The following is a 125,569-nucleotide window of genomic DNA, read 5'->3' as shown; positions in this document are numbered from 1 at the left end:
GGTTAGCGGTTGTTTTGTATTTATATTTGGGTGGTAAGAGTAACGATCGTGGGTTTCTCTGCCATGCTCTTTCCCCACAGGAGCTCTAGGTGAGCCTGGCACTCTCCTTTTATGTTTAATGGTTGTTAATGTTTTTGTTGTTCTTTCTATTTGTCACATGTTTAATTTGAATTGTATGTAAATAAAGGTTAGGTGTATTTACTCTGCTTTTGTTTTATATAATTAAACCATACATCCCCTCTACAAAGTTAGTAGCCAGCGCCTTCCGGTCATTAAAAAAATAGATACACACAACGTAGGGATTCCTTATGACGATCACATATTTTTGGCCACAACTACGTTTACTTATTTTTTTGTCGAACCTGGGGTTCTACTCTACTACAGTAGAGAATTAAATTAATATAGACATACATATGAATCAATATTTATATTCAATTACATTCCAAACTAGCCATTCTATGTTACATAGGTATACCCGAATTCTTTTAAAAATATTACTCAAATTAAGGTTACTCAGATTTAAATTACTTAATTTATACTAAATGATTCCTATTTAACGCCTTAGTATATAAATTTTAATGAGAATTGAATTTCTCATCGAAATGGCTTATTTAAAAAATGTAAAAGGAAAATTTTATGCAAAAAATCATTAATAAACCATTTTAAAGAAAGCAAAAAATAAGATTTTTACAATTTTTTTACTTCTTTAATTTAGTAAAAACTTGAGAATTTAAGTACAATAAAGTTTATTAATAATGTATATACATTGTGTCCACGGATTGAGTTGACAAGAGGAGAAACTCTTTTGTTTTTGACTGTATCGAAAAATGTCACTTTATAAAAAGTTCTGCCCCTCGAAAAAATTAGACTGTCATACAAACATCTTAGATTAGATATACAGGGTGCTCATAAATTTAAAAAAACACGAAAATTCTCAAGAGAGAAGTACCATTATTTATTATTTTACACAACATTTTTATAACCTCAAATAATGTCTTAATACTAATTTTAAAATCAAAATTTTAATTTTTGAGGTGGGAAGTAGCTATACATACAGAGTAAAAGTCAGAATTGAAATTTTTATTTTAAAAATTGTATTAGGACATTATTTGAGGTTATAAACAGATTAGTGATTGAATTTTTTGCATTTTTTGTTAAATCGTTTTTATTATATTTTGCAGTTATATATTTTTTAAATTTTTTAAATAAGCTATTTCGATAGAAAATCTCATTGTCTACAAAATTTTTCCTATGCAATACCCTCAAATTTTGCTTCGTTTTCGAGATATACTCAAAAAAACGTAAGGGTTGCATTTTCACCCCTATCTCCAATTCCTTTCTGAATAACCATTTGAACGATTCATGCAATAAAAACCCATCAACGTTGTAGTTCCTTAGTACCCTGCTTTTTAAGACATAATCAATAGCCTACATGGAAGCAGAGCAAAGAAAGTTCGTAAAATATATGAATTTTAAAATAGATTATAATAGGTTAACATAAATAATAACGAGTCAAATTTGAAATGGCAAAGAAGATAAAATTAAGCCCCGTATGTAACAAACCTGTATGGTGCACATACGTTTCTAGCAGTGGCGGCTCGTGAAGGAGGGCTCTGGGACTCCGCCCCCCCCCAGATATGTTCAAACTATGAACTTAAAATAATGTATTTATTTAAATCAATAAGAAATCTAAATAGCATGCATTCAATATCTCTTGGATGTTAGGTTGGTTGCATAAAGTGCATGTACTCCGTGAACGTAGCTCAGATTAATGCCATCTGCCATCTATGATCGTACCAAAGAGTTATGTTTAACCGCGCGCGCAATCCCCACTCCATCGCGGACCGTGAAATCTGAGTCCATCGTGCAAGCATATTTTTACATATGATTGGACAAATTGGCACGTGGAGGGGATAGGCGACGATAGGCTCGCGCGCTCGCGCGCTTTGTTTTGGGACTCCATGAGGCAGTAACCCGTATCACTGAAGTGTGGTTATATGTGTTTTGTTTTTGCTTTGGCGCTTTTTAAGACATTATATTTTATAAGTTTAAGTTTAAAATGAGGGTTTGTGAAATAAAAAAACTTGTTATTAGTAATTTAAGTTTAGAGGAAAAAGTCGAATTGAAAAATAACGGACGTCCAACGCCAGTGTTGAATTTAGTTGAGGTGCAGAAAGAGTGCAAAAAGTGGGCCGGCTTTCGCAAATTTGATAAAAACATTTATGATAAGACCCTGTGGTTGTGTGGTTGTGACCAAACAAATAGATTTTTTTGTTTTGTATGTTTATTGTTTGGAGGAGGCGAAGAAAACTGGACGAAAACTGGAGTTTCTGACTTGAAACATTTAGAAATTAAAATTAAGAAACATGAAAATTCTCCTAAACACAAAAATAAGTTGGTGAGTTTTTTACTTTTAGGAAGAGTAAATATTGCTTCTTGTTTAAATAGTGCTTATGCAGAACAAATAAATAGTAAATAGTCATAACGAAACAGTTAAGAAAAATCGATTGCTTCTTTCAAAAATTTTAAATATCTTAAAACTATGTGGTACATGTAACCTTTCTCTTCGTGGACATAATAAAAAAAGTGACTCGGTAAACAAAGGGGTATTTTTAGAACTGATAGACTATAGTGCAAAAATTGATCCCGTTTTAGATAAACATCTTAGTGATGCCCATGTTTTTAAAGGAACTTCAAAAACTATACAGAATGAACTATTACAGTAATCTACATAATTATATCCTAACTGGGTTGGTTGATCGATTATCCACTTCAGCCCCCACACGTTGGAATTTTATTTCTCGCATTGTATCTAAGTAGCTACTGTACACACTGACAGTATTCATTTTGGGGTACTTGCAAAACACAATGACCTTCAAATTCCTTAAAATTTTTCTCGCCCCCCTGTATTCAAACCCACGGGCCGCCACTGGTTTCTAGATATTTAAAATCTAAAACTATTACAAATTCGAATTTAATTGTATTTATTTTAAAATATTTTTTCTCAAACTCGTATATCCTCTATATCAAAAACGAAGCTTTTTCCGAGTGTTATGAAAACTTTTTTTGTTAATTTATGATATCGAACCTGTCCTTAAAGTTCGGTCAAATATTTTAGGTACATCATTTATACAGGGTGTCACAGACGGATGGGCCATACTTTAAATATATTTTCCTTAAGTGAAAACAAACCGACTTAGATTAAGTTACTTTGCTACAAATTTGCTTGCATAAAATGGGCCATTAAAAACTGTTTCTTGTTTAATTTTTTAAGAGAACTGTCACTTTTAAGGATATTTCAATTATATTTGGAGGGATTTTTAGTTTTGTATTGATTTGTTTTATTCGAAATTTTCTATGAAATGGTGAAGGTACAGCTGCCAAATAAAGTTTCTATTAAGAAAAAATGTTGGTTTTACGGAAGCCAGTGAGTCACAAGTAAACATCTTATCAACTTTAAACAGTTTGAACACCAATAGGATAAAGGAATATTTGGTTTTAGCCGAATAAGCCTTAGAGCATAGTATCAACAGTGCCATGATCTTCATCCTTATCGTCAGTTATCTACACTAGAAACATCTACGATAACTAAAAAGTTAAAAGTTATGTAAGAGAATTAAATTAATATAGACATACATATGAACAAATATTTATATTCAATTAAATTCCAAACTAGCCATTCTATGTTACATATACCCGAATTCTTTTAAAAATATTATTCAAATTAAGGTTAGTCAGGTTTAAATCACTTAATTTATACTAAATGATTCCTATTTAACGCCTTAATATATAAATTTTAATGAGGCGAAACTAATGACGCGTGTATTTATTAACCAAACAAAAATTTATTAATTAGACCTCAAAAATTCGGCACAAATCTAACACCATTACCAGTGTCGAACCTCTCCTCTACTTTTACCTTGAAATATGTCAAAGTAGGCACCATTGCAATATATTTTAACGAACTAGACTCGGAACTGGATTTATAAATTGCACAACAGTGTATAGTATGTTTCAGGTATATAAGAAATGCAGTCAATTTCCTTTAGAGATCGTAGAAAGAGGTTTTTTATAGAGGAATATGTTTCACAAAATATTTGAAAAAAAAGTAGGAATGAGTTTATTCTTCAGTAAATGTCAGTTTGTCAAAAAAAATATTAGTTCCATAAATAAACATGTTTTTAGAAAATCATACAGTTGAGAGAAAATTCGTTTTTAAATACTCAAACTGTCACAATTTACGTTTCTGTAAATGTGTGAAATATTTTGCACAAATTTTTTGTCTAAATATTAATATGGGGGTACCCCAGGGATCAGGGCTGGGACCACTATTTTTTAATAATTTATCAATGACCTAGCTACATACATTGAGCATTAAAATTTAGTTCTGCTGACAACACGTCCATTATTGTCAGCAGCTCAACCCGTAAATGTCCAGAGTTTTATTATTTTCTTACTCAACTGGTGTTAAGTCCAGTACACTCATTGCCAANAAGGGGTATTTTTAGAACTGATAGACTATAGTGCAAAAATTGATCCCGTTTTAGATAAACATCTTAGTGATGCCCATGTTTTTAAAGGAACTTCAAAAACTATACAGAATGAACTATTACAGTAATCTACATAATTATATCCTAACTGGGTTGGTTGATCGATTATCCACTTCAGCCCCCACACGTTGGAATTTTATTTCTCGCATTGTATCTAAGTAGCTACTGTACACACTGACAGTATTCATTTTGGGGTACTTGCAAAACACAATGACCTTCAAATTCCTTAAAATTTTTCTCGCCCCCCTGTATTCAAACCCACGGGCCGCCACTGGTTTCTAGATATTTAAAATCTAAAACTATTACAAATTCGAATTTAATTGTATTTATTTTAAAATATTTTTTCTCAAACTCGTATATCCTCTATATCAAAAACGAAGCTTTTCCCGAGTGTTTATGAAAACTTCTTTTGTTAATTTATGATATCGAACCTGTCCTTAAAGTTCGGTCAAATATTTTAGGTACATCATTTATACAGAGTATCACAGACGGATGGGCCATACTTTAAATATATTTTCCTTAAGTGAAAACAAACCGACTTAGATTAAGTTACTTTGCTACAAATTTGCTTGCATAAAATGGGCCATTAAAAACTGTTTCTTGTTTATTTTTTTGAGAGAACTGTCACTTTTAAGGATATTTCAATTATATTTGGAGGGATTTTTAGTTTTGTATTGATTTGTTTTATTCGAAATTTTCTATGAAATGGTGAAGGTACAGGTGCCAAATAAAGATTCTATTAAGAAAAATGTCGGTGTTACGGAAGCCAGTGAGTCACAAGTAAACATCTTATCTTATCAACTTTAAACAGTTTGAACACCAATAGGATAAAGGAATATTTGGTTTTAGCCGAATAAGCCTTAGAGCATAGTATCAACAGTGCCATGGATCTTCATCCTTATCGTCAGTTATCTACACTAGAAACATCTACGATAACTAAAAAGTTAAAAGTTATGTAAGAGAATTAAATTAATATAGACATACATATGAACAAATATTTATATTCAATTAAATTCCAAACTAGCCATTCTATGTTACATATACCCGAATTCTTTTAAAAATATTATTCAAATTAAGGTTAGTCAGGTTTAAATCACTTAATTTATACTAAATGATTCCTATTTAACGCCTTAATATATAAATTTTAATGAGGCGAAACTAATGACGCGTGTATTTATTAACCAAACAAAAATTTATTAATTAGACCTCAAAAATTCGGCACAAATCTAACACCATTACCAGTGTCGAACCTCTCCTCTACTTTTACCTTGAAATATGTCAAAGTAGGCACCATTGCAATATATTTTAACGAACTAGACTCGGAACTGGATTTATAAATTGCACAACAGTGTATAGTATGTTTCAGGTATATAAGAAATGCAGTCAATTTCCTTTAGAGATCGTAGAAAGAGGTTTTTTATAGAGGAATATGTTTCACAAAATATTTGAAAAAAAAGTAGGAATGAGTTTATTCTTCAGTAAATGTCAGTTTGTCAAAAAAAATATTAGTTCCATAAATAAACATGTTTTTAGAAAATCATACAGTTGAGAGAAAATTCGTTTTTAAATACTCAAACTGTCACAATTTACGTTTCTGTAAATGTGTGAAATATTTTGCACAAATTTTTTGTCTAAATATTAATATGGGGGTACCCCAGGGATCAGGGCTGGGACCCTATTATTATTTTTTAATAATTTATCAATGACCTAGCTACATACATTGAGCATTCAAATTTAGTTCTGCTAAAAACACGTCCATTGTTGTATCAGCTCAACCCGTAAATGTCCAGAGTTTTATTATTTTCTTAATCAACTGGTGTTAAGTCCAGTACACTCATTGTCAAAAAATTTACTGGAATTCACTCAATTTTACCCAATAATATATCAATTTCTGTCCACATCCGGTTGAGTAAAATTTTCACTCTATTGTTATGAGTACAACTAAAATTTTATGAGTGGAACTATTGCAACAGAAGTGAGTCAATTTTACTCAAATCCGATTTTCTTCTAACTATCAAGTGAGTAATTTTTCACTCTATTCTGAATATGTAAAACCAATTAAGAGCTGACTTTTTCTCTAATATGATTTAAATTTATTTATTATTGAGTAATTCTTTACTCAGACTTGGTTTTTAATTAACTAAATATTGAGTGCAAAAATAATTCACTCATAAATTAATAATTAGGATATACAGTGTGAAATTAATTCACTTCGCGGGGCCTCCTTCTTCCTGTCCTGGCTGAGACACGCCAGCTGAGATTCACCGCCGCCGGCCAAGGCCTGTTCTCGTGGCGATCACGCATTTCTGGAGTATCTAACGGGCCCCTATCAATTGTGGTCGAGATTACAGAACCAATATGTAAGTGGTGCCATCTTCACGGCGCCTTTCAAATTACTCAAAATTAATATACATTTAAACTCACTCAGTAATGAGGACATTTACTCTGATTTAGGTACAAGTGCACCAAATACGAGTTTACGTTAAGAATTTATTTAAGGAGTACCTATATTTTAGTGAAAGTACTCAGTTTTAGTTTAAATATAATCACAAATAAGTAAAATGATCGAAATGTCCAATATTGAGTGAAAACGTGCTCAATAATTTCACTCAATGGATACACTCCGAACTCAAACCGATGATTTTCTTACAGTGTAGAGACAACGCACGACAACCATATAATGGGGTGGGGCCATATTTCCTCCGATTTAACTACAAGTGCACCAAATACGAGTTTATCTGCAGAATTTATTTAACGGGTACCTATATTTGAGTAAAAGTACTCAGTTTTAGTTCATATATTATCACGATTGAGTAAATTTAATATTGAGCGAAGATGTAGATACTCAATAATTTCACTCAATGGATTTACTCCGTACCTTTATTGCTTTCACTCACACCGATTTTTTTACAGTATATTAATCAGATAGAAATAAATTATTTTCGATATATAATAAACCAGATACAAAATTATATCATAATTTGAATAAAATCATCTAAAACCTTCTAATGAATGAACGATTTATGAATATACAGGGTGTTTCAGAAAGACCTCCCGTAAATTCAGGGGGTGATAGTACGACAAAAAATAAGAATTTTTAAATAGAATTTTTACGAAAATTTCCAAACGGTGAGAAATATTTTTATGAAATTTGGTATTCCGTGGTTTTTATGGACGCCAAATACGCTGGTCTAATTATTTTTTGTATATTTTATAGGTGGCGCTAGTTATGCTACATTCGTATTACATTTTAAGTTCTAATTTTCTTGAGGTTAAGTTTTTTGGGCTCTAGTTTCTAATGTACAATTTTATTTTCTAAAAATAATGTACTCTTGTTAGAACTTCCTAATGTGGACGATTTTCGAGAAAAAAGGCTTTTAATTGAACTCTTACAATATTACGGTGTAGAAAATAGGCTTCGTACTATTACCCACTGAATTTACGGGAGGTCTTTCTGAAACACCCTGTATATCTTGACTGCCAATTAAAATAGTCTAAACACACAAATATGCTTGAAATAAGTCATCTTGTTTGAACTGTTACTTGCGAAGAGTTATTATTGCATTGAAAATTTTGTGACATTTTGGCCATTGATATCATTTATGATTTGCCCTACATTGTAAATGTTTTGAAAGATTAATAAATATTATTTCTATTGTTATATGAATTACTAATTATAGTAGCACAAAAGTGATTAAGAAAAACGATGTTCCATCACTTAATCTAATTTTAATCCAACAACTGCTCGTAGAATGCAGATCTTCTACATTTCTCAATTACCTGAAACAAACTATACCTCTGCAGCGTATCCGAGCGTCCTCAGAATAGAATTATGCAACCAAATAAGAACTTCTCACGTCGGATATGTAAATTTCTTGGGCTGTATCGCCGAAGGTTGGTCGATCTGTCGATATTTATTTGTGGGAACATCAAAAGTAAAAGCCGAATTGTGTTAGACAAGTCCGAAACCGGCTAGAAAATAATTTTAATCGCGCCGTCGTTTTTTATCGCGCAGCGGCGAAAAGGGGCCGCACGGTAAAAACAAACCTATCTTTCGGCTCCGGTCTCCAAAGGATCTCTAGAAAGGATTCGCGCGCTTAAAAGGCCGCCAAGGACAGGCGGATTGGTGGTTATTTATCCCTGTTAATTATCTGCCGAGAATGGAATTTTTTGTTTGTAAATGATCTGTTTCGCAAATTTTAAGGAATTCGAGGCAGTTTATTTTGAGTAAGCTATTGATTAATTGCATATTTTTCAACAGGAGACGAAAATGCCGTTTTTTCGCCCGTGCCAGACTATCACATTTTCGTCTAATTTGTTTGGTCAAAATAGTTCGATGACATCATTTAACTACGGTTTGAGTTTTTCTGAAAATTGTCTGTTGCACCATCAAATAATTTCGTTCACACTGATTTGTTGAAATTTATAAAATTTTGACACCTATTCTATTTTCTTGAAATTATTTGATAAAGTTTATTGGCTTTAAAGTTTGAAAACGACTGTCCAATGAAATAAACAACTTCATGTAAATGAATATATGCTGTTTTTTTATCGAGATTTTGATGAAAAAAACAACATATTTTAGCAAAATGTATACAGGGTGTCTATGAAAATAAGTATAAGGGAAAAACAGAGGACGGAAAAATTCACAATTTTCATTAAGCAATATATTATATCCAGAAAATCAAGATAAAGACCAAATTTTTGAGTGTGAATAATGAGTGAATAACGAAGAGAGGCAGTAGTACTTTCGAAATAAAAAAGATATTGTCTTTATTTGCAAACATATTAGACCAGGACGGATCTGTTTTGATGTGGATGTGAGAGGGGGCAAGTAAATTTTTTCTGGATTACCTTCAATACAACTCACATAATAAAGGTGTAAATCCTTAGTTCTAGGCGAGGTCCGGAACATTTTCAAAATTGCAAATATATTTTAAAAAATTTAAAAAATACCTATTTTATCTGAGATTTTGACTTATATCTTGGACCCTATGCATTTTGGAAGAATATTGAAAAGGGAAAAAAGTTCTAGAATTGAATTTTGCAGAATATACTGTAAGTTAAAAATGTTAAAATTTATTACCGATGTTGCAAAATAGCAGCAATTGATGAAAAAAAGGCAAAATAATCAAGTTTTTTTGGATAATTTTTTAAAAATATTTTAATTGCTGCGAGGGCATTATAATTTTGGTAAAAAAAACTTTAGAGTATAATAAAACAACGCACCGAATTTCGTTAAAATCGGTTCGAGTTTTCGCAAAATAATTTTTTTTCCAAAATGAAAAAAAATGTTGCACAGCCTCAAATAAAGCATCTAGATACTTGAAAATTTTTCCACATAGAAAAGGCCGCTCAGCCTTTCAAATCTTTTTTTTAATCCGATATCTCGCGAGCCAAGGAATTCGAATACACATATTTTGTTATAAACAAAGGTTATTATTTATGCATTAAATATACTATATATTTTACCCTATGCTATTACATTTTTTCAATGTAAAATTTTGTTTGCGTATATATTTCAATACTCTGAATAGGAATATATTTAGTTGTTTATTACAATTATTTAAATAATTTTTGTCTAAACAAATTAAAATTTTTTTTTTACTTGGGAATTTTTTTGTTAAATACAGATAAAATTAAGAAAAAAATTTCATGTTAACTATGAGCAATAATATATTTTCAAAAATGCTACTTATAGGTAACTACAAAAATATGGACTTTTTATTGTAAGAGGTTTGTACCAGTTAAAAAAGTTAAGTTAAAAATTTTCTTTGACACTCATAAATTTAGAACCTCTGGTTAGTATACAGGATGTAACACTTCAATGAGTACAAAATAGAGAAGAGTTTATTTATTACATTAAATTTAAGAATATTTTTTTATACAAACATTTGACCATGACCCATGACGTCCTTTTAATTTACAAGATATTAAAGTTTTCAAAGAAAATGTTAAGAACAAAACGACATTCATTAATTGCCAAAATTAAATTTCAGCTCAAACTAGTCGTGTAGATATAAGGTAAGCTTATCACATTTTCCTCAAAATGGTTGTCATTTTCCTTGATTTTTTTGCATAGGTTCTATCTTTTAGCTAAATAATGAAAACAGCGCCTCTACACTTTTTGAAACGTTTTTCTAATCTATTAAATCTGCTGATACCTTGTTTAAACCCTAACACCTTGTGGTACCACGATTAGCAGACTGTATTTTTTATTAACAAAGGAAAGACCTTGAAGAAATGAGTGACTGGTGGGACTTTTATTTTGGAAAAGTTGGAAAGAAGGATTTGAGATCCCAAATTCCAGGATAGCAGCACAAATTCGCAAATCGCAATCAAAACAGAGGGTTTATTTTGTCTTTCCATCTGGTTTTTACTTTACAAAGCATGGTAATTTTGTTTAGTACTTTTTATATTTCTCACCTATTATAGGCAACTAATATTCCAAGAGTATAAGAATAATTCAAAAGAGCTTAAGCACCTTTGTTTTAAAATAGAAGGCTTTAAAAAATAATGTTTATATGCATTTAGACTAGAAAAAAGCTCGTTCGTATTTAACATGTTAATGTGTTACACCTTGTAGAATTTTAAATTTATCTAGGCGTATCATGTTTGTAAATTGTTAATTTGTACGAAAATGGTAGAACCTGCGCAAAAAACATTCTACACGCATAGGAAATGACTTATAATACTATTTAAATCTTTTAAATAATTTGGGATGTATAAAAATATGTTCCGTTGAAGTAAATTTATAAGAACATTAATTTTTATTAATTAATCAGAATGCAAACTTAGTCTAGTGTTTTAATTAAGAAAATAGTTTTGAAATATGTAGTTATTTTCATCACTACAAAAAATATGACACAATTTTTCAGTAGCAATATAAAATATTGCCTACGTATTTTTTTTATCTTTAAACTACCCCGAGTATTCTCCTGAATTGTACTGCATAAAATGCTTGTAAATAATTAAAAAACAGCTCATGAGAATCTTAATATATTAACCTATCGTTACAGTAGGTATATTTCCTTGTACACCAATATTGATTAAAACAACTTGCTAAGTTCACTGTTTCTTTTTTTTATTTACTGTCGCTTAAATTTTCAAGAACGCATTTAAATATATCTTACATAAATTACTCCTTCTGCCAGATCTTAATTGATATGCATACATAATTTAACTTAGATTTATTCCTGCGTATTTCACAAAAACGTGGTCATCTTTGTCTATTAATTAACGATATTAACTGAATTAACAGCGTCTTATGTATAGTTTAGTGAAAACTAGAATTTGTAAATTATTCTAGAACTGGAAAAAATTTGAATATGAGTTCTTGTTACCTGTGAAATATTGTACATACTAATTTATAAGCTTCCTACTACTGTTAAAGGTCAGAGCCATGGAATAAAACATCAAATTATAAAATTTAAATAATTACAAGTGTTCTTAAGGTTTTACAAGATTACTCTAAATCAGAGGTTTTCAAATTGTTTCGGTGACAAACCCGTAAATTCTTTATACATATAAGGATAGATAGGATAGTGGTGACGAAATATTATTTCAAATTTATATTTACAAATTACATGGAATAACTTAAATTGCTAATAAATTGATCGTCAAGCTTAGGCAACCAACATTACATGGCTGGTACTGTCAACTAAAAATCTCTAAATCTTAGCGTCATCAACATTAATTCGTTTACAATGAACAACGACAAACTGTTGCGTCTATACGCTCGAGATAATGCAATCGCTGATTGGTTGAATAAAATCTCGAAGAAAATTACACCAATCAGGTGAAACAGAATGTTGTGTAATCTTCCAAACTAAATTCTGGCTTGTAATCATTTATAAAGGCTCCATCCATTGCAGATGAAGTTAATGGATGCAGTTTTTGACTAAGAAGATACACGAAGAATTTCTACACTTGTAGGAGTTTCTCAAAACTTGGCATGGAAGATCTTACACAGAGAACTATTCCACAGTTGCCATTATTATCAGCGCGTCCATCACTTGCAACTAGGAGGAAGTGCGAAGGTTAGAATTTTCACGATGGCATTTAGAGCAACACGAACGAAATCCAAATTTTTTTAGTTCCTTTTTGTGGTCTCGGCAAAGCTATATTTACCATAAGTGGAATTAATAATAACTATCTTAATAAGCATGTCTGGTCAGTACAAAATCCTCACGTATTTAGGAAACGATTTCCAACATACATCTTCCATTAACACGGCCTGGCATTTCAAGACTTGTATATTACAACACAAATACTCCTACATTCTGTCACACACTGTAAGAAATGTGGCAGAATGGTTAGATCACCATTTTAACGGATGGTGGTTAGGTAGACGTGGCCCAATTGAGTGACCTGCTAGAGCGCCAGATCTTAATCCACTGGATTATTACTTCTGTGGTCACAACATAAATACTTGAAGAACATAAGAATGAAGACCAATTACAAAACAGTGTTACGAATGCTGCACATCAAATTTAAACTATTCAAGATCTAGTTACTAATAATTATTCGTTAATTCGAAGGTGCCAGAGATATATCGCGGCTGGCGATATGCTATTCGAACATAACATGACATTTCGTCTAATTTACTTAAAATTAGATTCTGAACCAGATCCTTACTGTTTCCCTCTTGGTATAGATCACACTGTATATCATCTGAAATAAATTTTGTTATAAAAGGAAATGTTGATATCTTAATATCTATTCCACCACTATGCTGAATGAAAAGCAGCATTACTAAATACCTGAATTACTTCTTACATACAAACTAGCGTGACTGCCACTTGTGTTTGTATTTAAAGATTTTTCTTTTTTAATGTTATACCGCCTGTTTTCATTGCGCGATGAATATCCAGAATATAAATAACTGTCTAAAAATAATTCTCTTTGTGAATGACGAAATGTTAATGAAATGCACGCTGTAGGGGGGAATAAATTGGGCCTAGCCTCAAAACAAAACTCACCTCGCAATTAATTCGTAACCATTATACTGCTAATAAAGTATGGATTTTTCTTTAATGCGTGTGTAACTAATAATTATTACAGATAGTCCTGTTATATTTAGCAACTACACAAGCGTTAGATATAATTTTTCAGTTGTGAAATATAGAATTCCACAGGGTTCAGTTCTGAGGTCTGTTTTATCTACTCTTATATTAGTATACATACGGTTCCAGAAAATATGGTTATGTTACTAGTGAAAGTCATTATATAACATGAGATGAGTTGTTTAATAATATTGTTACATGAATATTTATGAAAATTGTTTGTCTTAGTTTCCTGGCTTCATAATATACTTGGTTTATCTCTCAGGCTTGTGGATGCTCTCTACAAAAAAATCATTGTGGGTCAGTTTTATCTTCGCTTCATTCTCTTAAATTTTTAATAATATAAAAGTTCTTTGAAAGTTCCGAACAAATGAGGACCTGATGGTGCCAAGTCTGGACAATACGAGAGATATTGCAACATATAAAATGGTGTCGGTATGGATAGTATGTACTCTGCCGTTTCCTTATCTTCTAAGTACAATTTTTCAACTAGGATCAGCTTGTGTAAGTAATCTCAATTGGCATAGTACACATATAGGCACTTGGCAGGTTATTACAGCAGGTTTTTAACCTTGTAAACATCTTCGAGATATCTAATCTTAACATTTTTCCTCTTACTCAAATGTTTTTTGTTGCGCCAATATCAAAGAGTTGTTTAGACAGTAGCCGAAGCTATATTAAAAGCTTTTGATCCAATGAAGATCGAGGCAGCACTCTCCCTAGCTAGAAAGTCTGACACCTCGTTCTTCTAGGACTTCAATAACAGAGTCCAAACTAGATTAACTGTTATTATTTCAGAGCTTTCTGACTTGTTACTATATTCTAAAGTTTTGAAATTGTCCATTACAAACCCTCTAAATGTCCTGCTTGATCTGTCTCATTAAGAAGAGGGTTTGAGAGTGTATTATCCAACTGGCTTTTCTCTCCATAGGTGGTAATATTTTTATAGGTATTAAATGGTAAGAAACTAACTTACATAGTTAATCTTTATTAGATCAGACTGCAATTCTAAACAGTCGTTGATATCTTCGATGCATCCGAACAATAATTTTAGGTCGTCAGCATCAACTTATTGCTGTCAATATTCAAGCTAACGTCATATATAAAAGAATTAAACAACAGTGGCCCTAAAACCGGACTTTGAAGAACTTCTGACGTCGCATGTTCTTCAACAGACGTGGATCTACAGTACTGAACATAGAATGTTCTATAACAAGAGTAAGGTTGTAGAAAGAAAAAAAAATAAAATGTAATGACAAGCAATAGAAAAACAATTTACTCAGTCACAGACTATGGTCAAGTCTGTAAAAAGCTTTTGACAGATCAGCATGTATCACATCAAATTGACTTCCCCTATCCAAGTTTTGTTATTGTTGGTCTACCTGTCGTTAAGCCATGTTGATTTGAGGAAAGTACGGATCTTATCTTCACTGAAGTTAGATAAAAAAATTGCTACAGACTCCAAATTTAAACTGTTTCCGTAGTGTAGGGAATATTAAAGATATTAAAGACAAATTGAAAACAAAAGTTGAAGAATTAGCTAAAACGTTGCAAAGTCCTTAAGAAAAAACTTTGGTTACATCTGGTTCTGATATCCTTATCTAGAGCAACACCTAAAACTTCGATTCCTCCGAAAATGGCATTGTCTCATCAAACAAGTTGGGAAGCGCTCTTAGAGCATAATCCTCTTTTTTTGTAGGTATACCTAAGTAACTATAAGACATTCTTTCATTTAATTTTAGATACTTAACTGAATATCCATTATTTCTAATAGTCTAACCTAACACTTTTATCATAATAGTTCTAGATTCTAGTTTATTAATCCAGTCTATTCTAATAAAGATATTTACAAATTTTTAGTTGATATTGTAAATGAAACAGATGCCTTGAAAATATTGATATCCATTATTTACTTTATTTTCTTCAGTTGCACAATCCATTGTGTCTTTAAGTCGCAAAACTGTAATAATTAGATACTATTCCATCTATAAGAATGAGATCAGCTGTTTGAAATTGGTATCACTCTCATAACCAAGCCAGTAAATAATGTAATATATGGCCAAGCCATTGATAATTAACGACATCCAGTGGACAATCCGCTAGATCGCCACTTACGGGTTTTATGAGCACCTGATCGCAATTTCTAATTGCAAGAGGTCTACCGCTAGTTTTTTAAATCAGGAGATACCCGGTTCGGGCAGAAACGAAGTGAAAAATACTAGAAACTCGCTGCGGTCGCATCCTGATGATATAAATTCAATTAAAGCGGACGCAATTTAGAATCATAATTATATTTCTAAAAAGCGCAAATATTCTTATATTTTATATAATACTGACATGGTAATAGTTGCAAACGTAATGCTGTCTGAGATTCTAAGCAAAAACAAGAAAATGGAGATGCCGTATGACATATGTCTTTTAAATTGCCTGACAAACACAACATTTTCAGCTAATATTGTTTGTTTAAAAAAACATGGCATTAAGTCCTTGTTAAAATATATGAATTCTTTCTGGAGAAACCACAAACTATTGTTATTGAGCATTTTATTGAACTCGTAATTGCTTTTTAATCAAGATGGAAGACCTTTCAGAAACCAAGACTAAGGTTCGGGACAGATCAAAATAAACTGCCAAGATTCACTCAAGAACAAGACCAACTTGCAAGCACCTTTGAGACAATAAAAACAGTAAGTGAATTCATCACATTTGGTACAGCAGAAGGTGACGATGGAAATAGTCCAAACATGCAAGATTAACCTAGATCTGTAGTGCAAGCCAGGAAAACCTGGATTGAGAATATTATGGTTTTACTTTGCTCTTGGTCTTACCTAATTTTCCAAAACATGAAGACCTTTTCTTCCAAATAGCGGCACTGCGTCAATCTGTCATTATTGCTGTTTTGAATTTGGATGAAATACCCTAGCTTATATCAATCTATACTAATACTTGATAAGGTGTAATGTATGTAGTACCAATAAAAATGTTACAATGTTATGCACAAATAAAGTAACGCAGTTATAGTTTATTATAACTGACTAACAAGTGTCACTTACTTGCCTTTGAGTAATAATGCCTTTGAGAATAATTTGATATTTATCAAAGCCTATCTCTTTTGGAAATATAATTGCTATAGATATATTTTTATTTATTACATTAGTTAATGGGCGTAAATAATTCGAAAGCGGTATGTACTTTACACTTATTTTCTTTGCTTTAATTAGTTCTTCTACCAATATATGTCGATTACTTTTATTTAACGCTTAGAAAAAGGAAAAGTAGACATATGTAAATGTAGATACATACGAGATACAGAAGATTACTGCCAATGCCAACCTTGATGCATTAAAAGGTAATCCCCATTTAATTTGTTTACTACCAGCGAATGCCACTTTTTTATACCCATATTGCTTTGATAATTTAAAAAAATGAAATTTCAGCCCAAAAGCAATGCCAGATGCGTCTCATCTATTTTTTTGCATCAATAAATTATAAAAAAAATAACAAAAACGTATGTCTACGTTACTGGATAATTTGATTAACTATTATATCTAAATATTTCTGATTTATGACAAAACTATCTTTTCTTTAATTGCTGAATTTTATGTTGACATCGTTCAATAAAGAATATACAAATCAGCCTCCTAATTGTAATAAAAGATAATAGCAATAAATAGTACTCTATTAGGACTCATTTTCATAACAGATGTTACAAAATAATATTACTTTTTTGTCAGCAATATATACCTCGAATTGTATGCATTTGTTATTTACAGCAGCTGAACAAAATTATTAATGATTTTTTTATAGTTCAATTAAATTAATGTTGATGTAACTTGGTTAATGATATGAACAATTTATCTTTGTTCTCGAGATGTTCTAATTAGATATATCTCCTACATCCTATTTTTTTACAATTTTCAGCATTTCATGAACATTTCTTATATATTTTTTTATTGCTTTATCTTTAATTTTACAAAACTGACAGTGTCAGAATATTAAAGTATGTACTATGATTTCTTAAACGAATTGAAATAAAATGTATATTTTTTTGTTTTTAACATTTATAAAAGTTGTATGGGAATAATAATGATTTTTTATTTATTCTATGGGGGAAAGAGGGGGCAATATCAGGCACGGGCAACATCGATCACTATTTCAACTTTAAAAAAAGGTGACCCTTCTTTAAGCCATGTTAAGATCATTGTGCACTACTGACATCTATAGTATTAATACAAAATTTACGAATTAGTAGGTAGTGGGTAATTTAATTTTTTCTGTTATTCTTATAACCTACAAATAATATTAGATATTATATCTACTTTGAGTAAATTTTTGTACCGAAGTAATATAATAATTTTCTCCGACTTTTCATATAAATATATAAATTTTAGGTTAAACCAAGGGTTGGTAATATGAAATAAGCAGTTTTGAGACACAATTCGATGCAGTAAAATCAGACATGTCTCCAATACTGCTCCAATAATGTCTTGTTTTAATCAATAGTTTTGAACATATTTCGGTATTATACAGAACACACATTTAATTATTTCAAATCTATATAAAAAAGAAACAGTTTATGTAAGTATATACTCCTGGAATTGAAAAGAGTCGACGAAATAATACTGCAGGATTGATTTTTATTCTTTTGTTTTGAGGGTATGTCTTGCAAATCTCTCTTGGTATACTCCTACAACCCTCTGGTGGGCATATCCACGGTACAGATCTGCTAAGATAATCCTTTTAATAATAGTCACAGTGACTGAAAATTACATTAATGTAGAATATATGCTGACTTATATTATAATTGATAGATTGCAACACTAAATCAAATATTTTTCAATATGTGCTAAATTTATACAAAATTGAAATAAATACCAACATTAAAATATTGCTGTATCGAGAATGATAAATCAAGTGTAACCTCCTACTACCTATTTAATGTTAAGGGTATCACACTTGCAGTAGTAATTACTACAAATAATTATTATTTTAACTTACTCCAAACCATTTAGCACAAGGATTAGTTTGTCCATATTTCTTATGTAACACAGGATTCAAATTGTTTACAGATGGACAAAAGTAAGGAAGGTATTAATGGTGTCCAGCTGTATTAGATAGTATTAATTTTGTTATACCTAATTCTAATATTTGCTTCATAAGATACCAAAATCTCACTGCACATTATTCATCCTCACGATGAAACACTATAATGTTTGCTCTTTTCATAAACATGGTTTAATCTACAGGATTTTTTGATTTGATATTATTGTTAATTTGTGATTATGAACATTACTGCAAAAATATTCCATTATATTGCACTAAATACACAATTATCTATGCAATTGCGCATAAAACTAAATCATTAGCGCTAACCAAGATTTGGAGCCATCAATCAGTCAAATTCGTGCCTTAGTCGTAACAATGACAGGGATTAGAGATACTATTAAATATAACATTAAGATGTAGGTACATGTTTGCAGAAAATTTAAAGAAAACAAAATGAATGAAAGAAAAAAGACCAATACCAGTTTTCTGCGTCTACTCACTACAACCGCACAGGACTAGGAATATAATACTTGTATGATTATAAATCCAAAAAAAGTGTTCTTAATTGCAAGTCAACCAGCTGTACCTCAAGCTGTAAAACCCCTATGGCAGAGCCATAATTGGACATATTTTTTAGTTAGGTAGGTATATTTAGAAATATACTTAGGTATTTTACTCTAGTTCCTTTTTAAGAGTATATGGAAGCATTGGAGAATATATTATGTAGTTTATATGGTACATATTTGTGTTTTTCACATTTTTTTTTCTATTATGTCTGATAGTGCCCCCCTTTTCCTTGTTTAATACAAGAACAAATTTAGGAAGAATGAACGAAGAAGTGTTTGGCAATTTATCGATTTGTCCTAACTGCAATAAGTCCTCACCCTGTCATACTGGTGCGCCGCTCCAAAGGGCGAACTAAACGGCCCGGTCCTGGGCACCGGGTGGGCCGACACTGGCGGCGCCGCTCCGGCCCTCTGGTACAAGTACGGATAATATGCCTGGTACATAACTTCAGAACAACTCATTATATCCATGTACACATCTCAAAGCATCCTGCACGCACTGCCGACTTGAATCCACTCTATCCGTCGGGAACTATCACAGACACCAACAAAACCGGTCGAAAACCATCGTCGCTGAAAAATCGACGGTGCGGCGGCGTTCAGGGCATGTCCCGCATATTTCCGCTGAAACTGTGCCTCGAAATATCTGTCCTATTACCGCATTACGTCACAATATCAAAATCACAGCACACTTTCAACTCTAAACCGGTACCAGACTAACTCAGGATCGGGAATAAAAATTCCTTACCCCTGTAATCCGGTAGGCTCCACCCAGAATGCCCCCCTCTACGCGCCAGGACGAGGTACGCCCTATTGGAATGATTATAACATTCCTTGAAAAGGAGCCAATACGGTTTCAGCTGAAAACTGTTCAGGCCAATGTTTTAAGAGCGTTTAGTTTGGTATGTTGACCGCGTAAGCTGGTTTTATATCAAATAATAGTTACAAAGGGGTTATGGAAGCCATACGAAATGATTTTAGTTGAGTGATTCGGTCTCGGGGTCTTCATTACTTTATTTGTTCGGTTATTTTGGTCGTGTTTTAATTTCCGGGCAGTTCGTTATGTGCCGCTGTTAATACTATCGTTTATTTCTGAATATACTTGTTTTCACTCTCGATTTTATCGATTGTTTATAATTAATGAAGCAAACCGGTTATAAATATTCCAAAACCTCAGTTATGCTAATTTTTACTTGTATTACTGTTTCTAATTAATATCGTTAGCAAGTACTGCATTTTATAGAAATTTTCTATACACTCCTATTTAAATATATTAAAAAACAAATAGTCATTAAATAAATATACTAGCAACATATATTCTTACTTACCTCATTTTCAATTTAATTAAAACGTAATTTGTAATAATTATTTATTATTACATACATAAATAAAAGAGGAATAATTATTACAGAAACAGCAGTAATGTCGTTTTTAATATAATTAAATTTATTTTATATGTTTATATAGGAATTAGAGGTCAATGTCATAAACTCTTAGAGAGTTATTTGTCAAATAGAAAACAGTGTGTAAGGGTTGGAGGTGAGTGCAGTGGATGGTTACCTGTCGAATATGGTGTTCCGCAAGGCACGGTTTTAGGGCCCCTGTTATTTTTAATATATATTAATGATTTATTTGGCCTACTTACCAGTGGAGAGGTTATAGGCTTTGCAGACGATACAGCTATTTTCCATAAAGGTAACACTTGGGATGAACTGAAAGAAACTGTGGAAAGTGAATTGTCTTATGTAAAAGATTGGTTCAGTTACAAACTATTGACAATTAACCTGGAAAAGACGAGCTACTTGCCTTTTACATGCAATAAGTCAGTTTCCCCATCTTTTAATTATCTGAAATTAGAAAGCCAGGGTCATACAATTAGAATCTTACCTGCAATAAAAACAAAATATTTAGGTGTTTTTATAGATTGTCATTTGAGATGGGATATACATATAAATTATGTTATAAAGAAGCTTCAGTCCATTTTATATACCTTTAAGTACCTCTGTAGGTTGTTGTCTAGACAATATCTAAAAATGGTCTATCATGCTTTAATACAGAGTCATATAAATTACGCTGTACTATCTTGGGGTTCAGCGNTATGAAACTATTTGTTATATATAATTTATAATTTTCAGAAATAATCGAAGATGCATTACTTTAATTTACCCTAGTAATGAGTTGTACCTTGAAGCTAAAGTCTTCGATGTAAGACAACTTTATTACTACAACTGTGTTTGTAGGTATCATTATACTAATAATAAGCATGAAATGTCTCATAATTATGAAACTAGAAGAAAACAAAAGTTCTTATCTCCCTTTATGCAAAAAAATTTGGGCCAAAGATCACTACTATATTTAGCACCTAAACTATATAACACTGTACCTGATTCTTTGAAAGTAGGCAATCTATCAATGTATGCATTCAAGAGGAAAGTTAAAATGTACATATTAGAAACTCCTCGGGAAACAATAAGTAAATATTTTTATTAATACAATTAATCCGAATTGACTGATTCCGTAAATATATACATACATACTTTTCTTCTCTCTGTATAATTATGTATTTATTTTTTTCCTGTTTTTGTTTTATTATATACATGTTTGATGTTTTTCTGTGATAGGCATTTTGTGATGTATGTTCATATTTTACTTTATGTTCTTGAAACAAGTGTAAACTTATCAAGTATTGTTTATTCGTATAGCTTTTAATATTGATTTACTTTTTATCTGTATTTTCTACGAATAAATTATTATTAGTATTATTTATTATTATTATTTAATTTATTTATTCTTACTCTTATTTTCTAAAGGAAAAAAATACTTCCTCTCTCGAATTAAGAATATATTTACTAGCACATATCTATATTAACATACTTAGCATAAATCTTGTGTCAAGATTTATTTATTTATGTAAAGAAAAATTTTACTTAGATCATAATTACAATATGTTTATATTTAAATGATAAATTTATTTATGTGAAAACTGAATATATTATACCTTAAATTAAATAGATTCCTTCACTTAAAATAATAAAATTACTGTTTTCTTGACAGAAAAGAATTTACTTAATTCAAAAATGCAATATGCTAATACAAGTGCATTCTTGATAGAATGTAATAATCTTTTCTGTGTAAAGTTATGGGGCAATGTGATAATTTGGGTTTGGGAGGTGTTACAGACCGTGTGATTATTTCATTATATTATCATTCCCAAGGCATATCTATAAGTACAAATTTTTTTATGCTATACTTAACAGACGATTGGTCCTTGATAAATTTTAGTTCAAAAAGTCTTACTGAATAAATATAAGAAATAAATATAATGATTAATTCAATATCGATTCAATAAAAATTGATAAATCTGTCAATCATTGGCGGAAATACTGGGATTCACTGCTATTTATTCCCTAGAATTTCGACGCATCTTAGTATTTAATTGGAAGTCTTAATGTTATTTCTAAGCAAAAAAGTGTGTTCTATTTTATTCGAAAAACTTGTATTGATTTTTTTTTCTGAAAAATAACAACTTCAAAAAACTTGGTAGCTATAGATATTTATTTTATAATCTTGTTGGGAGCTTTGCCTCCGTAGACCAGTGCTTAAGCCTTCAAAAACGGTAAAAAGTGAAAAAAAAAATATAGTAGGATGAAACCCATTGGAAAAGGAAGAGAATATAACAGAAATGAAAAAAAAAAATTATTTACGGGCGATCTGAGGTCGGGAAGGGGAAGGGGTGAGTTTTTAAGGATAAAAAACGGTTTATCTTGATTTCCGGAAAAACTACAAGTCTCATGGAAAAAAGTAAATGGCAAAGTTGTAGGTAATAAAAAGATCTATAACTTTTGTATTTACACTTTTTTCACATAACCTCAAAATGTATGTGAAAAATTCAAATAACCAAGTTTTTGGTTTTTTATTTTTATCTTTTACAAACAAATTTTTTTTTCACGAAATTTGGTGAAAACTTACCTATTTATGTCCCAAACACGCTGTAATTTTTTTGATTTGAAATATTTATTTTTTCACCTTATTTTTACTTAATATCGAAAAAGCACCCTAATTTTCAATCGAAAATTCTCACGTCAAAATATCTGCTTTTTTAAAAACGTCGGTGGGCTTTTTCTTCGTTGAAATCTCTACTTTCTGATGGTGTAAAAAAAATATACATTACTATGGTAAGTTTTCTCAGGAAATGCAAAGAAACGAAAGAAGATTCTACAACTTTCTCAAAATATTGTAGATGTCTTATTAAATATTAACTTTATTAACTTATTTGGTTGTTAATTATAATAGTATATTTCGACTTGTAATTTTTTTGTTTATCAATGTAACATGGAATCTTACGTTTTTCGAGTAATTAAAGTGTAAATTTTAATAAATAGCTCAAAATTGTACATAATGATTAGAAAAAAATTTTCGGATTCTAGTTCGTTTCTTTGCATTTCCTGAGAAAACTTACCATAGTAATGTATATATTTTTTTACACCATCAGAAAGTAGAGATTTCAACGAAGAAAAAGCCCACCGACGTTTTTAAAAAAGCAGATATTTTGACGTGAGAATTTTCGATTGAAAATTAGGGTGCTTTTTCGATATTAAGTAAAAATAAGGTGAAAAAATAAATATTTCAAATCAAAAAAATTACAGCGTGTTTGGGACATAAATAGGTAAGTTTTCACCAAATTTCGTGAAAAAAAAATTTTTTTGTAAAAGATAAAAATAAAAAACCAAAAACTTGGTTATTTGAATTTTTCACATAAATTTTGAGGTTATGTGAAAAAAGTGTAAATACAAAAGTTGTAGATCTTTTTATTACCTACAACTTTGTCATTTAACTTTTTTCCATAAGACTTGTAGTTTTTCTGGAAATCAAGGGAAACCGTTTTTTACCCTTAAAAACTCACCCCCTACCCCTTCCCGACCTCAGATCGCCCGTAAATTATTTTTCCTTTCATTTCTGTTATATTCTCTTTCTTTTCCAATGGGTTTCATCCTACTATAATTTTTTTTGGTTTCAAAAATTATCGACCCTGGTCTACCGCTCTTCAGATATAATTTAAAATTTCAGAACCAATGATTTATTTTGGACATTTGATGATTAGAAGCTTTGTATTTAAAATTACATTTTGAGCAAAGAAAAAATGTCATCAATCTAGTTAAACAACTTCATAGTTATTTAAATAATCGCGACATTTTATAAAGGCATCAACAACCTATAGATACCTCAAAATCAAGTGGCCTTAGACATCTCATACATTCATCGTCACTATAATGTAGAATAATTTTTTACATTTTAAACCCAAAGTTCTAAATTTATTAAGTTTCCCTTTTATTTACAAAATTAGAAGGCTTTGGATGTGTCTGAAGATGAAATATTTGCCACTTACTGACCCTGCTGATTATGACTGGCAAATAGTAGTCTGCCTTGAAATTATTCTCACAATTTTAGGCTCATAAGCAGGCACTGTTATTTGACAATTGTTATGACCAGTGTCCTTTTCAGGAATTTACAATGCCTTCTAGACTTTTAAACTGAAACGAATAACTAAATTTAAATTTACATTAAATAAATTGTTTTGTATTTCCTGAATCTAAATTTTTAAGAGAAACATCCTTAAGAAGGTGTATCTGATTTGGAATTGACAAACAAATATTCATAAAAAATTAATATAAGCTTATGAATATGAAGAAAATCCTCAAAAAAAATTATTACTAGTTAGGATCCCTGAGAGACGAGATATTAATAAAATAATCACGATTTAGTACAGAGTCTTATGAGAATGCAGATTTTTTTGGTCTTTCCACTTAGAATGCGCAACAATTGACGAACAGTTTCCACAGAAACTTGTATAAATAGGAATCCGATATCTAAGGAACCGTATGACAGCTCGTAGAAATCGATTAGGTATTTGTAAGATACATAATTTATAATAATTCTCCTTCAAACTGCTGTTGTTGATTAACTTAACGTCCATATGCGTGATAGCGGCAACGCCGCGGTTCTCGCCGTAGCGTATTATTTGAAATTCGCAGGTGTGACATATGGTGTATATTTCAAGCTTAGGCATCCAAACAAAGCCAGCCAAGTGCAACGTTACCAAATCTAAAGGCTTACTACTTTAGTCACTCCTTAAAGAAACATTGAACGATATAAACATTTTAATATAATTCACGTAGAATCTACAAAGTGTAGAATAATATGCTAGTTAAACACAAAAGTAGCTACATACGTCAATAAGTAACAATAAATATAATATTTTAATTTAGATAGGTATACAAAAATGAAATGTAGATTTTCTACGTAATTCCAATATTTTTCAGAACACCATTCATATTTTGTACTAACTTTTTATGTTTTCAGTAGCAATGCAGCTGCATCATTTCTCTAATCTCGTCAAAATTCATAAATATTTGTCGTTTCACTGGTCCAAAGACATAATAATCAGAAGAAGCAAAGTCAAATTCGTATGGAGAATATGACAAAATCCAAAGGTAGGATGGACATTCTCATGATGTAAACCGTTATTTATTTTAAACTTTTATCTAAGGCCGTTGCCTTCCTATTCGTCACTGTTTTCTTCGTTTTCTAGTAGTACAATTAAAGCAAGCTCCTTTACATAATAAAAACAGATCAGTAGTAGAATGTGATCGCACCTTGATTCAAAAATAACGTATGACGCCATTATATGTAAGGTAAGAATCCAACAATACTGAAATGTTACCAAAAAGATTTTCTTTTTTTTGTTGTTGTTGAACTTCAGCCAAATTGCTAACACCCTTAATTCAGAAAAGAAGAAGTAGCATCAAATGTATGTCACCTATTAGAAAATGATTAGAATTATAGTAATTAATGTTATCGTTAGTACACAGTTCAGAAATACATGAATAACCACCTTCTTTTTAATTGTTATGCCATTTTCTTCTAATATAATGTGCAAAATACCAAATTTCAACTAAACATTTTCTTGGCTCATCTGGAGTACCCTATACAGGGTAGGAAAGCACCGATGGTCTATCTGAAGTTACGTGAGAGCGATAAAGTAAGCCATAGAAATCCATGCGATAGAGAAGGATGGCTATAATGAAGGCGTCTCATAGTCACCGCCCGTTTCGCCTTTCCACAAATAAGATTCTTATTTGTGGAAGGGCGAAATGGGTGGTGACTATTAGACGCCTTCACTATACCCATCCTTGTCTATCACATGGATTTCTATGGCTTACTTTATCGCTCTCACGTAACTTCAGATAGACCATCGGTACTTTCCTACCCTGTATACAACCTACCTACTAAATGTTGGAAAATAATTGGATTTATGTTTCTTGCTCTGAGTTCTAAGGATAAAATTAATCACTAAAAACAGAACAATTTTCTTCCTTTCTTCAAAAATTTTCAAATTTTATTGAAGTAGACTATGTAGATTGTAAATGGGATGTTCTTATAGTTCCTCATCCCCTCAGTTTTGATAGTAGTTCCTTCACATAGCTTTCATTTCCAGTTTTTCTGCTCCTAACCTCCTTTTCTTCCAGGTCTAACAAGAATGTTTAGTTAGCAGCAGGTTCAGTTCCACCTACTTGAGCCTTATCCTATCCAATCCTGCTCTTATTCGTATTTTTTACCCTTTGTTTCAATAATCCAACTAGCAATGCAGCATGCTAGAGGCCCATGTTGATAAGCCCGTTCTGATGGCTAACTCATTAGCCTTCTAATTGGACTGATGACCCTCATGCACTGGTATTTAAGCAAAGATTACATCGTTTTCAGTTCTGAGCTTTACCAAAGTACCTAAAGAACTCAATACCAGTCTGGATATGATCTAGTGTGAGTTAACTGACATTACCGCTGACTGACTTTCAGTTTAAATAGCAGTTTGTTGGTGTTCCTCCTTATCACCTCCTTCGTATTAGATTTCTTCATTATCAACTCCTTTACACAGTATTCTATGGTCATCACTGCTGCCTGCAAACCCTTTCATTAACCATATTCCAGCTCCGTATTTAGGCAGGTATCCTAAAAAATACTCACTGATTGTATAAAATGTTTAAAAAATTATTTTCATAATAATTTGCAAGCCTGGGATAGATGTCTTGATCTTTTTAAGTAACATTTTTTTCCCAGAAAAACTGTTGCTAGTGTTTCTTGCATCAATAAACAAATTATAAACGACAATTCATGACATATTTACAAGTTAACGAGGAATTCATTATATTTTGTGAAGTGCAAATGTCAGAAACAAAAATTCTTCATTCTCTACCTAAGAGTATTATTAAATTCATGCGGGTGTATGTTATTATTTTGCGGGGCAAATAAATTATTATGATTAAGTAATATACAATTAAAATGTATTATTTTATTTCCATTAACGGACCCCCTTGCCCGTAAAAATTTGAGAATATAAAGCTGCAAAATTTTATATCTGTTTACATTTTCAAATACAGTTTGAAAATAAATTATTAAATTAGTAAAAACTAGACTACAAGAAACCGTAAAGGGATTCTTATATGTATATAGTAAGTATAGTAGATATAAGTAGTAAAAAATACAATTACACCAAATAATCTAAGAATTGTCAAAAATATGTTGTAGACGATACAATTCTTTGTTGTCTTCATGCCTTCTAGTGTAACAATGTTCCCCAGTACCTCTTAACCACGATGACTGCACTGAAATCAGTTACTACTTCTTTCTTCTCTTTATCTTCTATCTTGCACTACACAAATTAATTTTTAGTTTTTTCGTTCTTGACATCACAACACAGTTTAGTTTTTTCTTATAAACTCCATTTATTTAATCTTTCATCATTTGTGAAACAACGTTTATCCGTCACTTATGATTTGAATAATAAAACTAATCACTTCTCCATTAGTCGATAACATGATATCACCTTTTTTATGCACTTTACAGACATCCCAAGTAGCACTCACCATCGCATTAACGTAATTGCAACTATCCAAGTGACAATAAAGTGTTTGACCTTTAGCTTCGGGACTATCTATAAACTAAATTATTCTGTTTTATTCACCAAAGTGGGGAATGATTTTTCGGTAGCTAATGCCCGTTTGCACCGTTTAGAATTTAAGCCAAGTTCAACTGAACTTAGTTTAATTTTAAAACTAGGTTTTAATAATCAGCTTTTGCACCACTTACTGCCGATTGTAGATTAAATTAAACTGGGCTTAGCGGTTTTATTATGCTGCTAACTTATGTCCAGTTACGTTCGGAAAAATATATGTCGAAGTCAAATTTTCAAACCTAACGTAATGCCATCATCCTAGGAAATGATGCAATTTTATAGAACTCATGTTGCACACTAATTATTTCTTCTGGGTTTGGCGTTTTTATGTATCTCTGATAAAGCCGAGCTATTGCAATTGATACCCGTACAATTATTCTGGACACTGTTGATATGTCCATCCCTGAAAAGTCTGCAATGGCAGACAAATGAGCAGCACAACCATAGAAACGAAGAGTAGTCAGCAATTGTTGGATATGAGATACACTATTATTTCTAAAAATACAAAATCATATTAAGAATAAAAGCTTTTTATAACTCCAAAATTCTGATTTCCAGTTGCATCAAGGGTTACCAGATCGCTTTCATAACAGACCCGGAGAAATGGATGCCTAAAAAAAAGGTCAGAAAATCTGAGAGTCAAATTGTGTTTTCGAAGAATTCGATCTCTAAAACAAAAAGGAGAAATATCGGGAAATATCTACTTCTCTACTTCGTGACACACCTGGAGCGGAAAATAATTGATTACTAAAAAAAACGACGGAATCGGGAAATATGGAGAAGAAAATCACATTTTTTCAGGAAATCCGGAGAAATGGAAGATGTACCATCAAAACCCCAAGACTCCGGGTCATACCCGGAGATCTGGCAACCCTAGTTGCATCGAGTTCATGCCGACGTGTTCGTAAAACTTACGTGTCACTTGGATATTCCAACTCCTATTCAATTAAAGTTAGCAGATGTAATGTGGTCTCTTTTGTCAACCTAAATCTGCGGAAAAAAGTCATATTGTCTAGATTATGAAATAGATCATTTCTAATATATATTTGTCTGGGAAATCCAAAGTCAATACATCAAAGTCAGAATCTGAATCCATTTCAAAGTTCTCAATGATGTCTTAACACCACTCACTCATTCACAGTCCACAGGAAAAAGGAAGAAATACCTATTTAAAAAAATTATAACTAGTAGCTAAGTACTGTCAATAGTGTCAATTTTTGTTTTCTCATTAATCCAAGTTTCAGCGGTTTCAAATTTGATGGTTTAAATTAATCCTAGATTAATACATAGATTTGAAACGGTGCAAACAAAATGTTATATTTTAATCCAAGTTTAGACTTAATCTTGGATTAAACACTACGGTGCAAACGGGCATAAGTAGGTCCAACTGATCTCACATTCTAATCTCTTTTAACTTTAAAGTATATAAAATTTTAATGTTGTAATAGCATGTTTAAAGTTGTGTTTGGTGTAAATTTCCAAACGACAAAACTGTGGAAAATTTACGCAAAATGGCTTCTACTACTATTGATGACTGTTAAGTAACCAACCAAGATGTTGAAATTAGGTGACACAAATACTGCTTTTTAACGTAATTTTTTGTCCATTTTGGTAGCATATTTTTCGTTTAAAATATTTATTACTTTAATGTGTTCTCCTCTCTGATTACTAAAGTTTTTAATGTGTTATTAACTTTAAAGTTACATTACAACCATCCGGTTGAGTTAACAGTTCCTGTTATTTTGTACCCTATTAAGAAAAATACTTTAAATAGGTACACATTTTAGTACAACCTATAGTTATAAAGAGTTTTAATAGAGACTTTTAAGTACTTGGAAGACTTTAGAGGCATTTTTCCAGTTAGAAATAGATTTTATGATTTTGATTGGATCTATGATGCTACTTACTCCATTTGACAAATCTCATCCAATCCTTGCTATAAGTTGCAGTGTCTTTAATGTTAGTATTTGTCGTTGCCTGTGTTAGTTGGGATATTTAACATATCGCAAAATATTTTAGTATTTAAATGTGCTTTGCGTCTTAGCCTGTAGAAAATAGGTATTCCAATTCCGTGGTATAGTTGTCCCATCTACTTAAGAATACCTATGTTAATTTAACTGTCACTTTGTTAGGTCTTAGATAAAATGAATTAAAAAATTACAAGCATTGTTAAAATTAAATAACGCTGATAACACAGGCACTACAAAAAAAAGTCTGAAAAGAGGCCCACATATTATTTTCGAGGGAATTCGATGCGCTGAACACAATAGTCAAAATTCATAACTTCCCGATGAATTTCGGAGAAAACTGAAATTTTTGGGTGAAAACTAATCCAAATATGGGTCAAAACTGTTTTATTTTCCTAAATGTCCAAACATATAATTTTCGTAGTATTTGAACCATTAGTGAAATTTACCTCTGACCCGGATATTTCTCAGAAAATCCAAAGTTAGTGTAGTGAAAATTAAAAAAGTATACTTTTATAATTATCAAGTATTAAAAAAGTATAATTTTTTAATTTGAAGGTATGTAAAAAAGCACAAATTTTGGATTTTCTGAGAAATATCGATGTCATGGGGAAATTTTACTAATGGCATCATGTTCAGCGCCTAAAAATACTACGAAATTGACAAAATTTTAGTGTCTTCCAGTTAAATTTGTATACCCAATATTTTCAGTATCTACTTGCACATAGCAAATTTAATATCTAAATAGTAAACCGGAACGGATACACGATAGATATCTAATTATTTGCCTACAACAAATTAATTTAGTATCACAACAATGTCACACGATGTTGTTTTTACTAGTAAACAGTTTTTTTCTTAAATTCAATTCGAATTCAAAGTAAATTCAAACAAATACAAAATTAAAAAAAACTAATCAAATGACAAATAAAATATAAAAATGCTGTGTCTAATTATAATTAAAACAAAAAGACATATCTGATATACAGGGTGTATGGAAAAGTTCGTACAAATTTAAGGTGAAAATAGAGCCAAAAATAGTAAAAAAAGTTCCTATAAACATTGGTCCTCCAGAGCACCGTTACTGAGATATGACCCTCCAAAGAGCTCTTATCATTTGGATATTTTTTAAAATAATTTTCTTTCTGATTAAGATAATAAAATGAAAATTGTAGGTAATAGGTCATACCATAAAAGAATCGGTTATAAATAAGGATAGTTTTCTAACTACCCCTAACAAAAATTAATTTTTTTTTATACCTTTAAATTATCAAGCTAATAATATTATTTTTTAATGAATTCGAGTTTTTGGAAGAAATAATTATTTTTTAAATAATGTTTGTCTCAGAACAGTAACTTTTTTTAACAATTTCACGTAGTAGGTATCTTTCATTGTGACAGTTTCATTGTAATGATACTAATGATTGCCACTTTCGCGTGCTATCATTTAAATTCTTACGTTTCTTATTTGTGATCTTTGTGCTTGACTTTGCATTTCATTCGATTTTTTTACAACCGTGAACTATCATGCTTTTACTAACCTGAATATGCTGATTTGCATTTTATTCATGGTTTCTGTAATGAAAATAGTCTGGCGTCTCAAAAAGAGTATCGGCAACGTTTCCTTGATAGAAGGCAACCTTCTGCAAGATTGTTTTGGAAAATTCATGCAAGAACGATGGAATCAGTAGCCCTAACTCCAAGATATCGTGAATTTGGCCGTCCATTGAGGCGTAGGCATAATTTAGACAAAGTAATTTTAGGATTGTTTTAACGGAATCCTACTGCGAGTGTAAGAAAAGCATCTGCTCATGATGGTTCATGGTTGTGAAAAAATCTAATGAAATGCAGTCAGCACAAAGATCACAACTAAGACGATAAAGAGACGTACGCAAACGTAAACGATTGCACGCGAAAGTGACAATCATTAGTACCATTACAACGAAACTGTCACCATGAAAGATGCCTACTATGGGAAAATGTTAAAAAGAAGTCATTGTTCTGAGCCGTAGGTATGTTTTTTTTAAAAAATAATTATTTTTTACTAAACTACGCAGAATTCTAAAAAAATATTAGTAATATTTTTTCTTCAAAAAAGTCTAATTCATTAAAAAATATTATTAACTTGAATTCAAAGGAATAAAAAAAATTCGAAAAATTTCTTTTAAAGAGCAGTTACAAAACTATCCTTATTTATATCCAATTTTGATGATGACATTTAAAGATCCTTATGGTATGAAAGCAAGAAAGTTATATATGTTAGCTTTTTAGGTAAAACGGTCCAAGATATGTTTACCATATCTGCACGATTAGGCGGTTTCAGATGACACAAGCGAACGTATATAAAATACATAAGACCCCTTTAGAGGGTCATATCTCAGTAGCGGTGCTGCGGAGGATCAAACATTTATAGGAACCTTTTTTACAATTTTAGGCTCTACTTTCACTTCATTAAATTTTTTACCAACCTTTCCAAACACCCTGTATTTAAATTGTTGAAATGTAATCATACAGAAACGTATTTTGTATTTTTGTTGTTTTGTATCACGTTTGCCAAGGATGAACATGTAAAAATCAGCTACTCTCAAAGACATCTGTTCGTTCCCACGTTTTCCTTAGGATTGTTTCANTATGGGCTCTACTTTCACCTCATTAAATTTTTTACCAACTTTTCCAAACACCCTGTATTTAAGTTGTTGAAATGTAATCATACAGAAAAGTATTTTGTATTTTTCTTGTTTTGTCTCACGTTTGTCAAGGATGAACATATAAAAATCAGTTACTCTCAAAGACATCTGTTCGTTCCCACGTTTTCCTTAGGATTGTTTCAACAGGTAGCAGTTTTTTTACTGGGTATTGGTATTGCGAGTACAACTCAATGCTAGTTGGGGTACCTATGTAGTCCATAGTAGTTGTCTTGTACAATAACAGCATTTAGGAATCTTCTTTGTAGAGTCAGATATATTTTGCATACCTAGATTCCTGGTATTTTCCGTTTTATTTGACTTCATTTGATGAGATTTTTTAGAAAGAAAAATTTTATTTGTTTGCATTATATTAAAACTTTTAAAATAAAGTGAAAAAGAAACATACAGTTGTTTTAAATACATTCCCTTTCCACAAAATATGTTGAAGATAGCAAATATGAAGGATATTTTAATGGTGTTGCAGTACTATTAATTTCAAAACCATTTAATAAAAGTATTTATTAATCATTTTTTGTGCATAAATAAATAATGCAGGTTAATATTTTATATAAAACAACTACATACTTATATAAAATTTATCAATTAGTTTTATTTATACTGACATCCATTAACCAAAATTGTAAGAGTTTCATTCTAATATACAGAAGTAAACAATTTCCAATGTTCACTCTCGAGGCAGTTAAAGTATCAGTGCACAGATGGCGCCAGGCTTTAAAATTATATTAAAAATACATTTCAGACTGTCAATATTACATGCATATACATTTTTCATGTCTTTATTGCACAGTATTGAATACATATATTTCCAGAGAACACACAATTTTCATATGATTTTTAAAAATATGCACGAATCAAGTCCAAAAATGTTCCATGGTATTACTGGTTGCCTAACCACTGTACACACGCTAGACAGGTCCCTGAACAGCTGGAGCTGTACTGAAATAAACTGAATATTAAAGTTAATTAGTCCTGAAACCTACAGGTGGCCTTAGATTTCATTTGTGGATACTATTGAATTAAGTAATACATATTAAAATATTAAAATATTTACTTCTTAATTCTGAAATAACGTTTTCAGAAGTATTTACATATTTCATTTAGTGCTAATAAATCCTGGCATGAACATGAAAATTATTGCAAACAAACTCACTTTGTTATTCTATTACTGTATTTATAGTGTAACAACTATTTTAACTTTTATTATCCATTATGTTAAAGGAAAAACACCTATGCGTTAGTAATAAAACTTTATAAACAAACACACGCTTTATACCTTTATATTGTTGCGGTTGAGTAATAAACGTTATTTATTCAACTTATATAATCCTAGATTTGTTTTATTTACACGTGTATTGGCAGTAGTTATATTCTGAAATTCATCTGTACACTTCTGAAATTGGCAGGAAAAGTTACAGTGGAAAAATATGTTTAAAATATTTATCACTGGATCTTTGATAAAAAAAAACAGAATAATATAATATAATATAAATGAATGAAGCCGAAAAATTTTCACTTTATTAGTTTTTAAAAAAGTAAGAATTAAATGTTTTTTGGAAAATGGTGGATTCGCCAGGAAATATCCTTTTCATATTAAGTGTAGATGAGGACTACTTTTTTAAATTCATCTTTCATTTCATTCAAATTTATCCAAAAATAAATGTTAATTTTCGAGATTTAGAGTGTTATACGGTTTTTGGAAAATACTTATTAACGTAAATGACTCTGATCTGACTAATCAAACTTACTCTAGTGACTTCAATAGATAAGTACAAATAAAAATTCATTAAATTTGCATATAATTTTGCCAACCAAGGGTGGAGGTACTGAAAGGATTAAGGACTTTGACGACACTAAAGATTTTAGAAATTCTGTTCCATTTAATTCCTAATTTTATTACAAAAATGTTTCCTAATTTTATTCAAAAATGGTTCCATTTTATTTTAAAACGAGTCATTTTCGAGTTATTTTTTAAATCTAAAATTAGGTTAAGAAACAATTGGTCACTAACTCTAAAAAAACTATAAGTTTTTTTTTTAGAAATACAGTATAGGTAATCATCAAAAGTTAAAAAAATCATTGGCATAGCAATTTTGATGATTTTGGGAGCAACTAAAACTAAAAATTCCTTGGCTAACAATATCGTTATTAAAATAGTATATAAGAGGTCTGTTAAAAAAAAAACGAACTTTACACTTGGTCGGATCAAGATGTTTTTAATTGAATTGATGTTTTTTAAGCACTATTTGAAATCTGTATATTAAAATCCGCCGAGATAGAGACAATAGGTACCGTTTTTTTTTTTGGTTTTTTGTTAATAACTTTTTAATTTTTATTGAGTTATTAATAACTATTTTTATTTAAAAATCTGAAATTTACGCAAACGCAAGACAATGTAATTATCTTTCGGTTGTTTTTTTTTTACCGAAATTCGATATCTTGATTTAGGCAGAAGATATACGCGCTCGCATTTTCGACTTTATAATTTTGCAATAGGCCGTCAATTAAAATTGGGGGTCCGGATTGCGAGTATTTGTTGAGCACCCCAATAGTTATCTTTTCCTGTAGGTTCATCCAATTTCAGTCAAATTTGTTTTTTCTATTTAATTCTCAAAATTTTACACATTCTTTTTTTACCGCTAATTTTGCAATGTAAAAAAAATTGCGAGCTTTCGCTCGACCTCTACAAATACACAAATTTAGGCTTTAATTCTGCATATTTTTTACTTAATTTTAAGCCCATAAAATTTGAGCTAGGCTCGATTTTTGAAACAGGCATGTGTTTGGTCTAATTCACCCGGATTATAAGTGCTTTGTACTATTGTTACTACTATTAAAAACCAACATTTTGTTAGAGAGTTGTTTATTTACTACGTCACTTCGTACATTTTATTGTTACATAATTGTGGCGTAATAGATGCCAAATAAACGTAGATAAACATTTTATACCGATGGTGATGTAAATGAAGAAAGTAAACAAAGTATAAAACCGATATAATTTTTGGCTAACTATGCAGTACGTATGGGTATGACGTACAACCACTCCCTTTTAGAATCAATGATTTTAAAAATAAAGCAGTGGCGTCACGCATTGTCCATAACATGTTTATCTCCAGATACCTACACACATCAACTATTTTCAAATTCAATTCAAGCAATTTACAGAACAATGATCCGCTGAATCACTAATTTCACTGAAAAAAGATGTTCTCGAAATACATCTGTACCTAGCGTTGACACTTATACTTTATATATATATTTAAAAACAGATCATTGTCAAATGAGCTGTACTAGAAAAATGTACCTACCAAAAACCTCTGCTTCTTTTATCAGGCTGAGGCACGCATTTTTTTAAAAATATAATTACATTTATGTTTAAAGTATATTTCTTAATGTGTATGATAGAGATGTGTACATACCAAAACGTATATAACAAGCTTTATGCTATTTAAATGTGGATTCAATTAAAAACATCGTCTAATTAAAAGTACTGTACTGTGAATTTTCATGATATAGGTTTAAGCTAACGCTCATTCTGTTCGGTAGTTTTCGAACCTAGGTACAATTATTATAAAAAGTTGATTATTGAAAACTAAACTTATCATTTCACTGAATCAAATATAAACTCTTTTTGGAATCCATAGGATGCTTTAACGGTAAAAAGTAATTCACGAGATAATACTGTATGATTGACTATTTTCCCTTTCTCCTTTTTTTAGGTGGGGTGGAGACACTTACCATGGTAGAGATCTGTACAGCCGGATTCGAACTGATCTAGATCGATCTAGTTTAATTTTTGAGATGTGTCTCGACTATCGCAGCTCCTATTTCTGCGTTACTATGATACATAAGAATTCAATGTTAAAATTTTTGAAATAGCACAAGATTCAAATTCTTTACAGGTGGGTAAATGTAAGAAAATAATTAGTGGTATCCACCTGCAATAGAGATACCTATAGGATGTGTCTAACATGTCCAATGTTTCATTCGTCTCTACGACACTGCTGCTCATAAAATTTTGAGCAGTACATCAAACATTGGTCTTAAGGTGCTAACTACGCATAGCAAATTTGAAATAGAAATGTTCAGGCATTTTGGAATTATTTCAGACAATGAAATTACAGAAATTTTACAGAAACTTTGACGGTCTGTATCTCGTTAAGGAGGCATTTGCGACTCTATGTTTATTAAGACTATTTGTCTTAATTTTTCATGTATTACCTACCCCAGAAATCTGTCAGCGGTTTTTTTAATCACCCTGTATAAATATTTCTAGCAAATTTCATATTATGTACCTACAATCGTATTTTAATCAAATTTTAGTACCAAATATATTTCTCTTTGTTTAAATGATACGGATATAAGGCAATTTTAGTTAGTATTTATTGAAACAAATATACTCTGCGAACATTCACATTTTGTTTTTTGAAAAATTGAAAATACAAAATTTATTAAATTAAAATAATCTTTTAATCTCTACAGATTCTCTAAGAGTGTAAAAGCACCTTTTAGTATTGCAGAACTGACATTTATATCTCAATATAACCTTCCAACTACATACATAATATCTACTTATGCCACAGATATGGGTAGCTTTATTCTGGAAATCTCTGGTCAAACATTATTCTGGACACCCTGTACATTTATTATAACACGTTTTTATAGGCACGCATTTTGTGACTAGCATCAGCACATCAATTTTAACTTGTGCCATGTGGCAATTTTTGCCCCCAAATATTTTTATATTTGTCTGCCTTCTGTTTGACATTTTTCATTCTTATAAAAAAACTTGGCAGGCGAACCCTTGACGAAAAATTTGAAGCAATACCAGGACGATTCTAGCTGCCAATAAAAAAAGCGCTGTGACGTTCTCAAATGTCAAATAGAATTTGTTAGAAAGTAATGAATGTGAGTTTATATATATAAAATCATATTGCCTGGGACTAGAAACGTTTTATAGAAAAAAGAAACATACATTTTTTTCAGAAACTTCAGTTTTCCACAACAATATTGTTATGGTAAATTTATGAATTATTTTGTTCCTAGATGCATTTAATTAAGAAAATATTAACCGCCAATATAATTAATTTAAATTTTATCACAGACCATAAAAATAATAAAAATAACAATGATTATATAAAAAAAAACACTATAAAAAAATAATAGAACTTAGAAGGAAACTATGTATAATGTTGTTGATACCTGCTCCATTTTTCACAAGAACTTTTACGGACAATTAAATAAATTTAACTTTTATGTAAGACTGCTTGTAAAGTTAATGTCTACATTTTTGTTTTTCTGCCCCGAAATTCCCAGACAGTAAATGTTATATCTCATAACATGAGAAAGTAGATTAGTGTTCCAGTATTTACATTTTATATGCTTGCTTTCAATTCAATTGTAAAAAAACTTAAAATTGACGTTTAAATAATCAAAATTGGGTTGTCTTAATTTAAATAATTAAATCAATAAAGTGACATTTACTAATATTTAACAGATCATACAGGGTGATTCAGAACTTATCCAAAAATGCACAGGGGACTCTTACAAATAAAATTTTATAAAAAAAAACAAAAAGGGCAGTTCGAAAATAATTTAAAAATACACTTCTGCACGGCACTGGAAACTGGTTCACTGCAAAACCTGCACAAGGCAAAGCAATCAGTTGGCGACCGGCACGGCAGCAAAGTGTACTAATAAATGAACGGACAAATAATTGAAAGAATTCTCAAGGAAAGAAATAAATAAAATTGTATAACACCATTTTTGACACTTGAAAAACTAATGTAAACACTATCGCAAACACATTAATATTAAAATCGGATCTCAGTATTCGGAATCGCCTGGTGTCCAGTAGCCCAGCGATGTAAAGTTTGAAAATATTATAACTTCTTAATAATTTTTTCTCGGAAGCTATAAGGATTTTACAAAAATTTTTTACTATATTTCACGATTTTTCACGACGCATTTGTTCTCAAATTTTTTTGGATAAGTTGGGAATCACCATGTACATATTGCACCAATAAATTATTATGATATGTAATACGAAAAACAAATTTAACCTAGAATTTTCACCTCGGTTTCCGATTATACCTTCTCATCCATGGTTCATGCTCAAAAAGGTGTTGAATGTCGTGTTAATCCATATTTCAAGAAGTGGATGCCTCGTGTTTTGCATGTTATTAGGTCGATTCAGATGATCTCTTAATAATTGTATTTCAATCACACCCAGACATCTTCAATGGGATTGAGGTCTGGACTCGTGCTGGCCGCGTCATAGCACCAATCCCAACACCCACATTTCAGAAGCGGTTCGTTAATTTCTTGACGCATCGGACTTATTCTTTCATAATCATTGTAACAATTTACCGTAATTTTTTTAAGTGGCTCTATGTTTGACTCACCTTGTGAATCGTGCAACAAATGCCTGCACTATTTAAATCGGTCGTTTCAGCGTAAAAAAATATATGCGCATTTGACGTCACCCAAGACCTGGCACTGATATCTTAGAGATGATCTATAACTGCAATTTATCGTCAGTGGCAATTTATGGCGGAACAAATTGTTTGTTACAAAGAAATCATGTTTAACTTTCAGTGCCAACTGCATTAAAAAAATATTTTTTATTACTACACTTGTGCATGACCCTAGCGAAGTATGTTTCATAATCTTCACTCAAAAATAGGCTCGTTTTATGAGACACGTATTTTAGATTCCTTCTTTTTGGAATTTCAAATAATATGCGTTTTGCACTAGGCACGTAGATTTGTTGTTTCTATGCGTAAAAATCTAAGAATTGCGAATAATATATAGCAGGTCTATTAGATTGCCGCGTGTTTCTTTAGTTGCTAGATGAGACATCAGTTTATTAAACTGGCAATAGACGAAATTTATAAATAGAACATAAAAAATGGGCTCGGCAAAATTCTGACCTACATAAAATTTTATTTGTACTGAGTGTCTCAAATATTGCAGTATAGAAAAGGAACTGACTGTGCTTAGTTTATGATAGATCCCAGAGCGCTTGACCTTTTGATACTTGTTTACTCTAAATAATAAAATTAGAACCCTGAAAATCGGTCCTTTGTGTCTGTTAATATATTATTTAAATCCCATTTAATTGTTAAAAAAAGTTGTTCCATTCAAAATACAGAACGTTCATAAATTATTACAAGTCACGTGACCAGTTTGGAACGGTAAAATTAAAACAATGAGATCGCATTAAAACCATAAACCTTGTAAACTATGGACTGGCCTTAGAAAGAGAGGTTAATCGCGCTGATGTGTGCAAGGCAGGTGGAGTTAGTGTAGGCAAATGTTGACAAACCAAAAAATAAACCCGCAAACAAATAAAAAAATCGCAAACAAACCTGAGAGTACAAGTTATGTAAAAGGTTTCTTAGAAGAATTTTTATGTGTGATTTAGAATATGTGAAATATTTGTGAAAACTAAATATGATTGTGTACAGGGATCAATTGCGTAAAGAGACGTTTAAATGGAGAAAATATTAAATTTCATAGTTACGAAAGAGGTTGTGATTTTTTGTCTTCTAGTCTGTATATTATTTTTATAAAGTCTTTGTAGAACACAAATTCGTCGTATGTCCCTTCTGCCGTTCGTCTGAATATAATTAAAAATATAAAAACCTAATCAATAATTTTTCAAAATTTTTAACTTAACCATACTTTCACAAGTGCAGCAGCCTCACCTCACATAAATGTAGCTTAAATTATTGTATTTTCAAACGGGAATACGGCGCAACATAAAAATTGGGTAAGGAATCGAGTATAGCTAGCTGATTGGTTGAACTAAGGGTAGCGAGGTACAGACGAAGTTCTGTGAATGAAGCATTAGCCCGCACTAGCTCTATCTCTCTCGCACACGTCTGTGCGATTGCTGTTTATATTGGCAAAATAAAAATCGGGTGAGTCCAGTAGTTTTCCAGTCCAACATTTTGTTTCACTAGCTGGTAATTGGTGTAATTTTTCAATTGATTTTATTCATCCAATTATTATTATTATCTCCAGCCTAGACGCAACGGTTTATCACTGTTAATTGTAAACGAAGCATAATCATTGGTATAACCCCAAGATTTAGTGACTTATAATTTGTTTCAAACTCACAAGATATTCCAGATTTTTCTAGAAGTTTTGTAACTATTTTAGCTCATAAATGTATGAGACGTACTGTAGGTATTTGAAAATGGTTTGTTCACTTGGTCAAAGAGTTTGAAAACAGCGTGAACATTTTTCGGGAAAGTTATTTCTTTGGCAAGTAATATATGATAAATTTCACTAAAAAATTATTTTATCTATGTACCTCACACATGTTTCAGTATTTATACAACATTCGCCTGAAAATAGTTTGTGAAATAAATGTCTATATATATCACTTTTTATGTAGTAATTCTAAGAAAAAATATAGCCGTCATGAATTTTAGCACCCCCAGCAATTTCTTCTATTTGGAATTTAAATGAAACCCGGTGATTTTTTTTAACCTCAAATATCTCGAAAAATAAGCACCCTACGAAAAAAACGTCTATGATCAAAATTTAATCATCCCGCGGAGGAAATGCAGTAGTGCTAAAATTAGTCACCCCCCCCCCTTTATTTATTTATTTATTTATTTAAATTATTTGTCCAACAGTGAAAATCAGCAATTACAGGGCAAAGTATACAAATATATAATATTTACAAACATGTGAGCATACAGAACAAAATGTAAGGAATAAATACAACAAACATATCGGTAAAATAGTGTAACAACAAAAGAAAAAGAAAAATAAGAAGAAAGAAAAAAGAAAAAGCTGCAACTACTCCCTATGCTACCAATCATGAATTGTTGACACCTCTAAAAGCTATGTACATATTGAAAGGGATACACTGTGTTTCAGAACACGACACCGAGTAATAGTAGAGAAAAATTCATGCAATTATAATGTAGACTATAAGAAAGACATAAATTACTTTTAAAGAAAAATAAAAATCTCATTTCATAGTTATTTCATATCAAAATTAAAAATATTATCATTCAAAATTTAACTAATACATTTTAATAGAGAAGCATGTCGGAAAAGATAAAGTTTAGGATCGAAGTGGAAACATGAAAGCAAAAGAAAAATGCCACAAGAAAGGCTAATTTAACAATTTTACAATTAAATAAACGTTAAATAAATTAGTACAAAAGAAAATTCAAATATTATAGTATCAGAAAAACACATAGGCTAGAAGTTTATTATAAAAACTGTCATGCAGAATGTCATATAAAAATTTCTTGTAAACTAGTTTTAATATGTTAAAAATTTACTACGCAGTTACAAAATACAAATTACGCCGTAATTTAATTAAAATAAAATCACATCGCAATATGTTGGAGAGAAAGTGCGCAATTAGAAAACAATATCTCATGAATACAAGTGACCAATAACAAAAGGACAAATCAGAAAATTTACCTTCTAACGGAAAACAACACAGCATCGTTTCGAAGTAAATAAGTTGAAAGAGAAACTAGTTGGTCTCAGCCACAGGTGAGGGGTTCATGTTATCCTGTAGCTCCCCAAATAACATCGTAGAACACCAAAAAGCAACCAACTCACCCAAAAAAAAACATCTACAAGAGACGAGAACAGCTGTCAAACCACGACTAAAAGCGAGGTTAGAGTGATGATTGAACATTCCAAAGCTGAGATAATGGAAAATGTAAGTCCAGTTGCCTAAGCATACTCTCCAAAAGCTAAATTAAAGTGTTTGCGAATTCGAAGTAAAAACATTTTGTGAAATCGAAAACTTCATTTCGGACCATAGATAATATCAGTGGATAGAAATTAAAATCATATTTTTGAACATTTCATAGTATAAGGATTAGTTAAGTTTCTGTGTTCTTAATTTAAATTAATTTGTTCCGTAGTATATTTAAAACAGTAATAATTGGTTAACCAAACATTTTCTAAATCATGTTAGGTAGAGTTAAGAAATTTCTCAGTTATTTAGTCATGTAAAAGTCCTTGACAAATCTAGTTTCTGTGTTTCTTAAAATATTGTTTGGAATTTAAAAATGAATATTCAATAAATATCATATTGTTAAAATCGTTAAAAATTTGCTTTCATTCGGTGCTTCTTACTCAAATCAATAGTGATAGTAAATTTGAATCATATTGAACCGCTTCTCTGAGATAAGAACTCATGCTAGTATTCTGAATAAGTGTTTTTGAGGGACAGTGTATCATTGATTACTAAACCTTCCTATCTACACTGTAGTAAAATGTATACTGTTAATGTTATTTATGCAAGATAAAGCTGCCGGAGGAGAGATAAGCAAAACCAAGGTAAGAAAAGTATAATTCGTTGAAATTTGTCATTGTTATTGCTTAACTTTATCATGAGAACCTGTATCCAATAAAAAATTTGCTTTCAACACACACAAATTACATTCTACACAACAAAAGGCGCCCAAACGAATATTTAATCATTACACATTACAAAAATCATATACTATACTACATAACAAATACATAATAAACAAAATACACTAAAATTAAATCACACACAAAGAGAAAAATTAAAAATTAAAAATAATTATTAAAATAATCATATGTTGCAAACTACAGTTGAATATATCACTTATAAGTGGGGTGGGGGTAACTTTGAAATTTTAAATAGGAATCTTTATGTTTTATTACAAATTAGGATTCTACGGCTAAAAGTATGTAGGACTTGTATGAAATGTAATCGACGAATCAACCGCGACCGATGCATACGATTCTGCAATATGTTTAGAATAAAAAATACCACGTTTTATGTAAACATAAAATTTGTCATCAAAAAGTTTATTTATTCATTTTGCAAATTTCAAATAACTGGGAAATTGTTACCTGCAGAATTGTATATGGCCAGGAACAACGATGTGGACATTTTAGTTTTCTATACCCTTTAGGCTACTTGATTAATATGAGTTGTTTCATAATATTATTACTTTCTTTCTTTGTACGATTATTTTATGTTTTTGCAGTTACAAAAAAACACGAAGAAAGACATAACACAAACGTTAAATGTAAACATAAAACAATTTTATAAAAAATATTTTTTACAGGAGAAAGTTTTTTAAAACAAAATACAAAATAATACATTCATTTGAAAGCAGATTTAATCAAGCACTCCGATAAGTCATAAGCTAAGGAAATAGCGTTGTGACCAAGTATCCCTAATAGGACGCCTGTTCCTGGGATACGATAATAGTCATTTTTCAGTAACTGAGAATTTGAGAAATAAAATTTGTTTCAAGACTAATTTTGATTATTTGCAGTGAAAAAGTGGTCTTTTATTGCAAACGAATTGCAGAATTGTAATCGAAAAAATTGAATTACGCCGGTTACAGCGCCATCTATCATGAACCAAAGAAATGTTTCAAACAAATCTTATGTCCTAAGTCGTAGAAACCCAATCTGTAATACAAAATAGAAGTTCCTATATAAAATTTGAAAGTTACCCCCCGCCCCATCTACCAATATGAGCGAGGGAGTACTAATGTATCGTTAATATTGCGAAAAACGTTAAGGAATTGCCTATTTAAACTTATTTCCAAGAACTTCTGCTATCAGAGTTAGATCCCTTTAAAGGGGTAAGTTAAAATCCAGTTTTTACTTTATTTTTCACACTTGAAGAACCATAGAAAAATGCAATTTGGGATGTTACTTTATCTGATAAAAGGCTTTTCTACGCCGACATTTTTATCATCTTTAACCCTCGAAAAGGGTTAAAAATCAACCATTACGAAATTGAAAATATACAGTTCAAAAAATTCTTTTTAAAAGCATTTTTTCACTAAAATGTTCCGTTTTTGTAAAAAATACATCCCTAACTCTGGGGATAGCAAACGTTTCTGAATATTAGTTTATATAGAAGATCCCTCTTTACTTTTTGGCAAGGAATATTTCCTTGATGTATTTCGCAATATTAAAGGAACACGTTATATAAAAAAACACTATTTCATAATTATGTGGAAAAAAGATTAAATTGTTTAAAACGTTTATAATTTGTGTGAACATATCTCACGAAAATCCAAATACACAAAAAAATTTCAAAAATGTTTTTTAGGATCACTTTAAGCCTGAAAATATTTGTGTTACTAAAATAATTCCGAATATTTTTAAACAGAATAGTGAAATATTACTTCCTTGAGTTAATGTTGTGTAATCTCAAACTAGATTTCTTTCAAAATAAACTAACAATTTCATATTTGTTTTATCTCAGAACATATTGTCTGGAATTAAAATTCGAAAATTTTAATTGATCAGAAACACGGAAAAATGTGTTTAAAACTAAATATAATTTATTTACGATTCTTCCAGGTAACTTTAATATCTATGTTTTTATATTACTATGAGAATTTGATATCATATATACAAAATAACTTTTTTCTGTATATTATTTTTTTATGACAGTCGCTGATTATATTTATAATAACCTTAAAATTTTGAATCTTTGCTTTTATACCTTATAAATAAATTAGAGAATATGGAAAATTTATCCCTAGACATCAAAACGTAAAAAAATTACAGCAGAAAATGGATTCGCACTTAGGTATGATTTTTTATTTTTTTGTTGATTTTAGTCTACTGAAATTACATATCTTGTAAAAACTTATCAATATTCATAATTTTATTAAGAAAATATTACTCCATGGACATCGTTGACATTACTTTATTCTTATAGGCCATTTTGTTTTTTGGCTCTGGTGTCGTCATCGAGACTACATATCAAAAAGTGCACAAAGATGGTCTTTAAACAATAGTCAACATATTTTTTCTCTATCCCCCTTGTGAAGGATGGGATAGGTATGCCTATGTATTCATTTGAAATGAGACAAGCTGTATATATTATAGTTTATTTTTTTGTATTTTTTGTGGTTTTTGTCTCATTCCTCTATATAGTTTTGAATATATTTGCATGACACATGCAATCACTTTGACCCCGTACATTGTTGTTTTTCTAGTCATCGTGGCCTCAAGTGCCAAATTCCCATTCCACTCGCATACTAATCTAATATCCTATTTTCAAAAAAAACTGTTTTGATTATAAATTTAGGCAAATATTTAAGACATCTCGAGAAAAATATAAATACAGACAAACACTTAAAAATAAGGCATCCCAGCTCCAATATATAGAAATGTTTACAAGAAACAGCGTATTACGTTTTGAGATTCCTTTATATATTTAGAAAAAGAAAACAGAAAGGTGCATAAAAATATGTTAATTGCAACAACGGTTACTCATTCATACCGCTCATATTATTATTTATTGTTGATTATAGAAAATGATTTTGGCAAAAAAAATATTACCGTAAATGTTTTCTTAGTTTTCTTAATTATCTTGAATATTACCCATAAATAAAATAGCATACATGTATACTTCTGATTTGTGATTACTGATGTAATTTATTGAATTTTAAAATCTACTTCCAGTAAGCCATTACATTACTTATCAGTATTATGCAGCTAATTGTGATTGGAAAATAAGACATATACTATTGTCATATCTAAATGTATTACTGAAATCTTCCCTATATCATACAACTTTTTTTTTGAAGAAGCAAGTGAATTTTGACTTACCCTTAGTGATATTTTTCCAATGCTCTTTTTTGTAAACTTGTGATTCTTATATTGTTAATTCTATATCTTTTTTGTAGATTGTAGATCGTATCTGTTCAAAATGGATAGAGAATAATTTTTCTCACAACAATGAGATAGGTCTGTTGTGGACCAGACGTTTCTTACCATCGTTGATGGGTCTTATATTTCAGTGTAACTCATAATTGTTTTAATAATTTAGCTAGCATCTTACTAATTTAATGGAATGCTGTAGTAAGGTTTGAGCTTATTTAGAACTGTAGATTAGCTTTCCTTTCTAACTCTCAACCTTCCAATTGATTCGATATGCCTTTTGACATACTAACTTTTTTTAAAGTTTCCAAATAGCTTCATTTTAACCTAGTTTTGATCCAATATTAGTTGCTTCCCTGTAACTCTGTCTGATTGTAGGAGTAAATATCAATTCATTGGTTTGTAACATTCCTATCAATTAACTCGACCAATCTGTTCTACTGAAGGACAAATATTTCTAGATTAAGGACGATACGATTTGGTCCTTTCTTAACCAAAAATGCTTCAGTTCACATTCCCGCGATTGTCTTTAAGTCGTGCATAATCTATAGTTCATAAAATCGGATATGCCTTTAACTCTTTGTATAGCTAGTGTAGTTTAATGGAGATAGATTCAACAGGACCTCTTGAGCTGTAAAGGCTACATACTTTCTTTTGTGTTTCTTTCCAACTATTTCCTTCGCATGAATATACTAATAGGTAATGACAAATCTGAAACTACAATGAATGTAGCTCATTCTGCCAAAATTGCTATAATTTAAAATGTAATTTCTTAGTGTCCTTAATCTGTAGTTCACAAAATGGAATGTGCTTTTAATTCTTTGTAAAGCTAGCTAGCTAAACATTGTAACAGGACCTCTTCAGCTGTAGTGCTACATTCTTCGTTTTGTGTTATAAATTTCCAACTAATAGGTATATTAATAAATCTGAAATTAGTGTATCTTATTCTGCCAAATCTGCTGAAATTTAAATTGTAATTACTTTGTTATGTTAATAAAGATAATATTCCTTTTGTGATCTACGAGTATATTATATTAACAGAATGCTTTTATTAGTACATTATCTTTATTGCCTACATTATCATTTTGCCGGAAAATTTATCCTGAATCTTATTTGGGGCGCCGACAAATTTACATGTCTGATTAAACCTTGTTGGTAAACTATTAATCTTAAACCAATATTGGCATATTGCACACCATAAACAAAGATAACTAAGAATAAAACAAACAGGAGGTATTCTGAAATAAAATTGGCGTTCTTTTAGTTAAGTTATAGTTCTGTTCAACAATTTAAGTATACAAATTTAAAAACATTTATTTTATTTATAAATAGTAAGTATACATACATACAAAGCATTTACAAACTTGGAGAGGATTTTTTTATGGAAAGTAGATTGTATCAATAATAAGCAGTTAATTACAAGTATTTTCAATATATAAAACTATTGAAACTGTAAACGGTGATAATAAAACAATAAATCAAAGACTTATTGAGTACCACTGGAATCACCTTCACGTAAAAAGCGCTAAATATTTAGATAACGCAGGTAACGAATTAACCGCTTTTTGTCTGGCTGTTCGTAATGTACAGAAAAATGTTAATTCAGTTTTAGATTATAATTAGTTCTAGTTTAATTTTTATTATGAAAAAATTATTACTAGTTTTGCATAAGCTTCAAGTAAAATTATTAGTGAAGAGATGTTTCAAGTGAAGACGCCTATTTATCTGGATCCTTACTTTTAATTGGTTTTTGTTTGTTTTTTTTTAATGTAAATAGCATGGTGATAAAATATGTAACCGTTGATTAAAACTGTGAGTTAATTATCTTTATGTACGGTAATTTGTGTACACAGAGCGAGCCGAGCTATCGATAAAGTCAGCGGTTTCAAACATGTTTCTAGACTTGCCATTCTAAGGAACTTTTACTTTATTAGTCACATTTTTTAAATGTGATCATTCTATTATTAGTTTTCGTAGTTTCTTAATTAATTCAAACCAATTGAAGTCATATGCTCCTTGATACGAAATATCTAAGTCTGCTAAATAACTTAATTCAACAAGTCTTTAATAAATTGTCTAAATTGTAATAAAAATAAAAAATAATCTATCCAAAATCAGAATATGTATAAATTACATCACTTTGAACAAAAATAAATATTAGCCTCGATCACGTAGCTATAGCACTTCTTCATTTTTAAGATGCTCTTTCAAGTGACCCCTCTTACTTTATAATAAAATACATACTGATTAATAGTAGATATATATTTGTTAGATTAAAAAAAACATTTTTACATTTTTACATCGTTGGGTTTTCATGTGCCCAGATATGATTATTCTTAAAATTGAAAATACCAGTTCTACTGAAACACGCTTCATCAGTCCACAGTACTATATGTATAAAATTAAAAGTTTTCATTCTACCAGTTCACTATCCACTCACAGAACTTTAGTTTTCTTTGGTCGTCTCCTGGCAGAAGATCTTGTACCAAATTTAGATAAATATGATGAAGCGGTTTTCCAGTTATTTATAAAAATTGTTTTATATTTGTTAATTTCTGCGCCTATGTCCATAGAGCAAAGTGAAATTTTTGTTGTTTAGTACTTTCCCGAAGTTTATCTAATAAAATTTGGACCACCCTGTATATTTTTCTTTAGTAGATACTACTTGCATATATTATTTTTTATTGTAAATTATTATTATTATTGACCAGCTTGTCTATGTAGGTAGTTAATTCTTTAGTATCCTTAGATATTTGGTACCTATTGAAAATTAAGCTATTTTTTAGAATCTTCAGAATCAAGTTTTGCTCTTATAGAGCTGACTACAAATCGTTCATAATTTTGTAAATCTCTACTTTTCCTAGAATAGAAATGGACAATATTTATGTTAAGAATATGGCTTTCTATATACGCAATCCTCTATCTTTAATTATTGAAGTATGTACGGCCTGCACACTAATAATATGCCGTAACTTCTCCCGCACAAATCTCAAATTTGATTAGGTTGGTTAGGATTATTATTATAATATCGCTCTATATTTGATTACTTTGTAGGTAAAAACAATTGCCATGTTACAATGAAGTGTCTCTAAAAATAACTTATTTGGATGAAGGCAGATAATTGAGGATAGGTACCTAAGCACCACGGTAATCCAGTAATAACAGTTTTTCAGTTATGAATGAGCCGTACGTTTCCGTCGTCTAAAAGTAGACACTCTTAAATAGCGTTTGCTGAATATAATGAAGGCATCTCTTCTAACAAATATTTCTCGTTCCGCTGGAATTTTGTTTGCGAAATGTGGTTGGAATTTTTGTCCGGAATTCCATTAGGAAACGCTAATTGCCACACTGTCATTTCTACCCTAAATATAACTTATAAAAATGTTTTCTTAAACGCTGGTAAGCTGAAAATGCTGAAGATTTTATAATATCGAACCACGAAAATGTAGATGTTTACCTAAATATTTAATACTATAATACCCACTATATATCTACGTTATTAATGTACTTTAATTTTCAAAATTTTATACGTACAGTAAAAATGCTATATACCTATTCAGGGTTTATTTTCGGTCTATCTATCTAATATGGTAAAAAGAAACTAAAAAAGTCGGTGATAAATATTTCAAAAAATTTTATTAAATTATGATAGTTGTTGGAATATTTTTAGCGACGATGTAATAATAATTAATAATAATAGAATAAATATTCTCTTAGTCAATTTGAGAACTAAAATTTTTATTACGAAAACAGACAGGCATTTATGACTTTTGGGAGGAAATTTAAAGTAAGTCCCATAATTCTTGAAATATCTCGAAAAATTGAATGATTTTTCTTGTTTCCACCATTTCCTTTTTTTGGTGTAAATAAGTCTCATAAGTGATCTATTGGGAGCCAAATTATCATTTATTTATCACAATTAAATTGGAATAATTATGAATTAAATGAAAATATGACGATGAATAGACCTGCAAAATTTTATATCATGTATATTTTTACTTAGCTGGGACGCCTTCTTACGATTATACTGATGTAAGGTTTGATGGGTGTATCTCCAATAATAAGGGAGATATGGCCATGCTGTTTGTGCCATGTTGATCTTGATTCCTTTGGCTATATCTACTTTATCCTAGAGGTAAACCTATCTAACCTTATATCACTCTAATAGTAAAAATTAAAAAAAAAAAACAAAAACTGGTTCATTTCAACACCTTTGCGATATTCATTTGTTTAATCTATAAAATTCTGACACCTCATGAAAATTCATGTATTTTGTATTTAACAATTTTTATTTCCAAACTGCAAGTGAAATTTAAAATATATACATTGTGCAAGTGGAAACGTAATACTCTATACAGGGTGTCCCTAAATTAATGCAACAAAATTTGGTCACATATTCTTAAGACAAATTTAGGGGACCCGTATTTTTTATTTTTGACAAGTGGCCCCCTCTTTCGGAGTTACAGCCCCCTGAATTCCGCCCCAAAGAATAATATTTTTTTTTTATATCTCAGACCCCTGTTGTACGAGAATCACTAAATTTGGTACACAGGGGTTTTATGGCATGTGGAATCTGATGGTGCCACGTTTTTTGGCGGGGAACCCCCTTAAGACAATTTTTCGTGGGTCCCCTTGTCTTTGGAGCCAAAAAAATTTGGTCGCATATTTAAATTTCTTAAAAATTATTAGGTCACTAGAAATCCATTCAATTTAGAAACTTTTTGTCTCCTTATACTTCGTAAAACGTAATGTTTTCGAGAAAAATGTCAAAATGTGATCGAATTCAATGGCTTTCTAGCTAACTAATAATTTTTTAAAACAACAAATTTGCAACCAAATTTTTCTGGTTCCAAAGACAAGGGGGGGACAACACGAAAAAGTGTCTTAACGGGGTTTCTCGCCAAAAAGTGTAGCACTGTGAGATTCCACATGTTATAAAACACCTGTGTACCAAATTTAGTGATTCTCGTACAACATGGTTTTGAGATACAAAAAATATTTCTTAGGGGCAGATTTCAGAGAGCTGTAACTCCGAAAGAGGGGGCCAGTTGGCAAAAAGAAAAAATACGGGTAATCTAAATTTGTCTTAAGAATCTATGAACAAATTTTGTAGCATGAATTTCGGGACACCCTGTACATATATTTTTACATATTAACCAAGAGTCAATATTGATATTATAAAATATTTTGGTCTTAACTTCCTTAATGAAATAGACCAATCAATCTAAGGTGTAAGAAGTATGACTGCCATAACTTCAGTATGGGATAGAGTAATCATAAATTAACAAAAAAGTTGTATATTACAGGGGAGTAAGATTAACACTTTTCAAAATACAGTGAGTATTAATATTGGGGAGTTTCATCACGATGTGACAACAGCGGTACACAGCTGATGCAACCCACGTGTGCACGCGGCAGACTTGTCCTACGGAATAACAAAAATGTAAACAACTATTTTTCCAGTTTTTAAATAAATAAAACAAAATGTATCGATTTTGTAGTACGAAGATACTGTTGTGCTTAAATTTTAGCTCGAATTTTAGATATTACTAGCTGACCCGGCAAACGTTATTTTGCCATCTTGTGGAACTGTGGATGGAACAAAATAATATAAAAATCGCGATTAGAAATCAGGGGTTGATCGTATAAGGGTGAAAATTTAGAACTGTATGTATTTTTCAATGCTGAATCATGAAAAAATAAAAACAGAAAATTTTGTCCAAAAAATAAAAAAAAAATTTGGGGTGGACCACCCTTAACATTTAGGGGTATGAAAAATAGATGTTGGCCGATTCTCAGACCTACTCAATATGCTCACAAAATTTCATGAGAATCGGTCAAGCCGTTTAGAGAGATGAATCTCTTAAAACAGGAACTTAACTTTTAATCAAATTATGAATTTGAAAAATATGTAATTAAAAGTATCCAAAGATTCACGTCTTCCAAATAATCATACGTATTAAAAATAATTATTCAAATCGTTAAAACTTTTGTAATGCAAGACACCTGTGAAAGAAATCGAACTACTGAAAAAACTAAATATTGCGTTAATTCAAAATTCTCCAGGAATTTTTAACACTATACTGGTGGATCAATGCTTCGGGGCACATAGACTTGTTTAATGGTGGGAGGTGGTCATTTCTAATATTTATTATATTTTATGGTTTTGCTTGTATAATCATGACTCCTTTCAATTTATTTTCATTAATGTATTTTGAATGTAATAAAAACTCTCCCACGGAACAAAAACCTGTGAACTATTTTTTTGCACGAAAACTGTTACGTTTAATTTTTTATCCTCTCATTTGAAAATTCGTAAGTTGCATTTTCAACGAGGAATTACTTAGTTTTTTTTTGTCAATTTACAACTAATAATTCAAAAAATTTACTTTAAAAAATTTCAAAATCTTTCAGTGTAGGGAATAGGGAATAATAGGAAAGGAAAACATATTTTTTTAGATTGTTTAACTAGAACCTATTGAATATATCCAAAAAACAGGGTTAAAAGGAGTTTTTACTAAATTATTTTATTAAAAAAGTAAACATATCTTATCGTTTTCTTTCTTTAAAATTGTTTATTAACGATTTTTTGCATAAAATTTTCCTTTTACATTTTTTAAATAAGCCATTTCGATGAGAAATTAAATTCTCAACAAAATTTCTCCTATGAGCTATTCCGAAATTTCGCTTTGTTTTCGTGCTAATTTAAAAAACTGCAAAAGTGCATTTTCACCCCTATTTTCAATTTCAACCCTCTAATTTAATTGCACCCTGCGGTTTTTTAATTTTTAATGACTCTTCGAACAAGTCATGTGATGAAAATCCTTGAACGTCTTATTTCCTTCTTTTTTGCAAAAAATTTGAATTATACCGTATAAGGGTAAACGCGACGAAAATTGGCTAAGTTTGAGCGGCCATATATCAGTCAGTTTTCATCCAAAAATACTTTACAACCTCGTTTTTTTCTATGAAAATACCTATCTATCTTTACTAAAAAAAACTAGAGGCAAAAAAGTAAAAAAAAATCAAAAAGTCGATTTTTTTGCTTTTTTTCAAATTGTTTATTAACGATTTTTTTGCGTAAAATTTTCCTTTTAATTTTTGTAAGATATTTCGATGGGAAATTCAATTCTTTAAATAATTTTTCCTATGAACTGCAGCGAAATTTTGCTTCGTTTTCGAGCTACAATTAAAAAACTGAAAGGGGTGCATTTTCACCCCTATCTCCAATTTCCACCCTCTAATTTAATAGCATTCCGCGGGTTTTTCATCTAAAATGACTATTTGAACGATTCATGTAATAAAATATCTTGAACGTTCATAGTTCTTTTTTTAATCCTCTATTCAATAGCCTATTACTTGAATTTCATATCAAATATGAGAAAATTTATAACAAATAATAAAAATAATGAAAACCTAAAAAATGTCAACTCACTAATATCAAAAATGTCCCTGGGGAGAAAACTAATGAAACATTTCCACTCTCAAGGTTGTAAACATGCATTCAACTCGCATAAAAATACCATCGATCGGACCGTATTAATTGCATATAGAGCGGCTATCTGCGCCGTTGGAAACCTTTCAGCTGAAAATACTGCCCGGAATGCAGTGTTTACACAAATATTCCCCCAGGAATGCGCCCACGAGGCGCATGCTCGCGGCACTTAAACCCGGTTTAAAACCACAGGTAAGCGCGGGATCCTATGACTCAGTCGCGTTTGGCATTTGGCAGTATTTCAGTATTTCGGCGGTCCCCGATCGAAAACCACTTTCACTTCAGCCACGGAGTTTCAGCGCTGCGGTTTTCAGCTGATCAGTCGCATTGTTTACTCGGAGAGCGCGATGGAGATCGAGGGGGTTACGGAGCAGTTCGAGGAGTTTAAGGACAATGCCGTGCAGGATATTCTCAAGGAAAGTGTGGATGTGGAAATTAGTCAAAGGTAAGATAGTATTTTTATCTAACAATTCGTATCGTGAGTTTTTGAAACATGTTTTTAAATTTTCCCTTCATTTAAAACAAATGTAATAAATTTTTATATACAGAGTGTTCAGGATGAGAAAAAGTCTGAAAATGATGATAATAGTAAACTGCATTTGCTTTTATATAGATTTACGAAAATTGTCACAATTTCAGTTCTTAAATTTGTAATCTTTTAATAATTCGTAAATACTCTTATCGTCTTTTTCATAATTTAGAATTACGTTACATTGATTGCTTTTTTCAATACGTATGCCAAAGTAGTCCCATTTACCTACAAATTGAAATTCTGACAAAACTTTTACAGCAACCTTTCTTAATAATTTTTATTTATGTCATTCAAAATATGAGCGATTTATTTTTCATGTTACTTTCATTTGTTGTTATTTCCTGTAGATGCAAATTTAAAATTCATCATGATGACATTATTTGAAATATAGCCCAAATTCAAGTCAAGAAAAGTTAGATTTTTCGGGAAACTTCTTTGCTGATGAAAATTTGCTAATCTTTGGAATTTCAAAATAATGTCATATCCAAGTTTTATTTCACTAGCTTAGTATCGAACTTCGTTCTGTACATTATTAATTTCAGGTTAATAAACTGAAATATCTACACGCCTTTGTCATTTAAAATATTGAAAATAGTGAAAATTTACTGATCTTTCGAATTTCACGATTATGTCACATTCATTTTAATATATTGGCTTCCAACCGCATCTTTAATTTTAGAGGTGAATGAAATGAAATATTTCTTGACACATGTCATTTAAAATATTCCGCAAGGTTCTAACCTTGGATATAGTTCTAAGGTCTCGTTTAACATGCTTATTTTATAGGCCAGTCATTACAGCTTTTTTTCGGGAAAAAAATACTATTAGAAGTTTCTCTGCGGAATATTGTTCAGAAACGTGTTATAAACAAAATATCAAAAAATCAACTCGAGACTAGTTGGGAAACTTTGTTAAAACAATGGTCAAAATTATGGAAAAGTAGTTTTTCGACTGGCGTAAAAAAACTGTTATTCATAGAGAAAAAAAGGTTTATACAAAAAAGGTAGGTATTAAATAAATCTGTAAAATAAGACAAGTCCGATTAAATTCCGATAATTTGTTTATGCGCAAGAGCTCAAAAATGGTCGAAATTGTCCGCTTTTTTCAATTGCTAATAATTAATGCAATTTTCATCGCAGACACTTGTAATTCAGGATTTTTGAGGCTTTTTGCACCCTTAATAAGTGGTAAAAATTTCAGCCCAAAAGCTTCATTAGCTTGGCGTTGGCGGAATTTGTTATCTAAGAAGATGCTATTTTCAATTCATTTTTCCCAAGCTCACAGGCGTTGTAGGGTTTCGATCATTAGTTGTTTTTGTACCTAAATAGTTGTATTGACATATGCATTTACTGATAATTTAATTTTTCAAATTTAATTTGTTTAAAAATGACTGAAAAAATGTTAATATTTATTAAATTGTTAAGCGCGCATGCTCCGCCTCGCTCTCCCCACTCGTTCGCTAGACCAAGTAATAGAACGCATCGCCGCTATCTTCTTTTTCGCAATTAAATAGTTGAATTCACCTTAATGTTAATGTAGGACATGAAAATATAGCTCTTAATGTATACTCTCTCCAAATTTCGGCTCTTAATATTAATAATTAAGGTCACTGCGATTAAATAAATAAAAAAAATTATCTCAGCTTCTAATCAACTTACAACAACGATTTTTTTTTTAAATTCGAAGAAAACTAAAGTAAAGAGGTTACTATTTTATTTTATAATAATTACCTATCTTAACAATTTAATAAATATTAACATTTTTTCAGTCATTTTTAAACAAATTAAATTTGAAAAATTAAATTATCAGTAAATGCATATGTCAATACAACTATTTAGGTACAAAAACAACTAATGATCGAAACCCTACAACGCCTGTGAGCTTGGGAAAAATGAATTGAAAATAGCATCTTCTTAGATAACAAATTATTATTAAGGGTGTAAAAAGCCTCAAAAATCCTGAATTATAAGTGTCTGCGATGAAAATTGCATTAATTATTAGCAATTGAAAAAAAACGGCAATTTTCGACCATTTTTGAGCTCGTGTGCATGCATAAACAAATTATCGGAATTTAATCGGACTTTTCTCATTTTGTAGGCTTATTTAATACCTACCTTTTTTGTATAAACTTTTTTTCGCTGCGAATAATAGTTTTTTTACGCGAGTCAAAAAACCAACTTTCCCAACTAGCCTCGAGTTGATTTTTTGATATTTTATTTATAACAGGTTTCCGAACAATATTTCGCAGATAAACTTCTAATAGTATTTTTTCCCCAAAACAGGCTCTTTCATGTCTATAATGACTGGACTATTAGTGTAAGTACATCAAATTGACTCGGACTGTAAAAAAAACTATTAAGTGTTATAAACTATTTTCTCTGATAAGAGTAATAATCGTAAATGGAAAATATTGATAGATATAANCCAGAGCCCGCCTGACCACACTGGGAGATGTGCCACAGAAGGGCTCCGGGCCAATGAACTCTGTCTCGGATCCCTTCCTAGCAAGTTCATCCGCGTTCTCATTTCCACAAATGCCTTTGTGCCCTGGCACCCAAGGCTAGAAGAAGAAGAAGAATAGGTACCTGTAACTTGTGCTGAGAACAGAATTGTAGTCAGATTCGTAATAATCCTGGAATGTTATTTCATGTGCACTGGGGAAGCATTGATATTTACCTTTTTCCATTTTTTCTTATAATGTAAATTATTATATTTAATCTTTTACTTATTTCTCTTAAGCTATGATTATTAGAACAATTTTTAAAAATATATCTAATTTCTGCCCATTTGAGAAATTGGTTTGTCTCAAGAACTGAATATTTGTTAGGGCCAGTCCGTTTCTGGACATCTGTATCAATAACAGACTAATTTTACACCGATTTGTACCTAATACGCAACAGCAGACTTTTAATAAACCAAAGGTGGTTTTAAAGTTAGAGCAAAAAATAAAAGTCACCAGATACACTTTGGGAACTTGACTGATATCTCAGTTAGGAGGAACATGAGAAAATAAATAGAAAGTTCTAATATTATTTTCACCTCCCCTTTATGCTGTCGAGAGATTTGCAGATAGTTACCAGATACCCTGCATATTATTTGAGAAATTCACTTTGCACCTCACTTATTATAAGAATATTCTTAAATTTAGAAAAAGAAAACGCTTCTTCATTTATGAATCAGTGGCGGCCCGTGGGTTTGAATACAGGGGGGGGGCGCATTTTGAAAAGAGGACGTACATCATAATTGCTGCGGGGGGTGTGAGGGGCGCAGGCGAAAAATTTTAAGGAATTTGAAGGTTATTGTGTTTTGCAAGTACCCCAAAATGAATACTGTCAGTGTGTANTTTTATTTATAACAGGTTTCCGAACAATATTTCGCAGATAAACTTCTAATAGTATTTTTTCCCCAAAACAGGCTCTTTCATGTCTATAATGACTGGACTATTAGTGTAAGTACATCAAATTGACTCAGACTGTAAAAAAAACTATTAAGTGTTATAAACTATTTTCTCTGATAAGAGTAATAATCGTAAATGGAAAATATTGATAGATATAAATAATTTAAATAATCAAATAAAATTTAAAAAAATAATAAATTGTAAAGTAATGACAGGAATTCCTTTGAGAGAATGACTCATTCTAGGTAAATATGTAAGAATACAATGTGAATCAAAATTCGGTGTAAAGAATTTAATTAACCAAAGCTTTCTCCTGCCAAACCAATACAATTAACCTATAACATATTATACAAAAATGTTTTCTTAAAGAGTTAAAGAGTTACGGACATTCAAAATTTTTTTTGTTTAATTTTTTACTATAACTTTCAGATTTTAATATATTTCAACAAAAACAGCACTCCAACCTACAACATAAAGTGTCCACTCTCCTTAATTCACATCAATATCTCCCATGAGGCTGCTATCTCTTTACCTAGCTCCAACTACTAATAATGAGACTTTTCAACTTTCGTTATTTTTCTCAATGTTTAGCAATACACCCCTTAAGAATACTAACGTTCCTTTCTCATTTGCAAGTTTTCTCTAAAATGTTTCACGCTAGTGCATACTATCATTGGTATTTTTATACGTTTTGCTTTCAAACATAAAACTCCGATCTTTCTGTAATCCTTAAACACACAAGATCATCCATAACTCCCTACTTATTATGATCCTCCATGTAGAGTTGTCCCTTAGAGTCCGTACAATATTTGTTAAGATAGAATTCCAAGAAAAGATAAGCCAATAAAGTTCTGTTACCAAAACTACTGTAACAATTTACCACTGCTTTACGTTAACAGTCATGATATTTTCGGATTCGTCTTTCAATGTTCTATAAAATACTACTCTTTTATGTTTTTCGAAAAAAGACTGATTTTCGAGTAAAACTTAAAAAAACAACTGAAAACACTTTTATTTAAATGACATGACAAGCACTAATCATTCGGTTATTATTTATTCGAATAAAGAAATTAATAACAGTGGCGTACTATTTTATTTAGAAAAATATGTCACCGATACCCTGTATCTCCGCCACTGGAGCGTGTAAATTTTAGGAAAAGCATTAAGATTTTGGACAATGTTTACATACATGTGCCCAATTTCAAATTATTTCACTTACTAGTTTTTAAATTACTTATTTAAAACAATTAAAAGTATTTTTTGAAGTTTAACACCCTGTATTCCTATGTATTCAGGAATCGACTTGCTCCAATACATATTTTGTAAAAACTTTAACATATATCTTGATATCGAATTAAAAATGTTAATAATACACAATTAATATAAAATATATAAACGTAAAAATAAATAAATGCGTTAATACTAGAATAGGTCTTCTTCTTATTCATCTAGTGGTTGGTCCTAATAAGTCCCATAGCACTGCGGCCTAATTAGGCCTATTGTGCGTCCCACTACACTAGTCCTATTCAGCAAGTAGATTTGTCCTTTTTACAAAGTCCAAAAGCTTCCTTGCTGACACTTCTCTCAGTTCCTTGGGTTCAAATAGGGTCTCCCAAGGAGCGCCATTCTGCTACGTGCAAATCCCGGGCACTCGCCCAGGATATGCAGAGAAGTTTCATCCACCGATTCACATCCTCGGCAGACCGGACTGTCTACAAGCGTTAGCTTATGTAGATGTTTCCTAAAGTGACAGTGTCCCGTTATGAGTTCTGTCACTCTCCTGAGCCGGATTCTGTTTAAGCTCAGTAGATCATTCGCTCTTTCCTTCGAAGGATACTCCATGAGCTCCTTAGAATGGTTATGTCCTGGCCTTGAAGTCCAGTATTTCCTGTGTTCTGTGCCCAGAGCTCGCCTGACCACACTGGGAGATGTGCCACAGAAGGGCTCCGGGCCAATGAACTCTGTCTCGGATCCCTTCCTAGCAAGTTCATCCGCGTTCTCATTTCCACAAATGTCTTTGTGCCCTGGCACCCAACATATTCTGACAGAAGAAGAAGAAGAAGAAAAAGAAGAAGAAGAAGAAGAATAGGTACCTTTTCCCATTTTTTCTTATAATGTAAATTATTATATTTATTACTTTATTTACTTATTTTTTTATTTTTTTATTATACAGAAGCTACAGCTACTCCAATTTTTTAATTTTCTCGTAGTTTCGAAAAATTTGGAGCACCCTGAATCATACAACTCTCTAATTTGTGCGCCTCTTTCTTAATTGTCACCTAGCCAGTGAAAAAGTCCACCTTAGCGCTGACACTAACAAGACATTTGATAAACTACACGCATGTCACATTTCCAAAAGGAGAAAACCATTCGGCGTTAATTATCACATCAAAGAGTGCATAAATTCTGCAAATTGGCCGTAATCATACATAATTTACGTTTGGCTAAAGCGAAACAGGAAAGACTTTATGAGTAAAGTTATAAATTCTTCTAAAGGTATGCATGAAATTTGTCCTAGAAACTTTTGCCAACTTATAAATTGCCTCGGAGCTTTATGCTTACGCTGAAATATCGCTGAATTAATTATGCCTACCTTTCTGTATGATTGAAGTGAAATGTGTCACAGTTATTGGACCGGCCAAAATGAATTTGTGGCTTTTATATAACGATCGTGACTATATAAACTGCCTCGATGACACAATTAACGTCGCATGATTTGTGGCTCCGAGTTATTGCAATTTATTCTGAACTCGGATGGCTTTGATGTACAAATATAACTTAACCACGAAAGGTGTGCGAGAATATCAAAATAGGAGTTTAGGCACGCGTCACGTTTTATAATTTATTCACAATCTTATACAGGGTGTTACTAAAATGCTTAGCCAAAGTTAATGGCATATTCTATGCCACAAGTTAATGAAAGTTGGTTTTTTGTGATATGGAGTGTTCTTAATTACAAAAAAAAAACAGTTAAAAACATTGGTATCTCGGTTATGTTAAGAGGTACATAATCGGTAAAATAATGGCAAAGTGGTCGGAATTTCATGACGAATAACTTGTCGATGAGAAGTTTAATTTCTAATCTTTAATCGTTTTTGTTTACGTTAAAATACCAAATTGTCTATTTTTACAAAGAGTGCTTTGAAAAGAAAACGTCCACTTTAAACAAAATGTTGACAGTTCAGTTTAATTTTCGTTCACAGTGTTAAAGTTCATTATTCAAAAATACAATTTTCACACGGGATAAAGCCATATATTCTTCAAATTAATTAATCAATAAGTTTGAAACCTTTATCACTCTTGTTCATGTGAAAATTGCATTTTTGTTATCTGTAAATCTACGAAATTTAACTGAATTGTCAAAATGTTGTATAAAGTAATAGTTGGATAGTTTATAACAATCCTTGTACAAACAATTAATTTGCTAATTCAACAAAAAATAAATAACCAAACCATTTTATATGACGGATCAGTTTAATTAGAATTCAAAAATGCGAAAATCTTATATCGCTCATAATTCAAATTCCATTCTTCTTAATATGGGATTATATTATATTTATCTTGGTCGTTCCTTTAACTTTTATTTATCTTTGAAAACCTCTACAGGATGAGTCATTAATAATGGTTGGTACACAACTTCATGCATATTGTTAACGTCAAAATATAGTGATTGAGCCAAACATGCCTTAATCAATTATTAAATTAGAAATTTAGCAGGTCTTAAGATACCAAGCCTGAATTAAGAATTTAGACAAACATTACAGCAATTAAAGATTTTATTATGCATATCTTAACAAATTATTAACTACCAGTAACTTCAATGTACTTTCTTAGCCTTTTATTAAGATATTCTCTTCTCTAAAAAATAACGACATGGAAAAAAATACTTGTTAATCAAATTGAGTAGAAAACAATATGGTATTGTAGTGACGGCTGTCAATTTATTATGTCCATGCCTACTACGTTGGAAAAAATAATTTTCTAATTTAATTTCCGTCGAATCTCAAAAACTTAAAATGTCTGTATCTCGAAAACAGTTGAGTTTATCGATTTGTAACAAGTAGGTATACCTTTTTTTATTTAGAATTGAACGTAGTTTAACAATTTCTAGTTAAAAAATTCAAAATTGTAAAATATAAAAAGTTAGACATATTTTTACATTGACAGGACAGTACAACTAGCGCCCCCTAGACGTGACCCCAACACTATTCGTGTTTGCCACCTCAAAAAACGTAAAACTACAAATTTTCAAAACAATCGGTCCATACATACTTAAAATATAGATAAAAAAAGAAAATATTTTTTCAACTGTAGAACGAAAATGAGCAACAATTGATTAAGGCATGTTTGGCTCAATCGTTATATTTTGACTTTAACAATCTGCCATTAAGCGGTGTACTATTATTAATGACTCACCCTGTATATTTCTAGAAATATAGTAAGCCTCAAAAGCTTCCTCTATTCATAAAAGGACAAAAAAGGCTACCGAGAACTAAAGACCAATAACTATTACCTATATACAACTTCTCGAAGGTCTTCGAAATTATTAATTTATAGTACCTTTTATAAAAAAATTACTTCAGTTTATCATGATTTTCATAAAATGTAGATCCACCACAACTAATCTTCTATGTCTGACTCAATATCTAGTAATTACGTTGATGTCATCTATACCAATTTCAGTATGGAATTTGATAAACAAGTTCATCATAGTCTTCATGAAATGTAGATCTGTTACATCTAATCTTCTATACTACACTCAATATCTGTATGCTGCGTTAGATACCGACAATTATTATATAATTGTCGGCATCTAATGATGTCGTCTATACCAATTAACGTAAGGAATTTAATAGATTTCATTACAGCATTCAGTTTAATAAACTGAATACGACTGGTGTCTCTGATAATTTGCTTCGTCTATTAAAATCTTACATCTTAGAACGTTTACAGTTTGTTTGGTACATCTTGTTTGCCACAGGGTTCCTGTCTCGGACCCTTACTGTTCCTCATTTTTATAAATGACAATGAATACTTCATTGACAGTAACTTCATTGACATTATGATGATGATCTCAAGATATTTATCTCAAAAATTAATTATTTTCAAAATACAATTTCTGATCACATTAATAATGCACTAGTTGAATGTTCCAAATGCTTGGGATTCTTGTCGGAAGTTTGTGTTATAGAATACGTTTCTTATTCCTAAATTAAGATTTCCTAGATTATTTTGTAATTCGTGCTACTCTACATCTATCAACAAATTTGAATGCATTCAAAGAAAGTTTTTGAAGTATTTGTCTTTCATACTAGATGGAAATATATTCTTAAATAAATTTACCAAGCATTCTCTATTAAATTAAAATTAATTTGTCCTGCTTTGCTAAAATTGATAAATTTCCATTAACCAAATGTCACTACAATGCATTATGTGTGATAGATATTCCAAATTGTATGATATTCGAGATGATATTGTATGTTTTTATATAGTGTACAAACAAAAAAAGAAATGTAACTTTTTAGCACTGTACATTTCAAAAATGAATCATTTTGAAGACTATGTTTATACAAACTCTTCTGCAATGATCAGGAGAATCGTCTACTGTTTTTTGCAAATATCTTGAAACAGTCGCATAGTGACATAGTTATAAAAATTAAAACTCATTGGAACCGACACTTTTCTGTAAATCTATATAAGAGTAGAGCTCAGCAGACGTTTTTTTCTTTGATTTTCCTAACCTTATAATCCAACAACTGCTTTCTATGCAATCCAGCTATTATTTTAGTAACACTCATGTCACTGTTATTTATGGAGATGTATTCATTTTTATTTCAGCTCCGAATCGTCGGAGTCCATACAGTCAAGACTGCTATCCCCGTTCCTCAATAACCTGTCAGAACTGACGGATGACCTAATTTTAACCTCGGCAGCCAGCGTAAATCCCCACATTCTTGAAACCTTCAATATATCATGCATAGTATCGTGTGCCCCTGAACTGCCTTACACCCCTCTACAAGATGACGTCATTTACCACCGGATAAACATCATCGACTCTGGTAACTCAAGAATACTCCCGTTTTTTGATGAAACAGCAGATTTGATCCATGAAGTGAGTATAAATGTGTGTCTATTTCTTTTTGAAAATGTTAAAATGCCCGGAAACAATTTAATATTACTTATATTTTTTATAATTAAGGATAAAAAAAAACAAACTCCAATTACACCTACAAATTAATACTAACATATTATTTCATACCATTGTTGAATTTGTTGATAACAGAGTATTTTAAATATCCGACATTCTTCGAAACATTTTTTCATTCATTCTTTTAAAATTGTATCTGCTTAGTGTTCTTCGTCCATAGACGCTATATTCGATTGACATATAGAACAAATAAACATGAATTTGACGTAAAAGTAGAATCAATATTTTAGAATAAATATACTGTCAAAATCTATAAATCGTTTATTTATTTAAATTAGGGTGTACGACTCCTGCAAATATTTTCATTTTGAAAGAATGCACTAGGTTGGAATTCAATGATTTAAAAATAAATTCAATATGAATCATGTTACTTTATTTTTAAATACCAGAGTCCTGTTCTGTTATGTTTAGGTTATAGTAAGGAGGCATGTGGGTCAAAAAATATAAATGTAATATTTTTGTACTTGTTAAGAATTCCTTGGTCTATATAATGTTTTCTAAAGTTTTTTTTAAGACAAATAATGAAAATAAAAACAGTTAAACTTAGATTTGATGGTATTGTAAAGAGAGAACAAAAATAAAAGTTTGAAAATTAATGTTAGTAAACGAAATCTGAAGGAATTAGTAAAAAAACGTTTCATTTTTTCACTCTTGAAAAAAAAATAGATAGAAATATTGTAGATAATAAAAAAAATGAGGATATGAAGTTGAACGAAGAACTGAATAAACTATTGAACTACTGGATATTTGAAAATGGAGAATGTGGAAGAGCTCTGAAACTTCTAATAGTTCTAATGCACCATAGCCATGGTCCTAATTAAGTTAAACGTTTTTGCATAATTTCACACATGAAAGAAATGCAATATGGAAAATGAAAACCAACAAGATAGTACAAAATATTCAGTGCGTTCCATATTTCTGTAGTATCTTGAGGATTTAGATAGCAGTTTATTAAATAGGTAGACGATGTTTGGAATCTTTTATTTGTGGTATTTTCCGTTACCCTTTTTATTTAATTGAATACTTCTGTCACATATTCTTTTAAAAATAACCAACCCATTGCTTTAGAAATGCGAATCAAGGGTTTGATTTTATAAATTAAGTTTTAATCAATGATATTGCGGAAAACCACTACTCTACGGAGTGATGCTAGTGCCGCTGGTCAGTAGAACCACCAGACATATACCGAACTTACTATTTCTCATTAATAGATGAGTTGACCGTTAAATGATCCACCTATTTTTTTGTGTCAACTTTAGATATAAGTGAGATTTAAGATAAACAAAATGTTACACCTACTCGTATGAATAGTCACTGCTATTCAATGTCTAGATTTTCAATGTAGGCAGATGGCGACCCGCTATTTCGCACCTGCTACTGATGAATGATCCCAGCTTTTAATTGATACTGTCAGTACTGCCTTCCTTGTAATATCTTCCATTAAAATTGTTTTTGTCTTGATAGTGGCGAGACTGGTCTTGCTGAGTAGCAGTGACCACCTATTTGTGTAGTACTTTTTTTATCATATCTCATTTAAATGAACTTTTATGTGCTCCCACTATAGAAAATATACTATTAATACATTGTTTTTAATGAGGTAAGTGGATTTTACTATAGAAGTGGAAGTTGCTATGGACAATGGGAGGTAAGTGAGGAAACTTGCCTCCCTAGGGAAAAAATGCGATTTCGAGTTATAAATGCATATTTCATGAACAAATAAATAGAAATATTTGATGAACATTCATTTTATTAATTATTATGAATGAATATTTATAGTAATTGTACAGTTATTGCATTTAGTAACATTTATAAAAAAAATCTGAATAATTATTCCCCTCGCGTTTACTAATTGTCACATTTTTCTCAAAATGATTTGACCGCTCCATTTCAATCACCGGACGCTCAATATTATCTAACTGATCCATTAAAACAGCATGATGCGACATACCTACTAGTAGAATCTGGAGTTGAAATGTCATTGTAAAGAATCCTGTTGGCAACATATATTAACTTTCTGCAATTGTGGCTGATTTCCACCCACCATGTCTCTTGATTGCTAATACATTAACTCCTGTATTAGCCAATAACGTTTCCGATGTTCTTCGGAATGAATGGCCTGTATATGTTTCAGGATGTTCTAGTTTCAAAAACTGTGCAATCTTATTAGGAATCATAGAAAGGATATTTTTGCCGACTTCTTGGTTGTAACATCTACCTGCTTGATAGCGCACAAAAAAGCGTGACAATTTAGTTTTAATTTCCAATCTAATCTTGATAAATTTCTTGAGAATTTTTAGGTGTATAGCCGTCATTCTTGCGTTTGAAAAATTCCCTCAGCTTGGGGTACTTTGATATATCCACGTTCTCCTCTATGAAAATAATTGACTTAATCATTGACTATTCACTCCACAAAATCGCTGGTGACTTTAATGTTCTTGACTTCTCCATGAAATATGCTAGCAGTGACATTTCAGAAACACCAGTATTTTTGTCTGGCACCATTCTTTGAAATATCCATATGCTCGTCCGTAGCGCACTTTCGACTTCTCGGATAATAAAAATTCGCATGCAGCATTTGCTGCACTTTCTATTTGAAAATCACTCATTTAGAAATAATAATTCAAAACCAGCGAAATTGCAACTTTTATGTAGCTTTGTTTATAAACACCTTAGAAACGACAAAATCCAAACAACCAATGCGTCTTTGCATGATTTCGAATAATGTCAAAATGAATTGATTAAGAAATGTCAAAAAATAAAACCTAATCTTTATTTCATGAACCATAAAGAACTGTGGCAGCAGATAAAGTGTTATACACCACGCAGCAGTTAAGTATAATTTACCAGTCTCGGACCAGCCCTCGCTCCGCTCGGGCGCAAAATCATCCTCGGCTAGTAAATAATACTTACCTCCTTTATGGTGTAAATAACTATTGCGTAGCCAGAATACTACAGATTGAGAAAGTAGTAGTAGTTAGTTCCTTTATCAACCCTATAATTTGATTTTTCTGGCGTAAGAGGTTATTTACTTAAAAAAAAATTCTTTTTAGTATGGCGAAACCCCAATTACGCAAATAATTCCAAAATATTGATTTTATCGTAGACAATAGAACTGGGCGCATCACATATCTTTTCTAACGCTATATGACTGATGTAAAAATAGCTCAGCAATATTTCATGTCGATATAAATCAAAATTCTCTAGAAAGCAGACATGCATGATTAAACGCTCGTATTTCTAAACATAACAAGCATTTGTTTGCTATACAGAGACCATTGCCTTCAGACTATCAAGATCTTTTGCTCGTTTTGTAACTCACTCCACTCAATGTTTTCAAAACCCTGGCGCCGTTAAGGCCGTAACCTTTATTTTTAAGTGACTCCCTGTTCCTGTCATGAAAGTCACAGATACCGTGTTATTATTTTTTATGACATGACACGGACTCGTATTATGTCTTTATTTTTAACCTTCACGGAAATAAGCAAGATAAAATTAAAAACATGTGTTTGCTACTGAAAAATTCTTGTCACTTCATGGTGAATCATACTTTTCAGAAAATCGGTGTGGTCCTCACCTTGCACTGAAAATCTTGAAATACGATTTAGAAGGGTATCAGATGTAATGTACAGAATTTATTCATGTTTTGATTTCTTTTACCTAAGAAATTGTTTTTCCAAGCAAATTATTTCTTGGAAGAATGCAGAAATCGGAATTGCCGATAACTTATACGTATACAGTCTGTCCAAGATAAGGATGGGATAGCATTCGGATCTAGGAAACGGTAAGAGATACGGGGTGGCTCAAATTAGAAAAAAGTTGTGTTTTTTCCGAAGATATCCGGAAAAACCCGAAATTTTGCAAAATCGTTTTATTTTTCTTCTGGCTTTATTTGAAACCGAATTTTAAAATAAATTGCATATGTCACTTTTTCGCTCTATCCAATGGCGTCAACATTTTTGCAATCCGACGTTTCATCTTCCAAGAGCCATCATCAGGTTAATTTTTTTAAATACGTCGCTGCTGTTTTTATAACAAAATCTAGTCATTTTTAATTCTGAATTATATGATATTACTACTGTAATCGCTTAACAAAGTTTTTAGCTTGTTTCAGCTACCATTTAAAATTTTTCCTGAGTACGGCTCTGAACGTTTTCAAAATATCTAAAATATCTATTGGAGGAAGTCATAACAGTATAAAAGTCAATACAGCACAAAATATCTAACATTTTTTTTAGTACTATTAGCAATACTGATTAGAAATAATAAAACATTTCATAAATTCGTATTATTTTTTTATTAGGTACATCTTTTTTAAATTATTGATTAAAAAAAACGATTTTGCAAAATTTCGTTTTTTTTCGGATATCTCTGGAACTACGCGGAATTTTAAAACGGCATATTGTTAGGTATAAAAAACATAACTTTTTTCTAATTTGAGCCACTCCGTATCTCTTACCGTTTCCTAGATCCTAATGCTATGCCATCCTTATCTTGGACACACTGTATACATAACAAATATTTGTAAAATTCCAAAACAAATGAAATGGCTTACATATGTTAAATACAATCGGAATAATCACCATTTCCTCTTGTTTTCATATACACATATTTCAAAGTTTGTCGATTTCTTTCATATATCGTACTTACTTGAAAAAACTGAATCTCGCGGTTTTCATTCGCTCGTCCAAACAAAGCACGTTTCATTTTTGAAGGCATAAAGGAATGTGCGTCACGAAGAATATATTTATTTTTTTTATGAGAATAGAAAAATTTTCATATTTTTCTGCTACGTAGGTGCTTAACAGTCCATTAACCAAAATATGCTTTAAAAATAGAAAACATGAATACCTCACGATCAGAAGGTTCGATGATATTTATAAATATTTTCTGCCAGTAATATATCTATCAATGAACATCATTTCTTTTTTTTATGCAAAAAAATAAAATAATAAATGGATCAGGTGGAGCTGAAAATCTGCATAGTATTTATTTTCATTTGATACATCGCTAAAATAGATTCCAATTGTAATAGTAATCCTCGTCATCTTAGTGTCTTTGAATCATTCACATTCCGAGCTGTTCTTTTAAATAAAATGGTTCTTCAGTTACAAACATATAGTACATTTTCTTAGCTTTAACTCTGACATGCTCTGTGAGGGAAGACACGCTATCAAAACCCCTAGGCCCGCCATGATATTGATTTTGGGTCCTATTGTTGGTTGTAAAGCCGCTAGGGAAAAAGCTGTTGTCCTTCAAAACGTTCCGCAGCGGTCTTTGTAACGGGTCGCGTCAAGTGCTTTCAAACGTTTCACAGTTTCTCACTATCGGCATCTATAAAAACTTCGCCATAACTGAGGACTTAGAACTAATAATAAAGAACCGAAATCAATGGGCCTAAGAGTTGGTTCGAACCCACAGAGTTTAGCCCGAGAACAACAATGATAGATCAAAAATTCCTAATTAAGGCTAAAGACCTGTATGATTAGTCTGTAACTGGAGAGGATTAAGTACAGTGCTTTCATAAATGATTACAAGCCACGTGACCAGTAATTTTGTTCGGGAATTTTATTTCCTTCATGTTGACAATTAAATTTCTGCTAAATTAAAAATGCTTATGACGATAAAATCAGGATTACATTAAAACTGTTTCACTGGCTGAGATTCTATTCAGCCAAGCAGCGAACACATTGTCTCGAGCGAAGACGGAATTTTCATTACCACTACCAGACCTGCAATGTTGGTTGTCTAAGCTCGGCAGTCACATGGCTTGTAAACATTTGTGAAGTCTCTGTACATACGACACAATATAACAGCTTTAATTTTCTTAAACTTGTTATGTTAAATAATCTTATAAAATGTAATCAATTGGACCAAAATATGGTGAAATAAAGTAATTCTTTATTTTCGCTTTATACATTTTATAACACCTTTAAAAAGGCATTAAAACTAAACAGTTTTGAAGATAAACGATTGTGACAAATATTTCTACCTCACCTATTCGAGAAACGCTCTATTTGCGTCAAAGCACAATGACACATCACCGCTCATCTTATTTTGAGCATTTGTTTACATCGTTGGCAATAATGTTACACTTCTGCCTACAGAGTCACGGATACTTTAATTAGCTTACTTGAAAGACGCCTGCTTATTTTTTTAGTGCTACCGAGACGAGAATAATAGGATAGAGTAGGTGCCTAACTGACCATATAAAAGCTAATTACGATGTTTTTAAGTCTGTAAATTTAGACGTTAATGTGCTGCGGAATGGTCATTTACAGAAAATATAAATTTTGTCACGTAGCTCGGTACCCAATAAAATAATCATGACCTGCTGATACAATCAAGTTAAATCTTGATGCTTTTAAGTTACGAGAGTAGCAATCTAATAGACTGCAGACACCAAAAATCCCAACTGTTCTTTATTTTGTAAGATGTAATACTATAAAGAGTGATTGATTTTCATGGACGAAACCTTAAATAGTTCTAAAATAGTGCTCTTTGAGATTAAGGGGATCAACTTTAATTCGATCTTATTCAATTGTAATGCCTTCTAAAATGGATTCCGGATTTTCACAAAATCTCGGGCTCAAGACGATTTTATTTCTTTCCGATTTTCGAAGTCACCAAGCTTGGTCGGAAGACCTTTGAAGGTAATTTTAACAGCATCCAAACAGTCACAGTTTTAAAGATACAAAATTCATTCATTTAATATAGCGTTAGAAGTAGCCTACTTGCTAGGGCTCAATAATTTCATTGGTTTGAAATCAATAAGCAGATGAACAAGATCGTAAAATTTTTTAGTTCCACCTCAATTTCTAGGATTCACATCAAAACATAGTAAACTTCTTTTATCTTTTCAGGTCTGTAGTGCAGGAAAGAAGACTCTGGTATACTGCGTAGCAGGAGTCAGTCGATCAGCCACCATTTGCATAGCCTACCTGATGAAGCACCACCAACTACCTTTACTGGAAGCCTACAACTTCGTTAAGCTTCGACGGCCGAGGATAAAGCCCAATTGTGGGTTTTTCAAGCAACTGATCGAGTACGAAAAACAGTTGTTCGGATCCAATACGGTCCATATGGTATTCAACGAGTGCGTGCAGATGGAAATACCTGATGTATACGACAATGAATACAGGATAATAACAAATTGTTCGAAGAAACGGTGTAGCAGTGGACGTCATTAATATTTGTAGCTCTCTTTCGTCACAGGTTTAGGGCATATTGTTAATAAATGATTTATAAATTAGTGTTTAGGGATGACTTAAATCGGTCTAAGTTCAAGGAAATGTACGAAAAACCGTGGACCAAAAAATGTATAGGTATGAAACGTGAGATACTACCTAGAGAATTTTTTTCTAAATTTTAATATTTAAAAATAAGTAAATCAAATGTTCAGCTTCAAGTTCAATTATATCAGTAAATGGTAGAGAAGGAAAACAGGAATATATTTTGTTTGTGGTAAAACTCCGTTACTTGTACTAAATATCCAAATCATATAAACATTTCTCTACTCTTTCTATTTGAGTTCTATGCAGTTTGTTAATCTTTGATACTTCCAAACTGACAGACCATTTAGTATCGCAACTTTTAGGATTATCATTATCATGTTCAATCTTTAATCACACACAAGAGTTGAGGTTTTTATCAAATAAGTATTTAACTTTTTTTGATAGAAACCTTTAACGAATTAATTCAAATAATTATATTTTCCATATTGTTAGACCTTAAAGGTTTTATTGTTTTCAATATAAATTGTTCAACGTCTGCAATATCAACTTACAAAGGCTAACAATTTTATTCTACAAAAATGTAGCTTTTAGCTTTCTTAATTTATGCACCAAAATAGAAATACACATAAAGATAATGAATGCGTGAGGTTCGCCAGGATTAAGTATTCGGAATAGGGTAGGTCTCATGATTCATATCTCTTAACTGTTTCATCATGGACTAATTGCCGACTAATTTTGTCTAACCTTGACTTGGTAAAACAATAGCTTGGTTTAAAGACCGATAATTCCATATTTCATAAGGCAGTTTATAGTACTGTAATAACAGTTGGGCTTTCTCTATTTTTTAATTATTTCACATTGTACATATTTTTCTTCGTTATTATATATTTCTATTTAGGAAATAACTTAGAGGAAGTTCAGTTTTGAGGAGGAAGAATAATTTTACTATTGTAAAATCTGGGACCAAAGTATTTTTTAAATATTTTAAAATAAATATTCATTTATTATGTATGAGTTTTCTTTATCGGTTACAATTTGGTACAATGTAAGTTAGATAAAGGTAATCTCTCCATAAAAAAAGTAGGTACTTAAATACTAACTGGATATATTAAGTTTGAAGTTTATCTCTTTTTACTTTGGATCAATATCTACGTAACATAGCAATACTTGCTTAATTATATAATCGCAATCTTTTTTGTACCTTTAATTTAAAATTTTAATATTTTATTTCCCTGATACCAAAATGCAAAAGCAAAATATATTTTCTTATTATTTTTTAAGAGAGCATTGTTTAATATACAGGGTGAGTTAGAGTTAAACTGCCATACGTAAACCACGCAAAGGAAATTTTAGTTTATGCAAGAAAGTTCATACAGGATGTTACAAATTCGCTTCTCACTGCAGGGATCTCGGAAAGGTAAGAGATACGAACTATTACGCCTCTAAAAAAACAAGGCTAACTTTATTAGTTTTCGAAATATTTGAAAGAAAAAAGCCGCAATTTTGGAAATACGTTTTTGTTTCATTTCAGCCTTGTTTGAAGTGATATTGAAAAAAGAAGAACACTTTCTCATGGCAAACTTTTTACTTTCTATCAAATGGCTTGATCAATTTTTATATATAACGTTTCGTCTCTCCAGGACCATAATCAACTTCATTCTTTTAAATTCATTTTCTTCCAAACCTTCATGACCCGAACTGCCTCAGCCCGAACCAAATTCAGACGCTTTGTTTCGAAAAATTCATCTTCAATATATTCATTCCAAATAGGTTTCCATTCCAGATTCCATAAGGTTTAACGACTTAAAGTATACGATAATTCAAGAAAGATAGAAATTTCTAAAAAATTAGATACATCATAAATCTGCACATGTTTCCTCATTTAAGCTTTTTTGTATCTCGCTACTTTCCCAGATCCCTACACTAAACATCAAAAAAACTCACCCTGTATAAAAATTGATTATGTCATTCGATAGACGACAAAATGCTGACATGAGAAAGTGTTCTTCTTTTTTTAATATCACCTCAAAGAAGGCTGAAATAAAACAAAAACGGATTTCCAAAATTCGTTCTTTTTTATTATTTCGAAAACTAATCATGTTAGCCTTGATTTTTTAGAGGCATAATGTTGGACCCCTGATTATGCAACTTTACCCCCATTTAAGCTACTTCGTATCTGTTACTGTTTGCGAGATCCTTGTAGTGAGAAGCGTATTGGTAACAGCCTGTATGTATGCACAAATGCTTTCTAAGAGCGCTACAGCGTTTAGTAGGCTTTGACAACAATTGAGGGTTTATATTGAAGTTTGGCAGTCTTTGACATGTCAATTTATTAACTCAAATTTTATGTGCGTTTATGCGTAGACTGTCAATGTGTTTGTTAACGGGTATTATGATGGTATTACGCACGCTGCAGCAGCTGAGTACGCCCGCAGATTTCTTCTAAGGAGATGGCCCCACAGATAATTATTTTCCAATAGTTTTCAATGTCTAAGAGCAACAGAATCAGCCTCATTGCAATCGCGAGCAGACAGTATTTCCCTACTCCTTCAAAGTGATAAAACACAAAATATCTTACATCACTTTGACGAAATGCCTTCCAATGGCACGTGGAGATGTTTTTTACAATTAGTCTCTGACCAAGACTTTGAAAGCAATTGGCCATCACGCATACAGTTCAGAATTTGCTGCCTGAAGACTTGCCACGAAAAAGAGAATGGTTCTTGGGGCAAATAAGAAATGATGCTTTTTACTCTCGTTGGGGTGATTTGGACTGACCAGGCAATTTTATCCGTGCTGGTATTTTTAATCAGCATTATGCTCATATCTGGATGGGATTATACGACAACTCACTCATTGGTCCGTATTTTCTGCCTCCACGGCTAAATGGTCCTGCTTTTCTTCGTTTCTTGGAAAATGATTTTGAAACAGTCTTAGATGACATGCCTCTAGTTAATGGAGCAAACAGAGGTTAGTTAGAAGGATATCCTGCTCTACCAGTCAGACGATGGCTGCACCACAATTATTTTCCGGAAAGACAGATTGGTAGCGGTCAAAACTGCTCCCTTGGTCTGTGCGCTCTCCGAATTTGAACCCCTTAGATTTTTTTGTATGGGGTACAACGAAGAGTCATGTCATGTCCATTAACGACGAAGCTATACTCTCCGGGAAAAGATTGTTCAAGCAGCCCAAGAAATCACACCATCAGAGTCACAATCTGTCGTCCGTAGATGCAAACATTGCATTGAAAATGATGGCGGCCGTTTTGAGCCGGTTTTATTATTATTTTTTTAATTAGCTGCTGTTCGACGACACATTTTCTTCTCTTCCATTTTCATTTTTTTTTTCTAATAAAGTAATTGTTGTTGCTGCTTTTTTTTATTAGTGTTTCCCAAAAACAGTTTGTAATTGAGATTAAAGTTAGTTTCACAGAACCCCTATAAGTACACCACTGATTAATAATTCTGAAAAATTTTAACTTTGAAACAACCACTTGCTTCAGTTTAATTTTTGCACCCAAATTCTACATTTACGTTAAATGGTTTTAGAAACTGTTCTTAGTAAACATTTTCGGATACATGTTTATGTAAACTTTTTTTGCTTAAAATAAAATTTCCTATGCAGGGTTTACGTATGGCGGTTTAACCCTGAATCACTCAATATAAATCTTTAACAAAATTTTCAGAAGACGAATGTTAAATATTTACAGTAAGAATCTAGATTAATTGTAGCTTCAGAAAAAAAAGCGTTTTTTTTGTACAAAATATAATATCAAAACATAACCTAAATTTCATGTGTTACTAGGTTCAAAACCCTTGTTCTCATAGCTCATTTTATCTTGCAGTTTATTTCTTTCTACATGTAGTTCCACCCCCTGATTTAGGGGTTCACTCTCGATGGCCCATGGTTGAATTTCACCAGATGCGAAAAGGCCATATATTACTGCCCCAACAAGATAAATTCCTGCTGAGATGTAGAAGACTATCCTCCAGTCGTCAGCGCTCTTCTATAACAAAATTGGCAATGATTTGTATCAAATCTAGATCAAATGTACTTATTTGTACTTTTTTTTTGTCTAATTTGGTATCTACGCACCTCAGCCTAAAATATTTACATAATTCAAAATTTATTTAGTGACAAGTAATTGACGAGATCAAATTATGGTTAAAGATGGAAATCTTGGAAAGATCTAGGTCAGCTTCAAACAACCTTTCAGTTAACATTTTTTGAAAGATATGTTTGCGAAATTGATAAAACTGTACTTACTTTATCGGTTACGATATATCCAGTCAAAATTGGACTTATTATGCCTGGTAGAGTGGCGAAAGTATTGCTGAGTCCAAGTAATACGCTAGCATGTTTAGGAGCTATGTCCAAATGGTTTACACTAGAACAAATTATTAATATTTTCAGATCATAACAAATTTGATGTGTGTCTTCTCAAACTGATCAAGCAATTATAAGAAATTGAAGATAAATGTGAAATGAGAATGTCACTTTGACGGTTAGTTTCATGCACAAGAGAACTGTTAGAACAAGTTCTCTTGTGTATAGCTAGTTTTACTCAAATCTAAGGACTGGACTCACGCATTATTAAAAATTTTAAGCAATCATTAGGACACTGGATGTGCTAAGAAAATAATATTGTAAATAAACTGCTGTAATCGCCATTGTAGTCTTAAAAGTTTGAATTAAAGTATCAAGACTCGATGGTGCAGATGAACATGCAGAATACACGAAAATAATATGAATTTGTGTAGAAATAATTCACCGATTGATGTATTGTAAAAAAAGCGAAGGAAACTTTGATCCTTTTCCATTTTTCAGAAAGGAGAAAGCTTATAAAACCACTGTGTGAGGAATATTCCATTAGTCATTAGATAGCAAATGATCAACTATTTGTTAGCTACCGCAATGGAAAATGTTCTGTTAATGTTCAGTCTATAGGCATTCGTACCTATAGGAAACTACCAAGTAAAATTGCTAGATATCTACACTTATCAACTGCAACCATGTTTGCAAATTCAGGAGAAGGATGTGTTAAAGATAAACAGGCATGATTATGGAAGTCATTAGTGGCAGGAGCAGGACCTTACGTAGAATTATCAGTTTAAAACAAAACTATAATATCAAATCAAATATTGAACAGTGAGTCAGNACACTAGCATGTTTAGGAGCTATGTCCAAATGGTTTACACTGGAACAAATTAGTAATATTTTCAGATCATAACAAATTTGATGTGTGTCTTCTTAAACTGAGCAAGCAATTACAAGAAATTGAAGATAAATGTGAAATGAGAATGTCACTTTGACGGCTAGTTTCATGCACAAGAGAACTGTTAGAACAAGTTCTCTTGTATATAGCTAGTTTTACTCAAATCTAAGGACTGGACTCACGTATTATTAAAAATTTTAAGCAATCATTAGGACACAAATAATATTGTGAATAAACTGCTGTAATCGCCATTGTAGCCTTAAAAGTTTGAATTAAAGTATCAAGACTCGATGGCGCAGATGAACATGCAGAATACACGAAAATAATATGAATTTGTGTAGAAATAATTCACCGATTGATGTATTGTAAAAAAAGCGAAGGAAACTTTGATCCTTTTCCATTTTTCAGAAAGGAGAAAGCTTATAAAACCACTGTGTGAGGAATATTCCATTAGTCATTAGATAGCAAATGATCAACTATTTGTTAGCTACCGCAATGGAAAATGTTCTGTTAATGTTCAGTCTATAGGCATTCGTACCTATAGGAAACTACCAAGTAAAATTGCTAGATATCTACACTTATCAACTGCAACCATGTTTGCAAATTCAGGAGAAGGATGTGTTAAAGATAAACAGGCATGATTATGGAAGTCATTAGTGGCAGGAGCAGGACCTTACGTAGAATTATCAGTTTAAAACAAAACTATAATATCAAATCAAATATTGAACAGTGAGTCAGTTAAGGAAGCAAGCTCAAATAATGCCATTGCCGCTGCTGATAAATTGTTCTATGAGTTCCCTACTATTGAAAATTATGTTAATTACGAAGTAGATGAATACATGTTCCATAATCTTGAGGATGCTCTTTACAAAAAAAAAGTGTTTCATACGTAAACTTCCAATTTCTCAAGTGTGCTTTCAGAATATAAAAGAGTCTTAGGTAGGTACCTACATAATCTAATGTAAAAAGATCATTGGGGTTATCTAATACTTCTTCAGAAAAAGTTCAAGATTCTGTAACAAAAGCCGGGACTTGTAGTAATTTATTTGTTAGTTCTGGGAACGGATGGGCCAAAGAGTAAAATATTTCAGTCAACACTAATTTATCGGAAAGTTAATGGCTCTCAAGTAGGTACGGTGTCGCCCTTCGCAGAAATTTAGCAATATTTTTTGAACAAGTTCACTTAGTGTCGGGGCCATGTGACAGTCACCTGTTGCGTTCGGGAGGCACCAGCGTAGTTTGGGCCAGAACAAAGAAACCCATATTTGTAATAACGCACGAAATGCATTCCAAAGAAAACTTAGGAATTCCAAGAATAAGTTGTTAGAATGTTGTGAGGAAAAGAAAGTAAAATAGCAGGTTTTTAGACGGATTTTCCAAGCTATTAAGAATATATTAAATGAGATGGCTAATCCGTCCCGTATTGCTATGCGGAGTCAGAAGAGGAAGGTATAGGGTTATTTGTAAGCCTAGTTACAGAATCATGTATATAAATGTAAGTCCAGTCAATTAGGTAATTATTAACATGGCATAGTTATGCCAAAGCGTCCCGACAATCAGGGTTCCCGCCGATAAGAAACTTCTGGGCCGTCGAAGCAAAGTGTCGAATTCGGGAAAGACCTACGAAAAAAAGTCCGTTCTTCCTTGGGTTTCACATTGAGCAGTCTACTTAGTTTTAGAGTCTCGGCTTAATTTAATAATGTAAAGTCATTCTAAATTTTGCTATGGAGCGTGCATTCCCTGAATCTCGGTACGCTGTCGTGTGTTAATAAATTAATTAATAATGTTTTTCAAGCCGTTGCACAGTGGGGCAGAATTCCAAAAATCTTGCCAGAAGTCAAAAAATAAAGTTTCTACTTCGGTAATTTTTACTGTTGGGATAGTTAGAGTAATATCCTATGTCTCAGAATCCATTACTATTAGGGTCTAATCCCCTATAATTGCTTCTTAAATCACTACAAAAGCGACCGCTGCTCGAGCAACACCTGGCTAGCGTATAGGAACAGAAGTAATAGTTGTGTTTAAGTGGTTATAACATTTCGTAGAGTTCATCGATTTATCTCTAACAAAATGCAATCAACTCATAAAAGTACGTAGATTATGATTATGTAGGTTAAAATACTAAATATTTTTTTTATAAAAAATAGTAATTGGCTACCAAACTTACGTGAATTTTACGTTATAAAATGAAAAATAATTTAGTTTTCAAGAAAAAAGTTTAACTGCCTATAACTTTTTGTATAGGTTTTTGTAAAATCTAGAGTAAAATGGATTTTGCCTTCTCTGGACGATGTAAGACATGGGAAGATTGCAGATAAAGAAGAAATTCATTCAACGTCAGAAGATTCGACGGATGCTACAAATGAAGATTTTTCATCTGATGATGATTCGTTTCTTTTATGAAAAAACTGGAATTTTATATTACAACTTTGGCACAGGATTCAAATAAATTATTCCCGATACTTATGTAACGAAATATATGAATAGAATATGTCAATTGTCATTTTTACATCTTCTTCATGCTTGATAAATGTGACATGATTGTAATTAATAATTGTTGTTTAAAAAGAATATTGAAATTATATATTTTTTTGAAATAATTATTGTAAATAAACAATTTTTAAAGAACTGTGCAAAACCGTACTTATCTTATCAACTTCCACGTCACCTGCTACATGGGTGTTGTATAACAATGAAAAAGTAATATTAACGGTCGATAGAAGGAAGCACAAAAAACAAGCACTTGGGTAGGAAATTCTGGAAGGAAGCCTAAATAGTTAGTTGAAGATAGGCAGTTGAAGTGAGAACAGCGCGGAGTGAAAAGCAAGACGATCAGTGTAGTGTGAAAAATATAGAAGTGGAAAATTAAGTGTTTAACCGGTATTTGTTAGCAGGTAATATTCTTTAAGTACTTTGTTGTTAATTGTTCTATGTAATTTTGTGATTGTGATGGTTATAGATGTTTCATGATAATAATTCTTTGTATGTTTAGCTTCCATTGCTTTATGCTCTAGGGCATATATTTTTCTAAGGTAAAATTATTATAGTTATTATTAACGATTGCTCATTATTTATTTCATGTTAAAATATATATATATATATTGTGTGGGCGCCCAGACATTACAATAACGACTTCTTTGTTTCACATCTAACTGGTTTTTGTTATGATTACGTTGTTCGAAAAACCTAGATGTTTCATGATAATAATTCTGTATATGTTTAGCCTTCATTGTCTTACGCTCAGGGGCGTGTATTTTCCTAATATAAAATTGTCACAATTATTATTAAAGATTGCTCATTATTTATTACATGTTAAAATATGTATATTGTCGTGACTGCCCAGATATAGCAATAGCAACTTCTTTGTTTCACATTTAACTTGTTTTATCATGATTAGGTTGTTCTTTGATTTCTTGTGCTCACTTTATGTCATACGTCTATACGAGCCTTGTTGAGTTTACTAACATTTTCGCCCGTGCGGAACGAATCTGGATTAAGCTCGATTGCCTCCCGTATGGGACTCCAGTGTTATGAAGGATCTTCCGAAATCTCAACTATAGCTGGATTGCCTCCCGTATGGGACTCCAGTACCTTCCGGCTCTGCCGGCTAACTAACACCAAACCTCTTCAGTTTTACTTGGAAGTGTGTATGACTAATATGAGGTAACAGATGACATTTAGTGACACATTAAATGAGACAGGTCTTATTTATCATTAGCAAAGGTTCTTAATTTATGCCTTTGGTTAGTGGTTGTTTTTGTATTTATATTTGGGTGGTAAGAGCAACGATCGTGGGTTTCTCTGCCATGCTCTTTCCCCGCAGGAGCTCTAGGTGAGCCTGGCACTCTCCTTTTATGTTTAATGGTTGTTAATGTTTTTGTTGTTCTTTCTATTTGTCACATGTTTAATTTGAATTGTATGTAAATAAAGGTTAGGTGTATTTACTCTGCTTTTGTTTTATATAATTAAACCATACATCCCCTCTACAAAGTTAGTAGCCAGCGCCTTCCGGTCAATTAAAAATGGATACACACAATGTAGGTAATCCTTATGACGATCACATATTTTTGGCCACAACTACGTTTACTTATTTTTTTGTCGGACCTAGGGTTGTTATACTACAGAACTATTTTTTATTTGCTTTATTTATTATGTTTACCATATCATAGCCATGTTGTTTTTCATAATCCTTTAATTCTTGATCTACGACTCGGGAAATACCTATTTAAAAAATATTTCTACTTCTGGTAGGGCTATATTAAATCCTCCACATTGAAATTTGTAATTCTGACTCCAAATTCGTTATCAGCGACAGAAAATTGTTATCTCAGTAACTCAGCTTCCATATTGGTGCTCATATATACCAGAACTGTCCTAACTTATCATGATCAGACTGTTAGAACATTTGCAATGGCAACTTTACAGATGATAATGAAACAATTAAATGGGTTTAAAGCTGTTGCATCGAAAATCTTTTTTGTAGAATATTTTGAATAATTACTCTTTGGTTTTACTATTTTCTTCTAGAAGTTTCAATTGATCATATATCTGATCAAAAAATACTTTCAGTAAATTCACATACATACACTAAAACAGTACTCTTCCGGTTATCTTACCTGAATCCAGCCCATGCGAAGGCACCAAGTCCCACAGCTAGGGTCACGCACAAGGTGGTTCCAACGGGTGAAAGCCAAAAAGCGGCGCTGAGCATGAACACCGTTTGGCCTAGGAATCCCCCACAGTTGAAAACCCTTCTTACTTGAGTTGTGGTTAGGTATCCCTTCACTCGACACCAGTCGGCCAACTGACCGGAAAACTGAAGCATAATGGACATGACAAGGTATGGAAGTGCGCTCATGAACCCTGTCTTCTCCAAGTCGAACTCCAGGACGTCTAAAAATGTGTTTCCGGTGAGCACAAATTAGATTCGATAGGGGTGGAGGTTAGGATAGTAGAACAAATCTAAAAAATCCTCACAATCGAAAGAAATAATAGGTACTTCTAAAGGCATTCTTTCGGGGCAGTCATCCGTGAAAACATAGTGAATTGAAACTAAATTAGCTTATACAGAATGTCTGTTAAAAAACGGTCCAAATTTTACCACTAGATTTTACGATGAAAATTGATGGAGGTGGTTCATATAAGAATTTGTCGATATATACAGGGTGCCCCATTTTTTTGTAGTAGGACTTTAACAGGCGATAGAGAATCGTATTTTAAGTAGAAAAGTTTATATCAATATAAGTCTGCAAAAGCTTCGATACGGACCTACAGGGTGTACAAAAGTGAAGAATTTTTTTATTTTTTCTTTCTAGCGCCTACAGTTTTTGAGATATTTTGTTCAAATTTTGGGGTATAGTTATTTATTGGGGTTTACTTGGATGCCAAATCATTGTGAAAGTCTACCCCGTGATCATTTTTTCAAGGTCGCGGCCCCTTTTCCACCCCCATTTTTTTTTGTGGTGCGCCACTGACCGTGTCCGTTAAAGGAAATCGTTTCCCAGTTCTGTTCAGAAACTTTTTTATCCCTTGTATTTTTTTCGTGTCTGCACCCATTGTTAAAGAAAAAATTGAAAAACTAATATCTGTAATAGGTCAATTTAATGAGACTATTCTAAAATGCTACAGACTAAAAGCGTTAAATACATCAACAGGTAATTTTAGCTAATAAACTAACTATGACTAATGCTGAGTTCATTCATAAAGGGAGGTAATAACTAAAAATGGATAATTTAAGAATTATAAAAAAAAAGGAATTGAAATTTAGGAAATTGTGCAAATGATGAAACTCCTGACGTTGAGTTTAATGGACAGATTTTCTAAATCTAATTTTTAGTATTTTTTACCAACTCAGCGTAATAATTTAAAGCAACTGTTCGAAATGGGTACCATTTTGTTCGACGCACAATTCACACCTTCGCCTAATAGATTGTTGTGCTGCGGCAATAAAATTACCGTTTCTCATTTCATCGCAGGCATTTTGGATCCGGTCAATAAGCTCTTCTCTTGTATGCACAGGAACCATATAAACTTTATCTTTTACATAACCCCAGACGAAAAAATCCAATGGTGTTAGATCGGGGGAACGTGGAGGCCAAGAAATCGGCCCTCCACGTCCTATCCACCTTTGTGGGAAATTATAATCCAACCACCCCCTTACATTTCGATGAAAGTGGGCGGGACAACCGTCAAGTTGAAACCAAGCATTTAATCTCAAATTCAATGGAACTTCTTCCCACATATTTCCATGTTCAGTTATTAAAAACTCCAAAAAATTATCACCATTTACGCGTTGTGGCAAGAAATAAGGCCCAAACAGATAATTACTAAAAACTCCTATCCAAACATTAACACTGAATTCTACTTGAAAGTTTCTCGGACGAATTGCGTGCGGATTTTCATGTGCCCACACATGCTGGTTGTGGAAATTGACGACACCCTGGCGAGTAAAACACGACTCGTCGGTCCACAATATGTGACTTAAAAAATGTTCATTCTGTTCGATGGAATTCAAAACCCACCTGCAAAACACCAATCTTCTTTCTTCGTCGCCTTCATGCAAACCTTGCACAGGTTGCAAATGGTAAGGACGTCTGTGATCTTTTTTTAGAACTCGAAGAACTTTGTTCTTTGATATGCGAAGGACGCGAGAAACTCTTCGACTACTTGTGGTTGGATCCCTATTGAACTCACGAAGAATTTGGTTGTTGATTCTTTCTTGCCGGATATTAATTCTGTTTTGCCTTTCGTCGGGTCTTGCAGTTCTAAGACCGTGAGTGCTAAATTGTCGATGAATGTTAATAAAAACTGAATAATGCGGTTGACGTCTATGCGGAAATCTTCTCCTGTACTCTCTAACTGCTTCTGCCGAGTTCCCGTCTGCAAATCCGTAACAGAAATGGATGTCTGCTTGTTCTTGATTTGTGAATAAAAAAGGCATTTTAATATCAGGAATAACGAACGCTATTATCACCACTTTAACACCTCGTTTTCAGTGCCCACCTAATTTTATTTCTTACAACAATTGCAATTTGGAGGATGATCTGTCAAAATGAACTGTAAACAAAGTGTGTTTCTAAGTTACAGACACAGCCTACTGTGGCATTTTAGAATAGTCTCATTAAATTGACCTATTACAGATATTAGTTTTTCAATTTTTTCTTTAAAAATGAGTGCAGATACGAAAAAAATACAAGGGATAAAAAAGTTTCTAAACAGAACTGGGAAACGATTTCCTTTAACGGACACGGTCAGTGGCGCACCACAAAAAAATTTGGGGGTGGAAAAGGGGCCGCGACCTTGAAAAAATGATCACGCGGTAGACTTTCACAATGATTTGGCATACCTATCCAAGTAAACCCCAATAAATAACTAAACCCCAAAATTTGAACAAAATATCTCAAAAACTGTAGGCGCTAGAAAGAAAAAATTAAAAAATTCTTCACTTTTGTACGCCCTGTAGGTCCGTATCGAAGCTTTTGCGGACTTATATTGATATAAACTTTTCTACTTAAAATACGATTCTCTATCGCCTGTTAAAGTCCTACTACAAAAAAGTGGGCCACCCTGTATATGTTGAAGTTAAAAAAATAAATTTAGTTTTAGTCAAACAATTTTCGTTCTGTGCTGCACAATGCAATATTTATCATTGGTTATGAATGTCATTCTATATTAAAACTTTCTCAAAAAAAAAATGTTACCCAAAATCATAGCTATTAACTAATGTTTTATTGTATTTATATTGACATAAAATTTTGTTTATCATATCATATTTGAACAAAACACTTAGAATTACAATCATATAAGGGTCGATCTGTAATGATAGGGAAGATGTGGAGATATTACCACTTATCCCATGATTAGATGTAAACCATTACAGTCCTATATCATTGTAACCCTAAAACATATTCAAATATTAAACAATGTTTTTTAGTTTGAAAATTAAGTTTTAGTTATAACTCCTTTTAAAGAAACTCTGTGCAAATTTAATATTATCACATAATGCTTATAGTTCATAGTTACAATTTTCTTGTTTAGTCTTTTTTTCTAACTTAAAAACCAGAAAGTTAGAGAGCTACGACAGTTACAACTAATAATAATGTATAGTGCTAATTGAAAATCAATTTTTGTTTAAATTTTATGAATTGAAATATGGCAATTTTTTTTATTTTATTCAGATAGAGGCGTACCATTTATTTAAAAAAGTACCCTGCTGTATTTCCAATTCTATTAAAATTATAAATATAGGTCCGTAATATTACAAAACAACTAATTTTACTTTTTTAACTTTAGCACATTATGTTTAATTTTTATAAGAAAAATTTCATGGTAGTGGTGAAATTTGACCCATTCTAGTCCATCTTACAACTTCATTAAGTTGTTTAAACCATTTTAAGCCAAAACTTTAAGACTCTAAATTCACTGGCCTTCGAAATACAGGGTGTTGAAATTTAAACAAAATGTCAATTTATTTAATTTCCCTTGAAGATGTTGATGAAACACGGTGATTATATAATAATTATAATCACTGAATTGGTATAGGGTTTATCAACCAGTAGCAGAAAAAAGGTAAAATTGAGAACACCAAAATAATCTCAACTGCAGTTTTTTGGAAACTTGATAAATGTATCTAATTCTTATATAAAGTTAGTAACATAATAGAGCATTTTTATGGTTATATCGTGTTTAAAATTGTATTTCTAACAATAAGTTACTAAACAAATGTCACCTTTTCTGTGAATCATATATTTTTAGGTTAAATTATTTTTTTATTGAAATGTTGTGGTTTCTATATAAAAATAATAATAATTTCAATAAAGCAGGCGACACTTTTCCTCTCAGTAATAATAATAGAAATTAACTATCTAATTTGCAAAATACGCAATGGTATCGATATTCTGAGGTTTTTAATGACAATATTCTCGTAACTTGAGATGAGAGTTTTTGCTTTTAATTAATTAGGCCTTTAGCTCTAGTTTCACCGATCAACGTCAACAATCTTCAGAGGTATAATAATATCTAATATAAGTATAATATAAGTAATATCTACTTATTTGAATAACGAAATCAAGAGGATCTAGACCCGTTAGTTCGTTTTTTATTTTTATGTATGACTACGACTAAAAAAAAATTCATTCGGAACTGTCTATAGGTATACTTACGTAGTTTATTTGAAAAAAAAAATGTTTGTTTGCGGGGTTACAACGTTGCACGTAAAGATGTAGAAAAATAAAAACTAATGAATAATATAATAGATATCCGATTATTAAAAACAAATTTAAAATTATTGCTAATTAAATAACTATATCTACAAACACATTTGAATTGCTGTGAGAATAATTAGGAGTTTTTTTGTGAGAAGCTTATTATCTTATTTGTATAAAAAAGGCGCATACAATTTTCAAATTATTGCTGTAATCATAATACATGGTATAGATAACGAGCTTCAAAACCTTGAAGATAACAATCACATAATTTGTGGATTCAAATTGGATTAATTCATAAAATTAATATGTTTTTTTCAAATCATTCAATTTTCAAACCACAATACATATTGGTATAGGTAATGAGTTTTACAATTTGTAACCTTGAAGATAAAAATCATATAATTTCTGGAATTACAACAATTTTTTTTGTAGCCATATCTCTCCATTAGCGACATTGACTTAAATAAAATTATTAAAAATTTTAAATACCTATGTAATTATTCCTATTTTACACAATTGCGTAATTTATTTTTGTATAAAATCGCCTTGAGATCAAGTTAGCGCCACCACCTCAACAGTGTTTTCTCAGAAACGAAAAAAATTTTGACAAATATTTATTTGAACTGTATACCTTGTATAATATATGAATTATTCAAATGAAATATTATTATGTAAGCCGCTTTCATTTCAACATATGTAGTGTGCAATATTCTTAAGTTATGTTAAATTGATATTCTTGGAGAATTTTAATAAAAATGAGAAAATTAAAATGCTGCAAATAGAAAAATTAACATCTATTATCTTATACACCGTGTTTCAATAAAATAAGTCGAAATGGTAACATATTTAATTTGTTGTTAGTAATTTTCAGCTGGTACTCAATATGATTACAGTAGAGCCCCGATTATCCGAAAGCCGGTCATCCGAAACGTCGGTTAACCGAAAGCGCTTCAGTCGGTAAATTCGAAATTCGCGCCAACCCGACGTTCCATTTTCACCTATACACCTAACCTCAATTTGTGTCACTGATATCAGTGTTGTTTTTAACTGTCGTGCTGTTGATTGTTGTGCTGAGTGACTTCTAGTAATGTCGGTAAAATGTAAACGTGTTGTGCTTAGTCTTTCTGACAAGCTCAAAATTGTAGAAACGAGTCTCAAAACTTAAGCAAACATGTTCGATTTTTTCTTTTAGGTTAATTTTGTACAGTACTGTTTTTTTATCACATCTAAGTCAATGGACCAAAAAAGTTTAAGTATGTGCAATCCCTACTTTAGGCTATATGTTTGTTTTATACTGTAAATATGTAATACTCTAGTGTGTCATTAAAAATTATTACGGTGTGATGTATTTCCTGTTCAATAAACGTGTTTTCTTTGTATCCCACCCATCCCACTACCCTAACAAAGAAGTAGACGTTTTTCCAGAAATGTCCGAACACCCTCTGAACCAATTATTTCGGATAATCGGCGCTCTACTGTAAATTATTAGTAAAAATGTTTGGCAGTTTTCCTACTTGTCTGTCTAGGTACGATCTGTAAACTTTTAATTTTTAATTGCAGAAATGTAGTATTATTTATGTGGAAATTTCATTTCAGGAGAACACTTACGCTTCATAAAAGTAGGCAACTGAGTCAGTTGCGTGTAAAATCCCCAGTTTTCACTAAAATGCGACACTGTGATGGCCCACACTGGCATGGAAGTTAAAACCGCCCTCCATGGCATTTTTGCAGTCTTGTTTTTGTCGCTGTTACTGAGAGTTTCATGTATATATGCTAGTTCTTCTGGACTAATTCTAGAATCTTGATCTGGTGTATCAGCTACCACGATTATCCACACCAGAAACCATAATAGACCCAGGCCACCTAAAATAAAGGAAGATAATTATTTCCATTTAACAGAAAAAATGCATTGCTTAATTAATACTTTAACCTAATTTACTACAAAGCGTTTTTTCGAAATTAACATTAGCAGTTTAAACAGAGATAAGCAATCTTTATCAGCGTGTTAAAATACCCGTATAACCATGATTCTTCCAAACTGAAACGAAAATTTGCAGTTTAACTTATGTCTGCAGAAAGGGAAAAAATGTTTCAAATAATTATTTTGCTTTTAAATAATATATTATAACAATAAATATCACTGCTTAATACTAAATTAAATATACAATGAACTAATAATTAAATTAAAAAATAATAAGTTGATAGTAATTTAATATTTATTAAATTAACTGAATAATATTGCTTTTTCCCTTCGTATAATAGTGAATTAATATGCAAATATTCTTTGCAACCTAGGAAATAATAAAATTTCTGTAAGCTTGCACAAAAAATTATAGTTAGGCATATTTTAGGAGCCCGATAAAAAATTTCATATCAGTTTTTTTTCTGTTTGAACTGCCAATATTAATTTTTTAAAAAAGGGCTCCATTGAAATACTACAGTGGAGGCCTTTGGAGAAATTCTAACACAAAATTACCAAATTTCTCCTCAAGTGGCCATTTGACAAAAACTCAAATTAATCGGATTACTTTTGACAAAATTACATAGGCGTCTCCGAAAAAAGTAGGACACGTTGTATATGAATAAGGAGTAATAAAAATTTGCTAGAGAATTTTACAATTCACTTTATACGACAAACTTGTATAAAAAGATAAAGAAAGAAATTATAGCTATGTAAATCTTAATTTAGACTTCCCAAGTAGTATTTAAGTATTTTATATTTTAACTATTATTGCAGTGAGGTATATTTTAAATCTTAAATAACTCATATTCTACGCTCAGTTTGTTTTCTTCAATTTTTTAATTATATCAAACGTTAAAATCTATTAACTCAAGATAAAAATAATCTATAGAAAAAATAATTTCTGACTTAAGTACAAATATCATTTTTGGCACAAATTTTTATAGAAATATTATATCAGTTTAATATAAACACTAATCCATTCGATTATATTATTTTTTCTTTCAAGGATTACCAGCATTGGTTCACCGATTACAATACATTACAAACCTTACCGAAAAAATAGAAAATACTGGGCCATCCAAAGGAATTGGCTAAATATGAACTTAGGGGCATCGCAATCACGGTACCGATGAAAGATCCAGAGAACGCTATAGTTGCCAATCGGCTTCTTTCTAATGGTGGGGCCCATTTGGACCAAACGCCATGTATACTTGGAAATGTAACACCCTGTACAGAATAATGTAATATTATTATTTACAAGACAGTCAGGTTTTACAGAGTTTTCACAATCGACAGAACGCATTCATTCGAGCTTCGTTTTCAAGAGACATCATAAGTATAACTCACGATCAGTAACAAACAAATAATGACTGATGAAGTAACCAAATGAAACTATAAATAATCATAATACACCAGGAAAATTAGCGAAAATAAAAGAGAAACTCGAAAAAGTCCTATCCGCTAGATTATTGTAAAATTGTCTAAAGGAATATAATACAAGACATCTCTCGTCTCGTGAGTCAAAAACTTTTATTAGCTAACTTTTCTATTTAAACAAATAAGTGAGGAAAACAGTTTTTTCACTTTGCAGGGAAAACCATCAATTTTAGCGAAAAGTGACTCACAGACAGCTTATAGGGAGTAAAATTATCTACAAAATGAGACTTGTTAAATTAAAATCGGTTAATAAACAAAAAAGTTATTGCAAAAAAACAAGAAAAGTGCCCATTTTTTAATTTGTTTATAACTATCGCATTTATTGTTAAAATTTTATAAAACCTATGACAAGTTGAGGGTTTTGTCATACTTTAAAAGTGTGCCAAAAGTGGGCGCTGTAGGTGCAATAGTTTTCGCACAATTCTATTTGTTTATAGCGGAGGCTCCAAAAGTTATGAACTTTAAGCCTCTGTACAGGCGTTAATTTTCAATCAAACATGATTCTGAAAGCGTCATTGTAGTCTTAAAGACGCAATTAAGCGACCTATTAAAAAATATCACCGCTTTTTTGACATTAACATTCTCAAATTGTGCATTAAAAAACCGTGCGTTTTTCGCTTATAAACAATTTGAATAACATTGTTGCTATTTATGCTATCTCACCGAAAATAGATGCAATGGATAGCTGGCAAAAAAATACAGTTTTAAAATAAAAAAAGTACCCTCTACGACCATCAGGAGCCAAGATAAAATTTTTTTTAAAAAAAATTGTGGCGCAATTGTTTATAAATATTAAGACTTGAATTTTTCGCAAAATAAAGTTTACGACGTAAACTACGATTTCCCGTGAATTGCATTGAAAAATGTGGAAAATTAACGACTCACGAGCCCTTTAAAGAGAAGATACTCGCTAAGTAAACTGTCCGGCGGCCGGCGCGGCGGCGTGGTGGTGGGGGAAGCTCGTCCAAGCGGTTGCGCGGGCGAGAAAAATTAAATCCAAAGTTCAAATATGTGCGCGCTGTAAATTTTGCAATATCTCGGCTTCTATTCATCGTAGAAACTAATTTTTTTTAAAACTGGGGTAGCTCGACGAAAAAATAACAATGGGCATATTTACGAATTTGTAGAATAGCCCTGAACCCCAGAAAAAATGCATCTTTTATAATTAATTTTTTTAATTTACAAAAATGTCACAAAAATTATTGTTAAACGAAATATTAATTAAAATTTCAATTTCGGAATTATTTTACTATTATTAAATAAATAAATGAAGCTATCGTTCATTTAAAAAGTTTTTTTTACATATTAAGGCAAAGTAAACTTGTTTTTTCAATATCTTGTTAGCTATTTAATTACGATTTAAATGTAAAATTAAAGTAAAAATTCATAAATTATTTTCAAATTATTATTTATTTATTTGCTTGATCTATAAAGAAACCTTTCAATTTTACCACCAGTGGTATGCATGCATATAAGAAATAATACCTACCTCCATTTAAAAATGACCTTTCTATTCCATGAATTTTATTTCCAAAAAAAAAATTGGTCAAAAGTTATTTATGAAAATGTGGATATAACTAGAAATATATCAAATCTCCATATCTAACGTACTAAATACTAAAAGTGAAAGAACGAAATCACGAAAAACAGATAAATAAAGAAGCAAAACCAAACAACACTCGAAAACTAGTAGCTACCTACTATCGAAATAAATGAAATAGACCCCTGAGTTTGGAAACCGATATTAAGAAAAGGTAGGGGCAAATAAATTTGAAATTTGGACCATATATAGCCTCATTATTACTCTATTGTGTGCTAAAATTTCAGCTAGTTTCGTTATTCCATTTTTTAGTTATTTATGAAAATGTTGAAAAAATCACGGTTTTCTGCCTACAAAATTGCCTACAAATAACTCGTCGTAATATTTTTGTTAATTGATTAAAAAATTCCAAATTTTTAGTGACGATAAGTCGAACTATTGTCTTTAGTACTGTGAAGGACATTTGTCTCAAAAGCTCTTCTTTTTTTTATTTTTAAGCAAAACAGAAGCGAGAGCCATCTCCGTAAATATTACATTCTTTAAACAAAGAAAAAAAACTGACACAGGTAGTAAATAATTGTAAACAACAATGTAAAAATATTTGTTAAAGTAATACAGTTATGAAGACTATACTGTTTTTAAGAATATCATATTTATAACTGTATTATTTTAACAAATTTTTTCAGATTATTATTGTTTACAGTTATTTACTACCTGTCAGTTTTTTTTTAAAAGAAAGAACGCAATATTTACGGAGATAGCACTTTGCTTTTGCTTAAAAATAAAATCTTTTGAGACAAATGACCTTCACAGTACTAAAGACAATAGTTCGATTTATCGTCAGTCAAAATTTGGAATTTTTTATCAATTAACAAAAAAATTACGACGAGTTAAAGTGAGAGGTTTCAGTTTTGTAGGTAGAAAACCGTGATTTTTTTAACATTTTCATTAATTAATTAAAAAATGGGATAATGCAACAAACTGAAATTTTAGTACACACTAGAGTAATAGTAATCAATGCCTTATTTTGAACTGAACAAAGATGCTTGCTATGAACTATTTCTAGTTTCTTTTTCCATTAGTTAATTTATACAGGGTGTCCCACCAGGAATCGCCACTATCGATATCTCGGAAAGTTCTGATCTGATAAGTCTGAAAATTTGGCAACCTGGTATAGGTAGTAGGGCCAACACAGCTAAAGTAATTAGAACTTTATTGCACTTCCGGTTATACCGGAAGCCGAAATTAACTTTGCAAGGGTGTGTGAAGGTACTAGTAACTCTTCAGGAGCGTTATATCAAGCGGATTTTTGGTACCTATAAAGGGCATAGGTAACACTAAATTAAGGTATACCAAGAAATTAAAAATTTAATACTAGATGTCTAATTTTTGGTGTTATATTTTGATAAATTCAAACAGCTATAACTTTGCTAAATTAAATGGAACACCTTGTATTCTGTCGCATGCAGATTGAAATTTCCTTTCAAGCCATATAAGCATTGTTAGGGTTGCTGTTACTACTTTTAGATATATTTTCAATTTTCTATTTTTTGGACAGTTTTTCTCGTATCAAACATGTTATCAAATTGGCTATGACCAGAAACACTCTAAAAACATTTAAAATAACTTGATATTTGTCAAGCTAGCTGTCAAATTATTATGTATGTAACAGTTTCTGCCGAAGATTTAAATGAAAAGAACTGCGGATCGTTTAAATAGGTGGTGTTCCATTTAAAATAAGAAAGATAATGCCGATTTCCGGTATAACCAGAAGCGCCATAAAGGTCTAAATATTTTAGCTGTGTTATCCCGACTGCCTTTGCTTGTTTACCAGATTTTCGGACTTATTGGATCAGTCCTTTCCGAGATATAGATGGTGGTGACTCCTGGTGGAATACCCTGTATACTCCATGGTTTACATGAAAAATTTTCTTGGAAATTCGTAGTATTTACTTAATAAATCAGAGCTGTTCATATTTATATTTTATATCATAGGATTCTTATATTTTTTTACTGTTAAAAAAAGGAACTCAATTAATTTTGAATAATCTATACTTAAAAAATAAAACGTTCTATGTTCATACGATTTTTTTTAGAACGACGCCTTTTACTTACTTTTAAAGTTTTTCTACAAAAACTTGACCCGCCCTATTAAGCTATTTAAAACTTTATTAAGCTATTTTTATTTGTCAGTTTTTTTTTAATCAATAGATAGTAACTATATGAGTGCAGATATGGTTTATTATTATGGTGATCTTTCAATTATTTATAGCAACATTACTATTAGAACCGTTAAAAATATAATAAAAGGTCATGTAAATATGCCTACTGATATTTATCACATAATTTATTTAATATCTTGATAACGATTCGAATAAAAAGAAATATTATGCAAAACATATAACAATTACTTCTCAGGGCAAAACCATGAGAAAGAGGTCGCTAACAAACAAATAGTTACACTGTATATTGGAAGAAAACTCAGCTATATAGGTTTTTTATAAGAAAAAACTATGAAACATGAAAATAGAATAAAATAACATATTTATAATTTGAAAATAAAAAACTTCTGTTCACTTACCTCAAATATACCTTCTATAATCCTCACTCCCAGTAAAAGGTAGACGTTTGTTTTAACAAGCCAAGGAGTTACTAGTGTCAATGCTGCTGTAATAGCAATTCCTCCACCGAAAATTTTCACTCCCCCAAAGTGTAACGCCAAGTATCCACCGATTAGTTGCGTCGTAATGTAGCCGTAGAAAAACGAACTTAGGATATAGCCCTGCAAGACGCTGTCCCAATCAAATTCACGTTCCTAAAGTATGTACATTATAAATTAGAATAGTAATATCTACAGTTTTTTTAAAACATGTTAGACTACTTATGCATGGAATATTTTCACCACCATTGGAGTAATGAAATGGATAGAAAATGTTGCCAATTGATTTAAGATTTAATTAATTTATTTAAGGTCTTTTTAATATTGTTGATTAATTGGTTATATTTCAATTGGTAACATTAAAATTTAAAAAAATGTTATAACGAAGTGTATAAAAGTTGAGATACGATTGTTTATTGCAATTTTCGCGAAATAGAAAAGACTGTTGATATGAAAAATTTGGCCTTTTGTGACTTGCACTATAAGATGCTCTATTCCCAACTAACGAAGACAGTGACAAATACTACTATCAAAGTCACTGAATACTTTATCAAGAATAACCCGAATAATATTTTTATATAAGAAAAAGCTCAGTTACCACTTGCATGTACGCTAGTGTATAACCAAAAAACTATTGATTACTGTAATCGATAATCTAAACATCTGTACCATCTTCTAATCAATATTGAAACGAAATTTTTTCAAATGACTAACGACTTCTTCAAGAGCAATAAAATAAAATAAATTTTCAGTTTAGTAAACTCTGATATATACCAATAACATCATATTTAACACATTAAAATCTACAACAAACTGAGTTTAAATCTTATGCTGGCTTTTCAGATTTATTTTATGCAGTATTATTTTATTTTATTCTTTTACTTAGTAAAGTAGGAAGTAAAATTTCCTTTATCCTACACTTACAAGAACAACAGTGCCATTGGATAAAGTCACGTTCTTCAGTTCTGTCATGGCAACTATAGCAATACTTAAATTCACTCTTAGGGAATATACATTGAAGAATCCGCCAAATGCAAGAACAGATACCACGTATCTTCTCTTCTTCCAAAACATCCATCCCACACTTTTGTTCCTAAAAAATTGAATAATAGGTATTAATTGCTGGATAAAACACTAAACTCCAATGCTAATAGTATTTTACATTTAACATGTTCAGCATTTGCTTAGTACTTAGCATGATTACGTCTTATGGATTGTGAGGGAAGTTAATATTCATATAGTGCTGATTAGCTTTGGTTATATACTTAGATTGTTATATAACTATGCTAATACATATATCTCTTCATTACAATTTAGGAGCAGATTTGGAAAATGTCCTCAGAGATTTCTGTCTTACTGTTGCCTATGTATTCCTTTTTTTTAAATACTTTCCAATGGTTATTTTCTTTATATTTAACAAGAGATAAATATTATTGGTATAAGAGTTTAGAATCCAAGAATAAGAAGGATATTTCATTATAGTTATTTATAAAATACATAATAAAAAAACTTTTTCACATACAATATCGTGTTACCAGGTACATTTTTGTGACGTCAAATCCGTGACTTCTTGAATACAAATAATATCTTTATCATCTAACTTATTTAAACATCAGTTAAGACATTTTTAAGAGGTACATTGATGATATTAGGAGTAGCATAGTTTTGTGGACAACAAAATGTTACTCTTAAGAATCCTTTATCAAACAGCATTTTATCTCTTTAAACTTTAAGTCGGATAATTTTTTTTTCTACATCTGCTATGTGACAGTTCTAAATTGGCAACTTCCCAAAGATGACCATTAGCATTTTTTCCGCATTGAGTAACATTACTGTTTATTTTCCATTTTCACACTGCATTTTAAATTTGTTTTTAATGCTCTTTTATCTTTATGAACATAAGTAGGCGTTAGTAATGATTTAATCCTATTTAAGAATTTTATTGGAGTAATATAATAAAAGGGATTAAACAGTAAAAGAAAAATCTGTGGTAATCCATCTAATAATCTTGTACTAACAACAATAACAGTGATAATGATTTTATCACACATTTCTCCCTAGAATTTTGAGCTTCAATTGTTACGATTCGAATAAAAATATGAATGCCCGCGAAACACTAGTTAATTTATAAAACAATATTAATTAAATAAATCACATAATGAGACCAAATGTCTAATTATATTATTGTTATTAATAAAAATACAACGCATGTCCACAAAGTAAGAGTACTGAGACTCTGGTGCTCTGTGGTTTTTGTTTTCGACAAAGTTGGTAACACTACATTCAAGGCCAAAGGATTTGTCTCAGTCAGTTGAGAGCCGTTGTTGCAGTGGCCTGTTGAAATGTGTGCCGCTCACAGCCCTGACTTGGAACCTCCTGATTTTCATCTTTTCTCTTCTCTGAAGATATTTAAGGATCCATAAAATGTCGTGAATGGGCCGAGAGGCGACGGGAGATCTTTTTGTCGAAGGTACCAGAAAACTCATCCCTTAGCTCATAAAGTCCTTGAGGTTGAAGGCGAGTACGTCGAAAAATAGTGGTTGACGTACTGTTCTGAATATGTAAATTTATCATAAATATACTGCCGTTTCGATTTTTAAAATATTGAGAACTCTTACTTTGTGGATATGCCTCGTACATATCTGACATATTAAAATTATTGAATAATGTAATCATGGAGACTAGATAGTGTAGTACTAGATAGTACTAGACTAGATGTGTAGTCTCCATGAATGTAATCTTTAAAAAAACGTCTTTTATTCCTGAACGTCACCTTTAATAGAGGCCGACGTAAATATAACCTCGATGAATAGAATATCAACATTTTTTGAGTTTTGAGGATTGCTTTTTCAATAGGCCCCCTTCAAAATGGAAATAATAAATATTAATAGAACAAAATTATACAAATATATCAAAAACATAAAACTTTTAGAAAAAATGGCATCTTGAAACGTCAATGTCGAAAGTGTTGACATGACAATATGATTGTCTAAATTAACGTTAATTGTTTTTTTATCTAGCCCAACCACTTGTTACTACATTTTTTTAAATTCAATAAAATTATCTAAAAAACTTTTCGAATTAAGTCAAACGTTTTTGATAACAAAAATCTAGGTAGGTATGCAATAGATATCCACTTTCATAATAAGATATAAGACAATAATATTTAGATATTATGCTATATCATTTTTCTCTTAGATAATTATTATTTACTAGCTGTTACTGTAGCTGTAGCCCGCTGAGTAGTTGTTTCCCGCTATATCATCAGTTAGTAGCTTTGTCTATAAGGTTGGATATCATTTGGATACCTAAGTTTTTAAAGGGAACAAAGAACATGGTTCAACTTCAGTTAATCAATAAACGGGCTAATAATAAAATATATATTTTCTAATATTAAATCATACCTTTTAAGCAGTAAAGTATACCTAGTGTATCTAGGTATACTTTATTGCTAAAACTATAAAACAAATTCAATTCAATTCCTCTACAAACTTCTGCATTTCACATTTTAACAAATCGATTTCATAATTTTAGATGATACATATGCTTTAATTTAACTATTTCTATGTTTTTATAAATGCAATTTTATTATTGTTATACATTATTATATCATTGCAAGTACATTATTTGACACTTAGTCACTTCCAGGCATAACTCTTTTGTGTATGATTTCTACACTACACTTAAATAGAAGCTAATTACAATGATTTTGAATTTAGCATGGCCTGTATTCAAATCTAGAAGATTTATGTAGTTTATTACAAAGTTTATAATACATATTTTGATTAATAAAAAATTACGTTAAACATTACTAAGATACAACACAACAATACAGTTTCTATTGTTTAGGTATTTTGTGAGTTTATAATAATGAAAAACATAGTTCAATATTGATTTATAATCATCTAATAGATGTTTTAATTACAATATCTAATAAAGTCAATTTTGTTAAATTGCAACAATTTTTACAACAGCAAAATAAATTTAGTAGTTCTGAATGCCATTGTGTGTGAGGGACTTAATTTAATTGTTAGATATAGACATTGCATGTTTAAATAGTTTTGTCGTTGGCACACACTTTTTTATTTTGAAAATATTTTTTTATCCTTGATAATATTTTTGTACAGGGTCTTCAAATGTTAAATTTCATTGCAACTTCGTTGTTTTAAGGATTTAGAAATTCACTAAATTTTACTGTTAATTTTTTCTCTCAAAAAGGATTAATTGGACATCGCAGCTCTACTTTTTCTTATGGAACATCGTGTATATATTTATTTTTACATATTCTGTTTTCTTAATGTTGAATAAGGTTATATCTAACATGTCTTCATTTTTCTTTGATTATACTGGAAATTGTTATAATGTACGAGTACATCCATAAAATATCGTTTTTCTTCGTCTTTCCTAAATGTGTATTTCAACTGAAGACTTCCGTATGAAGCAAAGGGGATAAATTTTCTTGCGATTTAAAAATACTTAAATATAATAAACAATAATTGAATGTTGTCTTTCAAATATATAAACGAAACTTTTGATTTTTTAATTGAACACTCTATATATTTGTCACTTCCCTAAGTACAGAGATCATATTATAGATTTGCTAAGTACTCGTATTTTGGTTTATTTAGCGACCCTCCACAATGGATAAAGTCAACATTGCCGTAAAACCAGGGCAACTATGCACAAATATTTAAATATTTATTTTATTATGAAAAAAAATCTATATTACGAATGGTGCTTTATAACCCCATTATGTTGTAAACAATTTTTTGAAATGGTTTTTTTAAGAATTCACAAAAATTCCTAATTTGATCTTCATGTAGTTCCTTCTATGGGGAGTTTCTGAAAGACAAAGTAAATAAATATATAAACTTGCTTGAAGTACATGTCCTTTGTATAGAACAGGGCGAAAGTATTATAATACAGTAGCAACCCGCCCCGGCTTCGCACGGGCAAATGTAAAATAGCCAATGTTACTCCGAGGAGATATAGCTTTCGGTAAAATTGGTTGAATAGTTTTTGAGTTAAATCGTAACAAACAAAAAATCAATCATCTTTCATCTAATGCGACCCTAATATTAATTTTAAAATAATTCACGATATATCTATATACCTAAAGACAACAAACGAACTCAAAACTAAAAATGCAAAACCTTTAAATTTAAAACCATATAGGTAACTACCAACAATGTAAAAACAAAACGAATTAAATTAAAGTACCTATATTCAGCACTATCAATGTTAATTAATAAGTAAGTAGTTAGGTATCTAACTACCTAAGTTTTAAATGATTCACAATAAGAAAAAAACAAACAAATTATTAAAACTCAATGAAATAAAAGTATGTTTGCAAGTATCTATGTATGTTCCGACTACCTAAAGACAACAAACACAAAACAAAAATGTGACCATAAAATATCGAACGCAATTATAACTTTCCAACAACACCCAGAAAGAAAACACAGTCGTCAGTCGTCACCTTCATTCGCTCCAAGTCAGTTTATTAAAGGATCACGCGGCTTATTAGCTAAACAGTAGGCAAGACGGTGCGGGGGGAGGATCGGCGATCGCATCAAGCGAAGCAAGGCGCTTGAATTTTATTCTCGCGTCCGTAATTGTTTTGCGATTACTCCTAAGATATTCATTTAAATCATATGGTGTAAAAGAGTAAAATAATGTGCATGAAATGCTTAAAGTCTCTAACTTATTTAAAATGATAAGGATTAATACCGTATTTGTGTAAATAGCTTTTACATTACCGCTTTATAATTGCCAATTTTTTAAAGTATTAAAATGGATATAGGTAGTATGTTATCTTTAACATATAGACATATGCCATCGCGGACTTTTCTGTAGGCATATATAAAATACACAATTCCACCATACATTGATACAGTACATAAACTTTCGGACCCCCCCCCACCCCCGGCTCAAGCCAGCCAACTAACGTATTTAAATTCCCGGCTCAAGCCAGCCAACTAGCGTATTTAAATTGATAAGGATTAATACCGTATTTGTGTAAATCGCTTTCTATTTACCGCTTTATAATTGCCCATTTTATAAAGTATTCAAATGGATATAGTATGTTATCCTTGAGAGATAGACATATGCCATCGCGGACTTTTCTGTAGACCTATATAAGATACACAATTCCACCATACATTATTTTGTTATATCTCAAAGTGTTTAGGCAGCACAGTCGCGGCGGAGGACTCGGAGAAGATAGAGAAGAAAAATGTACAAAATAATTTAAACCGTTTATTTTCACCTGGACGTATTGTATGGATAAGGGATGCCCAATGGGTGGACTTGTGGTTAATGAAAACTTATCAATATGAATGTTTTATAACAATGTTGATGAATAGATTTTGTTCTAAAGACATTCATTGAAGTCAATCTATATCCACAGCAACCAGTCATAAGATGTCCATAGGACGAATGTGCGCTATTTCCTCTTTAGAGGAATTTTATATAATTTTGCCTAATTTTTATAAAATTTATAAATAAAGTCTGCGACTTTCAGTAGCACACCATGTTATAATTTAAAAATACATACGTATACTTCTTATTTATTTATTCATACTAACTAACAGCCTTGGGCTTCACCTTAACAGTAAAATATCAAAAGTTGATTGAGAAAGCAATATGTCTCAGTGAAAAATGAAATACATTTGTTTTAAAATTTTTAGAGAATTTTGTTTTTAGCTTTGGTAGGAAAACACCATTTATATTTGTTTATTCTGTTCAGTTATTAAATAAATTTAGTGCATTTTGGAATAACTATCCCCAGGATATCTTGAATTAAAATTCTATTATCTGTACAATATTTAAAAAATTAAATATCTAGGCATATGAAAGAAATAATTTAATAATTTCTAGACAACTCACAGAACTAGTGAAATTGTATGATTTGTTATTACAAATATTTGAAATAGATTTTATTCACTTTTTGAGGAAAATAATGGGGATATTTACAAAGACATTCCTGCTAGTTTTTACTTCACTCTTCACTCTTCACTCTTTGGGGTTAACAGAACGCCAAAACAACAGTTTATTTTGATTAGAATGATAAATAAAAAAATTCACAGGAATGTAAGTAAATATTTATAGAAATCATTAGTTTCATATTTCCTATAGAACTAAGTAGTTCAATTCACCTTCACATTCACATTTCTGAATTAAAAAAATGTACAACGCGTCTAATAGGAACTTGTTTACTACCTTTCATTTTCATCGCCTGGTTTTTTGTCACTATCCTCCGAATGGACCATATCGCTGGTCCGTATACTAAGTATTTGGCAAAATTTCGCTTTACCATGTACCGCAAAAATCACTTTCGAATATTAGAGTGGTCCGGCAACGACTGTTCACTTAGTATTGGTGCTGGTTGTTCGTTGCGTTTAATATCTCTGCCTTCCATAATAATGGCAAGGTGATAAAGCAAACTACCTACTGAGAAATTGCTCACACGTACTTAGTGATTTTATTGTTCGTTTTTGCGATGTTCTTAGATTTGTTCCTACTTTATGAATTAAATTTGATTTTAAACTAACCTTGAAGAATTATGCTAAATATTCTATACCTAGGTGAATGTAACATATCAGAAATCTTATACCTACCGTATCTACTCACCTAGATTAACAATTTATATCTATAGGTATTTGTATGTTAAAAGCATATAGGTATTAAATAAAAATAATTATTTTATTTATATAAATGCAGTGACTGTATCTAATTTCTAGTTATATACATTACTTATTATTTGAACATGCTGTAAATATTTCTGTCCCCTAAATATATAGGAATATTCACTACAATCAACTATAATTTTCACAATCATTATAATAGTAGAAATCTTTATGTATTGAGTTAATGCGATTGATTCTGAACGACAGATGTCGCCGAAAATTTATTTTTCTTCAACAAAGAATGCACCACAATTCTGCTTTTGCTAGTCTGTGATAGATGGCAGGATCATGTGTCATTGAAAATTTTACTCAAGTCCATTCATGTTTGTGTGTTGTCGGGAAGATAATTTGTATTGTAGTAAAAATACAAGTTCCTGATGTTTAGAATAGCTTTAAAACACTCATAAATTATCATGGCTTATGTTAACGTGAAAGATTGGTCTGTTGATCAAGTTACGGACTGGCTCAAAGGTATGGTTTTTTGCTGAATCCTTTTTACATAACCTTGCCAATTTTTTGTTATGCCTAAGTGATTAAAAAATATTTCTCATTTCAGGATTAGATAATGTAATTCTTCAGTATAACACATCATTTTTGAATAATGGTGTAACTGGCCATCAGTTACTAAATTTAAGGGCTGACGATTTGGAACATTTAGGTGTGAAAACGTTGGGACACCAAGAGATTATTTTGGAGGCAGTGGAACACTTGAGAAATTTTGTAAGTTGGCACTTTACAAGTTTTTGTATTAACAAATAAGTTATAATTAATTTGTAGCATTTCGAACTAGACAAAGAAAACTTACAAATGTTAGCATTGCGGTTGTCATGCGCTGCCAATTCTTTATTTAAAGAACTGTTATTGGTAGACGATGACTGTACTATGGTACAAACACAAGTAATGTCTGATGTTCATAATATAATTACAACTATAAAACCGTTGGTATGCTGGCTCGACAGGTATGTAAACAAATTATATTTTTCTGTATACAATTATTTGATGGTTTGTTTACTTTAGCAGATATAGGTAATATATTTATGTATTTTTTAGGTCCCCATTTGCTGGTGATAAAGATTATATTGATAATAAAACCAATTTGCTACAGTTAGCTTTTGAAATGGCAACGAGCGCTCATAGAGATATATTTTCAGAGAAACCTGTTAGGACTATAAGAAAGATTTGCGAAAAATTAGCAAAGATGGCAGATCACATAATTCAAGTAAATGTTCAAGTACTGTTAATAGAATCATACTAATATTAATTTTTAGGAAATTATGGATCCAATGATCTTACAACCAGCTTCGTTAGATTTGGCAACTTTAAAGAAGAAAGAACAAGAACTTGGATTCTATATTCTGCCCAATAATCATGCCATTCATCAAATAGCTGACATAAAGTATGGCTCTCCAGCACACGGCAGTTCAAAGATTGAAGAAGGGGATGAAATAGTACAAGTAGGTTTTTTCTAACAGCCAAAATTATGCAAATTTAAATATTTCATAATTTTTTTATAGGTTAATTATCAAACAGTTGTCGGTTGGCAAAGAAAGAAAGTGATGATGTTACTTCAGGATTCACCTCCAGAAATAGTATTGACTCTGAAAAAAAGACCGCGACATACTAAAGTTTATGGTCAGATATACATGAAACCTTACCGTTTGCCGAGCAGGAAACACAGTAACCAAAATTGGTCGACAAGGTGGAATGACAACATTCCATCTCCTAGGTTGCTGCCCATTTTAGATTTACCTCCGATTACAATATCCAAGTAAGTCGTAACAGTTGAAAGTGCTTTTCGGTTAACATTTCATTACGTATTGAAATTTTTAGGGCTGAAGAGGTGACTGAAGTTGTTGATGTGGAAACAGAGTTGAGTAGCAGTGACAGCGAACCACCTGACAGCCCGCTAGATGTCGCACGTAGAATGTATACGTCGAAGCCTAGACCCATTCTGCAGAGACGTAACACCATAACAGGAGCTACACCTACAAGTAAAAGGCCTTATCCTTCTATCGAAGAAGTAAGTTTTTTTTATAAATTAAATTAATAAAAAGTATACATGCTCCAATAGTGGTGATAATAATAATAATGTATAGGGTGTTCATTAATTAAGTCGACAAATTTTAAGGGGCTATTCATTGAGCGATTTTCAGATAAAAAGGTTATATAAACATAAGTTGCAAATGTTGGAAAAAATGTTACCTCTAAAATATCTGAAGAAATTTAATTTCGAGTGACAAAGTTTAGGCATTAAGATATTAATCCAATTAAAAGTAAAAATTCATTGAATTATGATATTCCTAAAAACATGTAACAGTTGAGGGGACACCGGGAGTCACTCTCATCAAAAACCCTATAGTACGATCATATTCGATGCAAAGTAATAAATTATTGCCTTTCAAGGGAACCAATGAAGTACGCCTTTAAGGGTTTTACAAATTGAATAATTTCTTTATACATTATGAAGGGACGAGGGGATCAGTTCAGGTCTGGCACCCTTGTTGCTACAAAAATTCCTTTATTCTCATAAACTACTTATTTTAAATGTAATTTATTATAAATCCAATTTGTTTTCTAAATTCCACATATGTACTACATTTTACCTCTGCACGCGCCACTGTTGTTTACTTGTTTTTTGGAAGCGCTCTCTAATTGACGGCAAAGCTCGTCAGGTTAGTATTTGACGTATAACCGACCAGTTCGTACACTCGATGCACCTGGGCGACTACAGCTACTACCAGAACACAGTGCGTATGCAGCGGTATTTCAGATATTACATTGAATTTCATTTTAAATTTGAAATGATTTATCTTACGCCTCCTAAAAATGATGACACGATTTTTCTTTGATAAAAGGCCGACAATTTTTTGCTCTACTTTGCATCGTATACGATCCTACTATAGAAATTCGATGTCGTTGGTTGTAATTCGATTGGTACTTGTACCTCCTTGCTGTGTTTCTCAAAAAAAGTTCATAGGACTTGCGTCTACTAGAAATACAATAAAAAATAAAAAAATGATTCACTGGGTACAAAAAAATAAAAATTGTGTTTAATATTACAAACTAAACACTATTAATAAGTGTCATATGGATAACTCTTATTAATCAATGAAAAAATGCTTTGTCATTAATTTTTACTTAAAAAATGGCACACAAAAACAATTATGTTTTTTTCCTATAAATTTAGCAAAACTTTTAATCAAATAAAATTTGAAATTTACACGAAAAGTTATAAACCACATACTTATTATTACTTTTGTAATTTGATTTATGTATGTGTCTACTAGCTTTATAAAAAATGTGGGTTTTAGTATAATTTGACGAAACTAGATAAACTTTGCACAACGTTTAATGAATTCATATTGTGCATTGTTGTAAATACTTTTAACAGAAAACCACATGTTGATGACAACAGTAAAGATAAATAATCCTACAAGAATTTGTTTATTATATTTTTATTCCATTAAGTTCATTAAGTTTATTATATTTTTATTCCATTAAAAAAAAATCTGCCATATATCGAAAATTACATAAAATTGCTTTTGTGCACATCATTTCTCATGATTTTTTTGGAGTAAAAGCAATCTGAATTTTTCAAAATAAATTTTAAAATTTTTCACAGTAAATACTTATAAATTTTGAAAATATAGTGCGCATTTAACTTAACTCTTCATCAACCTATCTCTCGGAACCGGTTGATCTGAGAGATTTCAACCTAGTATATCTTTTTTGCTTAAAATTGATAGGGGAATAAACACACCAATTTAGGGCCATTTTAATTCAAGCGTGCCCTTATAGGTAGCGCCCTCTACAAGCAGCCTCAAAAGCAAACACGTATTTAAATTTAGCATCCTAAAAAGCCCCCGTACTCCAAGTTTTATGCAAACATTAAATGTGTTTGGAAATTGTTCCTAAAAAATCAAAACAAAATAAAAAAACTAACACCCTGTATATCAAAAACTAAGCATTTGTGGACCCATGTTTATAGGAACAAAGTCTTATTTTAATCTCAAAAATACGCCCCTAAATTCTTTGTACTGAATTATGAATAACCCTGTATACAGGGTGTTTTTGAAAAAATACCATAAATTCAGGGGCCAATAGAATATAAAAAACTAAGATTTTTTCCTGTAGACCAAGGGCCTATCTTTTGTTTTTGGGATCATGGGTATTAGGGCTGATTTAAAATTAAATTATAGCCATGTCTTTTGCAAAAAACAATTTATTGCAATGAAATTTGTAACAAGTAAGTTTTTGAGGGTATTAAATACATAATCATTATTAGTTTTTGACTATTTGCTAGATACAATATTGCTCAGCAGTTACATTTGAGAACATAACTCTTTTAGATTAGTTTTTTTTATATTACAATGTGAAATTTCATTTTACATAAAGAAAAGTACTTTTGGTGCATTCACTGGACACGCATAATTTTTTTGTAAATTACACAAGTAATTGTCTCAAACTCAACCAGATTCTACTCTACTTAATATACAATGCGTCTGGAAACGAATGGGTCTTGCTTCAGGGGTGGCTTCCTTGGAAAATAAATCAATTTAGATGAGTTACCTTGCTTCTTTAAAAAGTTATGTTATTGAGTAATAATTAGTTAAAACGAAAAAAAAAAAAAAAATTGAAAGCTGATATCTTTTAAGGAAACAAAAGTATTGGAAAGTAAGTTAATATAAATTGATTTATGATAAAAAAAATATGGCTCATTTGTTTTTGGACACTGCATATTAAAGAATAAAAATTGGCTGACTTTGGGACAGCCATTCACAAAAACAGTGTGATTTCAACAAGAGTACTTTTTTATGTAAAGTTGTTAATTTTATATTATAATATATGGCGTCTGTAAAAACCCTAACTTCAAAAAAGTTCATATAAAATAACAAAGGGAACTGTCATAGCTAGTGACCTCTAATAGATGCTTAGAAACTAATAGCACTTGACATATTTAACGGTAATGCTCTCAAAAACTTATATCCCTGTTTATACTGGGTGGCTCACACGTAGCAAATACTCTACATGTTCTTGAAATTACTTTGTGACATTTTCAGTAAGTAAATAACAAACAAATTAAAATAATCCTCTTCAGTAAATTTCAGGCATATTTATTTAAATTTTCGCCAAAAACTATTCAAACACAACAATAATTTGACAACTAAGTTAAGAAATGTCCAATTGTTTTTGGACTGTTTCGTCATGGCCAATTTGACAGCAGGTCTGATATAAGAAAAACTGTTCAAAAAATAGAACATTGCAAATATCTCTAAAAGTAGTAACGGCAGCCCTAACGATGCTTATATGACTTGAAAGGAAATTTCAATCTTCATATGACAGAGTAAAAAAATACAGGGTGTTCCATTTAAGTTAACAAAGTTATAGCTGTTTGAAGTTATCAAAATGTAACAGCAAAAATGAATCATCTGATATTACATATTTTAATTACATAATACATACATAATTTAGTGTTACCTATAGCCTTTGCGGGTACCAAAAATCCACTTGATATCACACTCTTGAAAAGAGTAACTAGCATACTCGAGGACCCTTACATCTGTCAATTTTTTTCTTTAAAAATGAATACCTCAAATTTTATAATTCCCTAGGTATAGAGAATATTTAATAAAGTGGCCCTCAAATTTCACGTAGAATCCGAAAATGTAATAATAATATATAGGGTGTCCCATTTAAAATAATGAAGTTGGTGGCAACTTCCGGTATAACCGGGAAGTGTTACAGGAACAAAATTATTAGATATATTTGAAAATAGCACATCCAAAAACCCTAGTGTGCCAATTTTCAAAATTGAAATCGAAGTAGGTTCTGAAATAATCTAATAGGACACTCACTGTGAACCATCCGGTATGTACCAAATTTCAATGTTTTTTGTAAAACAAATGGTTTCAATTTTTTTTAAGTTGTGTTTGATACTCTATATCTTAAAAAATAAAGGATTATCTCATTGTCTCTAAGAGGAAATGTTATTTTTTCATGTGCTCTTGTATTTACAGTACCTTTTTCCGAAACACCCTGTATATAAACGTTTATAATTAGAAATAATTTTTCAGCATAAATGAATAAATAAATAAATAAATAAATGTTATTTACATAATGTCTTATCTTGTATTTGTTCCAATTTTGATCATTTTTGTGGTGGTCCATGCTCGATTTTACTTGGAACTGATATGCACTTGGTATATTATTCATGTTTATGAGAAACCTCTTTTATCACTTATTCTTTTGTGTATCAAAGGAATCCTGCCTCCTTCACATCCTGTGGAGATAAACTTTCCATTATCTATTTATATGTTGTACTCCAGAAGCATTAGTCTGTGTTTAGCAACTGATTTCTTATAAACAAAAATATTACGTATAGTAATTACAGAATACAATGTGATACATTTCTAAGTAAGTACCGCAAACAATTTAAGATAAACAAATAATGAAATTATTTTTGTTGGGTTAATAAGAATTGTGTGTGTGTTAGGCCATCTTGCACAATATTTTAATTTTAGAAAAAGATATTCTCAATCAATTAATAAATTATATACAAGATGTCCCAATTTGTAGGTGCACAAACTATTATTATCTGTACCTAGTAAGAAAAAATCAAATGAAACCCAGACATTTTTTTTATTAAATAGTCTTTGAGAGTGTGCATATTTGAAGACTATAACTGCCAGAAAATTGCAAATTCTTATTAGGTATCATTTTTTAGGTGTCAATTTAAAAAAAAATCTTAATTTGATAATGCAGTGTTATTCTACAACTCTTAGGTTGGTTCACTGTGTTTTTAGTTATTAAATATGTATTGATTGTGTAAAAATTTAAATTGTCATTTTTTAACATTAATTCAGACAAAATAAGTTAATAAGAAACAATTGAAATAAGCGAAAATATATTAGAACTGTTACATTTTTAAGTTTGAATAAAAAAATTTAGTAATAAATAGAATGGAATAAAAACTGTGTTACAGATTTTGGAAAAAAGAATTGCTAATTCAATTAATAAAAAAAAACAAAATTCAACTTCATTTGTTTTTTTACTTATTTTAATAGCCTGTAGAGGTAGAGATCGGAACACCCTGTATATACATATATATTTCCAATAGATGTCCGTTAATTATAAATAAAATATATTTTATTCGTTACCTACAATAACTTTTTTACATTGTGAATCATAATGAAACATTTGCATATTTTATGAATAATCATAATACCACTGACAATATACATTTTAATGTTACTCAACTTATTGAGAAACAAATTAACATGAAATTTCTTTGTATTTCGCCTTTGTGTATTTGTTTTAAATTTAACATGGTTCTCTTTAAAATATTATGTAATGTTTATGAAAAGATTTGTTGTCCTGCGGAGTATATAATCTGCAAAAAGTTAATAATACCTACTCCTGCTTTATGTTCAGTAATACCACGTCATACCTGTTAAGATATTTCATTTTGCAGTAATTAAAAACAGGGTATACATTACTAATATTTTCTGATGAAGTAATGATTCAGCAAATCTGTCATGCTTTGTAATTACTGACGATTGAGATTGGTTTATGAAAATTACTCGTAAAAACAAGAGTGACCTTCGTATTTTAGGTGATTGCTAACATTCATTTACAATGAGTAATGATATTATAATGTAACATGCCTCTGGGTATTCGGAGGATTAATGAATATTTAAAGGTATATCCACATACCTGTATCAAATATTTTTAAGGTCATTAATAATGAATTAAAGAAATCAAATAATATACGTTATGTTTTGTTGCAATTAATATTAATAACATAAAGTATATTTTATGCAGTTTTGAATATTTGAATTTTGTTGGTTTGTTTTTCAGCTGTCTTATTTTCTTACAAATATCGAAGATGAATGAATGTTAAAAAAAAATAACGAAAAATAAAATCAATATGAATTAGAATGTTTCTATTCTTAAAACGGTTTTACGGTACAAAAATTTAATGACTGTATTTCTTCAGTATTGGGATCTGATCAAGTCAAGAACGAATAGCACTAAGTTTGAGGAGGACTCGAAATTTCTTCGAGACAAAAGCGCTTCTTGCAATGTGGGGCTAGATCTCAGCCCGAGACCAACAACTGTTATCGGACTCTCACATAGGAACAGTCCCTCTCACAAGAAAAGTTTTAAAGAGAAAAGCAGCAAGAAAAAAGTAAATTTTGAGGAAAAAACTGATTTTGTTGACGATAAGAAAGATAAAGAGGAAAAGGAACAACAAAAAATTATTATCGAGAATTTGGAACCGTCGAATTTAAATGAAGAAAAAAGTATTAGCGTTAACAGTTTGGCCAGTTTGAATAATGAGAATATCACTTTCATCGATGAAGGTAGAGAATTAACTGATAGAACCAGTATGACTTTGGACTGGCAAAAGGAAATTGTCGAGGAAATTATAGATACAATTAAAATGAGGCCCATTGAAGAAGCTGCCGTTTTAGGGAATGTAGAGGAAACGAGAAATACACATAGTAATTTAGTTAAGGACCCTATTCTTGCCGAAATTAACATACACAATATTATCAAGAAGTTTGATGAACAAAGTCAAGAGAAATGCGTTAAGCCAAAGGTTTTACCAAGGGCTCAAACTAAAAAGCCCCCCGAAGTTCCACAGAAGCCAGAAGGTAAAGTTAAGCCAGTCGTTCCTCCAAGAAGTGCCACAACGAAATTAAGAGGTCGGTTGGATAAGAGCCACAGCACTCCGGCGTATGATCTTACCGAGGACGAAAACGAGAAAATAGAAACTTTGCCGGTTTTGGACAAAACCAAGCCCATCGAAAAACCACCCGACATCATCCTTGAAGCGCCTAAAGCACCCGAAACAACTCTATTCACAGAAGCTACTTTTGAATTGGGTATCCCGGTTGCCGAAGCTGTAAACTTGCCGCTAATTGAGAGCAAACCAGAAGAAATTGTCCTGCCCAAAATAATTGAGCCTTCAGAAGAAATTGTGAACAAAGACGTTCCTCCAAAACCACCCCCAAGAAATTTTATCGAGATTCCTAAGCCCGCTTATCCTGCCGATTCTCCGAAACCGACGAATTTAGTGGAACTGACAAAAACCAGCACTACGATATCCTCGAAACCGATATTCGAATTTCCCGAGCCTAAGAGATCTGAGCACGTTAGGCAAAGCTCCATACATTCCATTGATCTGTCACATCCGACAAGTAAACCCGTGGAACAACAAGTGAAAGCTGGCCATGACGACAAGTTGCCCCCTAAGTATTTCGAACCTAAGTTGGTGTCTACTCCGATAAGCAAGAGTAAGTTGGATTTCAATGAAGCGGATACAACAGCTTATAAGGCTACGCCTAGTTACGAGATACAGAAAAGTACCAGTGATAATAAAGTGTCTCCAACAAATTCCATAGTAAAGGCCATGATTTCAAGCAAAACGAAGTCGGCGAAGAAAAAGAACACCTTGACTGCAAGTAAGTACTAGTCATGTCATTGTTGGAGGGACGTTAGCAGTAATGAAGTTGTTAGAAATTGAGAAATATGTAACCCTTAAGAAATATATTAATTAATTCTGCGTAACTGAATAAATAATATAAATTTTATAAAAAATCTTTTAATACTGGTTTAACACTAAATTGGCAATGAAATAAGTGTTTTTTCCTTTTCGTATCTAATATGTATTAATAGATTAAATTGCTTATAATGATCATAAATTATTGCTAAATAATTTCTACGACAATTAATAATTCTTTACAAAAATTGCCATATTTGTTTATCGTCCCAAGTTATTTCAAAATTAATACTAGTCATATATCTCTACTAATCTAAATAGGCATATCCTTAACATAGATATAAATTCTTTAATGAAAATTAAATATATCCATTGAAGTATATTACTCTGATGTAAAAAGTGACTAGAATACCAGTAAAGCTAGAATATCATTGAAGTAAGTTTTGATGTGTACATGGTGGGCCAATATTGACACTTTTGACTTTCAGGAAAAATTAAATTAAACCGTAAAAACTACATCTCAATATCTTGATTTGGTTTTGAATGATTTTTTCTGTCATCAAATTTTTTATTTGTGGAAATTGTTTATTTTTGTAGAGATTTTCAATTCAGTTTTTTTTAGATAAAATCCAGTGGCAGTATAATATTTCTCTACAACTTGAGGTTTCTAATTATAAAACAGAGTTAGGTATATTTTTTTAAATGTGATACCGTAATTTGTTTTAATTCTACGAAATATTTATATAAACAATTTTTTTAGCGTTTTTACCTTTGAATATTTTTTAAATTTTAACTACTTTATAATACACTACGCAACAAAATTATCGCAACAAAACTTTCCATCAAAATTTTGCAGTTCTACTAATGCACATAGCTACTTCAATTTTCATCTTACAAAGACGATTTTTTTTTTCATATTGTAGGTAATTATCTACTTTAAAAATATATATACAGGGTCAGAAAGTTCCCATGGTTCATCGACCATTACGTGAGAGCGATAAAGTAAGTCATATTAATCCGTGCGATAGGGAAAGATGGCTATAATGAAGGCGTCTTAATAGTCACCGCCCATTTTGCCTTTCCACAAATAGGAAGTGGATCTTATTTGTGGAAGGGCGAAATGGGCGGTGACTATTAGACGCCTTTATTATAGCCATCTTTCTCCATCGCACGGATTTCTATGACTCTCTTTATCACTCTCACGTAATGGCCGATGAACCATGGGGACTTTCCGACCCTGTATATGCTATATAGAAGGGGGATGATTCCACATCTTCATGGCCTGATAAAGCCCAAACATTTTTTTTAATTTGATTACTTGACACTTGGATTGACCCGATTTTTTTTCGAAAATAGCACATAGACCATCATAAAGTGCACTTTCTAACAAGTAATTTAACACGTTGATGGACAGACTGATTAGTGGTTGTGTTGTGTCACATATGTATTTTCCGTAATATTAAAGATAAACCAAAAATATATATATTTGTGGGTTTCTGGAGTAAAAAATAAGCTGATTTTCTAAGAAAAAAAACAAACGGCTATAGACGTCATGTCACATTACAAGCATTTTTTTTCACTATTTGTGACACAGATGGTGCTATGACGTTCCACTATTGTAAGGAAAAAACAAAGAAAATTGTAGAAATATATTTAGTGAAAAGTATAATGAAAATAACAAATTATTATAAACGCCAGAGTTATTGGACGAGCTGTAGCTAAAAGGTTTGCATCATAAGCATTAGTGCTTGTCAATAGAAGATTCATAACTTCATCATTCATTATTTTCTGAAAAACCTCTATTAGAGACATGTTTTTTATACCGTTAATTTTTATTGCACTAAGAGTAGCGTCAAAATTAAAATTTGGAATTTCGTTCTGTATCTCTTCCCAAATGTTTTAATTTTCAATATTTTCTGATAAATTTTCATTTTCATCTTTGTTCTGGTCAGGATCTTGGTTTATATTATCACCATCTTCTATTTTACTCACAGACTCGCTCCGAGGTGAGTCGGAAGGTACATAATCTGAATCTCCATTGAATTCTCTATCGTCACTGTGTGGGTCGTTTTCTGATTCGTCCAGCGAAATATTGTCATCGCTCTCCTCAAACCATCGTAAAAGCTTTTCTTCCACTTATCCATTATTTTTTATAATGTAATAAATACAAATGCCTATTGTAATTACAATTTCGTGTAATAATAAAACGAACGCTCTTCAGTAAACAGAATTGGCGTGTTGAACTTTATTTTTTACAGAAAATATACTACCAAATCTACTACATGTATACGCAATCCCAATTAGAGTTGCACTGAAACAATATGCAGGCTGGCACACTTGTACTAGATCGGTATACATCGTTTGCTTCTGAACTTGCCCCTACTGTGACATGGACGTCTATCAACTGCTTGTAGTCAAATTCATGTGCTTAATGTGACACTTAAAGAGAATTATATGTTATTTCGACGTCTGGGAACGTTACGGTCGTAGAAAGTAAGTATACTTTAGAATGTGTATAGACGTCGTAACTTGGAAATGCTACAAAACGCACAATGGTTTCAACGGCTATAGACGTCGGTGTCCATCAACATGTTAAATAACACAATCAAATCTCTATGATTTTTTTGACCAGCTTATGCATTAGAAAAATGACAAAAGTTCCTTGAAAAATTTTGTTGCGTAGTGTAGTATTGTTAATGTATCATCATATTTTGTGTTAATACATGACACATTTAACTGTATGTACAAAAATTAAAAAGAATTACAAGTTACAGGACATCTTAAAAATTGGACCAATATAATAAACACTATATATCTCTTAAACTAATCTAGGTAATGAAGATGTAATTATTACTATAAAATTCTTATTGAAAATTGAGTCCAAGGTAAATTAACTACTCTTTGTTCATCTCAAGAAATAGGAAACATTTCCCAAAGTGTCCACCTGGTTCACACTGTACAGTTAAAATCGTCCTAACATATATTTACTCTTTTTTTTTGTTTTCTGTTAGAAAGAAGACGGGTTTCTGTAAATGAATTAAGTCCAGGGGATATACAAGGATATCTCTACCAAAGGCTTCGTGGCAAACACAATCAAAACGTTCACTGGGAAAAAAGATGGTTTGTGTTATTAGGAAACTGTTTGTATGGATTTAAAACAAAGGAAGATCCTAGAGCAGCTTGTTTGATATTCCTATCCGGATTTACTGTTGCTGTGGCTAGCGAGGTATATCGAAAACTTTAAATACTATTAACTGTCCTCATTTCGTCTTTTTTAGGTGAAATCTAGATCAAACGCTTTTAAAGTCTACCACACTGGCACCGTGTTCTACTTCTCTGCGGAAGATCCCGATGCTCTACAATCATGGATCGACTTAATAAGAACGGCAATTCTCCACAATGAAACTACAAAATCGCAAGACGGAAGCCGTTATTCCGAGACTGACGAATCCGATACGGAAAAACCTAAACCACCAACGGAAAAAACTGACTCCTTAAAAAAATTTGGGTCTTTAAAAAAATTTGGTTCAAAAAAGTCAACAGGGGAAACACCTCATAGCGGGAGCACCAGTTTGGACAGGAAATGGTTCTTCAATAAATCCAGCAGCCAGCCAAAACATTCCCTGCCTGTACCCACAGCCCAGTTTAGATCATATAGGAAGATTCGCACCACCGAGATACAAACTAGTGTTACTACGGGAAACTTTACCTCTCACGTTCCACTGTTTACTCCCCAGTCGCAAAATATCAGCGTACCGAATTTAAGTATCGATCCCACAAAGACCGATGGGAACTTTGGCAAAGGTAAAGCCAAGCCGCTCAACTATATCCATGCCAGTAATCCGAGTTTGTGCAATATTAATGAATTTAATGTACCTAATTTTTCAAAAAATACATTTAAACCAAACGAAAGTTTGGCAGGTTTTGTGACGCTGGAAGAACTGATGATAAGGCAAACGGAAGAAAGGAAAATGAATCCACACCATATTGTCGAGGAAGTCACCAAGAATTTGCATTTGATAAAGCCTGATGTCGTTTATGGTAAGTCTGATTTTTGTTTTATTGTGTTAAGTCAACATTTACAGGGTAGTTTATTAGAATCTGGCAATATTTTAGAGAAAAAGGCTCCTCGTGAAATTATAGTTAGTTTGAACTGATTAGTTCTATTTTTTGTATCCTAATTCCCAAATAATGTCTGTGACATACAATTCGATAAGAGTTAATTGTGTTATTTGCTTAGTAGTTAGTTTAGGTCAATGTCTTGGATATCGCAAGTATGAACGTATTAATTAAAATTGTGACGCAAAAGTGTAACAATGTCAACATTCACTTCTCAAGAATACATATGACAGCAATATCGTTTAATAATATGGTGCTGTTCAAGGAAATAAAGTACATAATGTAAGTGCATGTGTGTGTATGAGAGTATGCCCATAAATTTTACAGTAGATGTATACCAGGCCAGAAGTGGTTTTACAAATTGTCTAAAGAGTTTGTGAGTCAGTATCAGTGTAATCAGGCTATGAAAGCACCATAAGTGGGCAAACATAACGGAGCACCGACCATTGCTCCGACCCTAGCATGGTATCCTAGCTTCGCTCAGAAAAAAGAATAACTACATGGTTATAAACGAAGATGGTCATATTGGAGTATCGCCCCTCGTTCCGAAGTTTTATAATTTCTAGAAAAAAAATCCCTTGTTTGTCATTCATCAGAAATTGTTCATTGGCTAGTGCCATCACAAGAGATTCTCCAAAATTGTAAAAATTACTTTCATCCACACCATTATCATATCAAACAAGTCCTAGAACCTGTAGATTTTGTTTTAATGGAAATTTTGTGCAATTTCTGCAATTTATAAGAATAGTCATGTTAGGAATTAGAAGGTTAAAAAAATCAGATTTTTTTTATAGCATAAATTGTTAGTACCCTGCCAAATTTTCAAATTGAAATTCCTATTCGTTCCGATTTTACGAGCCTAAACTAGAACGCCCATCGCGTTAGCGCTCGGATGCACAGCAGGTAGGGCCGAGCGCTTTTTCAGGTAGTCTACTCACTTATTAAGCAAGAAAAGAACAGATGCAAGCTCAGAATGATGCCTACGAGGAAGAAGAAGTATTGTTATATAGTACTGGAATTGCTGATTGATTGGAAAGCGCTCTGTATTAACTTCAAATTTCAAATTTTTGGAAATTTTTCTCCAAACGACAGTTTTTTTATTCACGGAACTCTAGCTCAAAAGTTATGAACCGATGGTTATGAAAATTGAAGGCGTGTTTCTTTATGAAATTAAGAAGACCATGAACCAACAATTGGGATGCTATCATAATTTTAAGGATGGTTTTTATTCAAAATAAGTGAAAAGAAATGGTGAAAATCCATTATTTTCAAATACGTTTCAATACTTCAATTTTTACCCGCAATGAGGATATTCTTATAAAACATGTTAATAATGCAGGAAAACAACCATTTTACTTTCACATCAATATTGCGACCTCCACTTTTTCCTTGAACAACCAACTCAGACGATAACCTTCGGTGGACAACAGCCCATAACCTTGGCATTTTCAACACAAATGACTTGAAAAAATTTGTAAATGTAGTTCAAAATACTGATAAAATAATGTCAAAGTTTCATCAAATTCTAATCAATTTGTCCGACTCAAAAGAATTCATGAGAAACTCCTGAAAATCAGCCTCCTAATATGGTTTCCCACCTTAAGGACCAAGAAAATCTGCATGAAATCTGACCATTTCAAATACAGCAATGGCTTTTAATAAATCTTTGGACAGGTCAGTAACATTAATAGGACCAAATCGTTTAGTGGCAGGGTTAATAGACAACAGGTACTGATGTTTCTGCAAAACACATTATTTAAAGGCTTACTATTGGACAACATACCCATTACATTCGATTTCATTTCATTGGTAAGATTGGTACATTAAGATTGGTATACTCAAGCAGCAGATGTGTAAAGTTAGCAGACCAGAAAATTTTGTAATTTTGATTGTTAAAATTCTCCATAAAAATGCTGGGAAATAAATTTTTCGCCATACCCATATTTAAAAAACAATAGCTCGCTAATTTTATGAGGTTCAAAAACAAACTTTTTGCTGTTTAAACTGTATCGGAATTTGTCGTAAATTTGCAGCAAACTGATAGTGAAAATAATTTAAAAAAAAATTCCATGGATTTTTTAGATATATTTAAAGTATTATCGACTGTAATAGGGTTATTTTAAATTTAAAAAAGTAATTACTTGAAAATGGTAGTATTTAGGAAACCCTCGACTCAATAAGCTTTATTTTTGTTCAAAAGGAGTGTCCTATCGAGGTAATGACAAAGTGTTAAAACACACTCCTTTCAGTGAGGTACTCACTATTTTTGAAAAAATATATACGGCTAATAAATTCGTTTATAACAAATTAACAGTAAAATTTGAATCTGAATTGCAAAAGTTTATTTTCAGCCAAGATAGCTTGTTAAATTTATGTAAAGTTAGCAAACTACTGATTTTTTTTAAATGTGAACCCGGCAAAAAAAATTAGTTATTAAGGCACATTCATATTCAACAAAATTTTAAAGTTGGCCTGCTAACTTTCCATATTTTCAGTTAATCGCCAGTGATCAAGACCACCATATATATTATTTTTGCCATATTTAGATAAATCACCCTGTATTTTAATTATTACATTCCATAAAAACAATTAGAAGTCAGCGTGGTTATTTTTTTTAAATAGGTTTTTGTTAACATTCCCTTCCAAAAAATGTAATATTTTCTCGCAAGTGGTGATTTTCTTTCTGAAATTAATAGGGGAAATACCAATTCGCTCGAAGAACTCTGAAGATCAACCGGAATCATCAACAAATAGCTCCAAGACTTCACATACTCGAACTCCATCTACGTCTGATAAAAGCGATTCCGGTAGTTCATGTTTCGGAAAGCGTTTAGGTTCCTTAAAAAAGATTCATAATAAAACAGACGACTTTGAAAACAAAACAGCAACGTATCCTAAAACTACAAAAGGCTACGATCAAAAAGTGAACAGGTCGCTACCGAGAACCCACAAAGTACAAGAAACTTATACTCCATTTGACGAATATAGTAACTCTACCCATAACGCATCTCAGTATTCCTCGGATAGGAATTTACCAGGGACCTTCAAAGAACGTTCGTACGAGATGATTTACTGCCCCGAGACTATTAACGATGTTCAATTTGCTCAGAATAGAACTTTAGACGACATTATGTACCAAGATACTCCAAAAAAAGCTAATAAGATCAAAAAGCAGCACAGTTTTTCTTCAGCGGATAAGAAAACAAAGTCAAACTCCTTGTCGTTCAGTGGAAAAGTTCAAGATTCCTCTTCTAGCAAGGTGAAGTTAAAATCTGCCGTGCAGTACACTCCTATGTCACTGCCGTTGAGTCAGGACCCTAAGTCAAAACCCAAATTTGCATTCGAGCTTAATTTGGATGAAAAGGCTCAGAAGACCGGAAAACTGAAGCAGATGTTTGGAAAGTCGGATAGTAAGAAGGAAAAAACGTTCCTAGGTTCCCCGAAGTTGCACAGGGCTATTTTTAGAAAGCACAATTCTGGATCTGATTTAAGTTGGCCCTCAGGCTCTACACAAGTAAGTAATCAATATAGTTTTTTCTTATTTCTGTCTATCAGTTTTATACAGGGTGTAACCTAAGTACGTTAAAATATTTAAGTGGGGTATTCCTGAGTTAATTCTAAGAAAAAAATTTATAATGTTTATATAAACCTCTGTCCGGAAAAGCTTCGTTTTTGAAATACAGGGTGTTGAAATTAAAATTTTATTTTCAATTTTCTTAAATAACTTTTACGAAATATAAATTTTTTACACAAAATTTGGTAACCAGGGTTTTTTTTAAGTGAGAAATCATAATTTGGTATTCATTTTTGTGCAGCACTTAGAGGGCGCTACATACGCTGTCATTATTAATTTTAATTTGCCATAACATTTTTGACAGAAGACTTCTGCAATTTTTAATGAATAAACCATATTCCTACATCTTTTTTAAGAAAAAAAACATACACTTCCTTAACAACGCTAGAAGCCACAGTTTTCGAGAAATTTGCAAATTTTTTCAAAGATGCAATTTGCTGAGTCCCTTGGGTATTGAAGTTGTTGAGAATTTTAATGTCAAAAGTTTTTTCTAACAGCTACGGGATTCTTTGGTGAGGAGGGCAGAAGCTTGTATTAATGTTGGGAATAGCCACTTTCAGCAGCTGTTGTAATAATGATTTTGTTTAATTTTAATTTCAACACCCTGTATCTCAGAAACGAAGCATTTCCAGACAAAGGTTTATATAAACTTTTTTTCTTAGAATTAACTCAGGAATACCCTACTTGTACTACCCTGTATATCTCACTACCTCCTAAGGATTAAAAAGTAGTTAAGGGGGAACATCCGAGTAGGCAGCAGAAAAAATAGGCGAATTTTAGGAATTATTATCTCAAAAACTATCTGTTCGATTTTATCCTGGTTTGTTTTATTTGAAAGTATACATGTTGAGGAATGATGACAAACTTCTTCTGGGAGTGTTGCTGTCATGTACAAGGTAAAAAATGTCCTTCGCTCGCAAGGTCTGCTGTTCCAAAGATTACATACAGTGGGTTGTTTTGAGATAAAAATTTGAAAAAATTTTTCAAAATGCAATGTATGATGTCTTTTGCAACCTTAAAAAATTATTAAAAAAAGATTGTTTTCATGAAATTACGGCAGATTGAATTTTACATTTATTTTTTAACCTTAATTTCCGACCTTTCTGGCTTGATAAAAAAAAATCCTACATTCCAAAATAGAAAACCTGTTCGAAAATGTTATGTCAAATTTTGGAAGCAGTTGATCAAGCCGTTTTTCGAATATCTTGGAAACCGTCTTTGAATAATATGTTTCAAGTAATCACGTTTGAAGTCTGGCAAAGAATTGACCTGCTTGGGAATTTAATCGCTTGTCAGCTTCTCGGTAAATCACCCATAACTTTTACAGTTCTTGAAATATTGAGATAACTTTTACACATGATATTCTTCATATTCCAAACTTGGAGAATTTTTTTTAGAAAAATCGATTTTTGTAAAAAATTCATAATTACATAATAATATTAATCAATATTATATTGAGAAAAAATTTTTTTTTACTTTACCGTTAATCTGCTATTCCAAGACCATAGAGTACGCCCTCCGCAGCACTAACAGCATCTTCTGCAGCGATCCGTGACTGCCTTCGCTGAATCCTCCCTTCAGGGGTTGTGTCCTGAGTTTTCAATTAAGTGTTATGCACGCGTTCCGCATCTTCGATCTCGCAGTGCTGATCCTACCTTCATGCCTAATGCATGCTGATAAATTGTCCATAACTTCCACAAATTATTGGAATTTCAATATGAAATTTACACACAATATTCCTAAGACTACAAATTTTAAGATGAGCGAAAAAAAATTGAAAAAAAAAACATTTTTTTCTACTCGGATATTCCCCCTTAACCCTTTCGCTGCGCAATACGTCTGAACGTAGCTACCTACTCAGAGAGCGGTTTTATAATACAATGAATGTTACTACGTTATAATGTACCTTTAGTTTTTTCAGTAAAAGTTATTAAAGTTGTCTGAACAAAGGCTTACTTTAGAAAACCTTTTAAATTAATAGGATATGAAATGTATAAAAATGAAAGAGCCAGTAAATATATTTTTTTCATTTTAGCCGGTTTCTATCTCCCAGAGCACCTACTCATTAGAAAATTCGCCCCCAGTAAATTCGGAGCCTTTTTCCATGAACATCAGCCCACATACAGACTATCCGGGTTTGGAATACCCTCCGGTATTTGAACCGGAAACTTATTCCTTGGCTAATCCGCAGAGCAGTCTCAGTCTGTTAAGGAAACAGGGGAAAAGTAACACCCCGTGAATAGTTTTCCATTTGTTTCCCTGTACAATGATGTCGGATTTAACCAAGGAGGAATAATTATTCGATGGTGAAGTTAAAACCTTTTTATGTGATGAACGGGTATGCATATATCTAACTTGTTCTTATCAAATCGTTTCAACAGTTACAGAAGTCTTGAATTGCATACTTCCATTAGAAGCCATATTTATTATTGTGATTAAGAATATTACTACAGAGCTTTTAGAATCTATATAAATGAAATAGTTAGCTGTGCAGTAACTGATAACACCAACATATTGTGATAAATATCATGACATTTGATATTTATTGATTTTTAATTAATATATGGAAATATTATTGTAAATAGATTGAATTTTACATTATTTATTATTAAGATTCTATGGAAAGTGAGGTATGTCAGGTATATTAATTTAAAAAAATTTTAGAATTTCTATTTAATTTTGACAAAATATTTCTGTTTTTTTTTGCTAACGACTGCATTTTATGAGATATTAAACTGCAATCTCAACAATTTTTCTTTTTGAAGAACAAAATCTTAATTTTGCGATTACCTTGCTTTTACATTTAATTTTTTTTGTGATGTTTGTTAAAAGTACAACCCGACGAGGTAACCACACTGCAAAAAAATGTAATGTATTTAAGAAATCCGACGATTTGCCTGCAATCACTAGAATTGCCAGCGATTGCTTTAAATAGATGGCTAATAATTTTTTTTAATCAAAATCCAATTTTTGATTCATTTGTGAATTCAATTGAACGTAAATTTCTAATTATATTTCTTACTGTATATCCTGTATCTAAATTGTACTGGTTTCGAGAAAATTTCAATGTAAATGGTTAATAATGTTCTACAGGTCAATTTGAACAAACGTTGAAATAATTTCATGCATCAGTTTAACAAATTTATTAATAATGAGTTGCAGTAATAATAAAATTTATTATTTTTCCTTTTACAACTGAGATTTTCTCGAAAACAGTTCAGTTTAGACAGACACATGAGGTGGTACATGAAATATAAGAAATGTACATTAAATTAATAAATGAAACAAAAAATGGAGGTTTCCTTTTTCGTAAATTAAGTTCGGCATATCTTTTTTGGGCCACCCTGTACACATGCAGCTTAATACAAAAATCACCAACTACAATAAAAAATTGACAGGTAAGTGTGTTTATTGGAGAAAAAAATGTTTGCATTTTAAATTAATTTATTCCTACTCTTGACATGCTCATTATACAAGGTGGGCCACCAGTAACGCCTCGGTGGCTAGCGACCAAACAGCAAATGTTATAGAAACCTGTTTAAGTGGGTATGTATAGGTTGATTACGGCTACATTTTAAAAATATTTTGAAATATACAGCATGTCCAAGAAAAGCCTACCATCAAAGTTATGTATTTTTAAATGGAACACCCTGTATTAACCTCGATAAAGACACGTTGACATATCTTGCAAAAAAATTCAGTAAACAACGAAACGGCACAAATATCTCCAATACCTTTAAAGATAGGTATAGGGAACCAATACAGTTTGAGTTTTAAATTTCCTACCTTCCAAAGTAAAAATATACTGGGTGTCCCATTTAAAATAACCCAGTTATTTCTGTTTAAAGTTGAGAAAAGTATTCAGCAGTTTTTTGAACACCCTGTACAATACTAAGTGACGGCAAATATAATAAATTATAACTTCAAGGATCTAAAATACACTCCAAAGCTGCTTCCTTAAAATTATTTTTTTATTGCTAATATTAAATTTCTATGCTAATTCTGCATTTTCACTAAAATTTAAATATCTCGAACAATAAGTCTTAGGTATGCAGAACCTTTAATAAAGTTAGTTCCCCTATTTTTTATTATGCTTTCACAAATGCAGTAAAATACAGGGTGTTCCATTTAAAAATACATAACTTTGATATGGTACGTTTTTCCTAGACACCTTGTATATTTAAATATATTTTTAAAATGTATATTAACCCACATGTACCCACCTAAACAGGTTTCTATAACATTTGCCATTTGATCCCTAGGCGTTATGGGTGGCCCACCCTGTATATTACAGAGTGTTCAAATTTAATCTGCAATAGCGACACTCACTCTTTTTGGCATTAAAACTAGGTATTGTTTTTGGTAAACAATATTAAACATCCGCTAACTAAGAATCACAATCCACACCGCAACCCGTTTTAAGTGATTTTGGTGCAGAGTAGGTTGTCGGATTGCGGGCGATTTCCTGTCAAAGCTCGAGATTGTAGGCGATTTCTGCGTAATTGCGAATGATTGCAAACGATTTCCTGGAAAAAATGTATGTGTATTGCGGAGTGGTTATACTCTCGGTACAAGTTTATTTTTCAACTTGGTTCTATGCTCTGATATTCCATACAGAAAAGCCAAAAAGAACAAATATAGAGAATTTAATTAATTTACTCATCCCTCGTATTTGTACCTTTCTACATTGTCCTGATTTTTTCTGTTTTTAATATTGTTGTATTAAGTAATGAATAGAATTAATAAGTCTGGTGATGATGTAACAAGATATATATTGTTGTTATTCAGGATCAGTACTTTTATCTGATTAAGGCTTGGTTCACTAATCGCAAGTTAAGACTGTGAATATATACACATATTTTGTATAGTTTGCTCATTAATCTTATCGTCTGATTACTAACCAAGGTTTAACTGTGCTTAAAGTACCGGTCCTAAGCGTACCGATGTAAGTTTGGAAAATTTGTGTTCAGGCAAATTGTAGCTAATGTTTAAATTTGCGTAAGCATTAATTTTTCTTGTTAGAGCAAATAAGTACATAGCCGTAGGTAAAAGTTGTTACAGTATTATTTATAATTTTATTTTGTACATAAACGAATTTTATTATGCTTTTATAGTAAGTGCCAAATTATGGTTTTATTATATAAAATTATATTATTTAATAATCGTTTTGTGTTTACTTATTTAATTTTCTTATCAACAAAATAGTTACTATTTTTCAGTAAGTTTAATCAGATTTTCTCCATTGGCAGCTGATGAATATTAAAATACAGTGAAGCTTCGCTAATCCGGATCAGTTAAGACTGGGGCAATCTGTATTAGTGAAAAATCTGGATTATTGAAACGTCTTTAAAATTTCCAGATATGTAATACAGATGCAAAATAAGTATTGTAGGAATTTATTTTATGTAGATACATACAAATTGACATATAAAAAAATGCAAAGGAAAACTTGTAGTTATAATACTAAATACAAACAAAAATTTATATTTATATACATACAGTCTGTGGAAGATCAGGACGGGATAACATTAGGATCTAGGAAATCGTAAGAGATACGGGGTGGCTCAAATTAGAAAAAAGTTGTGTTTTTATACCTAATAATATGCCGTTTAGAAAGTTTTAAAATTCCGGCTAATTCCAGAGATATCCGAAAAAATCCGAAATTTTGCAAAATCGTATTTTTTCTGGCTTCTGACGAATTTTAAAATAAATTGCATATTTACATTTCCACTTTTTTCGCTCTATCTGATGGCGTCGACAGTTTTGCAATCCAACGTTTCGTCTTCGAGGGACCATCATCAGGTAAATTTTTTAAATACGTCACTATTTTTATGACAAAATCATTTTTAATTCTGAATTCGATGATATTACCATTGTAATTGTACTAAAAAGGTTTTTAGCTTGTTTTAGCTATCATTTAAAACTTTTCCTGAGTACGACTCTGAACACTCAAAATATCTATTGGAGAAAGTCATAATAGTATAAAAGTCAATCAGTCAATCCAGCACAAAATATCCAACAATTTTTTTTACTACTATTAGCAATACTAATTAGAAATAATAAAACATTTCATAAATTCGTATTATTTCTTTATTAGGCACAACTTTTTTAAATTATTGATTGAAAAAGATCGTCAGATAAACTCATTAAAAGGTTCCATCTCATTGTAGGTGCCTTGTAACTAGAGGATTCAATCCTGGGATCCCGACCGCTTTTGAGTCCCAAAATTTTCGGGGTTAAGTTTTCCTGATCAGATTTTTGGGATTGACATCATTTTAAAAATGTTGCAAAATATACTACGTGAAGCAAAACGCTCAGTGCCAGTACTCGGAACAGAATTGTTTGCCTATCATCTTCTTATATATAAAATTCTCGTGTCACATTGTTCGTTCCCGTACTCCTCCGAAACGGTTTGACCGATTCTCATGAAATTTTGTGAGCATATTGAGTAGGTCTGAGAATCGGCCAACATCTATTTTTCATACCCCTAAATGTTAAGGGTGGTCCACCCCAAGTTTTTTTTTTTTATTTTTTGGACAAAATTTTCTGTTTTTATTTTTTCATGATTCAGCATTGAAAAATACATACAGTTCTAAATTTTCACCCTTATACGATTTTTATATTATTTTGTTCCACAGTTCCACAAGATGGCAAGACAACGTTTGCCGGGTCAGCTAGTTTTAATATAAAATACAAGAAGTTTTATCATTATTGCTACAAAAAATCGCCAGTTGCGTATTTCTTTCTTGAGAAAACGGAGCGGCACTTTCAGTGGCACGTCATTGGTTAATGCCACGAGGTTAATATTATATTAAACAAAAGGTCTAATTAAGTGAAAACGCTGCAGTTACATTTATATCGTTCAGCGCAATATGAATATATGACAGAAAATATAATTTTTTTTGGAAACACACTGTATCTCGAATGCCACATCCCGCAGGAAAAAAGTTTACGGAAACTATTTTTAGCAATTAATCTATTATTGCAGTTCCTGTATTTAAAGTGAAATCGCCCTGTATGATATCAATTGGTTAATTAAAATTAATTAGTTATTTAATGCTGTTATATTATTTTGTTTGGTTTTTTGCTGGGTATCTTTTACTGCGATTATTTTCAGTAAATGTGAAAATTTTAGGGGCAGTAGAATTCAGTAGAATTTGGTAGCGAGAGGTTTCTGGGGAGCTAAATTCCAATATAATATTAAATTTATATCTTAGGAAAAAAAACGAAC

The 125,569-nt window shown here is 31.3% G+C and overlaps 4 protein-coding genes across 4 annotated transcripts in view; 2 read left to right on the top strand and 2 right to left on the bottom strand.

The window, feature by feature from the left end:
* Window positions 1–19,930, bottom strand: part of LOC108907973 (protein vestigial) — a 91,972-nt gene extending 72,042 nt beyond the window's left edge. The window contains exon 1 of the mRNA XM_018711859.1: window positions 19,546–19,930. Within this exon, the coding sequence (XP_018567375.1) occupies window positions 19,546–19,698 (153 nt within the window). The 5' untranslated portion in view covers window positions 19,699–19,930. The remainder of the gene's footprint in view (window positions 1–19,545) is intronic.
* Window positions 19,931–54,291: 34,361 nt separating this feature from the next.
* On the top strand, window positions 54,292–72,438 carry LOC108907968 (dual specificity protein phosphatase 18-like). Its single transcript, XM_018711853.1, has 3 exons — window positions 54,292–54,508; window positions 63,831–64,104; window positions 71,061–72,438. Exons 1-3 carry the CDS (start codon window positions 54,411–54,413, stop codon window positions 71,385–71,387), a joined length of 699 nt encoding a protein of 232 aa, XP_018567369.1. The 5' UTR covers window positions 54,292–54,410; the 3' UTR covers window positions 71,388–72,438.
* A 1,154-nt stretch (window positions 72,439–73,592) lies between these two features.
* On the bottom strand, window positions 73,593–100,891 carry LOC108907970 (sialin). The gene is made up of 8 exons (XM_023454246.1): window positions 100,674–100,891; window positions 94,377–94,545; window positions 93,375–93,608; window positions 88,869–89,043; window positions 87,462–87,716; window positions 81,264–81,540; window positions 75,699–75,819; window positions 73,593–75,438 (listed from the first exon to the last, which is right to left on the bottom strand). The coding sequence occupies exons 1-8, from the start codon at window positions 100,721–100,723 to the stop codon at window positions 75,223–75,225; spliced, it is 1,497 nt and encodes a 498-aa protein (XP_023310014.1). The 5' UTR covers window positions 100,724–100,891; the 3' UTR covers window positions 73,593–75,222.
* A 572-nt stretch (window positions 100,892–101,463) lies between these two features.
* Window positions 101,464–121,807, top strand: LOC108907982. Its single transcript, XM_018711874.1, has 12 exons — window positions 101,464–101,611; window positions 101,697–101,860; window positions 101,918–102,099; window positions 102,191–102,359; window positions 102,409–102,594; window positions 102,655–102,908; window positions 102,971–103,160; window positions 109,137–110,607; window positions 113,657–113,871; window positions 113,924–114,686; window positions 117,461–118,278; window positions 120,374–121,807. Exons 1-12 carry the CDS (start codon window positions 101,554–101,556, stop codon window positions 120,575–120,577), a joined length of 4,674 nt encoding a protein of 1,557 aa, XP_018567390.1. The 5' UTR covers window positions 101,464–101,553; the 3' UTR covers window positions 120,578–121,807.
* Window positions 121,808–125,569: the final 3,762 nt, after the last annotated feature.

This window comes from Anoplophora glabripennis, unplaced genomic scaffold (genome assembly GCF_000390285.2).
Source record: "Anoplophora glabripennis isolate ALB-LARVAE unplaced genomic scaffold, Agla_2.0 scaffold256, whole genome shotgun sequence".
Lineage (NCBI taxonomy): Eukaryota > Metazoa > Arthropoda > Insecta > Coleoptera > Cerambycidae > Anoplophora > Anoplophora glabripennis.
This window is presented reverse-complemented; position numbering and strand designations above follow the sequence as displayed.

Bases quoted from the DNA above. Each gene is read 5' to 3' on its own strand.
- LOC108907970 (XM_023454246.1), bottom strand. From the start codon at position 100,723: ATGGTCCATTCGGAGGATAGTGACAAAAAACCAGGCGATGAAAATGAA. The intron at 94,546-100,673 runs GTAGTAAACAAG...TCAATTTTTTAG, and splicing joins CCAGGCGATGAAAATGAAAG to GAACAAAAGTGTGGGATGGA. The intron at 93,609-94,376 runs GTAAGTGTAGGA...TACATACTTTAG, and splicing joins CCAATGGCACTGTTGTTCTT to GAACGTGAATTTGATTGGGA.
- LOC108907982 (XM_018711874.1), top strand. From the start codon at position 101,554: ATGGCTTATGTTAACGTGAAAGATTGGTCTGTTGATCAAGTTACGGAC. The intron at 110,608-113,656 runs GTAAGTACTAGT...GTTTTCTGTTAG, and splicing joins AAAGAACACCTTGACTGCAA to AAAGAAGACGGGTTTCTGTA. The intron at 114,687-117,460 runs GTAAGTCTGATT...TGAAATTAATAG, and splicing joins AAAGCCTGATGTCGTTTATG to GGGAAATACCAATTCGCTCG.
- LOC108907968 (XM_018711853.1), top strand. From the start codon at position 54,411: ATGGAGATCGAGGGGGTTACGGAGCAGTTCGAGGAGTTTAAGGACAAT. The intron at 54,509-63,830 runs GTAAGATAGTAT...TTTTTATTTCAG, and splicing joins GATGTGGAAATTAGTCAAAG to CTCCGAATCGTCGGAGTCCA. The intron at 64,105-71,060 runs GTGAGTATAAAT...TTATCTTTTCAG, and splicing joins CAGCAGATTTGATCCATGAA to GTCTGTAGTGCAGGAAAGAA.